The sequence below is a fragment of the Diplotaxodon limnothrissa genome, linkage group LG15 (assembly GCF_057381915.1).
Source record: "Diplotaxodon limnothrissa isolate DT_005_m linkage group LG15, D_limnothrissa_male_GT1.1, whole genome shotgun sequence".
Taxonomy (NCBI): Eukaryota; Metazoa; Chordata; class Actinopteri; order Cichliformes; family Cichlidae; genus Diplotaxodon; species Diplotaxodon limnothrissa.
The window spans coordinates 13,978,170-14,122,348 of NC_140610.1; the positions used below are offsets into that span (position 1 = coordinate 13,978,170).

General features: G+C 39.9%; 3 protein-coding genes across 3 annotated transcripts in view; 1 reads left to right on the forward strand and 2 right to left on the reverse strand.

The window, feature by feature from the left end:
• Positions 1–626: 626 nt before the first annotated feature.
• On the forward strand, positions 627–22,587 carry lin28b (lin-28 homolog B (C. elegans)). Its single transcript, XM_085373053.1, has 4 exons — positions 627–657; positions 7,840–8,033; positions 18,093–18,280; positions 22,275–22,587. Exons 1-4 carry the CDS (start codon positions 627–629, stop codon positions 22,585–22,587), a joined length of 726 nt encoding a protein of 241 aa, XP_085229179.1.
• Positions 22,588–46,653: 24,066 nt separating this feature from the next.
• Positions 46,654–110,473, reverse strand: LOC146617237 (glutamate receptor ionotropic, kainate 2-like). Its single transcript, XM_085372849.1, has 16 exons — positions 110,350–110,473; positions 92,892–93,059; positions 91,715–91,978; positions 89,115–89,296; positions 88,126–88,179; positions 86,497–86,670; positions 68,090–68,233; positions 67,126–67,233; positions 64,111–64,224; positions 63,781–63,987; positions 61,405–61,628; positions 57,895–58,013; positions 56,727–56,944; positions 54,780–55,005; positions 51,263–51,513; positions 46,654–46,818 (listed from the first exon to the last, which is right to left on the reverse strand). Exons 1-16 carry the CDS (start codon positions 110,471–110,473, stop codon positions 46,654–46,656), a joined length of 2,742 nt encoding a protein of 913 aa, XP_085228975.1.
• A 16,278-nt stretch (positions 110,474–126,751) lies between these two features.
• muc5.7 (mucin5.7) overlaps positions 126,752–144,179 on the reverse strand; it is a 39,917-nt gene continuing 22,489 nt past the window's right edge. Inside the window, 6 exon segments of the mRNA XM_085372969.1 lie at positions 126,752–126,851; positions 127,644–127,731; positions 127,734–127,811; positions 127,966–128,078; positions 128,434–128,605; positions 130,186–130,242. Of these exon segments, the coding sequence (XP_085229095.1) occupies positions 126,752–126,851; positions 127,644–127,731; positions 127,734–127,811; positions 127,966–128,078; positions 128,434–128,605; positions 130,186–130,242 (608 nt within the window).

Consider the following 144,179-nt stretch of genomic DNA (forward strand, 5'->3'; position numbering starts at 1 on the left):
ATAGATGCCGCATGGTTAGAAGAGCAGTGATAAAGCTCAGAAGATCTCGCATACCAACGACGCATCTGCATCTTTTCTACTGGAAGACTTGTTTATGGGGAAACCCCACATTTGGAGCTAAAATGCTAGCACTAATTCAATTTTTAGACCTGGTTTGTGGAGGGTAGATATGAGATTGAGCCGTCAGTGCCTTTGAGCTTGAGCAACCGTTTGTGAGAAGTTGGGAAATGAAGTGAGAGAGAGAGAGAGAAATCACCTTTGGAGCAGTTCAGAGGATGTTTTTTTTCCGGATCTGTGCCACAGCCTCAAAGGAATCTGTTGGTTCAGTTTAAAACAAATCAGTCTGTCTCTCACGCTGCTGCAGCTTATGTTACAGAGTCACTATAAAATATTCATCCATGGAAAATCTCTTTGATTCCAGACGGTCACTTGGCTTCATGCGCCATGCAGGTTAAAGTCAGTTGAAACATGTAACTCAAACTAGAGCGTCGGGAGACCTGATGTCCAGCAGGCTGATCTCTACTTCACCCTACATTTGCTCTATCAAAGGAACACCGGGAGAAACGCTTGGTCTGCCTGTGCCATCTCATTCATTCACGGCGAGAGAGGGAGAGAAAAAAGGGAGCATGTCCACTTCCTCCTCTACCTCTTTTACAGGTGAGTGCGCTGAATTTTACCAACATTTTGCCCTATTTCCTCCAGCTTAAATCCACCCTCCTCAAGAAAAGCCTTGATTGAGACTGGCTCACCTATGTGCTGAACCCCCCCCCCCCCTCCCACTACCATTCCCTGACCTGAAATGACCGACGTTACCCACCGTGAAGACTTGATGGATTGGTTCTTTAATCAAACGTAATCAAAACCGATTTGACGCTAAAGATGCGCACAAATGCACCCAAAAGATTGCTTATCGTTTTGTTTTAAGGGAAATTACGCATTACACAGTTATTTGTATAACAACAACTGGAAGTCTTTAAAGGGAACTTTCCTCAATACACGGGGGAAACCGGAAAACAGCAATTAAGCAAACAAGATCCATCATCACAGGATCTCTGTTAACCACTTTAAGCTTTATATTATGATATTTAAGGAGTATTAGCGTTGGTTTAGCAGATCTATCGATTACATTGTGGGTGGATGCTCAGCTTCTCCATTTGTTTGACTAAAACTTCAGAAGGTTCAGTGAATCCAGGAGCAAGAAAAAACAGTCATACTGACCCGCTGAAGCCCCGCAGAACAACACGACAAAATAATCCAAAAATAAATTGGAAGAATGCGATATAGATGCGTGGCCCCATTGTGCGCAGTTTTTGGCGCATCGGCGGTACAAGCGCTTCTTCTCTAACCTCCCCCCTCTCCTCTCGCTCTCTCTGACGTCACTGATATTTCATTCAGATATTTTCACCCTGTTTACTCCCGGTGCAGGAGCCTTGGCCGGATAGTTAGACTACCACTACGTGATTTACCGCCCATAAAGTTTACTTTCGTCGCTTTTCTTTCTCTTCCTCCCTCAGAAGTAAACGGAAAATTCATCTCCTGAGACCAAAAGGTAAAAGAAAAAAAAATATGGCTGTTGGAAGTGTATCAAATTGAAAGTCGCACTAAAATGCCTCCAGTGAACAAATATCCAATCCTAATTTAAATGGAACGGGGTTTTTAAAAAATCGTATTTTACGATTTGAAGCATGAAAAACGAAGGGAAAGTTTTTGAGTTGCCCCTGTGGTCAAGTATGAACCACACAATACGCGTGTGCTTTTCTGTGCTGTGTGAATGTTTTTTTTCGTTGAGTCTAAATATTTGTTAACGAAATCTGTGAAGAAAACAGAGGAAAATATTCGATGAATGGATGAGAAAAAAAATATCAATTCTTCTTTGTCTGCAGAGAGTCACCAACATCCAGGGATGGAAATTAAAGTGAGCTGTGCTTCGAATTTGAAACTAGATGAAAAAATTAGAAAAAAAAAAGTCATTTCTTGGCGTGTTTTTTCTTCTTCTCTTAAAACACTCCATAAGCATATAGTCTTCTGGTCCTAAAAATAACCCTGAGGGGAGATGGCCCCGCTCTGCCAACACTGTTTATCCATCCTTGTAAACGATAGAGAAAAGTGAAGGATTGGTAGCTGGAATGCATGAGGTAAACGACAAAAAACAACCCCCTCCTCACATAAAAAGAAAAAGAGAAAAGAGAGAGGGACTCAATGAACCCTTTGAACTGCATTGACAGCAATGCATGGTAAAATGCAAGTTTCCTCTGGGAGCCTACTTGGTGAAGAGTGGGGGTTGGGTGAGGTTAGCTGGGGAGAGGGAGTTCAAAGTCTGCACAGAAAGTTGGTATTCAAACAACTCAGGAATCTGCATGTGCTCATAAATATATAGTTCATCTAAGACAACTGAAGATCTAAATGAGCCACTGCACTGATCTTTCCTTGCAGGCTTAAAAATAAAGAGCAATACAGATGAATTAACATTTGAACAGGTTTTAAAAGATGGCTTATAAAAGATGCATTTAAACAGAATATGTACTGGTATGTGACTTCCACTTGGTTTTCACTAAACCCCCAAAACACAATTAAATGAAAAAAAATCTCTCTTTATTTAAAAAAGAAAACAAAATGCTCTTAAGATCCTATAGTTTGCAGCTTGGATGCACACATTTCTTTCCACTGATTAGAGCTATTAACTGAGAAAATAAAGCAACAAGAACAATAAATCAAACAAGCCTAATCCATTAAAAATATTACATTTGTTTTATTAAATATATCTATGCAAATCTTATCAATAAGCCAAATAAAACAAACCCAAGACACAGCTTCTCAATTCTACACCTGAAATTATTGCAGGCCTTACAGAGATTCATATTATGCCATTTTTTTTCTGCTCTCATGATAAATTTGTACTCGTAGTGCTGAACATCATATATAAATTGTACCATATTGAATTGGACTGTACTGAAAATAAATGAAGCCTCATTTGTATGATGTTGCATTGTCTCACAGAGACTATTGTGACATTCAAATTGGAACAAAAACCTTAGATGCACTTCTCCAAAACAGCTTATTTTTATATGAGGCAAATTTTTACATCACCCCTCTCATCGCTAGTTGTGCTGAAAGAATAAAAACCATTCAGCAACTCACACATCTTAAAAAGCGGGCAGTTCAACAAAGCGCTCCACAGAACAGGTGGGGATTAGATCGATATAAAGATACAGCATGTATGGAAAAAGCTATGGAAATAGAGAGAGTAAAAAGACATACAAATGGGTTAAAGTGTTGCTCCTGCTTTGCATTCAAACAAATAATAAATGGAAAAAATGCAGTCGCTTTGTCTTAAAAATGTATTTTTGTTACATAAGAATTAGCTCTTCAACCTTTTTTCCCCCGCAAACATTCACATAAAAAGTTTCTTCTTTATCAGTGTCAGCTCTCTTTTTTCACATGTAGGGAGGTACTAAAATTAGATCATATCATAAGAAATGATATTAAACTAAAAAAACCCCACAAACAGTGATGTTGGTTTTAAAACAAAGGTCGTCTGCAAACAAGGAGCTGCTCGGCTCATTTCAGAAACAGATCATTTCCTAGCAATATTACAGATGTGACATGAAGATCCTTTTGTAGAACTTAATATGTGAAATATTTTCAGTGCTCATCTTCATGAATAGAAGTGGAAAAAGTACAGATCCTTATATAAATGTAAATGAGTGTGAAAAATGTATCTTATTCTGTAGCATGACAAAACTAGTGCAGAGATTGTTACAAGTTTTATGTTCGGCTTAAAAACAATCTTCAAAAAAGAAAAGAAAAACATACGTCAGTTTGTAGATGTCTTTGCAAAGTCTCAGTTGAAAAGTGTTCTTCTCTTTTTTTATCGCCACAAATATAATGAAAAGGTTTGAAAGTAAAAGAGGTTTCAAAACAGTCTTATCTTGTTGCATAAGTGCAAACAAAAGGCGTGACTGTGGATCTGTGGCAGCTATAAAACAAACATCTAATGCAAAGAAACAAAGTTTGAAGTTGGGCCATGTCACTTTTTCAGATGTAGGAACTTTAAGGTTTTTTGTTGTTGTTGTTTGGTTTGTTTTGTCACGCTGTCAAATGAGAAGCTGCCTTCTAACTTCTCCATCAGAAGGACGTTGAGAAAAAACAAAATGTTGAAAACTTTCCTCTGCTGAAGCTTGAAGGCAACCGATCAAACTGAGAAAAATCTGAATTTTCATAAATCATAAATCTGCATAAAGAAAAGTATAAAAGAGATGGACATGGGTTGAAAACCAACTATATGTGAAGAATTCTAGTTTGTGTCGTTTATGAAAACAAACTACTTAGAACATCTGCAAAGCTTTACTTTCACGGGTTTTTCTGTGCCTCTGTACCATTACAATCGTTAAGGCTGTTTCACAAGCATTTCATGAATCAATTTGTTTTTCACAGGTTTAAAGCACACCATAAAATCTTCACTAACAACCATTTTGCTCTTTCAGTTCCCTCTTTTGACCGACAGGCACACCAGAGCCTCCCATATCTAAATCATTCCTTGTCATTCTTTTGCACACTTCGGTAAGCTGCACTGCGGTATTTTCCGCTGACTTGTCCTAATCAGTAAAGGTCCTGCCAGGATATGAATGAGTGGATAACATCTGACAGTGGTATCCAATCCTGTGACCCACACAGTAATTCTATGGCTGCTGAGGAGGCCTCCACTACAAGCATCTTCAAAAACAGGCCTTGTGCGCGGGGGCTGGGTTGGACGGATTGGGGGTAGGGGCAAAGCTTGCGAATTCCGGAGGGTGGGCTCTTGAGCGTCGGTGGGTGGAGACAGGCTTGTTGTTGTTTCATTCCTCCAACGTGTTTTTCCTCTTTCCTCATACTCGCGAATAACCCCTCGAGAAACGTCCCACCAAGGCAGAAGTGAGATAAGATGGAAAGTTTCTCATTGGGCTTGTTCTTGTTGTTGATCTGCTCCGTGGGCTATTCTTCTCTTAAGTGATCTATGCTGTTGGACGTAAACCATGTCCAGAATAGGAAGTAAGACGTGTAGTGGAATTTAAATGTGCTCAAACTTGATTTAATCCAGCTTTTGTGTTTGTTTTGTGGTTTTAAACATACTGTGTTTTAACAGTACCATTTTAAAAAAGCATATTGAATTGATACAAGCCACCTGTGTTAAAGTTCTCTTTAAGGAAGCTTAGTAATGCCACAAAAATCTCTTTAAGTTTGAATAAAAGTGGAACTTTAAGACTCAAACTAAGTTATTTTGTAAGAAGAAGAAGGAAAAACAAGACTTAACAATTTCAGCTCCAAACTTTACTGACAGCTTCATAGTATTTCTAAAAGCATTTCTAACCCCCCCCCCCCCCCCCCCCCAAAAAAAAATAAACAAAAAACAAAACAAAAAGAAATGACCCTCCCCCGCTCAAAAAGAAAAAGAAACAGACAGAACTAATCTTGGTAAAGAACGTATCCTCATGACAAACGAGGCTCAAGACTTACAAATATCTGCTTTGCTTTCTGTCAGTTTTCCAGTCACATTCCAAAGCTGTGAGTTCAGCTCTCCTCTGGTGCCCACTATGATACTGGGAGGTAACTGGTTGTGAGTTAGGAGCATGAGCACAAACACATGTCCATGCATGAAAGTGGGAAATGATCATTTGCACTGTTTTGTAAAATTCACAAGTTCTAGTTTCCAGCAAAACAGGTTTAGGTTTCTTAGCATAGCTGGATGTTATTTCTGTTAAAGCCACAGCTGCATTTCACCCTTTTGAATATACACTGGTGTGAAAGTCTGAAGTGAGCTGTGCAATGCAAACAAAGGCTGTAATAAGCTTACGTATTTTAATGGTGCTGTGTTTACTTTGTATAAAATGTAGAAAAGTTAACCCTGTCTTGAAAATCTTTTAGAATTTGGCTTTGGTAATAGTAGGGTTTGGAGAAGAGATTCAAACAAGCAAACAGTAATAGAAATCGACAAAAAACAAGCAGTAAAATAAAATAAATTAAGAAACATTTTTTTGATGAATTTTCTTTGTTAAGTGATGCTTTATGTGTGAATTTTCACCCATTTAACACTATTTTTGTCACCCCGTGGAGGTCTAAACAAACCAACAGTAGACTAACATATTTTAAACATGTACGATTTTCTTTGAATTTACTTAATTTTTATGAGTCAAAATACTCAAAGTAAAAAAACAAACAAAAGCCACACAGGACACACTGCTGTACTTCCACGTGATGATGGGAAGATCTATGAAAACAAGCCTGCAAATCTGTAGGTTAATCAGCTACACCCATTAGGGGCCTAACTTCATCATTTGCTTTTGATTGTAATTGGTTGATTCATTATTTCCTTGTTTTTTTGTGTGTGTTTTTGCTGTTGTCATGGCCACCCTATTATTCCGCAGAGTTCATTAAAATGTAATTTAATCCCATCCAATCATCTAATCTAATCTCAGTGCATAATAGCCTTATGTAGCTACACCAACCCCTTTTGATACAGGACCTCAACAAAACACATTGCAAGCAGTGCACTGCAGCGCATAGCATATCATATAGCACACGTTACAGCTTGCAGCTTCCCACAGTGGACGTGGGTTGTTTTATGATCTACACAACTATTGGGCGCGTGCTGTTGATGGTTCCGAGTCCAGTTTCCCCCCCACAACACGCACCCATTTTCCTCTTTGAATCTTGGGACAGAAATGAGAAGCAAGAAAGCATGTAATTGACAAAGTCACGTGTTCTCACTACGGGAACGGGCACAGCCAGCTCGAGAGCGAATGAGAGCGAAGACGAGAGCGAGAGAGGGAGTGAGAGAGGCAGCGACCGAGAGAGAGAGAGAGGGGTAGAGCAGTAGGCTACAGAGGTGGTGTGAGTGAGGAAGGGATTGAAGGGAAGAGAGAAAGACATGACAAAAATATCAAAAGGCAGAAAGCACGCCGTACCATGCGAGCTAAACTGGTGACCGATGGGATCGAGGATGTCGGATTAATGGTGACTACCGCAGCCCGTTTTCGCAGAGGAAGCTTCTCTATTGCAACTTGGGCGCAGAGGGTCCGCGGGGAAACATGGCCGAAGGTTATTCTGCAATTATTTTCTATTTTCTGCTCTTAGTTTTTTTGTTGTTGTTATATATATATATACATATATTTGCTCCACGTGAGCTCGCGCGAGAAGGGAGAAGGAGGCAAGGTGCAGCGTGATTATTGTTCCAAACCTAAAAAAATAAAATAAAATAAAAAATAAAGCCTGAACCGCCACACTGCCGAGCACCACATCTAACCACGTCTGGCAGCATTAAGATAGATCCACTGTTAGAGCGTATATGCTTTTCAAGCCAGTAGTAAAGCTCGAGGAACCATGTGTACACCTGCCCTTTTTTCCTTATAGCATGCAACTCCACATCAGGAGCGGGCTGTAGATGCACGAGGAAAACCCTCCACAAGTTACACCACTGAGCATGCCTGTGCACGAATCAGAGGCATTCATCTGTCATGGAGTAACAACTTTTCCCCCCCTTTTTTTTGGTTGAGGGAATGTCTGGTTGACGCACATCGGTTCACAGCACCACGCGTCCCTCTTCGCTTATGTGACATGTGAAAAATAGTATAGGAAATTTCTACCGGCCCTGAACTTCGCATAGCCTGTACTTGAAGTGGAGGGGATTCCCCTCACGCTTCTTGGAGAAGTTTTCTTTATTTCTTTTCTTTTTTTTTACGCAACAAAGCTCATTAAACTTATATAAACGTGTATGCACGCAGGGCGGTGAGTGTTGAGCGGCGTGTCTGCGAGCACAAACAAAATGTTCTAACTCGCCTCTTGTACTGCCCGCTCGTTCTACAGGAGGGTCGGGTAAAGGTGGCGGAGAAGACCCCGCCAAGTCCGCCGAGCAGGAGGAGGACCGCACTCGACCTCAGGTCCTGTCGGGATCGGGCTTCTGCAAATGGTTCAACGTCCGGATGGGATTTGGATTTATCTCAATGACCAACAGCGAAGGGAGCCCCGTTGACCCCCCTCTGGATGTTTTCGTCCACCAAGTAAGTTGATGAAAACGTACACACAAGCACCGAGGAATACGCGTTTGCGTCGTGGTGATGTGGTGGGCATGGCCTCATCCGGATTTTCCTTTCTTTAAAAAAAAAAAAAAGAAGCGTGGAAAAGCGACGAATGATTGAATACTTTTTATTTCCTCTGCCAAAAAAATGCTACTGTTACCTCAGATCCCATCTTGCTGTCCTCGGGCCCCTTTTTAATTCTTCTTCACAGCGATAGTTACACTGTATCATCCGGATGTTTCGCCTTGCCCGACACGTTACTGTGTAACAACATGCTGTCCACATGCTTAAGGGACAGGAAAAACCAAACCAAAACAAACAAACGACACACACACACACACACACACACACACACACACACACACACACACACACACACACACACACACACACACAAAGTTTTCCTCTGAGGCACACGTTTAGCTCTCCCTTTGCTTCTCCCTGTGAAGGGAAAGGAAAGAAATGTCGTGTGGATATGACACGGTTAGTTTCACACTTGGCCCTGTAATGGACAGCAGAGCTTGCTTGATATCCAGCCAGCTAACATGTCGGAGAGCGTGTTTTTTTTTTTAACTCACTGCTGGGCTCTGTTCTGGGAAGGTGGATTTTGCTCAGTGCTGTTGTTTGCTTGATGTACTTGAACCGTATGTGCAGTTTATAGAAACATCCTTTTACTTTCATACCGAATGGTGACGTGAAGCAAGCCTGTGTGTCCCCCTCCCACTCCCTCCGCGTGTACTGCTGATTTATTGTGCATGGAGTTCATTTCAGAGGCCTTGTTTTTGACTGCTACAGAAAACAAAGAGCAGTGAAGTCCTCCCTTGTTTTAGCTCCCCTTTCCCTCCGTTAAATCGCCCTTTTTTACGGTCCTATAAAGTGCCTTTAAAATTCTCGAGGAACGACAGACGACGAAGAGAGGCATTTTTGTTGCCATTTCATTTGACACACTCTCTCACTTCATTGTAGAAAAGATGACTCCACTGATTACTATAAGGCAAATTAGTAGCACTGGGAAATATGGATTATAGTTGCATAAAGGGATTAGTTTATTTAGATAAAAAAAAATATATATATAATGTAACTCAAACACTTACAGTATGTTTTTTTCAAGCTGCATGCCAGACTAAAAATAGAAAGTGGGACCACAGTTTCACATGGTTTGCTATCCAATGTCTTTTTGAATGGCATTTGAGTGTGTTCTGCACCAGCAGGGTAGTTTCCACCTCTCTGAGCTATGCTGCATTCAGCTCAGTTTTTATGGAAAAATAAATAAATAAATACAAATAAAAAAAAAAATAGATATATGTACATTTCAAATTGTCCGCAGTATTTGATTGACCAAATGTGTTCACTGCCATTGAATTCTGACAGCGGTAAAGCTGGTTGTTTAGTGCATTTAGTTTGGCTATAAACGTGATAATCGAGAGTTATAAAAATATCTGGATTAAAATCCTGGAGTAAAAACATTCAGTGACTAACAACAATATGTTGAGCTTTGCTTCATGCGCATCTTCATATGCACGTAATAATATAGCCTGACATGTATTTCTACATTTTTTGGTTAACATTTACATGTATGTGGATGTTTTCATGCGCTCTTACTGCGCCTGCATGAAACAAGCCCAAGCTCAGGAAAGTGGATGACTACAGCACTATGTTATCAGATTCTGATTGATACGTTCACATTGTGGCTTCATCAACTGAAAGCACTGCATCTGTCCATACACTCCAGACTCCTGTCTTCCCTGCTGCTCAGAGATGTTTTAGGAGTGGATCAGGCCATCAAGGGTGAATAAAGGTGTGCTCTGGGAAACAGTCTTAAGAGCTGAGCAGGAGTCTAACAAAACACTGTGTGTCTCAGTAGTTTGTAGCCTATAAGGCAGAAAAGGCTTGTGCGGTATACTGTTGCTTTACATAGGAAAAATATTTAGATCCACAATGCAAGAAAGGCTCATTAGGTACTGTGATGATGGCGGTGTATAGATGAAAATGTTTGCAGAGCTGCTCTGTTTCATTCATTCGTTTTTTCATATTTTGGGAGGATGGTGGGGACCAAATTGTTCCTAATATAGCTTTTTGTTAAATTATAGCATTCAGTGAATCATATGTTTACACTCGATCATTTGTGTCCCAGTGTTTCTGGCAGCTGTACGCGCTCACAGTGACACGACTGTCATTTAGCACAAAGGGGAAGACATCGTGCACTCATAAACACGCTGTCATAATAAATGCAAACAACCCCGTGATTTCTTTGGAAGGATTCACACTCGTGCATTCGTATTAAATCGGTCACTCATTCTCTCTGATTGTTCCACCCTCTCTGTCTCTCTGCTAGCAGCCTGGAGCTATTTGAATATATTGATGTTATTTCCAGGTTTAAAAGAAATGTTCAGATTTGGAAATATTGAATACAGATCTGGCCTGTTATATCTTAAGTAGAAAATTATTTAAAAGTCTTAAAGCCATAATAATTGTTTTAGGATGCATTTTGTCATTTTTAATCAGTGGCAAGCTCACAATCAAACCAACTTAAAACAAAGGTTATGAATTATTTTACACGTTTGTGGTAAAAGGGTCGTTGTTGAAATAAAACTATCAGAAAGGATGCCGATTTATTCTTGCACAACATTGACCCTATCCGCATGATAAAAGCTGAGGTAAGAAAGATAGGGAGGGGAAGAGGGAGCATGAGGACAGGAGGAAGGGGGGAAGAGAGGAGGAGTTTCCTTAAGAGAGGGAAAGAGGAGGGATGTGGGAAAAAAAAAAAGTGTGGGTGAGGGGTGGGGGTGCTGGGCTGGGGACGGCGGTAGTCCAAGAGGAAAACATGAGTGAGAGGTTGGAAAAAGACGAGCGAGTGGTGGAGCGGGAGGTAAAGGAGGGAGGGTGTGCGCTTGTGTGTGTGTGTGTGTGAAAGAGAGAGTTAGTGTGAGCCCCCCCACCCCCCAGAGCACGAGGCCTCTTCCTGGGAGGCCTCTTCATCACGGCTCCTATCTGATCGCTTCCTTTCGGAAGGTGTGAGAGAGTAATTAAGCATCTTCACTCTCTCCTTAGTGATTCCACTATTACATTATCTCTGTGTGTCAACCACTTCTCTACCTGGGCTGAGTGTTTTTTACTATGTGTGTGTGTGTGTCTGTGTGTGTGTTGGGGGGGGGGTCTCTCCTTGGGCATTCTTTAAAAAGAGGAATTTCTTAAAGACAAAAAGGCAAGAGGGTAGGCGAGGGGTTTAGTGGGTTGGGGGTGCTGCCTGCCCTTTGTCGGTAATCAGTTTGAAATGTTGAACAGTTTGCTGTTGCTATTCTCCTGAAACCCCATGAGTTTATGAATCCCTTACGAATGTGTGTGTGTGAGTGTGTGTGTGAGCACTTCTTACTTTCTGCTTTCAGCCACCAGGTTGTCGATGCCTACGTGTGATCCGTTGAAAAATGTTCTAGGTTTTTGATCATGCATGTGCGCACTCGAGAGAGAGAGAGAGAGTGTGTGTGTTTTGTGTAGTGAGGTTAAAGTGGGCCCCTAGTGAGATTAACCTCTGGTCCGTGTCACCGTTTGGCATGCAGGCCCCACCCATCTCTGCCTGCAGATAGCCAGTATCAGGCTTTGTGTCTCCTGCAGCCACACCACTCCACTCACCCACACCACCGCCACCCTTCCTGTCTTTACATCAAATAAAGCAAAAGAAGAAGAAAGACAAGTCATGTGACTTCCTTTTGAGGAGCTGGGCGCATATAGCGGATGTTTGATTGGTAATTGGAAGGGTGATGGAGTAGACACAGAAGGGCTACAATAAAAAAAAGAGCAGCAGTTCCGCTGGTCATGTCAGTATGAGCTGATTAAGGATTTAAGCATTTAATTAATCTATTTTTTTTTTAATTACCAGGAATGAAAAATTCCAGGAGGCTCTTTCTAGTTCTTTCTTTAATATTTAATGTTCTTGGCTGCTCAGTTCTTCTATGCAATGCTTGATAGATTTTAAGGGCTACAGTCTGCAATTTGTTTTTATTTATTAGCACTTTGTTTCTCCATTGATCATTTTGTCCTAAAAAATGACAAAGAAAAGCATCAAAAAGGAAAAAAATAATAATCATCAAAGACCTAATTAATTAATAAAACAACTGTTACATTTCCGAAGGATAGAGAAAAGTTAGATTTAGACACAACATGTGTAAACAGACGTTTAAAAGCTTTTCTTTTGGAGAGATTTGCCTGAAACGGTTTTAATTTGCGATAATCTATAGTCAAATTTCTATTAAAAATTGCTAGAGAGACAGATGAAAGCAATTTATATGTAAAAACACAGTTGTTGCAAAGGCTCAAATAAAAAAATAAAGATAAAGATTAGAGCTATTATAGTAAATAAAATGTATAAAATCCCTCAATTAAACATCTGACTACATTTATCTCATGTTCATCTCTTTGTATTCATGTTAGAATTCATCAGATCCGAGCTAATAACCAGCACTCATTTTTGTGTCATGTTTGTCACGCATTACATCATCATCTGTCTACTTTGTTAGATTGGGTGAGTTCAGTGCCAAGGCATACAAAGAAAAAAAAAAGACAGCTGCTGTTTTTTGCCTCTGTAAATGGATTCAACTGTAAAACCAATTAAATAATGATTGCAACTCAAATTGTATGCACTACCAATGTACACGTGTAAGGTTTGAAAGGTTTGCATTGATCCATCATTTTTCCTAAAAGAAAACGTGAAAAATTCAAACCTTTTAAAAATGATTTCTGTCATTTTAAATTTATGATATATTCCATCATTTGTTCTTTTGTGAAAGTGACACCTCTTTAAATGGCTGGCAGTGAATCTTTGCAGTGACACTGGACTGTTTCTGTTTTGAATAGGTGCAGTTATTAGCAGGCTGTGTGCTTTATCACCAGTCACCTCAGTGAGGTTCATTTCCCCCTCTCATGCTGATAAATGTACCAGGATGATCTAGTGCTTCCTTCCCCAGATCAAATATTTGGCCCAGTCATAATCGGGGGTGTTGGATGTTGTTAATTTGAAGCAGGGGAAACATGAAGGCTTTTAACTGTTTGATGGGGGCTGGGCGAGGTTCAAAGGTCAGAGCCACTAATGACAATGTGTTGAGGAGGGCTGCGGTGTCACCGACATAAGAGCGGCTCTGTTGGTGGTTTTCACTGGCATGTTTGTGTGTGTGTGTGTGTGTTTCCTCTCCCTTTCTTCTTTGGTTTATATATATCCTGTTGGGTTATGTCCATCTGAGCTGATCTAGCCCAGCTTTATCCACTTAGCATTTCCTGTGTATTAAAAGCTACTCAGTGACACCAAGCCACATGTTGACCACCATCTCCCTCTACTCACTCACCTCTGCACATTCCCGTTCCTCTTAGAAACGAGCACAATACCCTTCTCCACCTCTGATTTAAGGCATCCCATAATTAGCCATTCCATAGCTGGTGGTCGCCTCGGAGAGAGGCTGGTGGAGGATGGTGGCTCTCCTCTCTCTTGCTTCCCCATCCCCTCACATTACAGCTTCCTGTATTGATTGCTGGGTCTGGTGATGATGAGGGCCGGCTGATGAAAAGGAGGGCTATTTCTATCTAGGATGTCAGTGTCGATATTGATCTCTGGCTCTTTCCTACACACACACACACACACACACACACACACACACACACACACACACACACACACACACACATATATATATATGTACGGTAACATGCATGAAGACCTAAAGATATTTATTATAAGGAAGCTTGCAAGCATAATCAAGCCCTTTTAGAGTATCTTTCGATCTTTTTGTTGGATAGGTTTCTTCCGTTTAAGGCATGGTGCTGGCTGCTGGTGACCCTTAAGTTTAAGCACAGAGTGGTGGTGTGGTCTTCCCAGCAGGCTGGGGGTGGTGCTACGATGGTTATACCACTGACCTCAGGATTTCTCCTGCTGACCTGTGGGGTTCCTGATCAAATGGTGGTTTTGTTCCTGGCCTCCCCCAATTCCAGCCACTGATGAGGAGTTGCTCCTCCATTGGAGCTGAACAGAATGCGGTGGAGGTAGTTCCATGAACCCCCACCCCCCACCCTTGTCCTCCTCTTCCTCCAGATTCCCACCCATATCCACCTCCCTGTGCTAAGCCACTCCCCCATTTTGTGTTAGAGTCTCTCTTGCTCGCCTTCTCTCTTTTTCGTTCTGCTTGGCATTCTTTCATTCCCTCACCTTAGCCGTGCCCTCTCCTGACCTCTTTGCGTAAACTGAAACGGGTCAGGACACCCGCCAGGTCACTTGAGAGGAGGGGACTCAGGTTGCAGGTTCTGATTTGCGAAGTTTTCGCACACACACACACACACACACACACACACACGCTTACACATGCATAGAGCAGCTCGGAGGCACACATGTATATACAGATCCATATGCTGCAGTTTATTACGTAATTGCAGAGACTGAGCTGTTGCGAGTGAACGCGTCAGAACGTATCTGACACAAACATGATGCCATAAACTATATGGAGGAGATTTTAGTGTGTGTGTGTCTATGTGTGTTTTCCTGCATTTCTACAGAACAAAAGGGGATGTGTGGTTTCCTCACTGGTGCATTGTGGGAATTGAGTGAGTTGGAGAGGGGGGGGTAGAGTGCTGAGACAAACCACTCAACTTTGACCTGGAGAGACAAGCTGCTTCTGGACTGAAGACAGGAGAGGAAGAGGAAGGGCTCGTGTGCCATAGTCTAGAGACCAGCTGATGTTTATTTATCATTATTCTGAATATATTGTGTTTCATGGGGGATGGGCACAACCTTTTGTTGTCTTTTTACTGATATCTGCTGAACAAATGCCTTTTAGCCATTCAGATGGTCTAATGATGGCAATTATAAAATCAATTGGTGTTTCCATTTGAATGACCAGGATATAGCTCGGCTGTAGCTTCTCATTTGGTTGATTATTTTGCTGGTATGAGCAGAGAACTTTGATAAAAGAATAGGTTAATGAATATGGAATCTTAACATTATTACTATTATTATTTTGTAACATAATGTTCTGAGATTGATCATGATGCTGCTTGCTTAGTTTGTGACTCTCCTCACCGTCCCTTCTGTGTTATTCCCTTTTTTGCATCTGTGGTGCATAATCTTTCCTCTTGCTCATTTCCATTCCCTGATTCTCATCTATTCCTCAAAGCCAAATCCAATAGCTGAATGCCCAAAATGGATGAGTCTTCCATCACAAATCGACTAGAAGCAGAGTGGCCTTGGCTGTAAGTCTCACTTACTGCAGTGGGGGAATCAAGCAGGACATCAGAGGAAGAATGAATGAGTGAATTTTGGACATTTTGCTTTTAATGCTAAAAAAGGCGATTTTCTCTTTCGAATAAATTGTTGAAATGTTCAAATGTGGGGAAAAAAAGAAAGAATTGTTTAAAAAAGGTTAAATATGAAGTCACAACTCTTCCGTGTATATATCTATATTTTCTGAGGACTAAACTGAAAACCTATTTATTGTTTTATTATATAAAAAAAGTAAAGAAAAAAATTGTGTATTATTACTCATTGTGAGAGAGGCCTTTGGAATCCAGATTAATAGCTATTTGGTAAAAGTTTATGTTTCATATGTACTAATTTGTGTTTAATATATATGAAAAAAATCAAAATCCAAAAATCTCTAATGAAAAAAAAGATTAAAACGCAGGGAAATAACATAATTATATATCAGCATTGTTCAAGTTTAAGAAATTTGATGGCTTTCTAAAACTTTTTTTGTACTGAACTATAAGTTGTAAAAATACCAATTCTAAAAAAACCCTAAAAACAAAAACAAAACAACAACTAATAACCTTTATTATTTGAAACTGAAGTTATTTTTTTTTCATGATGTCAAAGTTTGTCTTTGATATCATTCTTTTAAGGAATAAAGTTCAAGTAAAGGGAGGTAAAGATAAGAAAAGGGAAAATATAAAAAAAAATGCAACTTACTTAAATTGTCTAAATTATATATATATAATTTTTTAAAAATGCACAAAAATTACTTTAAAAACAGAAAGAAACGAACATAAACTGATTTATTTAATGTAGAGTGGATATTTTATTTTTTCTTATCTATTTGAAAGTTTTTCTTTAATCCTAAGAAAGTCTTGGCGTGACCCTCATTTACCGAGTGCTGTGATATGTGAGTGCCTTTAGAATACATTTTATTAAGCATTTTTAAAATGATTTTTTGAATAACTGGGTGTTGTAATAACGACAGTTTGTGTTACCTGAATTTTTAAAGGCGACCTAACAGATCCCAAGAAAATGTATTTGATTGCATATTCTTACATTGAGATATTCTTTGTGTTTGCGGTAGGTTTTGAAGTTTTTTCCGCTGTGTGAAACAAGGTTAAATGTTTTCCTTTTTTTCATACTTGTTTTCCTGAAGGAAACAGAGACATATTAAATGTATTTCGTTTCACTTCCATTTAATCCACGTGGTATCCCAGTGGTCATTTATTGTACAGTGGTTTTCACATGGACAATTATCCGAGTGCAGTGAGTTCAAACACTATTCTTAGTTTGTAATTAATTCCCACATCCTCTGTACGTCTTTCCTCTCTCTTAGGTTTTCATCTCTATCTACAAACCACCTATAGAGTGCCTTCAGCTTCCTGTAACCTCAGTCGCTGCAGAAAAATGCTGCTGTGCACAATTTCTCTCCTTCTTCTATAGTTTCACATCTATATCATCTGATCATTTGTGCCTTTCTCTTCCTTTGTCTCCTACATATCTGACTCTACAGCATGCACTGCTTTTACAGATAGCCTGTGTGTTATTTATAGGTCTTGATGTATAGTAGGTAGTAGGTTTGCTCTGCACACTGCATGCCCATGTGGGCGTGTGTTTACCTATAAGAGCCGCAGGGCTTGCTGCGATTCATGAAGGTCACGGATTCTGTGCCTATCAGCCGTCCGCGCTGTGCGATCAACAAGACATAAATCATTGTCCAGTGGTTATGTAGAAACTAAATCAATATTTCCGATCATGTAGATAAGATGGATGGTGGATGCTTTAAGAAAAAAAAAAAGATTGTATAGGTGTAACATTCTTGTCTTTTAAGCCTGCAGAAAAGGAAGTGGTGTCTCTGCGAAAAGTAGATAAAGAGAGTAAACCAAGGACATATCATGTGAGATAAGTCGCTCTGTGGAGCAACCTTCACGGCAGTTGGTACAAACCACATATAGTCAATCCACCATGTTTGAAGTAATGTATTTGCCTCTCGATGTTCATTGTCTGCTAATACTTGTGTTCGCTGCATGTGGCAGTGTGTAAAAGCCCACCTCGTGGACTTGCCCGTGTTAATAAAGTAAATGTTGATTCTTGAGCTATGTGGAAATAAAAGGAGTTGATTGGGGAACTTTTTGTGTGCAGACGTAATAATATATCTGGCAACTGCTCAATGTGTAGATTTAACCTAATGGGTGTGGGCTTGCGTAACATTAATGCTTTATCTTATGCAGACAGAAAGAGGAACTAATCCATTTTCACTGAAAGATTGCATTTTCTGCCTAAGAAGGGGGCTGTCTTTATGTCTAGCTGCATACTGAAGGCTATTAAAGTGTAATAGCCTTTGTCAGTTTCCATGAATCATCTGGGGTTAAAAAAATATTCAATATAACCAACAAAGGTAAAACGCACCCTGATACTGCTGTATAAAAAGCCTTTAAAGCTAACATAATAGAGATCTTTCAGTTGCCTTTAACGAGCTACCTTATTCAGTGACGTGGTTTACTATTATAAAAGAATCAGATTTACATTTTCCTGGAACAGTTTTGCTCTTACAAAATCTAACGTCCTATAAATTAACCTTTAAAGATTTATGTTTGTATAGGCTTGCAATTATAATATTTTAACCTAAGGGAAACAAATGCTTTGACATTAAATTTAAAGCAATTTCAACAAACATGAGCCCTAACGTGTCAGATACTCTCGCTTATAACACACAGGGCGTTATCCTACCTACACACTCTTGTGTCTTGCATTTGGCAATAAGCATCTGCCTCTTTTAAAGGGATAATTGCCCTTTTTTATTCTTCCAACAGAGCAAACTAGTGATGGAGGGCTTCCGCAGCTTAAAGGAGGGTGAGCAGGTGGAGTTCACCTATAAGAAGTCCTCTAAGGGCCTAGAGTCCCTGCGGGTGACCGGACCTGGTGGGGGACCCTGTGCAGGCAGTGAGAGGAGACCCAAAGGGAAGGTCCCATTGCAGAAACGCAAACCAAAGGGAGACCGGTAGGTTTTTATTCATTTTTGAAACAAAAAAAATGTATGTGTATGTTTTGCGTCTGCATGAATGTAATCACACGTATGCATGGTTTTCCTGAAAATGTGAAATACGTGAATGCGTATAGGTGCCTGTGGTTAGCTTTGAGAAAGCAAGACTACGCTGTAGCAATAGGAAACATATTCTATACGTACAGCTACCCACAGTGAGTGGCTTCTGAGTGGGCTGAGATTATAGATTAAATCTATTCAATCCGCCTCGGTACATGCCTGTTGCTATGGTTATTGTGCACCATAATAAGGAATTGAATAGGGCACTTCGCTTGCCATTGCCGCTATTTTAAATCAATTTGCCAGCTTTTACATTAGAGACTATATTAGCATGGGGGTAGATTGGACCTATATGCATCTCAATGCAGCGGTAGCCAAATCAATTGTTTTGTCCTCAGTTGAATCCTGAAGGGAGCTTTGCTGAAATCTGCAGTGGGAGCCATAGGGAGTGCCTTGAAAACGCTAAGCAGAGTCCTCCTGTCCTCCTACTGAAAGAAAGTGCCCTCATTTGATGTGCGGCAAATCCTGCCAGGTAGAGTCTAAGTACTGTATCTGTTGTGGGAAGGTATCACATGATTTCAAGGCTACATTTACATGAGAAAGTGTAGCGCTGGCACCCTTTATGTTGCTGCATCACTGTTGCTTCAGTGCTCCAATGCAGCACTATTGTGTTTTTTTTTTTTTTTTTTTTAATAGTGGTAAAGAAAAGCATTTGTTAGAAAGGAAGAAACTGTATCTGACAGAGAAGGCTCCCTGATTGGTTTACACAGCTGAATAATTCAGCTTATTTTGGATAATTGATCCCGTGTTAGGTCAAGTGTCTGTCTTCTGCTAATGTGGTAGCAAGGTGGTTTTGGATTTAGTGATGGCAGGTAGATGTGTGTTTCTGTCTTTGTGAATGCTGGTCAGTGGGAGCAGCTACTGGTGGGTTACGCTGCGGGTTATTCTGCTATGCAACGGATCATTTCTTTCTTTTCTCTAGAGCTGCTCAGATCACGTTGTGTAAAACTGTTCAGTTTAAAAATTGAGTAAACAATTCATCGGTTGTGGAAATAGTGGCTAAAAACTTTAGTGATGACAGTGCTGATTTTTTATCAAACAGAAATTAGCAGAGAAGTCGATGTTTAACAGTAATTGTTGAGAAATGTTCATCAGCTGTTGCAGAATTTTCTTTAAACTAATTAAGCACTCATCTGTAACCATTTCCCTGGAAAAAAAAAATTTCCATTAGCATTTAAAGCTCATTAGTCTTAATATGTGATAAAAACATTCTTCAATATTAAACTTAAAGGACATCCAAATATTTTGAGCTGTTTTGTCTTCATCCAGGTTTTTCCCAGTTTGATATGAAATTTAGTTTTTCAATGTTTTCTCTTTGTGTTGCACGCATTTGAATCAAATTAGCTGAGATTAAACTGTGCTTTCATTACACTAAATGAGTGCATGACCTGAGACATACAAGAAATCTGAATTACATGAGTGAATATTTTAAACTTTAAAACCTAAATTCTCCAATAAATTGATGGATTTTCATGCTACCTCGGGATTTGAACTATAATTAGTATATAAATATAATTATTTAATTGCACGAATTAATTTATCAGATCACTGTACTTGTATGAATCCAGGTTTTGAGGACACTTACTAATTACCTCTTAAAACCTACCTTTAAGTCTTTCTTAATTAATGTCACAGCTTTTAGTGAGGTAGCAGTCTTATCTGTAGTCTCTATTATATTCTTTATGGTTTATTTATTGTAGAAAAATAATACTTTTTCTTTACAAAGAACAATTAAACATTGCATTAAATTTTTCTTATTTAATTCAAACAGCCAGTTGTTATTTTATTGGATGCAAAGAACAGGTTAAGTAAAGATAATTTATCTGGTTCCATAGAAAAGGCCGTCATGGTTCAATTTCTTATTTAGTGGCCACAATTTGCAGTTGGGTCTACTTGTCAATTCTTATTTTGTTAATTGGCAATCAAATCAGATGCACCTTAAAATGTGTGCAGTAAGCAGTTATTTCATAATGATAAGTGGTTGAGTTTTGCACTGCTGCAGTAGAAATTTAACACAGACTGATGAATCCAGAATCATTTGTTCTAGACATCATTGCCCAAGAGATATTAAGCTTTTTACACCAGGACATTATTAAAAACCTGAACGGTGACTTGTACGTGACATAAAGCCTTAAAAAAAAGAAAAAAGAAAATAAGACAAAAAATATTTATTATTTAATGCAGTGCAAAGAGAACTGATGGCATCATGATGGGCTAACATTTTGGTCTAATTTCTCTTCATGCTTTTATTGTTGCCATTTCATTGCTGGCATTCTTTTCAGAGCTAATAATATAATGCAGTTTGGCATGCCACAGCGGCCACACCAGACCAAAATCATATACAACACTCCCATCTAGTGGGGAATTTTAGTTGGAGCCGACATTTCTACTCCGTAGTGCCGATGATGGACAAGAGTGAAATAAAATCTTTATTCTTCTTTTTTTTAAAAATTCTTCTTCTTCTTCTTATTGTTATTATTATTATAATTACCATGTTAGAAATGATAGTTATTAGTAGGGCCATATTTGTTGTAGTTTTGCCTTTTTAAATCAATCAAGTGTGCCGATTTTCAGCTTTAATTCAAAGGGTTCAAAAAAAGTTTGCATTAACTGCTTAAGAATTTCAGTATTTTAAAAATACTTCCATTTGTTATTTAAATTATTATATATAACACTGTATTAATTGTTTAAAAATAAAGCATTTTAATGTCCCGGTCAGATCTGTTGCTTCATTATTTCATGACCAATAAAGCAGACATATCTGAAGTTGGTTCCATGTGTTGAATTTGTATTTTTCACTGTGATTTTAAATGTGAGGCACAGAGAAATGTCAGTGCAAGTGAGGGACGCCAAATATTCTAAAAACAAATGAATGCACCGGGTAATTCAGCAACATCAAGAGATCGGAAAAACCAAAGGAGACAACTAATGTGCACAACGACAGAATTACTTTCATAGTGAAAGAAAACAACCTCACAACATCTAACACTCTGCCAAAGTCTACAATCAAGAGATGCCTTCATGAGGGTAATTACAGAGGCCAGATTAGACATTACAAGAAAACACCTTAACGAGCCTGCACAGCTCTAAAAAAAGATTCTTGAAAACAAGATTAGCTCGTGTCATAATGATCGAAAGAGAAACGTATGGAGAAAGGAGAGAACAGCTCATGATATGAAGCATACCATGATCCTTGCCAGACATGAAGGAAATATTATGGCATGAGCATGTACGGCTACCAACCACTAGTGTTTACTGATGATGTGACCACTGATAGAAGTAGCAGAATGAATTGTGACATGTACACAGCTATACTCTTTTGTTTAAAATTAGCCAAATGTTGGTAAACTGATTGGAGAGCGCTTCAAAGTGCAAATGGTTAACGCTCCATCGAATACTGCAAACCAAGACTTTCCCTATGCTAAGAAATGGCGTATTCTTCAGTGGCCAAGTCTCAACCTAACCTGATCTCAACCTAACTGAACATGCTTTTCACTTACTGAAAACAAAAGTGAATGCAGAAAGAGCCACGAACAAACCTAGCAGAGCATCTGAAGGGAAGACACACAGCCTTTGGTGATGTCATTGAGTTCTAGGCTTCAGGACTGCCATCTGCAAAGGATTGTCAAAAACAGTCCTTCTATTTAAAATTATTCTAGTTTCTCTAATTATCTTTGGGCCTTTGCAAATGGAAGGCTGTATCAACTGCTATAACTCCTATACAGTTGTGTCTTTGTCCAACAAATTATGGAACTAACTGTATTTTAGCCGCAAAGTGCTTGCAGATTCAAAACTACAAAGTCTGTTTTCTGTTTTAAGAAAAAGAAAAGGAAAAGCTAAAAACAAAGATCCTGTTCATGCTTTCTGTTCTTTTCTCCTCTGTCCCCTGCAGCTGTTATAACTGTGGAGGTCTGGATCACCATGCCAAGGAGTGTGGCCTGCCACCCCAGCCAAAGAAATGCCACTACTGCCAGAGCATCACGCACATGGTGGCTCAGTGTCCCCACAAGGCGCTGGCGCCCGCCACAGGCTCTCAGGACCAACATGCGTCTACCTCGGCCTCTAGCCCAGGGACCGGGCCTTACCTCTCTCTCCCAGAGGAAGAGGAGCGCTCTGGCTCGTCTCCTCTGGAGGGCTCCTCCTCTTCCCCCGAGGAGCCCCATACACAACGTGGCTCTCGGACCCAGAGGTGGAGGAAATCCTGAAATAGTCCATAGGGGTGAATCTTTCACCGCTAGCCTCTGACACCTCATGTCTCCTCTCAATCAAGGTTACCTGAAGCTCCCCTCATCTACCTCACACCTGTGAAAAATGGGAGGTCTTTATTCCTTTACTTTTATTGTTTGTTTTTTTTTGTTGTTGTTTTTTTTTTTTTACAATTTCTAACCAGCGCAGCTATGGCAACGATCAGTGGGGTACGTGATGGGCAAGAATGTGTGTGACTGACTTGCAGTCATTTGGTGCAGCTATGGCAACCACGGCTGGAATGGTGACTGCAGGGGATCACTCTTGTTTCAGTCTCTGCAGCACGAGAGTGAGAAAAAAAAACAAAAAACACTGTATAAGTCTAGTCTTGATGATTGTTTTTGCCTTTGTACCCTTGGACCTAAGTGTTGGCCATTATGAATGCTTTTTCTCTACACGACTATCCTGTAGGCCTAATCATTCTGAAAAATCATGATGCATCCTTTTAGCACACACAGTAGCTCATCTTAAGAAGGATTAGAAGAAGACCTCAAGACCTCAAGACCCTCTAAGCGATAATCCAGACCCGCAGGACCGTTAGCTTGGCTTCTAAAGATCTTTAGGGAAACTTTATGGATCCCAGAGGGAATTTTTTTAAAAAGACAGCCAGCTGCTAGATCACACTCTATACTTCTTAAACACTCACATACCTCTTATATGATATAGACCGGACCAACTGATTGTCAGACGTCAAACATGTGCAAGACTGAGAGAAAGCGCATGTCCTGTGCGTGTTACGCATGCTCGAACAGAAAGCAAAACTGTCAGACTGAAGCACCTCTTCCTCAGGTGTGAGTCAACACTATTAACCCTTATGTTTCCTATTATCATAGATAGACACAGTCTATGTAAGACATCATATAATCCATCTAGATCATAGTTTAGATTCAAAGTAATGAACCGATCATTAGATTTCCATTTTGGTTGCGGCATAATTAGTTGAAAATAACATCACAGTTTATAAATTATAGTATAAGTCATTTATATATATATATATATATATATATATATATATATATATATATATATATATATATATATATATATATAAAAACACAAGATATAATTAAAATTCTATTAACTTTAAGTAATGCATTTATAAGGAATTAGCTCTGATCTATAGGTGTATATTGCATGAGATGCTTTGTTGGTGTGTGAAAACTCTCTCTCTATTTAACCATTTTCATTCATGACAAATCAAACTGACTTTAAAAAAAACCCCAAACTCCATATTTTCCCTTATTTGCTAAATCAGATACTCAGAAATCGCCTTTGATACAGCACAAAAGCTCACCGTTTTGTTACAGGTGTAGTACCAGACCATTATACTATCTTTGTATCTTATTTATTTAATACCTCACTAACTATCCTTCTTGAAAAATGAATGTCAAGCTGTTTGCTCTCCCAGCCGTGTTACAGTAAGATCGAACCACCTGTTCCTCTTCCATCTGTGCCTACCATTTGTTAGCCAGCACCAGCCAGGTTAATGCGCAGTCCTCTTTGGGATGAGGTGACATCACTGCTGCTGCTTCAAACTCACTGAAACAAAAAAAAAGGAGAGAGAGAGAGAGAGAGAGAGAGAGAGAGAGAGAGAGAGAGAGAGAGAGAGAGAGAGAGAGAGAGAGAGAGAGAGAGAATAAGAGTGCTGCTTTTGGTATAACTTGAATCCCAAGCATGGCTTTAGTGGCACTTATTTGTGACCTAACAACTCTTCTCTGACCATACTGAATGTGAAAAGAGCTTATCTGAAGTCGACTCCTCACACAATTCAAGTTGAGTCGCTTTGGAGTTGTATCTTAATGTTCTGACAAATCAAATAACTTTGTACGTTTATATCAAACTAGCGTGTGTGTTTTTAAAAGCTCTAAGTAGACAAGCAACATTTTTTGGTATATTTCCATACCAAAGAGTGTGGCTTTATTTTGTTTTTGAAGGCATTTAATGTTAAGACTTGCTGAAGTGCTTGCTATCCTCGCTCTTTCAAATAAGAGGAACTTATTGCTGAAAGCGCATTAGAGCAGTTGTTGTTGTTGTTGTTATTTTATTTTTTTTTATTTAATGTACAGTGTATTTGAATGTGTGCGTGCGTTAAAGATCAAATCTCAACAATGCAGCATGACAGAGATAAAAAAAGAAGAAGTGAATGACCAAACCACAGAAGGAGCACAGCCCATGCTCGAAACTCTATGGAAACATCTTTTTATATGATGTATTTTTACATTTTTACACACAATTTCTCTCAGGATGATGAACTGTTCTCAGGGAATTAACCAAAAAAGTGTATTTTATTCTTTTGGGAATCATCCACTGACTTTCTCAACAAACTCTGTTAAGCAATGACGAAGAAACATATGTAACCGATTGATGTACTATTAGCAACTACCTCTTGAGTTATACATAGCTGTGCATTTCTTTTTGTTTGTATATACATAATTTTATTTTATTTCTTTTTCTTTTTCTTTTTTGATGACCTCAACTTTAGATCTCTGTTATACTGAGGTGTTGTGCAAGACGTTCCCTAATGTTGCCACAGACTTCCTGGTCTTCCTTCCCAGTTTTAATGAGTTTTTCTTTTACCGCAAAAGTTTTTTTTTTGTTTACAGCAAAAGGCTACCTCATAAACGCTGTTCCTCCACAAACTCCTTACCTCCTCCCAAGTCCTCTACCTCCTCCATGCAGTTTTTTTTTCTTAGTTAAAATGCCACTTGTCGCACTAGAGTCACACAGCATTTTCGGCAAATCAGCCCTAGCGGCACATCACTTGTGACTCCAAATATATTATCCTACAATCAAAGCCCTTTTCTTGACGCCTTTACACATGTCGTCAGATTGGGCATTTTGTCTCACGCATCCAGGGTGAAGTTTTTCTGCCAGATCTGTGTGCAAACAGCCAGAGAGTTTACCTCAGTTTGTTGGACTGGCTATAGAGGTGTTTAATAGCAAAATATATTTCACTGTCTCTGTAAAAACCCCATCAACTGTTGTTTTTTTGTTTGGTTGTATTTCGTCATAACCATTTTGGAAACCACTTGATGATTGTTTTAAGAAGGAAAAGGATTGTACTCAAAGAAAGGAGTGCCTAGTTTTCTTTTTGTGTACGTTTGACCTAAAACCAAATACCGGTAGATAACATCTTATTTTGGGGCTTCATAGCAGTGAGGTCATGGCTTTGGTTAGCCATTTTTACAGCCCAGTCAGAAGTTGTGTGTTATCATGTCCTTTTTGCAAATTGCTTTTGTGGTATAGAGCGGCGGGTAACAGTTAAGATAAAAATTTGTAGATTTTTTTTTTTGGTAATGGTGAAATTTCATTAATGACAAGGAAAAAATGTTTGTTTTCTATACCTAACCCTTGAGGGTTTAAGACTGATGTTTCAAATAACTGCAGTATTATAGTTCATACTCATCTGAGGGAATCACTATGTTGCAGTGGGCCTACATAGTTATTATCAAAATGCATAACCCTGGAATAATATTGTGATATTATTGTTGTTATTAGCTTTGTGTTTTCTTCCAATCAATGTAACTACTGATTATTCTCTTGTGTACTGTTCAGTATTTGACACAGCCAACAAACCCTTTTCTATGAGAGGCAAATCTTGCTGCGGTAGTAATAATCAAATGGCTGTTTGAAGGTTTGTCAAGGCTGCATCGAGAAAAACAATTTGTTAAGTGGTATAATAAACCCTCTTCCATTTTAAATCACATGAACATTTAAACAAAAGCAAGAAAGGCTTCCATGCAATCATCAAAAACACTAGACAGTTAGTACCTGGAAGGTGCTTAGTTTGAGTAACATGGTTTTATCAGATGCAGTTTTATACCACAGAAAGTGAAAACCAAAATAAAGAAATTTCGTAATAAATCTGACAGATCCCATTATAATTTGAATGTAAATCCATCTCAAAGTTGCCCAAGTGTGCCCCACAGTGGCGGAAGTAAATAACACAAATGTCACATGAGCAGCATGTGTCCTTAATGGCTTGTACAGAAGGCTAATATGGTGATAACAAAGATTGACATGTTAAATAAGGATTCTGGGAGCTAAAGGAAAAATTGTTGCCTTAAATCTTTATGGTTACATTTTTTTTTTTGCCTTAAGTCAAAACAACTCTGCGGAGACTTCAGTTCGAGTAGCCTATAGTAAAAATTGGACTGCTTTACTGTGAAAACTGAATCTCAAAGTTTTGTTTATCATTCTTGAGAATCCCTAATTTGCTGAGAGCTGTCTAGCTTACTCAATGAAAGAATAACAAGATCATGTTTGTCCCTTCAATATCTAGTTGTAGCTAGCAAAAAAACCCCAATCTTCCTAGCCCAGGGTTAGAGCCAAAGGCTAACTGGGAGTGGCCATGCACAGACTAAAATGTGCCTACCCCTCTGTCCACTCTGCAAAATTCATAGTGAAACCAGTTAGGTTCCACACACTATTTTGTGTATGGAGCTGCCCTAGAAAAGAATATTTCTTAAAATGCTTAACATCTGCTTTCAGCTTTAAGGTACTATACTTTCAAACTAACCCAAATGACTTTTACAGGGGTTTATTAGCTTTTTCCCTTCTTTATTGGAATGTGAAGTTAGAAATTACACAATTTGGAGATTTAATGGCACCTTGCTGCTAATTCAGAACAGAATAGGCCAAGCTAATTCAGTATAATCGAAGAAAAAGTAAAGAGTGATGATATGATAAAATGACTTAAAAGAGACCTCCTTTTACTCACATGGCTCTAAGATCGATCTGAAAACCAAGAAGTTTATAGCCTAAACTGCTCCATTAAATCCATACAGCCTAGGCTGCAAGGTGAATTATTATTAATAATGCATCAGAAATCACTGAAGAAATATTGGATGTATGCCATGATCCTAGGCAGGGAAACCTCAGCAGAAACCTCGGTTCTCATATGGTGATTCTCGTATGGAGGTTACTGATGACAGAATGAAGTTCACATACCTCATGCTGCCTTTGAAGGCTGCTCTGTGCTTTGCCTTGACAGGAGAAACAATGTGCTGTAGGGGAAGATATCATTAATAATGATTTTTTTTTACTGAACTGTATCATGTCATACTGACAGATTGAACCACTCAAGGACCTATGAATTCAACCAAGGCAGTTTAATGTAGTTGTACTGATAGCTAATGTAACATTACACAAATCTGTTTGTGCTTTTTCATTTTACATCGTGGCCAGGGGAGTCTTCTGTGCTCTTTTCTCTGGAGCACCTAGAGAGCCGTGCACTGATAGCTTTTGAATGGGGAAAAAAACATTTTATGCGCATATCACTCATTATTGTAGCCCCAATATACTGTAAGTGTACTGCCTTTTTTTATTTTTATTTCTGTGAATCTTGGATTGGATTTTTAAATATGTCTTAAATGTTTCACTTGATTTGAAAATAAACGTATTATATTGGCATTAAAATATGTATAATTTTTACTTGATACTGTGGTGATTTAATGTTTGAATATTCTTATATGTAAAATCCACACTTACACAGTGAATGAGCTGTGGCTTAGCAAAAAGGTAAGTTTAACAAAACAATTGACAAAAACTTCCATTACAAACTAGATAAAATTACAACCCATTATATTTCATACAGGACACTTGTGTTTGTCATACACATACTTTAAAAATATATAAAATATTTAAATATTCTAATGTAATTATGTTTTCAATTATTTTATGCAAAAAGCAGGCTTTGCCTCACAGCTCCACCACATCTTTACAAAATCCAGCTGTTTTTCACGCACAGAGAGCTCAGCACCAGGGATATACTAATTGGGTAACTGAGCTACAAACATGGAAAACACAGCCATTTCATTAAGTACACCTGTTTAACTGCTCGGTAATGCAAACATCCAATCAGCCAGTCACATGGCAGCGCCTCAGTGCTTTTAGGCATGTAGACATGGTCAAGATGACCTGCTGAAGTTCAAACTTTTGAATGGCATCACATCAGAATGGGGATGAATGTAGATTTAAGTATTTCAGAAAGTGTTGATTCTATTGAGAGTTTTCCACACAACCATCCCCAGGGCTTACAGAGAATGGTCTGACAAAGAGAAAATATCCAGTGAATGTCAGTTCTCTGGGTGAAAATGTCATGTTGATGCCCGATTATGACACAGTAGCTCAAAAATCACTCATTACAACATGTTGAACCTTGTAGCAGATGGGCTACAGCGGTAGAGGAGCACACCAGGTGCTTGTCCTGTCAGTTAGAAACAGGAAACAGACGCTCACTAAAATTAGACAATAGAAGATTAGAAAAACATTTCCTGGACTGATGGGCCTCAATTTCCACTGCGATAATTAGATGATAGGCCAAACTTTAGGTGTAGACAACATAAAAGTAGTGATACATCCTATCTTGTAAACCAGCCAGTGGTGTAATGGTGTGGGGGATACTTTTTGGGGCTCTTAGTACAACCTGAATATTGTTTAAACACCATAACCTACATACATATATAACCTAAATGTACCTAAATCTTCTGATAGCTACTACCAGTTGGATAACGTGCCATTTCAGAAAGCTCAAATGACCTCAGACTAGTTTCCTGAACATGATATAAAGAACTTAAATGGCCTCCAGAGGCACCAGTTGGTCCAGTAGAGCTGGTGATGTGGGGGATTCACAACATGAATGTTCAGCCAACAAATCTATAGCAACTGTGTGATGCTGTCATGTCAACATGGATAAAAATAAATAAATAAGGAGTGTTTTCAGCACCTTGTTGGACCTATGGTATGAAGATTTAACATTTAATACCTAATGGTGTACCTAATGAAGTGGTTGATGATAGTATATTTGGCTAGGCTGATAAGTAAACCCACGTGAAGGTAACAGCTGTGTTCAAAAGAAAAAACAAGGACAGAACAGAATCTGCTACTTTTAAAGCCTGATCCAAATTAAGTATCGCATATCAGGATACCTCTGATTGTACTTCCCTGACTTTGATCTTTGTATGTTAAAGGAAAATTTTCAACCGGATATGTATTAAACAGCAAATGTAATATTATTAAGATCAAGTCAACCGTCAGCTAGCTTACTGAGTGAACTGGTAGCTTCTCAATCCCAACTAGTAGTTCGTGCTTCGGGAAAATCTCTGTAGACTTTAAACATTGGTTCTAAAATAATTACTAGAAAAATGTATTTAATTTTGAAAGCTTTATGACATTTTCACTGCTTGCCTTTGCCACAGTCCCTCAGTCCTCTCCACGCTGTCTCACTTTTCTCTCTCTCTCTCCACCTTAGTGTTTGTGTTTCTTCTCCGCTGTCTGTGTGTGGTTGGATTTTACCTGTGTTCAGGGGCGGGACTCATTCAGGCTTCACGCGCCCGGAAGTGATCCACGCACTTGTTCCTGATAAGCTCGTTACCACCTCTTCTTAAGGTAGTGCTTCAGTCTTCTTTGAAATGTTGAATTAACTTGGTTAGTAAAGTCTGGCTGCTTGATTTCATGTGAATTATTTACCCAGTGTTTCCATCTGCACAGTATTCCCAAGTGTATTGTTCGTTTGGTGTGTGGTGAGCTGAAACTTGAGTTTTTTCGAGAATATTTTATATCTGTGGAGTTCCCTGCCTTCTCGAACTTCCTTAACAGCGGCTTTGTGTTTGGATTCTGACTGTCTGCAAATACACCTGTTGAACTTTTTAAGTCAGAGTCCTGCATTGTTTCTACAGTCATGCAGGACCGGATGGCTGTTGTCTACATCGGCTCACTCTCATACCCGATACCGATGCGTTGCAAGTCACGTGTTTTTATGTTGTATGGTGTGACGATTCATGTGCTTTTGTGCTGAGGTGTTTTTTTTCCTCGGTTCTCAAACTGCTCTTCTGTCAGGAGCTCAGTCTGGGTAGAGTTTTTTTTTTTCTCCTCCTCTCCCCTCATGTATTGTGTATTTCATTGTTTCTCTTACCATCCTACCTCTCTCTGACCTGTCTTCCAAAAGGGGGTCTTTGTGTAATGTATGTATGGTCCGAAGGGGTCCCGTTTCGCTGCAGGTAACATGTACGTGTAACGTTGCAAGTGAAAATTAAAGGCATAATCAATCAATCATTGGTTTGCGTCCATCCTGCCAATTTTAAACCAGACCAAATACATTAGTTGAACTTTAGATGAGATGGGTGAATGCTAGAGAAAATGAGTGACAACATAAAAGATATAAGCAGCCACACTGCTGAATACTATGTAGCTAAACATAATCCAGGGTAAGCTGGTCTCCAGTAAGGTTATAGAGAAATAAAAAGTGGTTATGTGGCCAAAGCATTTTAAAAGTAAACGAACTTTCTGTATCTCCATAAGTTGATTAATGAAATACAGTGAGTGTGTTATAATGTGTATGTCTCCAACAATTCTGAAAACCATTTAGGTCTTTTTAATGCAGGATGATGAAATGAATAAATGCCCACGATCTACAAATCAGAGGTTAGCTGCTTTTGGATTGTTTTGTAAATTGAAAATCTTAGGTTTGGGATTAAAAAGCTGGATGGATGACAGTATGTCATGGCTATTATGTCTTAAGTTTTCACAATAGAATAGAATAGAGACAGCAGTAATGTGTTGTGTTTAAAGGGGCCTCAAATGTATGCCACAAGAATAACAAGAAGCTTAGCCTGTATTGGCTGCTGGCAAAAATATCATAGGATGAACTGAGTCCAAAAATAAAACACAAAACCAAATTCTAATTAACACAATTGACACAGAGCACACAATGGAAGCATAATACATTTCTTGACAATGGACAATGGGAAGATGAGACCATATAAACGCTGAGAGCTGACTGAGGAATAAAAACAGAAAGGGTGTGGTACACAAAGCCACAAAACAGACGGAGACAATCACAGAGGCAGGACGTAAAAACTGAAACCAAAAACTGAATCTGAACCAAAGCTCAAATAAAAGCCAAGAATCGAAAACTTAAACACAGGAATAGTAAAGCAATCCAAACAGGCAACAAAGCTTCAATAAAAACTGAACAGTAACCAAATAATACCACAAGAACTAAGGTTTAACATTACTGGAGTGAGCATAAAATCAAAATAGGAATCCAAACTTGAGATGCAAACCAAAGATTTCAAGTGTTAGATCAATAGAAACCAAAGGGAACCCTGGGGACTGTGACCAACAATGCACAATAGATAGACTGGCTATCCATTTAGAGGAGGGGAATAGAAAATAAGATGACATGCTCAATAACTAGCTAGATATTCTACAGTTATAGCACATGATACAGTAAAGAGGAGAAATTAATAATTCACAACAAGGTTTGGGGTGGACCAGAGGTTAACACTGTTATCTCACAGCAAGAAGATCCTGGGGTTGAATCCACTGGGCTGCAACCAAGCATTTGCAGCAATGAGTCTTTTACATCGCTGTAGAGGAATTTTGGCACACTCTTCTTTGCGGAATTGTTTTAAGTCAGCCACATTACAGGGTTTCTCAACATGAATGGCCTGTTCAAGGTCTTGTGAAAGCAACAGGATTCAGAGGTCGGCTTTTGTGTTTTGGATCGTTGTCCTGCTCCATAACCTGAGTCTGCTTGAGCTTCAGGATACAAACATTTTCTCTCAGGATTTTCTGGTAGAGGACAGAATTCATGGTTCCATCAATTACTGCAAGTCGTCCAGGGTCCCGATTGAGCAAAGCAGCTCCAGACCGTCACATTACCTCCACCATGTTTAACTGCAGTTTATAATAGTGTGATACTTTTACATGAACTCAAACCTTCCAAAAAGTTAAACTTTTGTCTCCTCAGTCCTCAGAATATTTCCCCCCAAATCTTGTGGAAATGAGCCTTTGTGTTGGTTTTGGTCAGCATGGTTTTCTCCTTAGAGATCTCCCTTCGATGCTATTTTTGCCTAGTCTTCCTTACTGTTAACTCATGAACATGGTCCTTCGCTAAGGAAAGGGAGGTCTGCAGTTCTTTAGATGTCGTTCTGAGTTCTTTTGTGACCATCTGGCTGAGTCGTTGATGTGCTCTTGGAGTGATTTTAGGTGTGACTAATGAAATTGAAATAAGCTTTTCAAAAGAATGTGTTAATCACAGTTAACTCGTGATATAACAAAAAACAAAAATTTAAATGTAAAAACTGCATTATATATTTAATTTGGTTATAATGATGTAAAATAGTCAAACAATCAAGAAATCAGGAAGAGTGCAAATGCCTTTTCACAGCACTCTAGGTTAGTCTAACTGATGGGTTTAAATGGTTGTCTTGTGTTAGCCTGGTGACCTGTCCAGTGTATACTGTGCATCTCACCTTATAATCGTTGGGATAGGCTCCAGCCCTAGAGTGATCCTGAACTGTATATATGGACAATGGATTGTCTGGAAATAATTATTAATAATAAATATAATAATGATAATAAAATTAACAGGAGTTGAGGATAATTAATTGGTAGTGAAAGAACATATTATATGCACCTCTTAAAAGTGAGTTCCTGCACTGCCTGTGTGCTCTTACAAGCTTTTCCCCCCCATCCACTTTCTTACTTCCTAAAATTTTTGACCTTGAATAAAGTCACTCGTTTATAGTTCTTCCGTTATCTGACAGGAGAAACATTTAAGAGCCATAAATCACAGATTGCACAAGGCACTGAAAGTGAGGGTCAGTGATGACAAAGTTTTATGTGAAAGAAAATGAGTTTCTTTATTCTACCAGTTCACCTAGGTCTCCACAAGGGGGCAACCCAGTGCTGCTGTATCCTTGTTCCCCCTCAGGCCTGAAGGACAGCCAAAGCAGATTAATCACCTCAACACATCTGACTCACCAAAGAGACTGGTGTTTCTTCACAGCCCTCTCTCTATTCTGCTGCTCTTCTTTAATGGTCTCGCGCCTTGCTTTTTTATAACCATCCGTCTCATTCGCTTTCTCTCTACTAAGCACATCCAGGCTTGAGGGGGTCCATTAAATGAATTGTCTTTGTTTACAGTTTCTCTTTGTTACCACCATCATTTTCCTACACAGCTCCCCTTTTTCAAACACTATCTCTAGAGATGGCTTTGTCAAGGTCAGCTATTTTTATGGCGTGCAGTACTGGAGGTATCACGGCAAGGCGATGATAAGACGAAGAAGAAGCCAGGGGAGCAAGGATGGAGCGAACCAAAGGATAAATACTGCTGGGCCTTTGCTGCAGACACTATAGCGAATGTTTTCAGGATGTCAGATGCAGTATGCAGGTCGAAGAGAGGAGAAGAGTACATATCTTGTCTGTCTTTCTCTCTATTCCTCATTCTTAAACTGGATGTTGACCTTTGTAGTACTGCCTCCAGGCTGTATGCTTTAACCTTTCCAGTTAGATAGAGGGGGCTACTACATTGGGAATACAAGATAAACTGCTGTCTGTTAATGCAACAGACAACAATACACACTTGCACGCAGGCACTGTTGAAACCTTTGTCCCTTCTCACAAAGTCCTCCTTGTCCCCACACACACACACACACACACACACACACACACACACACACACACACACACACACACACACACACACAGCTGGTAATTCCTCCATGAAGATGTTCACAGCATCAGTGCTCTGGACTATTACATCTACAAGCACACCCTAAATTATTCATCCTTTATTAAAATGCACTATGAGTAATGATAGCTATGAGTGTGTTTTTTGGGTATTCTTTTTACTGAGTAAAACACAGGGGTCATTAGAAGTCATTTCTGGTCAATTTTGTATGATCAACCATGCTCCAGAGAAAGACAAAAAATAGAAAAGAAAAAAAAATCCCATTTACTTTCTGTGCATTGGGAATTCATGTTGAAAGAGATCAAAGGGGACAGACAAAGAGATGAGAGAATCGACATCTTCTCGTCTCCATTTGGCTCCCTATGAGAGGAGGAAAATTACTTTAAAGCCGCTGCCTTGATGAAAGAAAAAGACGTTATGCCTGATGCATTCCTCCAGAGGTGGAATCAACAGTATGAATTACTCAAAGGCAGAGAAAAAGAGGGGGGAGTTGGGGGGACATTTGTCTGAGAGAACCTAATGGGGGATTTTGGAGAGGAATGAAAGTACTATTTGACAGCAGCGAACAAAACATGATTCCCCCGTCAGGAGATGTGACTGGTTCAACACTCGACACTGTTATTTCCGGGTGCGTGCATAAAAATGCAGCAGATGTCATCAGATAGAGAGCTCATTTGCAGTATCAATCTAGGGATTTTATCAGACCGAGCGCCATCAACGCATCCATCTCAAAGTGTGATTTGGTGGTACATTCAGCCACAGCTCCCCTCTGCCCCCACACCACATTCCCCAACCCCACCTTCCCCCCCCCTCCCCCCCGTTTTTTCCTGTAGAAGAGGTCACGAAGAGGAAGTAACCTCCAAACGTCCCATTAGTTTCTCTCACCCTTTCTCGAGCAGGCAACCAGCACTGTCATTTTTCTGACAGAGCTGTCAAAGCATCTAGCCCACCATCCCAGTTACAGATAAAGCAAATAGAAATGAAAACATTATCAGGGAAAAGACTCATGGGGTAACAGAGATGCCAGGAGCAGGGTGAATCACTTAGCAAGCTGTGCTCCTCCATTCTGCAGCTGCCACCCACCGCAACACATCTGCCACTGGGAAAAAAACACTCAGATAGAAAACCGCATCCAAACGAATTGCTACATGACACAAAAGATCACTTCTTTAAATTGAAATTCATTTGGAGTCAAAACGGGGTTCATCCCCCCAGGGCGCACGTGTGTGACTGCAGAAACCCACACACAGGTGGCAAAAGTGGAGGCTACATACAAACACACACTTTCTCACAAAGAAAATATACCTTTTTTTTTTAAGGCAAGAGCATTCTTTGTGTGAGGCTAGTGGGTCTTCCAGCTCACTGCCCAGGTGCTGTCTCTGGGCAGACACATGCCACTGGCTGGTCTTAATGCACATCAAATATCACTTTTCTACCAACGCCTGCCCAACTCTAGCTGCTGCAATTCCCCTTTTATTGCATTCCCCAGGATTTCATATTGTACATGCTGAACTCCACAGAAAGGAGTCAAAGCTCATTTCTAGACCTGAAATGGAATCATTCACTGCAGACCAAATATTGCAACAAAAATTGCCACTAGCTTTGTTGATATGAGTCACATGGTAACAAATCATTAAATTACTTACACAGATGGAGAACGAGGGATGATTTGACATTGGAGGAAAGGGAAATAAAACGATGTGAAATGATTGATCTTTTGGGGGTATTTTTTCACATGAGAGCAGCATTAAACGTTGATTCATTTTTACTTTAAACTAGAGATGGACCGATCCGATATTACGTATCGGTATCGGTCCGATACTGACCTAAATTACTGGATTGGATATCGGAGAAAAATAAAAAATGTAATCCGATCCATTAAATATCACGAAAGCACCTCACAAAACTTGCAACACACCGTAACTCACCTCAGGTTAGCACGTCGGAGCAGTATGCATCACGTGATAGAGCGGCTGTGGCATGCGGGACCTGTCAGTGGTCTGGATAGCATGTGGAGCTTCGCTAGCAACCCGGCATTTCATCTCCGACAAAGTTATCCCGAGAGAAGTAAAGCAAGTGTGTAAGTCCATCTCTGAATGTTTGTAAAGCATTCCTGCGTTAAGCTTAACAAACGATATATGGAGCGACTGCCTCTTCTTGCTGCTACTTCAATCATGAAACTGCTTAACGATCAGCTGATCGGCTTTTCTGTCGCGAGTCCGTGTCTCTTGTTTGCTTTTGGCCCACTTTGCACCAGAAAGAGGAAACCAGCGGCTGAACAACAGCAGCACGTTTAAGCTTGATCAGCTATTGTTATAATATTACTTTCTACTCGAGGATCTTTTTCTACGTAGCTGACGGCTGGTAACTGTGCAGGGGCGGATCTAGCAAAGTTTAGCCAGGGGGGCCGATAGGGCATTAACAGGGAAAAGGGGGCACAAAGACATACTTTTCTTTCTTATTCTCATTTAAAATGTCTAGCTTTTAATAAATAATTATCTGACACCCAAAGTTTTAATTTGATGCAAAATGAATAGAAGTCCATTACTGTATATAGTAACTATTACGTCTAATATACCCTAGTAAGCTATACTACTTTTTCCTTTGGGAAGGTACCATCTGTGCAGTCTGCAATTTTGTTGAAGAAAGATGTTGAATCTATTTAATATTTCTTGAAAAATAATTGATTTCTGTGCATTTTTTTTTCACACTGCATCAAATTAAGGTTGATTACGTCGATTAAGCATCATGAGGTGGAGCGTGAGGGGTGGTTCCCTATTTTTTATTTATTTATTTTTGTTGTTGCTGGGAGTTGGAACCCTATTAGTTAGGTTGCTTAATATTTATGCTAAGTACTCTTTAAAATACCAGAATAGGGAGGATGGTGTAGGTTTAAGTTTATTAGATTGATCAGTATTGCTGTACTATGAAATATTTTTTTTTGCATACAGGTATAACAGAATAGCTTTAGTGTAGTTGTTGTTTTAAACTTGAGTATGAACTTATACAAAATGCAGCAAGATATTTAAAAAACAGTTTTGTTGATTAAAAAACACCATATCGGATTCATATCGGTATCGGCAGATATCCAAATTTATGATATCGGTATCGGTATCGGACATAAAAAAGTGGTATCGTGCCATCTCTACTTTAAACATTCGCACAAAGACCCTATTGTTGGAGCTTTGTGAGGCAGACGCAGCGGCACTTGGAGCTCAGTGTAAACATGTTTAGCACTTTCACCAACATTTTATCTTCACTCATAAGTACTCAACACAAAGTACAGCCAAGACTCACGAGGATGCTTTTAGTTTTGCAGGTATTTGGTCTTTAAAGTAGGTCAGAGCTCTACCCAGTAGTGTGGAGAAATGAAAAGTAAAGTATATACAAAAGTCTGGAGTGAAGCATAAATGTGGTGCCAAATATTATGGAAATCCATGGAACATGCACTCACCAGACACTTGATCAGTTAACCCAACTAGTACCATGTTGATTCCCCTTTTGTTTTCAGAACTGCTTTAATACAGATTCTACAAGGTGCTGGAAATTTTCCTCAGATATTTTGGGCAGTATTGATGTGTTAGCATCACACAGTTGCAACAGATTTGTCGACTGCACATCAATGATGCAAATCTCCTGTTCCACCGCATCCCAAAGGTGCTTTGCTGGCTTGAGATCTGGTGACTGTCGATGGCATTTGAGTACAGCGAACTGATTGTCAAACCAGTTTAAGATTATTTGAGCTCTGGGACATGGTGCATTATCTTGCTGGAAGCAATCATGAGAAAATGGGCACACTGTGGCCATAAAGGGATGGACATGGCCAGCAACAATGCCCAAGTAGACTGTGGTGTTTAAACAATGTTCGGGATATACTAAAGGGACCAAAGTCTGTCTAGAAAATATCTCCCATTAGACCAACAGCAGCCTAAACAATTGATACAAGGCAGAATGGATCGATGCTTTAAGGTTGTTTACTCATCAGACGAGGCAACATTTTTCCAGTCTTCTATTGTCCAATTCTGGTGAATTGTAGCCTAAGTTTCCTGTTCTTAGCTGACAGGATTGGCCCCCAGTGTGGTCTTCGACATTCAGAGATGCATACCTTGATTATAATGAGTGGTTGCCTTTCTATGAAGTCTCGCCATTCCTCTCTGACCAACAAAGCATTTTACACCCACAGAAGTGCCACTCGCTATTTTCTCTTTTTCAGACTGTTCTCCGTAAAACCTAGAGATGGTTATGTGGGAAAATCCCAGTAGATCAGCAGTTTCGAAAATACTCAGCTCATCTGGCACCAACAACCATGTCACATTCAGAGTTACTAAAATCTCATTTCTTCCCTATTCTAATGGTTGATTTGAACTTTAGCAGGTCATCATGAGTATGTGCACATTCCTAAATGTATTAAACTGCTGCCATATGATGGGCTGGTTAGATAGTTGCATTAGCAAGCAGTGACCGGTGAGTGTATATCATAACCACAAATGTTAAACCTGTGGTGGCACTCGAGGAAAAGAAATCATCTGGGAGCCATGATGAGAAGTCCATATTTACAGACGAACCATGTAACAGTTGATGAGATATTTAAATCTGGACCGACTAGGCTGTCTGACAACACTACCACCCCTGGAGCCGCTCTCTAATTAGCTAATAAAACTATGAATGCATTACTACTGCATTACCCTAGTGAAAACTTCTTTAGAAAAATCTCATTTTAACATGATGCAATGCTATTTTTGGCTTGTACCATTGCACACAGTTGCCTAATGCACCCATGCTCAGTGTAAACAATCTATTTAATTATCTCTCTGACAGAGGGCATATTCCGAACATCTTGTTGCCCCACGCCCACCATATCTAATAACTTTACACATACATGTGCTGCTAGTTAAAAAAAAAATAGATTTTTAATGATTCCTAATCTGGGATCCTGAATTATTAAAAATCACTTGGAAATGAGGTGAAGAATATTCCCTACCTTAAAAAAACCTCCCTTGGCAGGCTCTGTTAGGTCATAATATCTGCACGACAAACCAAAGTCACATTCAGAAAGCAATTTTCTGTTCACAATGCAATCTTGGCCATTAATTGGCTAATGAACAAGATGTTATTCAAGGATACCTTTCCAATGAGCACTTAGGAAAAGGAGGAAGAGGACTTAATATGATGGAATAAGTGTGACAGACTAAATGGTTCGTGCTGAACGCATTGATGCATGCTCTGACCTTCCCTGTCAATCTGGAGGGCAGACAGGGTGGCCATTTATGTTGTTATGGTAGAGCTCAGGCTGCAGAAACAGTTTTCATCATTACCCCCCCCCAAAAAAAAAAAAAAAAACCCAAAAAAAACCCTTGTCTGAAATCCAGAGCGGCCTCACTGTCCACTGCTGCCTGTGGGAAGGAAATAACAATAAACAATAAAAAACCAGAGTGTGTGCAGTGGAACATTCCTGGGCTATTTTGTTAGACTGTGCAGCCTCCTCATAAGCTGGAGATATTTTAGAAACTAGTAGTCAGAGAAAATTGTAAACAGACAGGCGGATGCAGTAATAGCTGGTGAGCAAGCTGGAAAAATAATTGGTTAAGCCTCCCTACAGTCCTTGCTTTGATTTGATTACATAAATCAACCCTTTTCATATTTTATACACTCAAAAAAATAAGTCATTGGATGAACTCAATTGGACTGATGGCAGGTTTTCCACGTAATACATCTATTTTGGTCCAACCTAATCTACATACATCATGACAATTCAATTAAATTGAGTCAGTAGAACACAATTTTTTAAACACATTTAAAAGGAAAAAAAATTACATTAATAAGATGTGAAAGGTTTTGGTTGGTTCAACTCAATACAATGTCATTCATTTGAGCTAGATTTTCTTTCGAATTGAAATGATTATTTTAAGTTCAACGAAATCATAATTTTAATTACCAGAAAACAAATTTAATTATTAAAATAATGACAAAATAAATTTGTTTTTTCAACTCAGTTTTATTCACTTGAATTAAAAGCAGAAACAGAATATTTTGTGAATAAACATACATTTCACATGGTCAAATTAACCTTAACAAAATCAAAGTGCTCACAAAAAAGTGCCTTACATTTGAAATGAATATCAAATCTGAAAAGCACACACCTTTGCATTACTAGGCAAGACTGAAAACAAACTGGAATTTGTAAAATCCGATTTCACGTAAGAATCATTGTATATATATTTATAGTGACACTTGCAGGTAGGTTTTCAGCAAATTCACAATGATAACCTACTAAACATTGCAATTCACACCATATTATGCCAGTCACTGAACATTTTAAACAACCCAAAAATACTTAAATACAAATATATAATGTATATATATATATATATATGTGTGTGTATATATATATATATATATATATATATATATATATATATATATATATATATATTTATAAGATTTTCATTAAGAACATTTTGTGTTACCAAAGGGGAGGTATTTTAATTAAAAAAACCTTTACTTCTCTAATTCAAACTTTTACAAGCTTATAAGAACGGGAGCACCAACTTTAAAACACTGGAAGACACCAAACTTGTCAACATTTGTTTTGTCTCTTCGAAAATCCCAAAAGCAATTAAAAGGAAGATGCTGGTTACAACCATTGAATTTTTTTGAGCTAAATTCCCACAGTCCTTTTATCCATCTATAGTAGTATAGATTAAAGGTTACATCACTCACAACAGAACAGCAGACAAAAATAGACAACTGCTATTTTTCAAAAAAAAGGAAAAAAAAAGGTCACAGTTTGAACAAAAGAGATAGAAAGGCCAAAATCAAATTTTGTGCTGGGGTCTTGTTTGCCTAAGCAAACATCTTCAATTTCATTTGCTGCATCTTTGTACTGAGCCTTTGTCCATCCAGATTCATTAAAATCTTCTGACATAACTCGAAAGTGTACTTGAGGTCATTTGGATAGCTCAGATCAAGTGCATAAATCAGTCCAAAGAGAACGATGAATGCCATGATGACACTACCGAGGTTGTTCATAACTGTAGTACCTTCAATGACAACTGCAACATCCTCTGGCTCCTGAACGCCTTCTCTTCTGATGGTGTAAATACCCATGACAGTTGCTGCAGTGGACCTCAACCGTTCATCCTCACTGGAGGAGGACTGAAAAACAGGATGTTTCAGGTTTAAGGGCTCTGTCACTTGGAAGGGGACATATTATGCAAAACTCAGCTTTGTATCCTTTTGTGCTGAAACATGGGTCTCTACTGCCTCTATAAACACTCCAAACATAAATAAAACCCGTCAATCTGTTTTCTATCAATAGTTTGGGTTAAGGTATTATGTACCTCCCTTTGGGAGGGGCTTGATATAGAGCAGCAGCTCCTCCAGTGTCTATCAGTGTGTGTGTGTGTGTGTGTGTGTGGGCTGGGTCAATTTCCCTTATTTCATGACAATTGGGGACCTTTTGAAACAGCTTGTTTTAGGCACATTATTCCGGAAACCAGAAGATCGCTGTAACGCCAGTGACACTAGTCAGTGTCTCGATGCAATCTGCTGGGTTCCTTATATAGAAGACTTTTTACTAATTGGCATAATTAACTGAACTTCATTGGAGTGTTTACTTTATGAAGTGCCTTGAGATGACTGTTGTTGTGATATACCGCTATATAAATAAACTGAATTTAAACACTGACAGAAAGTGGATGAATGTTTTCTTCACATTTACCGTGTTTATAGAGGCAGTAGATACCTACATGGCAGCACCAAAAGAATGAACAATTGAATTTTTGCTGAATCTGTCCCCTTAAAAAGTGCTCTCCAGTACACGTTTCAACAATGATTATTAAGAATAATACATATTTCACAATTATATTGTCTTATTTGAATATATGAGCATTTTGCGTGCGATGAACCTAACTCAAATTGAAGCTAGAAAATAAAGTGTGATAAGCGTACCAGATACTCCTTGAACAGTAGGTCTGGATCTTCATTAAAGTAGATCACCAGGCTTTTAAGAGTATGCTCCCTCTTTATGTCGATGTCATCATACTAATGCAAGGGTGGGGGAAAAAAAGGGTGAAAAAAATGGAATTGATTGATTGCATTTAATTGATGGGTTTATCATTAGTACTGACCAAACTACTGATCGCCATGATATCCTTGATCTTTTGGCCCTTTGCTCCTTTGCTCCCCTGAAAAATTTGCATCAGCTTGTCTGTTAAATTGTCCATCTGAGCCAAGAACTTCGCCTGCAGGGGTTTTGTAGTGATCTGCAGGAACTCTGCATTCACCTGGAAATAAAACATACATAAATATAGTAAACTAGAAGTTTAAATACAGACTGCTGAATCAACACACTGAAAGTTGCTAAACATTTGAACCATCAGTGAAGTTTGTCAAGACCTAAACTGTTTTTAGCTGAGTTTAGGAATATATCGCCACCTGTTGCTTTGGCATGTTCCTAGCAGCGTTTTCCTTCATTTTTGCGTTTACCTGTGGACGGGATTATTTTTTAAAACGAAAACGGAAAATCTCCGTTTTCAAAAACACCTGTGTAAGTGTGGACGTAGCCGAAATCTTTTATAATAATAAATAGGTTTGAACGTCATGGGAGTGCGCATTGTGCTGCCTGCAGTTACTCTTCCGGCCACATGGTTCGCTTTTGGTAGCACCCTCAGTAAACTATGTAGTGCTTTTAAAGACACCTCAAAACGATACGTTCTACTAGAAAATGGCATATAATAATAAACACAGAATACCACATTATTAGATTATAAAAAGAAAACAGTAAGAAAGAAGTTAGCTATAGGACATCATCTTTCATTGAGCACAATGGCTAGCTGCTAATAAGCTAGCACACGCTCCGACTTAAAAGTTGGCAGCTACACAATTTCTCCTCTAAAACAAGGCACTTTTGAAAAGACCTGTCTATATTGTCAAAAAAAATAGTATTCAAGCAGAGAAGAGAATGGTAGCACCACCAAAAGTTCAAAAAACAACTGTTACAAGCTTCTATGATAAATAGCATTGCCATAGATTTAGCTGATAAAGAAATACACAATTGGATATATGAAAAAATAATGTTACCTTATCTGAAGGTGTAGTTTTATCCAAAAAGTACAGAGAGGCCAAGAGCAGCTGCATTCATTTAGGTGATCCTGAAAGAGCGCAAAATTTTCAAAGAAGGCGGACCGTTGTGTAACTCAATAACTTTGTGTTCTTGTGACAAAGACTGCTTTGAGAGAAAATAATTTAGGTTCACCACACGAATAATAATTGCAGTAACGCTGGAATGCTACATTTGCGTTGAATGAGATTAAAAGAAATGTTTAAGCTTAAAGAGGGGCTTGAATTTATTTCTTTGAGTTTACAAATACTTAATTGCAAAAATGTACTCCTCCTACCCCCAGTGCCCCAACAAACTCATTCATCTTGTGTTCAAAATCAGCCTCTGCTGGTTTTGAATAATTTTAGGTTTACACAAAGAAAATCAAATTAATTTGGTATTTTTTTAATTGCATTTGTGAACAACTAACATAATTTGCATGTGTTCTTTGAAAGGAGGACCTGAATCTGTTTTTTGAGTGTATTCAGATGTTTTATAACAATACAAGACATGGCTAGAGACACACTGGGCTAGATGGCATCTGGTTCACTTGGCATATCCTGTTGCTTCCTCATTTGGGTGGAAAAGAACTGCAAAGTCTGGAGTAAAGCTAAGAGGCAAATCTACAATTATGACCATTTTTAATGACATTATTTGTAAAACCTTGCATGGATGTCAAATTCCACGAGCACACATCAGTTTCCCACAGCAATGTTCCCAAACTATTCAACCACTTGAGCTCACACTGCTAGATTTAGCCGTGTGTAGAAAAAAAAAAGGAAAAAAAATGACAAGCCACACTGGTAGATAGCTGACAAGTTAAAGGAGCATGTCTTCCCTGTCATTTCTCATAAAAGCGTAGATGCGGTTGTTTTAAAGAAGTCATTAAATATAGGGGAGCCACTCGTGTACAACACAGGTGTGTGGGCGTATTTGATTTTTTTTTTTCATTTTTTTGTCTTTGAAATCATCCCTGGAATATCAGATCAGATGATTAACCGAATAGTGTAGGAAGACAGGGGCACTGGTGGAGTAACCTATCAGATATGCTTGTCATTTCACAACACGGAACAGAGTTAACAGACACAGAAGTGTTGTGGGGCCAAATGTGATGTGTCGCTTGGCGAAGAGAACACGCATCTGGAGACAATTAGTGGATAAATGATTCGCTCGGCCCACGAGTTATCCTCGAAAATTGCGCCCCAAGGTTGATCAAGTCCCTTTTAGGCACCGTGAGTGAAGCAACACCTGGCATTTGAGCAGAGGTGAGAGATTTACTATGTAGCACACGAGTGTCTCAAAGCTCTAATTACGCCAACATCAGAATTACTGCAAATGCACAGTTTTATACATTCAAAAGCTGCCCATCAGTGAGGTTCCCCTTTGACTGAGGTCATCTTTGTCTGTTAGCGAGTCCTAAAAGTAATATTTTCTGAAAGCACTGAAAAATATCCAACAGTGCCGTGAGATTACTTCGACCAGTTTCAAAATGCAAATGGACTCATTTCAATATTTTTTTCACCTTCTGGTGCAGGAATATGCATTAATAAATCAAACTTACTGATACCAACATGAAATATTAACAAACCCTTGGAACGAATTGGAAACATGGCCATACTGAGACTGAGAATGTCATTCACGCAGTGTCAGATTATTTATACAGCAATCAATCAATCAATCAATCAATCAATCAATCAATCAATCAATCAATCAATCAATCAGGTTTGTAGCAGATTTACCAGTATGGATCCATACTGATAAGCTGCAAGGATTCGCAGGGAGGGGGAAAAAAAAGCTATAGTCAGTGTGAGGTAATTTAGGAACAGTCATTCCACATTATACTGCATGTCTACCAGACAGCAAAGAAAAGTGGAATTTTCAACTGTAAAATGCCTCGGTTAGTGTACACATCCAAGAGATCAATATCAAGCTTGTTTGTTTATGTTAAAGAAATTACTGCAGGGTATTTTTTCCTTTGGCTCTTCAAGATCAATATCTGTGTTACTTTTGGCTGTAAATATTTCCCCTAGTTTTGAAATAATACTTTTAGGACTTGATTCTGGTAAAAGGAAAAACAAAACAAACAAAAATTAAACAACTCATAATAAAAATAACAATTTTGCTGTATATTGGTGCTACACAACCACAGTTATGAACACCTTCTAGACGTAGAGCATTTGCATGTTTTACTACGTCTTTCATGGTGACTCATTATGGTGACTACCCAACTCTCACTGACAGCAGAACGGTTGCATTTTCTGGTTTTATTGTTTCTTACCTGCCAAAATCCACTACATCGTCTCCAGATAGTATATACAGCTGGCCCCGTGAGACTGGCAAGACAAAAGACTGAATCTCTGAAAGATGAGAATGATGAACCCTACACAGCAGAGTTTGAAGCCCCATAGCCACCAGTTGTCAGAGTTTGAGGGCTGAGTTGGTATCTGCTACATATTTTGTCCACAGAAGGGGCTACCATGATACAAAGTACTACAAAACTTTTTGTTCTTGTACAAAAACAAACATTTTTGTAGAAATCCTGCATTTTAAACAACAACTGATACAGAGTGAAAACTGCAGACTGTGCGCAAGGACCGACATGGATAAGGACTCTGACAGTATACATTTCTTGTAGAGGCTTTGAACATAATAATAGGCATGGCAGAAAGTTCTTTACAATGGCAGAACTTTGGCACGAGAAAGGCATTATAGAAGAAAACGATGGATATTTGACAAAGTCGGCATAGATGGTTCTCAAAACTAAATATCACTTTTATACATCAGTTCATAACAAACCATTTGGCACTGACTACTGTTCCCTTTGTTGGTGTAAGATTAGTGTTTGTTCAAATTATCTGAGAGAAACTCAAGCCACCGAGGAGAGGGGACCGATCGGGTCACACACACATGGAGGTAAGACGAAAGGGTATTGACATCAACAGAAAAACTACATCTGGTGTAAGTGTCACAATAGTTTTCCCTTCTGCACAGTTGTCAAGTGTGTCAGATGAGAGTGTGTGTGTGTCAGTGTGTGTCAGTGTGTGTGCATACATTTTTTTTCATTAGTTTTTTTTGTGTGTATGCGTATGTTTAAGTCCACTTCTACTGTGGACTAATCAAATGTTGTGTCATAAAATTGCTCGGCTCTTCTGTCATTTTACATATATCACCAACCAAACCCATAAGTAAGTCCTTCGATTACATCTCCCTTCAAAAAGTGAATGTCACAGTGAGGTGACACTGCTCAGGTATCTATATTTCCACAGGAAACATCTGTCTACATAAGCAAGTGGGTTCGAAAGGAATCCTGTTTGTTTCTTTGTATTTTTTTTACATTTTTGTCCCCCCCCCTGCTAAACTCAGTCTGTAACTAAGCCAGCATTAATTCAACCCTGTCTCCCCACTCGTGGTTTTTACTGAGGGGTGTAGTCCAGGTGTATTCAGTGTTCATGCCATGGTTTCCTTTCCTGGGAGTCTCCTGTCGTTAAACGTGTGCATGTTAATAACCTCCTCTGTCTTAACGATGACAGGTGGCTGAGGCTTTTGTTTGAGACGGCGTTGGCACTTTAGAGACACGCGCAGCTCGTCCATCATGGCACTGCAGAATGATCGCTGCGAGAAGGAAATAGAAAAGAAGAAGGGAAAAAAAAAGTTCAACACATTCTTGAGATATACAGTCATAGTGGATCATTTGTTCTTACTGTCTAAAAGAAAGGGGAAAGTATTTGCATTAGGAGGCGGGCAGAGTGGTTTTGGCACAATGAAACCGCTGGCTTTTAGCCAGGAGACTTGAGCGTAAGCCTGGTGTGGCAAAACGCTGATGACACCAGTGCACATTTTACATGCATTTATTTACATGGGCGACAGAGGTTAGTTAACTTTAAAGTGCAGCTGCAGGTCATTTTAACAGCTTGCACAAATGACCTACAGGGTTGTTTAATGAGGGAGGGCTTTTATTTTCCACTCATGTTTTTGTAATGGACCTGTCCATTACATTTCAGTATTCTTGGGTAATTGCCACAGTGTCCTTTTTTCACCACCAGGTGGCACCATCACTGGGATATTCTAAATTTAGTGACTTTAATTCTACCAGAATCAGTCGATGTCTACATAAATTCAATTTCACTGCTTTACCATGCGCATCCTCTCACCTTAATATGTTGTGTAACATGAAAATACTTTTTTATATGCTGTACAATATGTTTCCTTTTCTGCCTTTTTCTTACTTGTGGTTCCAAAAGTACAGCAGGAGGTCTGACCTTCAGATGTAAAACCAGCTTCCAGTTTGAGTTCAAAGTCACACAGCCTTTTTACACGATTAAAAAAAACAGGTCCTCCTTGATAAAGCTTATAGGTGGGGTTGGGTCAGGTGACCCTCGCTTAGTTATACTGCTGCAGACCCCAGGCTGCTCTTCCATCATCTACTGAACTCTGCGTGTGATCAACTGTGTGTCTTTTTGCCCTGGTAGTTTACCCGCTCTCCTCTCTGTCTCTGTATCCTTCGCCATCTGTCTCTGGCATTCAGATTTTGGATCTGGGGTTACTAAACCCATCAAGCAGCAATTGTTATTATTGGTTGTTTCTCAGTGTTCATTTTTTCTCTTTTTTTTTCCTTTCCACTGTCACCACATACACTCAAAGGGGAATTGCTGAGCTTCTCTATTCTATTTTAAGCTTGAAAAAATTAGCCAAACTGAACAGTTTCTCCTCCTTCTTTTGTATTTATTGGCTTTATGTTGGTTTTACGACAAGCATATGTATGTACAGTACTGCGCAAAAGTCTCAAGCTGCCCCTCATTTCTTCAAAGTTTGCTACGAAAATGGGAAATAGGTGCGGTGATGTATTGAAAAATGTGAAAGTCAATATTTGGTATGATCACCGTTATTCTTCACACAGCCTGAACTCTCTTAGGCAAGCTGTTTTGTAATTTCTTTATGCAGTCTTCATGTATAGCCTCTTGAAGGACATTCTTTTTCACCGTGTAGACTGTTATTGTTCTCTCTCTACCTACTGATGTCTGAACCAAAAATTTCAAATTTGTATTCATCACTCTGTAAGACCCGTTGCCACTGATTTTCAGTTGCATTGTGTGTAATTTGGCAAACCTCAACATTTTCTCCTTGTTTTTCTTCTTTAAGAATGGCTTCTTGACAGCTGCCCATTTACTGTGACCATTTCTGATGAGGATTTAGTGCCACATACATCTCTTAGGTACTGGTGTAGATTTTGTCCTGTTTCCTTTGGACCTTCCTTTGATATGCCAAGTTTTCAGCTAACAGTTCTTTGGGAATAACCTCATTGGTGCAAAAATACTATTTTATGCCTGTCAGACTGTGTTACGTTTTGTATTTTTCATAAATTCAACTATAGAAATGCCAAAGTGCCTAAAGATGCAATTTAAATTAGGTTCTTTGCTAAGTTATCTGTTATATGTAGACACAACACTGGTTAGGTGCCTCTTTTCTGCTTGTAGGATTCATAAGTCAGTGTTAAGTGAAAAAGCAACCACTGTCGAAAGAAAAACTTGAAAGACCTTCAGAAAGCCCAGAGTGCTATTGTTCAAGATTACTTGGAAGCCACATGAAAGTCTGGCTTCTTAGAAGCAAACTATATAAAATAAGGGGGGACTCATGACTTTTGCACAGTACTGTAACATAATTTGTAAGGTTATAAATAAATAATAAAAAAGGATCTCGTGGTACTATTCTGGGAAAACAAAGGTCAACGTGTTCAGTTTTATTTTATGTGTACATGCGATAAAATAAACCATTGAGTCAGTTGATATCGTGTAACTGCGCAACAGCTACAGAACATGAAGCATCTATTCATTTGCTTTTTTCGACAGAATATTTTGAGAAAACAAGCCTTCATTTAAAGGGTTTGATATGTCCTAGATTCCCCCTTTAAATCGTCACTGTCACACAAACGTCTAAATAGCGTTTCACAGCCATTTGCACCCTGCCAAGAACGGGATTCTGGGAGAAACATTAAACACTTGTAATTTGGCATGAAAGTGAAAAACCTAAAGAGACAGCATAAAGGACAAAGCATCCACTTCGGCAGATTAAATCCAAATATACTGCTACCCACTTTAAAACATCACAGTCTTATGCAACTTGTGTAATGTGAGCTTCTGTTGTCCCTGCATTATGTATATGGTGTAAAATCCTATAAAATGTCAATATGCCCGGGCACCAACTTTGCCAAGTCAAATTCTCATACATTCCTTTTCTGATTATGCAAAATGTAATTCAAATTCAAAGAGTGTAGGAGGGGAGAAGATAAAAAGAGGAGGGGGAGCATTAAAGTATGAAGCTATTATTTTTCTGTTTGTGTATGTGTGTAGGTGTGCGAGATGGATATCTGTAGGTGGCTTAGGGTGTGTTTTTTTTTAGCAACATTTTTTTACATATATTTGTCTGCCATATGAATGAAATATTTTCTAGAGTCTGAAGGAAGACTGATTACAAAAGCAGACAGGCAAGAAGGATAACAGAAAATAAATTTTGAAAAACAATGAGAAGGAGGGTTTTAAAAAAAAGAGAGAGAGAAAAAGCTCGTGATGTTAGGGTGGAGGACTCTGGCAGGGAGTAAAAAAAGGAGAGGCTTGCTGTCAGCATGCAAATTACTAGCACCTTGTCAGCCTAGAGACTCTGGCATTTGCAAATTATCTGAATATTGTGACCCAGTCTTGCAGCTCTTGATTAATGATAGCTAAGATGTGCTGTGAAACTTTTGCAGCCCTTAAAAAAAGCAAGAAACTAATTACTGTTGCAATAAAGTAACACGCTGCTGCGCTGTGCTAATTCTATAGACGTAAATAATTAACAGACGCTATCAAAAGGACTCTCACAATTATTGGGAAACATCACTGCACGAGTTAAAGTGCACTAAAATACATACTCCACACTGTGTGATGAATCATGTGCGCTCAGTACGAAAATAGAGCACAAACAGAACAGCCTGAAAAATATTCAGAAACGTAACCAGGGGGATAAAGAAGCTGTGGATACAGTGCACTCTATGTATACATGGTGAATTAAAATAGATTTGTATTTGTTTAATACTATTATGCTGGTGTTTGTGATGAAGGAGTTGCTGTAATTGTTAATTTATTGAAATGATGATTCAATATAATATATGACTAAAAAACAACAAACAAGTAAAACATTTTTCCCCATTTAAAATCAGCAAGAAAATTATCCATGCGTAGACAGAAGTTAGTTTCGGAAAATGCCTGCTTGGTTTAGCAAATATTGACTGCTAAAAACTCACACAGGTTAAAGCACTGGGGGATTTCTGTCTCCACACCACAGGTCTATAGCCATTATGAAGAGTGAAAGCAATTTAAGTAGCCAATTGTTAAAATAAAAACAAGCTTGGTCTGTAAAAATGCACTTTAGGGCTATAAGACAAATTTTCATTTCACTTTCATTTGATGTCTCTTGGGTTTGGTGTCTTGTTTTTACAGTTTGATTTCTAAAATGGCAGAGCAAGAGAGGTAGACGGCTTTTGAGTTTTGGTTTTGTATTTTTCTTAAATTTTTCTTTATATTTAGATTCTCAGGTTTTAGTTTCCTATCTACTTCTGTTCGTGGTTATTATTTGGGTCGTATTTAATTCTGTGAGTTCCTGTGTATTCCTGCCTCCCTTGTGTTTCTGCATGTGTTACCTCCTGTTTTTAATTCGTTAATCTTTTGTCTCATGTGCTCTATTTTTCAGTTTTACTTCCTTTTAAGTGTTAGTTGTCCTCAGCTCTGTTTCCACCCGTTCCCCATTTCTATTCTTCTGGCGTATGTTGATATTGTCTGAGCCTCCCTCTGTTCGTTTTTGCGTCACCCCTCATGCTTGTGCGTTTCCTTGGCTCTGTGTTCCATGAGATTTGGATCTTCTTCTCTTTCTTTGTAAATTACCAGCATTAAGACTGTGTTTTGAGATCACTTATGACTCCCCGAGTCCTTCATTTAGATCCCCATCCTGCCTGCCACACAGCCATACCTTGACACAAACACGCTACAGCAGAAGCCTAAAATCTCTTCTCTAATAGCGCCTGTACCTTTTCCAGCTGGGCGTTCTGCTTAGACTTGTAAAGGACCTCCCCCACAGCCACAAACACTGACAGCACAAGTCCCGCAGCCAGCACGATGAAGATCCCACCGATGTTCTGTACTCCCAGAGCGCTGGCCTCTTTGCTCTCCTCCTCGGGACACCCGTTGCCTCTCCACCACTTCTCCTTCATCATGTGCAGCTTGCCTTCCTCTTGCAGCTGCAGAATAGCTATCGTGATCTTGTCTCTGTATGGAGATCCTGCGAATACAAAAAGCGTATCGTGAAACTGGAAAACACAGATAATACTCATGTGCCTAGGATCGTCATTGTTGTGTTAGTGGGTGTAAGAAACACATTCAGGCTTGCATGTGATCATATAACCTGTCATGTTATTGTTAGCCGCTTAGAGAGAGTTTTTTTGTAAGTCCTTCTTCAAATCCCACTAATCCGCCATATTCACAGAGCTATTCCAAAATTCTCACTCCTCTCTGCAGTGTGTTTATTATAATGCACAGGGAGTTGGCAACAATAACTTGGCTTGGGGGAGCAGAGCTGCTGTCGATTCTCACAATTTAGCTGCTGTTTGCACACGCTTTCATATGACAGAAATAGTCCCTATGAACAGAGGAGTCCAGTGAGGGGTACATTATATGGATGCATATGTGTTTGGGATTATACGTGTATATTGATGATTGGGTTTCTGCATTGCTGTTTTTTGATGCATGTTGAGCAAACTCAAATCCACAGAAAGTAGGAAGGCGCCAGAATTAGCGACGAGGCATTAAGGCGCAGCGGGCGCTGGCCTGATCAAAGCGGGAATAATCGTTGCAGGGTAGCCGAGTGGGGTCATGTTCCTCTCCCATCCACAGCGTGTGCGCCACAACACACGGCTGGGTTGATCCAGGAGCAGCGCACACACACTTTGCTTCAACCGGGCCAAGAAAGATTAATTCTTACTGTGAGCCTTCATGTTTCATGTTTTCACTGCTTTAAGAGCTTGTTAGTGTATTTATGCGATTATGGGACTCATGCATAATGAAGCCTGGGTGCACATATTCATTTCAGGCATTTGCCTCGTGTGCAAATTAAGAGTGACTTAAAAGAAACAAAAGAAATGTTAAAAAAATAAAAAAAATAAAAAAATAATTCAAGGATAATAGAAATGGTTTTAAAAAGGAAGAGAACATTTTGTGCCAGAACTCCAAAGGAAATGAACGGAGTCAGGCTCCAGGTAACAAGTACCATCATGCTGTTTGTTGATCTCATACAGTTTTGCCTGTCAGCCCCGTTAGTTGAGTCTTCCTCTGTCTCATCTATCATTAATCTAATGCCATCCATCATCCTTTCATCTCCAAATCTCTGTGTTTAGACTAACAAAAGAGACATTACTAGAAAACTGAAAATTACACAATGCCACTGACTTTGGAGCAGCATCTGTTTTTTTTTTCTTCTCTTATTTTGTAACCTTGTGTTTTTCTCCCCGTGCTGAGCTTATGAGTACACTGACATGATAAACCAGAGCAGACTTGCAACACACGGTATATTCCGTGCATTTCATACGGTCGATATGCAAAGCGTGTAAAGCACAGCCCCTTAGATGCAATTGACTATGTATGTGGGAAACATATGCCTGCTTCATTTGAAAAATCAGAGATCTCTCTAGTATCTGGGTCCCCTGATTCAGGCTCCTCTCATATTTCAAATGATTAATGATGGCTTAACAAAACAGGCCTTGGATAAATGCTAATAGGATGGGTCCTTAGAGAGGAGGATATGGAGAGCGGGGCCTGGGCGAATGGGAAAAGCGCCGTGCTTGACACACTGTGCATACACAACTACCTGACAGATGTTCAACACCAGAGATCATCCATCACTCCTACACTGTCTGGCCTCAAGTATTAATGCGATCACAGTTTAAGTCGATAGCAGTGGATGAAGCATTTGTGATTTGGGAAACCATCTAGCACTAAAAGGTTAAAATGTTATTATGTCTTGCTCTGCTTTATTGCTGTAAAAGCCCTATAGGGAATAAGCTGCTAAACATTGTTCAGGAGGCCAAAAGGTATGAGCCGGTGGCTAACGTGATAGCTGAAGAGCTCACATGGTTTTGAAAAAGGACACAAGGAGAGGGCCACCATCAAAAATAATAATAAAAAAAAAAATACTAATTTTTATATTCTGCCAAAATTACTTCTGAACTAATAAAGTCATCGAGATTCCGATCTCAAGATCTTTTTGCAGGCCATAATCGGCTTCTGAGCAAATAATATAAGGATTAGACAGAAAGAAGAAAGTGGGAAGTAATATTCTTCAGAGTGAATATTTATCTCTATATAAATGCAGAACCATTTATTGCTGAATTAAAGTGATGTGTTCCTATTTTATATATCTATCCATCTATCTATCTATCTCTCTATCTATATATATATGATATATAAAATATAAAGTATACTACTGCGTGAATAAAAAATAAAAAAGAAGTGATCCATGCTCCAGTCTCTATGTGTCCATTTCAAGGACATCAGTCTAAGTACTTCAGCACTTAGGGAGCCACAGTGGGCCTATATTTCACAGCAGCCCCTCAGCTTTGTTATAGCCACGGCAATCACGGCATCCCTGCAGATTCATAACCGCCCCATACTCATCAGCGGCAGCCCGGTCCAGATGCGGATGGCCAAAATTAATCCTCCGTATTTTGATGGCCTTCATATCATTCATGATAGATGTGACCATTACAGCTGGTAGCAGAGTTCTCTGTGGCCTCGTCAGGACCACTCTAACCTCTGTGACACTTGAATGGGAACCATCAACGGCTTTCAGTCAGGGTCCCTGGGAACGCTAGAGCTGTGAGCTGTGCATTGATTAACCCTGACAAACAATGCTTTTAATGCACCAAACCTCTTATGATTGTACTTGTTTTTGTGATACTTTTAGCTCATCTGCCTCATTCCTGGATAATGATGGTATAAAATGTCAGAATACAAAATTTTTGATGGGAGCTGGGTCAAAGCGGCTTCTGAAAACAAGCTCCTAGAGTTTGTTTTATACTCTCTGAAGTGCTTTTTAGTTGTGGTTTAGTGCTGAAATTAATGCCGGTGTCAAGTAAGTCAAAGGGAATTGCACTGAACCGACACTCACAGTGTTGCCTTACGTGAACATAAAATAAAATGAAAACAGACCATTAAAAGTATTTGTGAAGAGAGTTTGATACACCATTCCTGCCTCTGAAACAATCTTGTGAGAAAATCACCATGAATAGAAAGATCTTGCCGAAGCAGTGAGTCATTTTAACCTCATCCATAAACTCAACCTTCTAGGCATTTCACTTTTCATTAAGCTACACCTTTTACACCTCACTGTGTCTAACCATTATACCCGTGACCTCGCTGATAAAGATCAACCTTTCCCTTTTCAAAGCTTTCCATCATTCCCACAACACACCTTAATGCGTCACACAGTATCTGCAGTATCTGCAGACTTAATCCGAGTGGCTTATAACACAGAGGGATGCAGAGGTCGTTTACCCATAGGTGTTCCCACGCCGTAGGCTCTGGAATCTATGAGGCCTCCAATCTGCGTGAGGTTGCAGTTGCGCTGGGTGACAAACTCAATGGTAGTGGACTCCATGAGGAAGGCATAATCTGAGGTAAGGACACGCTGGATGCCTTCCTCCACGTTCTTTACCATCACAGATTGCCTCCTGCTGTTCATAAACTCCCACATCTTGTCATAGGTAGAGATTTTTGTCTTCTGCAAGTAACCAGAGAGTGGGATCTGAATGAGAATCTAAGAAGTATTAGGAGAAAATATCATATCATCGTTTGCACAGTGTTTGGGACCTATTATGTTCATTTTCAGCTGCACATTTTTTCTTATTCCTAGACTATAATAGCTTTGCATGACTCACAGTTCAAAAATAAACCCTATTTATTTTCTTCTGAGGCTTTGAGGAGCTGCTAAGTTCTTACGGTCCTCCCCTTTTACGGCCACCTTCTGTTTAAGGTTTTTATTGGCTTCCCGTCACAAACAGAAGACTGCAAATTGATGAGGCTGCTGTGCTCGAAGCCGGGTGCCTGAAATGACCATCAAGGGTATCTCTTCTCTGAGACATTACGCATGTCCAAGATAAAAAAAAAAAAACCCTGTCTGTAGCAAAGCATGAACCTTGAGCTTTTTAGCTGTTTGTGTACAATTTTGGCCATGTTACAATGATCATCCAACACTGTCACAGAAACTCAGGAAAAGCATCATAGGTCCATTTTAATGTCTGAAAAACGATATGATGAAATGATGATATTAATATTTCTATGATGAAAAGAACTCAAAGTTTAAATCCTGGTGATTTAGATGAGCCATAAATACGACTTTTCTTTTGTTATAAATCAAGCTCTGTTTTTTATAGCTTGTATTTGTCATTCTCACATTATATAAGTACCTTTCAGAGTGTTTTTTTTTTTTATGGTGGAGGCTCTTCATGCTAAATTGAAATTGCCTAGCTTTGCACAAATGATTCACTGGAGGCAATTCATATAATCTGGTTTATGTTTAATTTATTGTTACCAGACACTTCCTAATGCTGCTGCATCAGGCACTTTCAACCAGGGAATTACTGTATGTTTTTTTGCTGTGAAGCAGTCACATCTTTTTGATGAATGTTGCATTTATAATTTAAAACAGATATATGTACGAAATGGGCACAAGGACTGGGCCAACTACATGTTACCTACTGCAATGGCTCAGCCTTGGAAACCCATGTCAAGAAGCTACCGGCACACAGTTTTTGTACTGATGTTATTGCCACAGGAGGTATGGAGCTCTGCCATTACTGAGTCAGCAGGGTGTTGGCAACTTTTAAGCACTATGCGTCTTAGCACTCTGCGAGCTGTAACTTTATGTGGTCTAACACTTTGTGGCTGAGTTGCTGTGGTTCCAGAGTGCTTCCACTTTGCAATAATGCCACTTACAGTTGAATGCTGAATGTCTAGGAGAAAAGAAATTTCACAAAGGCTACTAAAGGTGACATCCTATTACACTACCACAGTCGAATTCAGTGAGCTCTTAGAACGGACCATTCTTTCACAAATGTTTGCAACGACAAACTGTATGGCTAGGAAAGTAATTTTCCTGCATTTTTACCAGCAAATCAGTTATAAATGTGGCACTACTTCTTAGGAAGACAATAAACTCCACTGTTCTCTGCAGTTGCAACCCATGCATGATGTTTGCAGGTGCAATATTCAGTGGATTACTTTGACTACTTTAAAAAAAATGGCTGCACTTTCAACACCAGTTGCTCTTCTGCATTTTTCTGACAAATTAACTGCACATGGAGTGTTTGCTATTTGCACAGCAAACACAGGTGTTGGAAAATCAACCAGGAGAGAAATCTTAAAAGGATTATAAATTTGATGTGTGAGAAAATAACATTATTCACAGAGCCACTGCACAAACATCGTCGTAGATCCAGCTACCTTGAAGAATGTCATTGTGGCACCGTCCTCCACCACCCCATATGGGATTTTAGTTTGTTTGGCCAGGTCATCGGCTGAATCTATGGGCGATTCCATCCTCTCCACAGTGAGAAAAGCAGCCAAATTGGCTGTATAGGAGGAAATGATGATGAGGGTGAAGAACCACCAGATGCCTCCCACTATTCGAGTCGACAGGGCCTTGGGCATGAGCTCTGACCCTGGGGTGAAGGAGGCGGCAAGAATGAAAGTTAAACAGCAAGATGCATTCATTTCAACAAGTCATTATCATTCCAATCTTCTCATTACGTTTATTTTTAACATGCAAAAACCAGAGAGGACTAACGCCTTTAGAAACGGGCTTGTTTCGAGAACTCATCAAGTTCTCAGCGCAGGCAGATGTGCCACTCGCATCAAGATTAAATCACTCGAGAGAGCTCTCAAAACAAGCAGATTGTTGGATCTCAAACAAGTGAAATTATCTCGTCTCAGTCACAAGGGAATGCTTTAAATAATGCAAGAGTTACCGGAAAGTGCCATTCAAAGAGAACAAGGTGTTTGCATAAATCTCATATATCAAATTAAACACATCAACATCGATGGTGCAGTACTGTGTGGAGAGGTAACAGGCTGGTTAGGCCAGAGAGTCATGTACCCAAGGTAACCTCACATCCTGACTCCACACCCCACTGATCTCTAGGTGCTGATAGGCCAGAGGCAAGAGAAGAGGACACTCGGATATTAGTGGCATTGCTACAGTAACAAACATAGCTTTACTTTTAAGCGAATGTTATTTTTAAGTCTTTTTCAGCTAATGAGCTCAACAACACGTCTGTTCGCAAACAGAATCGCTTTATGCATTTTATACAAGAATCACTCTCACTCTCATTAATTTAACTCAAGTGGACTAAAGGCTGTAAAACTGTTGTTTTTAGAAACATGTTCCTAGTTTACATATTCGGGTTTAGCCCATGCTCCCATGAGCCTAAGTCTGTTACATTTATTTTAAAATATATGCACATTTATTCTAATTTCTGTGTGGTCTTTTAGAGGTCTCTCTCTATTGCCTCTGGCTTAGTTAAAAAAAAACCAAACCCAACCCTTAGGGACAGTGGGGTGTAGAGAGCTCCAGCTCCACAAAGCAACTGTAGCCACAGGCTGAGGCAACTACCTTGCTGCATGAGTGCCCCAACTCCAAACCAGAAACTATTGAGCAGCGTAAAATTGTTTTCCACTACATCTGAGTCAGGGTTGCATGGATGCGGGTTGTACCACTCATAAGGACTAAACCTATAAGGGAAAGAGCAGAAAGACACACATGTCAGCACAAAAGGACAGAACAGTGTTTTCAGTGGTACAGATTAAATGGCTGAAAAGACATGAATCTGAAAACATTATCAGCAGGAAGAAGGAGTGTGAATGTGTAGAAAACCTGTTTTGTGGATCAGCGCTTCTGCGGAGACGAAAGCAAATCGTTTCAGCTTTTGCTGAGATTTTGCCGAGACTTATTGGCATATTCAAGTGGTATCAGTTTATTGTAAGAATGGATCAATAGACTGGAATAACGCTGTCACTGGTGATAATGTCCCTGTGTGTAATGATCTTTGGAGCTCATTTCAATTCACTTAGTCAGGAGCCTTTAAGTGTTTCCCCCAGCAGCTACAATTATCGTTACTCTGCGGATACCATTTTATTTTAACACCCCAACGTGGGACTTGTGCTCTCCTTTTTTTCTTCTGGTTTCCCAACAGCAATCTCTGTTCTTCTCCTTTTCCCTTTTTCTCGCAATCCCCCACATCACATCCCCTCACATCCTCCTATACCATTCTCTTCCCAGCAACCCACGCTTCATTTTTTTTCCTCCAGATTGTTTTGCTTCCCCCATGAACCTCCTCCTGCTGAACACGCTGCCCGCCTTGGCTGATTGTCAGTGTCTTCGGGTCACTTGTGGACATTTCTCATTTATTATCCTAAGCAAAAGTGGCATGGCATTAGCACAAGGTGATTGGGTTAGTGTTAAGCATCAGGAACTGATTGAGTTTGTGCTGAAGTGGCTGATAGAGGGAACATTGCTTATGCAGAGTTGAGGGGCCTGACAGGTAATGGTGTTGAGAAGCCTTTCCCAGATATACTGCATGCTAATAAGCCTGTAGGCAGAGTCTTAAGGTTTTATACTGTGTGAACATGTGATGCCATTTGTCAGCTGTGCCTCTTAGACACAGAAAGGGAATAAATGTGTTTATATAGCATATATCGTATATGTGTCAGAACAGATTTGTATAGATTTAAAGTGACCATATGCTCTCAGGGGACCCAAACTGTGCCAAAAAAATATCCCACTGTAACAGCCAAAGACTTTGGTTTTCCTACAATTTGCTTTCCGTCTGTACATATGAGTGCCATTTGGAGCACGCTAATTACTGTTCTTATTTTACAAGCACTGGGAACATGGCAACATTTTTGTCACAATGCCCTTCCTTTACAGTTATTTTCCGTTCAGTGAAAATCATCTGTGTGGACATGGCTGTGATGGCACGCTATAATTCTTCATGTCAACACCATCAGGATGCCTGATTTATTGGAATGTCAACGAGCTCTGTCTCCTTGGTATCACAGGCAACTGAAACAACACAATGGCCTTGCAGAGCTGTTCAGAATGCAGTGAGCGCGCTCGCATGTTTTTATGTGGTCGCATGCACTTATGCCTGCGTGCATCAAGCGTCTGGCGCATAAATATGCCTTTACATCTGTGTGGGTGAGTTTTTCATGTGGTAGCAACTGGGTATTTGCATTGGCTGCACCGATTGCATCTCAAAGTCAAACGTGTTTTCTGATTATTTCGTTATGTTTTTGTACACAGACAATGCACGTAATTGCTGTAGCCCGCAGCCGATCGTAGAACACAACAGATGTATGTAGGTTGCTGGTGCAGATTTGATTGGACAGTGTTTGTTTCTCCCAGTGTCTACATGTGTATTCTGTATGTACCAGGTTTGATGGCTCCTCTGTATGACCTTTGTCTGCAGCTGGCCCGTATTCCTGCAGGCCGTGTTCTGCACACCGATCAGCAGGAGGAAGAGGATGTGGAACACGAGGACGTAAGGTCACCTCCTCACATCCAGCACAGGGGACATGTCGAATTGCACACGGAATTCTAAAAAGACGCTTTCCCTCTCTCTCCCTCTCCGTTCCCCTACTCCTGTCCCTCTTCCCCTTCGCTTGTCCCTGGCCACAATAACACAAAACGCACGCCCTCCATTAGCTGTCTGTTCAATTCAATTACTTTGCCCGGCTTTATAGATCTGTTGCCTTTCTTGTCTCAGGCCAAGTGAAGAGGTTGTGTTTGGTGTCTTAAAAAATCACAGACATCTGGAAGTTGGAATGTAAAATTACAAGAGCCTGCAATTCATGTAAACACGGTCTAATACAATTTATATAATCTATTCTTGTTTGCAAGTGGACATTTTCTACCATGAAAAAGGGTTTTGCGAGCTGAAATAATACCATTTGTTTTGTTAATAAAGGGAGAAATCAATTCAACCGCAAACAGAGCTGGGAGGATGCACTGAGTGATATGTATTTCTCTGGAGCCTGAAATCCGATAGCTTATTTAGGAAAAAGAAAAAAGTGTGTTAACGTGTGGGATGCAGTTCAACGATGTACTGTTTAGTGTTTTATTGTGCAAACTTGGACTTCATAAGCTCACAACTCCTGCTATATTTGAGAAAGAAAATAATATACTCTGCATTTGGAGGATCGGCCAATCATCCGGTGGCCGCGCAATCAATACTGTAATTATGAGGGAACCAGATCAGCAAGCTGTAGAGAACACCGTGCTTAAGATTTAAACGTTGCTGGATATTTTTGTCACATAGAGTGACGCAAAGGACTCTGTATTGCTATTGTGTGCAAAAATGGCATGATGCAGATATACGCATTATAATTTCATAGAAGCAAAATTAGAAATATCAGATCTCAAGGTCATTTTTATCGCAACCAGAATAATATCAATAGGATTGCATGCTTTTTACTTACCATGAATAAATGTGGGAGCAAATAACTATGGGTTTAATTTGCATATTCTGAACTAACTTAGGTGACAGTTGCTGCTTTCCTCTCATGTGATCATTTTGCCAGTAACATTTGATGAAATGTGTGTTAAACCAAAACCTCTCAGGATCAAAGAAGAAGAAGAAAAGCCCACACACACATCATAATGCGTTGGTCATGCATCTGGGTTTTTTTTTTCTTCGGGGGATAGGTCGATTAAAATATTGTAGGAAATGTATTTGTACAGTATCAGCAGTGTACCTTAGATTACTGCACATTTCTTACAATAAATATCAGTTTGCTGGTTTTACAGTTGCTGATGCTTGTGCAAATATGCCTGAAATATTGCTCTATACTTATCAGGACCATAGTAGGATGTGGACCATGTTTAAATCCATTATTGCAATTATATTTTGGTAAAATGTGAACTTTTCCAAAACATTCGAATGTTGGCAAAAATGCTGCCATGGTCCTTTCTTATATGTTTACTGCAGATTTCATATCCTTTTGTTTCAGCACACATCTTCATATCACAGAAGTCATCAACTGCTGCATGTTAGTCAAAGGAGGCAAGCAGGAGGGGGAGAGTGAAGTCAAGCAACGGAAGCAAACAGGGGGGTTGACATGTTACCTGGCTATGACAAACAGCACACAACTGACACCCAAGCAAGCCAGCAGAATATACATCCAGATATCAGGCGAGAGGGGGTTGAGGAAGGAGAAGACCCCAGGATTGGTGCCGTTGGGCTTGCGGTACAGGATACTTATCCCCAGCGTCATGAAGGGCTTGGAGAAGTCGATGACCTTCTCTCTGACGTAAGTGATGGCCAGAGGAGCAACTGCAAGGTCTGCTTTCTGCAATGAGAAAACAGCGGCGACGTCAAATAGGGGGATGGGTGTTTGTTCACCAGTAGAAAAAAAAAATCCCAGCCAATTCAATTAAGATCTGATTTCTGTCAGCAGCTGCTCTGCTCAATATGTACAGGAGGCAGAGACATGACATGAGGGAAAAAAACGTAGCTAGGATCATTACTTCGACTAGATTATTAGGTGGGAGGCTGAGTTGGTCTGGAAATTACAGGTTATATGTCTGATCCTTTTTTTATAAGGGGCAACAATCTTAGGATTAGATTAATTTTCAACAATTCAACCTCAAGTTGCCTCAGAATAGAAAATTAGCCTTCTGCACAGTTCAGCACTTGCTCTGTAGTATTTTTGCATAATTGCTCCAAGCCGTAACTTGATGTAAAAAAAAAAAAAAAAAAAAAAAAAAAAAAAAAAAAAAAAAAAAATATATATATATATATATATATATATATATATATATATATATATATATATATATATATATATATATTTTTTTTTTTTACAGTTTCTAGATTTTTTGAAGATTCTGTTTCAAGCAGCCAAAGTCGCTTTTGCAAACTAGCAAGCGACCAATCTCAGCAGGGGGAAAGATTTCAGGGCTTTTTGCTATAATTTTTCCTCATAAGAAGTCATCTATATATCTGAGGCTTAGAAAAGCTTCCTATACAGCACCAAATGTCATAATTGTCAGATAGCTTTCTATGGTAATACACAGTGTGGAAGCAGAACTGTAATAAATAATACAAACGGTCACAATAAATAAATAAACCGTAATAAACAATGAAAATCAAGCAAGTCAATTAAACCCCAACAACTGCTAAATTGCTTCTCTGTAAACACAGATATATTTGCATATGAGGACAAAGAATCTACAAGTGAGAGACACAATTTTTGGCGCTAAAAGGCTTCTGGTTTCCATTTGTAGTTCATTTGTAGTTCGATTAGCGCTGACCAATCACAGCTTTGGCTGTAGCCAGCCTGCTTTGGCTGCATGAAGGCAAACAAAAGGACTTGCCTGATAAAATGTTAAACTCACTGGTGATAATGACATAGTCTATTGCTGGATTTTAAAAATGCATTAAAATGCACATTCCCTGGTATCAGTTATCCCTTTTCCTAATTCTTGCAGGCTGCAGTGGAAGCCGGCAAACATTGATCACTGGACCCAGAAGTTTATTCATCAAACAATAGCAGTTAACTTGTGAATATGACCTAAGGGTAGCCACTGTAGGCTACTGGTCATATCAGGCCAAGTAAAACTTTATCTTTTTATACTCCCACTGTCTAGCCTACACAAAGAGCAGACAGCATTGGAAGCATACTTGTGTGCTGGTGCGTCTTCGCTTCTCTGACATTTCTTTTTACTGTGCTGAGCTACTTTGTGTGCTTAAACAGCTCTAAGTATGTTTAACTTAGAGCTAATAAATATTGATAGTTACTGAAAGGCAGGAAGGAAAGAAGATATACGAACTGAGTCTAAATAAGGATTGGCAGCACTCCGAAAACGAGAAAACGGCACATAGCTACATTGGCAGGTTACTTGCTTTTACAGCCTATTACATTTTGTTTCACAGAGCCTTTATCTGATCAATATCCTGTCTTTCCACTAAGCAGACCAAGCACGGTTGTCGAGGTCTGTGTCGACGCAACACGTAGTTGCATTTCTGAGGAGAAGCATTTTAACACTGTAATCTCATATTAAAGACATATGCTTGTTCAGTAGCAATATTTCAGCCTGTTTCCATTTCAGTTCGGTATTGAGGAATTTCAAAGATTTATTCATTCAGACAAAGAAGGACAAGAAGGAATATGGCAGACTGCTCTGCCTAAGTGGAAAATAAATTTTGGCTTTTAGAAATAAAATATTCCGACTGTACCAGCAGATGAAGACACAAATGACTTAATAATGAGAAGATTAAAAAAAAAAAAGAAGTCCCATTTGAGCATTTAGAGATGCAATTCTTATTGTTTTGAATCAGCTTGCAATGTAGAGTAGCTTTATTAAAATACATGAAGAAAAAATAGTGGACCATTATAAAATATGATTAATAGAAAGCAGAAAGTGTTTCGCTTTAATAATATAATAGTTTTTTATTCTAATGACTGAGTGTTGTCTTCTCCCTGGTGAGTGCCGACTCACGTGGTCCATGAGCTCCCGCACCATGCCGTTCCACTGGCCTGTGCTCTCATCCAGCGCACCGTACTTCCCATCTTCAACTAATCGAACCTCATAGCGGAAGCCTAGGATGGAGGAGAGTTCCCTCAGCAGGTCGATACAGTAGCCCTCAAAGCGATCGTTCCCATATAGAGGCTTGTCTGACTTCTTAAACATCACATATGGCTCCTCCTGTACAGGGAAAACAAACTGCTGTAGGAGTGCAGAAGTCTGTGATTTTTGTATTATATATTTTTCAGGTGCAATTGAGACTGTGAATGTCTGCTGTTAGTGTTTTCATTCGGCCGTGTCTACCAGTATGGTGGATACACGCAGGGATTTGTTAGCCAGAGAATCAGTGATGTTGGACGTCTTGCTTTTGTGAGTCTCTGTCATATTTAAACCGCTGGGAGGATCCCATGTTCCAATCTGTTGAAACAATTCAGAGTCAAGTTTATATCCTCTTGTCTACAGATGGGAAATGAAACACTTCAAATCACCCCCACTTACATTTGATACTTAAGGTCATACTAAAAAAGAAAGTACACCCTCTTTCAGTTCTAACTTTAAAAAAAAAAAAAAATATATATATATATACAGGGAGTGCAGAATTATTAGGCAAATGAGTATTTTGTCCACATCATCCTCTTCATGCATGTTGTCTTACTCCAAGCTGTATAGGCTCGAAAACCTACTACCAATTAAGCATATTAGGTGATGTGCATCTCTGTAATGAGAAGGGGTGTGGTCTAATGACATCAACACGCTATATCAGGTGTGCATAATTATTAGGCAATGTCCTTTCCTTTGGCAAAATGGGTCAAAAGAAGGACTTGACAGGCTCAGAAAAGTCAAAAATAGTGAGATATCTTGCAGAGGGATGCAGCAGTCTCAAAATTGCAAAGCTTCTGAAGCGTGATCATCGAACAATCAAGCGTTTCATTCAAAATAGTCAACAGGGTCACAAGAAGCGTGTGGAAAAACCAAGGCGCAAAATAACTGCCCATGAACTGAGAAAAGTCAAGCGTGCAGCTGCCAAGATGCCACTTGCCACCAGTTTGTCCATATTTCAGAGCTGCAACATCACTGGAGTGCCCAAGAGCACAAGGTGTGCAATACTCAGAGACATGGCCAAGGTAAGAAAGGCTGAAAGACGACCACCACTGAACAAGACGCACAAGCTGAAACGTCAAGACTGGGCCAAGAAATATCTCAAGACTGGTTTTTCTAAGGTTTTATGGACTGATGAAATGAGAGTGAGTCTTGATGGGCCAGATGGATGGGCCCGTGGCTGGATTGGTAAAGGGCAGAGAGCTCCAGTCCGACTCAGACGCCAGCAAGGTGGAGGTGGAGTACTGGTTTGGGCTGGTATCATCAAAGATGAGCTTGTGGGGCCTTTTCGGGTTGAGGATGGAGTCAAGCTCAACTCCCAGTCCTACTGCCAGTTTCTGGAAGACACCTTCTTCAAGCAGTGGTACAGGAAGAAGTCTGCATCCTTCAAGAAAAACATGATTTTCATGCAGGACAATGCTCCATCACACGCGTCCAAGTACTCCACAGCGTGGCTGGCAAGAAAGGGTATAAAAGAAGAAAAACTAATGACATGGCCTCCTTGTTCACCTGATCTGAACCCCATTGAGAACCTGTGGTCCATCATCAAATGTGAGATTTACAAGGAGGGAAAACAGTACACCTCTCTGAACAGTGTCTGGGAGGCTGTGGTTGCTGCTGCACGCAATGTTGATGGTGAACAGATCAAAACACTGACAGAATCCATGGATGGCAGGCTTTTGAGTGTCCTTGCAAAGAAAGGTGGCTATATTGGTCGCTGATTTGTTTTTGTTTTGTTTTTGAATGACAGAAATGTATATTTGTGAATGTGGAGATGTTATATTGGTTTCACTGGTAAAAATAAGTAATTGAAATGGGTATATATTTGTTTTTTGTTAAGTTGCCTAATAATTATGCACAGTAATAGTCACCTGCACACACAGATATCCCCCTAAAATAGCTAAAACTAAAACCAAACTAAAAACTACTTCCAAAAACATTCAGCTTTGATATTAATGAGTTTTTTGGGTTCATTGAGAACATGGTTGTTGTTCAATAATAAAATTATTCCTCAAAAATACAAGTTGCCTAATAATTCTGCACTCCCTGTATATAAAAAGGACCGAGCTATTGCAAAACCTCAGTTCTTCTCTTTTTTAGCCACTCTGGTGTAGATCTGCAGCTGTGCTTGGGATATTGGCCTGTTGGATGACCCAATTTCAACCAAGCTTTAGCTGTTGGACAGATGGCCTCACATTTGACTCTAGAATAATTTGATACACAAGGGAACTCATGGTCGACTAAGTGACTGCAAAGTGCCCAGGTCCCGTGGCTGCAAAACAAGCCCAAATCATCACCCCTCCGCTACTGGACTCGACAGCTGGTGTGAGGTGTTTGTGCTGATATGCTGTGTTTGGTTTTCAACAAACATGGAGATCTACATTATGGCCAGACATCTCCACTTTTATCTTATCTGTCCGAAGGACATCGCTCCAAAAACCTTGCAGTTTGTTCAGATGCAACTTTGTAAACCTAAGCTGTGCTGCCATGTTAATTTTAGAAAGAGGAGACTTTCCCCTGAAATCCCTTTAAACCAAGCCATTTAGTCCGTTTAGTCTTTCTCTAATTGTAACGTCACGAACTTTAGGATTTAACATGATAACTGTGGTGTGTAGAGTCTGAGATGTAGCTCTTGGGTTTTTTTATTTTCTCTGAGCATTGCATGGCGCGATCTCTCTGTGTGGATTTGTTGGAACGTTCACTCCTGGGAAGACTGGCAACTGTTTTGAATGTTTTCCACTTGCAAATAATCTCTCTCATTCAAGAATGATAGACTCCAAATCGTTTGGAAATGGCCCAGATTGATGGGCAGCACCAACTGCTTCGTTAGGATTATTCCTAATGTCTTTTCTTCACGGCGAAAGCTCCAGAACAGCAAACAGCCAAAACTTCTTCTTTTATAGAGGTGCTCACACTTACTGATGATCAATCAATCAAGTCCATTTGATTATCAGCACTTGGCTGCTCCTTACCCTTTTAATCCCTGTGGAAGCAGTAACAATGTACTTAGTTTTTCACACACCACCTTTGCATTTTGGCTTAATTTTAAAAATAAATAATGACACTGTGTAATATTTAATGTTTTGTAGATCATCTGATGTTGTATCATTTTAAGACTTTTAAGTTATTTTTTTGTAACGCGATTCCTTAGAATCGAAAGAGGGCTTACTTAATTTTTGCCATGACTGCAAGCATGAGCTACACCAACGAGTGACACACCTTTTCCAGCCCCTCCTCCTTCAGACTGATGACATCTAGGTCAAAATCGGTTCTCAGTCCATTGGTCTTGTTAAAAAGGACACGTCCTGTCAAACCATCCCAGTGTGCCTAAAGATAGAAATACACAGCACGATGAACTAAAATCCTCAGCTCTGAACGCAGTCATTCCATTAACCTTAAGACATTGCCTTTCTCAGCAATATCAATCCAACCCCTAACCATAAAAGTTTTTCTTTCCCAATTATGAATTCCATCTGGCTCTCCCCTTACTGTCTATCTCAACAACATAACAAGAAACAATGAAGCAGCGAGAACAGAAGCAGGTTTGACAGGTAAGAGTTCATTATGCATGTGGTTCATTGTGCTTGAAGTTTCACTTCAAAGCCATTGGAGGAACAGACGGGCATGGGGAGTGATAGCAGACACAGGAGGGGGAGGAAGCACCAGCTACTACAATGGCTCATTCTGAAAATTACCTGCAATGATACCATCCAGAGAATGAAAGAGCTTTGTAGAACAAAGCAAATGGCTGACCCTGACTAGAGTTAAGGAGGCATGCAGAGCCTTTGATATAAACACGGGTGGAGATATGCACTGAGAAAGTGTGGTTGAAAGACAATGGCACAAACAACAAAAAATGTAGTTACTGTGGATAATGCTGCGGATTCATTTTTTTTATAAAGATTATTTAGAATTAATGATTAGATAATAAACTTATTTAAGATGCTTATATGGTTTCTGTGATAAATGACCACAGCTTTCTGGACCAATAAAGGCTGATTGGAAAGCTGCACTGAAACTGTATCACATGTGTTAACTAAATAATTCCAGAGATGCACACATAAAATGCTTGCAAACATGACTGCGCTAATCCATATAACACAATAAGAAAGGTACAATGTTCAGTAGATCCCACAGGTCAAAGGTCAAGCTGGAGTGCACACTGAAAACAGTGACCTTATACCTCTTTGATAAGGTTGATGAAACGCCCTCCAAAGCGCCACGGCTTGTGGCGATTACACTGCAGAGAGCTCACAGTGATCTGCTGCGACTGCTGCACTGCCACCGCCACCACATGCACGGCATCATACATCAGGGCTGCATCGGTCTGCAAACAGGAGGGTAATACTATTAGACATTTTATAAGACCACTTGATACTTCTGTCCACACAACCTTTCATCTCCCCATTAATTCACCTGTGCAGGGACATAAGAAACTGTGTGAAGTCTCAGATGACTTGCTTTAGTCATAAGTCACTACAACATGAATTAGGAGTAGAGCCAGCAGTAAATGCCCCACACAAATGGCACAGTGTCTCAGCTTGTTAGTAAAAATATCCAACCACTGTCTGAGGCAATCAGAAAGCTCTGCCAGGGAAAGTCTCTCAGTGGAAGGGCGCCACGTCAGTGTGAAGACTAATGGTTGCTGATGGGTGTGCCTGTTCCCCCAGAGAGAGGGAGCGCAAAACGGGCACCGGTGCAGACAGGACGACTCTCTCTCTGGCACACTCAGTGTAACATGCTAAGTACAAAGGACAAAGGGTTGCACTGAAAAACACCTAAGACAGCTATGCATATAACCCTCATAATAAGTCATCAAAGGGCGTAAACGCTGGAGCTGAAATTTCTCACACACTGACAAGCTGTGATTTATCTCCACCGCTCCAGTTGGCACACATGAATTCTTTTCATGCCGTCAGTCCACACAGTTTGACACACTCCACGCTCAGCTCATCGCAGATCCACTTTCCACGGTCCCACACAGGCTGAAATACACTATGGTGATCTTATTTGACAAGTCGTGGATGACCAAACTGCAAGGAAGTGAGAGGAGTTACTCTGAGACCGCAAAGTATTTGCAGCTATAGAATCTTTGTGAATGTGCTTGCTGCCAGAGAAAATGAGCTGGCCTTCAGTGCAACTCGACACGTAGCAGGAGGCTGCCGAGCTGCTGGTTCCCTATATTTGCTCTATAGGCGCTGTGAAGCATCCACTTCATACATGAGGGCAAGAAGCAGGAGAAAGCGTGTGCTCTCTGTGCACTTTATACCAAGCCTTATAAATGATGAGAGGTCAGGTAAAGGAATGCATCTTACTTCTAACAGCAAAGAAAAAAAAAAGAGAGAGAGAGTTTCCTGGTAGCAGAAACGGAATGAAAAATAGACAGAGTTGATGGAGTTCATGTGTGGTTGCAGTGAAGGGAAGATTGATGATTTTTTTCTTTCCCCCCTTTTCTCCTCTTCTTTTGGAGTTGATGACTGCTGATGTCAAAGGCAGCAGTAGATCAGAGAATGGGAGACCTATCTCTGCGCTCTTTCATCCCCAATGCTTTCCTGGAAAAGGGAACAGCTAGGGCCATATCTGCTCTCCCAGTGGCAGCAGTGTGCGTGTGTGTGTGTGTGTGTGTGTGTGTGTGTGTGTGTGTGTGTGTGTGTGTGTGTGTGTGGTGTTCGTGACAAATACTCACTAGGAAAAGACTCTGTCACTGCACTACTCTATTTCTTGAATAGCGAGGAGGAGTTTTAAACACAGTCAGTACTATTTTCTTTCCTTTGAACGGAAAGTTTGTCACGTCCAATCATTCGTTTGCTGGCCGACTAAGACTTGCTGTTGGACTGAATCAAGTTATTTTAGCAATTTATGTAAAAAAAAAAAAGAAGTTATATAAGTATTATTCACATTCAATCCCCGTCCACTGCACTGAATTTCAAAAGTATGTAACACATTCTGAATGCATTTATTCCATGGATAATATTCTTTGATTGATTTTAGTTTGGCTGTGGCCTTGCAGAATTTATGAAATTCAAATTAAATCTCCGAGCCTGCTATTTCTTTTTTAAATACCTTTTCATTTAAATTTTGCCACTGACCTTTTAACTTTCCTCTAAACTACTTGATTTTTTCCCCCATTCCAAAATCAGTCAATATCACATTCCAACTCCTCCATTGACAAACTCTTTATTCTTTTGGGTCAAACTGCGGTGCGCACTGTCTTTTCAGTTAATCGTCTTGGCTACAAAGATGTTCTGTGAAATACACTTCTGGGAATAACAGCCTTACATCTTGTTTTCGAAAATCTATCAAAATTCTCTACTTGGAAGTCTATTTTTAGTTCACTTTTCATAGCTTTGCATGTGAAGTGAAATTGGAGTGCTTAAGCACAAGCTTGATGTGTGACAGGAGAGTGATGATTCATTTTTAGAAAAGCTTAACAGATGAACATGTGCCTTTACCTTCAAGAAATGCCAGATTTTGAGCTGTTTGTTTATTCCTAAGCTATTTGTAGCATAAAGAGGAAGACTTTTCTATTAGAGCTTGGTAATAATGTGGTAATATTGAATTAAGGACACAAGAAGGTACTATATGGAAACAGAATGTTATAACACTAAATTATGAAGTAATATCTAAATAATTACCAAATGACATCTTGACTCAACAATGGTTATAGCTAAGTAACATTGGACTATATTTAACTGTGCAATAAGGGCCAGAAAGTAGGCTTAATAATGATCAATAAAATTCAATTTAATTAAATTTTATTTAAATAGCACCAAATCACAACAGCAATTACCTCAAGGTGCTTTATATTGTAAGGCAAAGATCCCACAATTATACAAAGAACATTTCAACAATTAAACTTTGCGGAAGCACTTGATGACAATAGGAAGAAAAAAAAAAGGCTCATTTAACAGGAAGAAACCTCTGGCAGAAGCAGCCATCTGCCATGACCGGTTGGGGGTGACGGAAGGAAGGAAAACAGGCCTGGAAGAGAGCCAGAGATTAATAGTAACTAATGATTAAATGCAGAGCACACAGTGATTACAAAAGGTGAGTGAAGAAGAAACACTCAATGCATCATGGGAAGGCCCTCAGCAGCCTAGACCTATCGCAGCACATCAGGTTACGACCACTTGAAAGTCAGTATATTTAAAAACAAGCCAACAAACAAACAAACAAACACGCAAGAAAAACCCCAGCTAGACATATATAACCACAATAGCCACTGTCGATACAAGCTATTACAGTACTTGGTTATTAGTACTTTGTAACTAAGTGGTAATAACACATTATTTCATTATTATTACCTTCTGTCCATCTGATTACCAAGCTGTCTTAGAAAGCGCTACCCATAAAGATTTTATTCTCGTCCAAATTATTTATTTCCTTTTAAAAAAATATGGAGAGTTTCTTAAGCACAAATACATAAATATGCACTGGAGACAAGCAGGGTATCTTCCTCAGTGGCAAATATTTTCTAAGCTTTGAAATATGAAAGGTTTTAAACCTGCATAAACAGTAAAAGACTCTTTGCTGACTTACGGGGCAGCTGAAATGAGCTGTGAAATTGTGCCCCATTTCCAGTTGATATCATAAACCTTTAGTAAACAGTTGCATTTTATACCTCCTGCTGATACAGAGCAGCAGTGTCAGTCAATGCTGCGACGAGGGGGGTGAGACTGAACCAAAAGAGTACAGTTGCTCTGTTTTGCTGTTTTACTGAGCTGAAACTCTCTATAAAGCTCCGCACAGCCGAGTGGAGTCGCACATTCACATGATAATTACTATGACTGACCTCTGAATTTACATAGGGCTTTTGATTGTTATTTGTGATGTTATTATGTCTGCTTTACAAGTAAATGTGATAATAGAGTGGCAAGGAAGACATGCTACGGTGAAATCCATGTAGTATGAGTACAATTGACAAACAGCAGCTAGGATAGTAGAATAAATGCCAGACTACTTTATGATGAGCTGTCTGTACACATCCATGGCAAAATTAGATTAAAAAAAAAAACCATTATCGGCAACAGGTATTTATTTGTGGTCACAGAAGACAGGTTTGTCTACATGAGGTATTGTTTAAGTAACAATGGGATATTTCATGTATTATAGTATAAACACAGTTCTGCATACTGCTGTGTTTGCACTTTTGACTTCTCCATCCACCCCTTTATTTGAACCACTTTATTAGGTAGATTTTTTCTAGTACCAGTTGGATCCCCTTTGCTTTCAGAACTCCCTTAATTCTTTGTGGCAACAGAATGCTTGAAACAGTCAGTGCCATGATAGCATCACACAGTTGCTGCAGATTTGTCCCCTGCACACCCGTGTCGTGAATCTTTTGTTCTTCTTCCCTGTTGGATTTAGGTCTGGTGACTGTGGAGGCTATTTGAGTACAGTGAAGTCATTGTCATGTTCGAGAAACCAGTTTGAGATGATTAGAGTTTTGTGCCATGGTACATTATCCTGCTGCAGGCAGCCATCAACATATAGATACACTGTGGTTATAAAGGGGTGGACACAGTAAGCAACAACACTCATGTAGGCTGTGGTGTTTAAACAGTGCTCAATTGGCCTGAGCCAAGGAAATATTCAACATACTATTACACCACCTCCAGCAGCCTGAAGTGTTGATTCAAGATGGATTGATGCTTTCATGTTGTTTAGACCAAATTCTGACGCTACTATCCGAATGCTGCAGCAGAAACTGAGACCAGGCAACATTTCTTTTCCCATGTTATCTAGTTTTGGTCCGTGTGAAGCCTTAGTTTAAAGCTCCTAAATGCCCAGAGTGACACCTAAGTGTGATCTTCTGCTGCTGTAGCCCATTAATGCTTCAGTGCTTCAACTCTTCTGCATACCTTGGTTGTAATGAGTGGTTATTTAAGTTGCTGTTGCCTTCAAGCAGTGAGAACTGCTGCTTCCAGGATATCTTCTATTTTTTAGACCATTCTCTGTTAACCCCGGAGATAGTTGTGTGGGAAAAAAATCCACTAGATCAGTAGTTCTGCAGATACTCAGATAAGCCCATCTGGCACCATCAACTATGCCATGTTCAAAGTCACTTTAATCGCCCCCTCCTCTTTTTTATTTTAGCTTGGACTTTAACAGGTCATCTTGACCATGTCTACAATCCTCAGTGTATTTAGTTGCTGCCAGATGATTGGCTAATTAGGTATTTGCACTAATGAGCAGTTGAATAGGTGTACCTAATGAATGGGTAGCATTCTTAAAATCATTTGTGGAGATATTTCCCACATCTCTTAACTTTTGATCTCTGTGATATATCAGATATTTTCTGGCTCAAATGATTTATAAGTCAAAGATCTTTTTCTGACTCTGAAACAGAACTATTCCTGAAAATCCCTTTATGATGGAAGCAAAACGAGGCTGGCATCAAGTGTAAGCAAAGATCAAGGAGGAAAAAATATGAAATGATGGCTCATAGTTCTGGCAGATTGCATTCAATTTAAAAACAATCCAAGAGCGATCTTGATATTTATTACAGAGCCAAGCACAGGTCCTGTGGGGTGTTTTAAGTGCTTTAAGTGGAACCAATCTCAAACCCCTGGGACACTCAGATACAGCAGAGAAAGGGTTTCAAAGAAGATGCCCAAAACCTTTGTTTCCTTGTCCTTCTCTTTTCTCTCCCCACTCCTCTCTCTCTCGCTCTCTTTCACTCAAACACCCACATAACCATTTGAAATCAAACACTGCTCATTACCATCACTAAATGTACCAGTCCAGAAACAATTGTCTTTCAATTTACAACTTGCATTTTACCTCTGCACAGTACATCTTCCTTTCCAGTCCTTTATATCTTAATTCATCTCTGCATATCCCCCCCTCTCATAAACTTGATACGTGAGTAACATGCAAATATATTAAGATGCATGCGAGAACCAATTAGTGAGACGTGCGGACACTGAATACACGCACATGAAGGAGATCGCTCTCAGACAGTGACCGACCTCAATGTGCAAGCTTCCTACAGGCAAGCCTGGTTTGCCGTAGTTTCATGCAGTTTCCTCATTTCAATCAGGTGGACTGCAAACTCCACCGAGCAAGCTGCTGAGTGCATGTCTGTCTCTGTGTGTGTGTTTATACAAATATATTCATTTTCGCTGCATCAGTATTCACACCGGCTCTCCACCTGTGCATAATGCCATAATTCCTCTGATAATGTAGCGCCATGAAAAACGACATCTCTCTTTCTCTTCTCACCTCAGCTATCAGCTATCCTCTTTGCAGCATTCCTATAAACAAAACACACATAAACACACACACACGTGCTCACAATCACCACGGCTGCTTATGGACAGTGAAACTCCACTATTTATATATATCATATACATCTGATTAGGCTTAATGAGATTTGGAATGACCTGTTATTTATCATGCATCACTGCACTGCAGATGCCAGGTACAGATCAACAACACACACGCACACAACATGTAAAAATATGCACCCCAACAAACACACATCCCCACAGCATTGCCGTCAGCATCAGAGTCACAATGTCAGCAGGAGAGAGGGAAGCTCTTTGTTTTCTTGGAGCTGAAGTCACTCTGCCCTCGGATCACACGCGGACCCATGGGGTTTGATGATTTGATAGAAGAAGGAGGTAATTATTCATTTCTTTCATTTTTTTATATGTATTTGTGCTGCTTGACTGCACCGTCTGTGGAAGCATTAGAGTCTCAGATTCTGCTGTCAGATAAATGGCGGCATTTCTAAACTTTTTTAACAATTACGTCTCCACATCGTCTCTTGATTTTTCTTTTGTTATTAAAAAAATCCCCGGAATGGTTTATAATTTAAACTTCAATCAGGGCGTGCGATCTCACTCACAGGCCCGCTCACAGAGATATTGCATTTATTTTTAATCTGCCGAGATTTAAATTCTCGTGTAAAGTATGGACACTGATGGGAAATGTCTGTACATAATTGTTCGTTGAATTCCAACCAGTGTGGAAAACAAAAGCGAGCTGCCTGCTCAGACAAATATGAGCTCACTGACAATGGCTGAGCATCTCTGTCACTTCCAGCTCCATTACTTAGAATAACAATTTAGAAAAATATACTTAATTGCTCGATGTTTAATTAGGGGAGAGCGGGGTAAGTTGTCACACGGGTAAGTTGTCACACTGTTCATAACTCCAACACTAGAGGCTCTATCTCAAAAATGAAATAGCCACTTTGTGTGACTTCTTCTTCTATAGTCAACCTCCTGTTCACATGTGGTCAAGACTGCTCTAATCTGAGGTGAGCACATCTTTTTTATTTTTTTGACCTAAAAGGAAAAATAAATCACTTTAAATTTTCTTCAGTACAACTTTGTTAGGTATAGATGTTACAGATTATTATTTTACACAAAATAGAGGAGACATTAACGTGTCTTTTGATACTTCAGCTGATGTGCTATGTTGAGCTAACCCTGACATTTAGCCAAAATTAGCATAAATGTCAGTTTGGGGCAAGTTGTCTCATTAACTTTGGGGCAAGTCGTCACATGTGACAACTTGCCCCAGTACAAATAAATGCTCCAAAAAATTGTGATATTGTAATTCATTTGTATTTGTAATAAGGTTTTTGAAGAAAGGAAGGAGAGGCAGGAATTAAGGAAGGAAGGAAGAAAGTAAGATGGTTCGAAATTATCAACGAAAGACAGAGCGTGGCAGAACACCACCTGACATTATGTTAAAGGCAGTCAGGCAGGTAAAGATGCAGAACAAATCAATCACAAGTACAGCAAAGGATTTTGACATAAATTACCGCACTGCAATTACTGACAGCGGACTACCAACTCCAGAGGACATCCAGCCATATCCAAAAGCTGGCCGCCGAAAACCATCCAGCAAAGGAAGAAAACGACGCAAATCAGCAATTCTAACCGACACGCCAGTGAAGCAGCAACTAGAAAAAGAAAAGAATAAGGCTGAATCTAGCAAAAAGCTGTTTCAAAAGAGAGGGACGCGAGGGGGGAAAACATCTGGACCTATGAAGAACAACGCAGCTAAAAGAAGAAAAATAATTCAAGAGTCATCATCAGATGATGAAGAGTGCTTCTGCCTTGTCTGTGTGGAGCCATTTTCAAACAGTCGTCCAAAAGAGACCTGGGTAAAATGCGTAAAATGCAACAAATGGGCCCATGATGCTTGCACCTCAGGCCAGGCAATTTATGTGTGCCAGAATTGTGACTATGAAGTTGAGTCTGATTAATCAGAAATAAGGCATCTGTTTTGTTCAGAGGATAAACATGTTAAGTAAAGCAAGTTATTTGCAGCATTCCATTCAGTTATGATGGATTTATGTGCAAGCCAGAGAACATTTGAGTTTAAAGTTCAAACTAAAGTTTTCTTTCTACTTAATGTTTTGATTAAAATGTGTATTGGATTGAAATAATTGTTTTTTTCCAAATTCTCTTGGCATAATTGTTCAAATTTCCAGTTTTGGTTTGAATTTAACAATTAAAATCAATAATCATAATTAAGTATTTGTGTTCATATTTTAAGATAATCTAGTGTGACAACTTACCTGCCGATGGGGCAAATTGTCACAAGTGCACATTCTCCTTTCAACAGTCTACAACTCCGTAATGAGATAAGATATGAAAATGTAATCAATACATCATATGTGCCCGAGACTTCCGTCTTTCATTTGGTGAAACATTTATTACGTTGTGATGTATGGTGCTCAGTAAAAGTTAGTCAGTGTGAAGAGTGTGACAACTTACCCCGCTCTCCCCTACTTGATGAGACTCAGAAGATCAATACCACTTTGCACCGTTTGTTGATTGAAACACTGGAGCAAGCACTTTTCCTTTTCGAAAACAAGACACAAAAGGAGAATCCTCTAGGCATGTTTACTCAGAACCACACAGTTAAACCCCGTAGCCACAATCTTTCAACATGTTCATGCTTAGTGGCTTAAACATACAAAGCGCTTTTTTAAGGTACACTTTGTACTGGATTGATCCCTCTTGTGCCTTCAGAGGAGATTAATTCTTCATGGCATAAATTCAGCAAGGTGCTACTAAGAAATCTTGTCCATATTGATATGACAGCATCACAGAGTTGTTGCAGATTTGTCAGCTGCACATCCATGAATTGAATTGTGGGTCCACCACAACCTAAAGCTGCCCTATTGGATTTAAATCTGGTGACTGTGGAGGCCATTTGAGTACAGTCAACTCACTGCCACAGTTTGAGATGATCCGAGCATTGTGACATGCCGTTTTATCCTTCTGGTAGCGGTCATCTGAAGATGGGTACACTGTGGTCGTAAAGGGATGCACGTGGTCAGCAACAACACCCAGGTAGGCTGTGGCATTTAACCACTGTTCAGTTGGTATTAAAGGGCCCAAACTCTGCCAAGAAAATACCCCCCACCAGCAGCAGCAGCAGACTGAAGCACTGAGGCAAGGCAGAATGGATCCATGCTTTCATGTTTGCCCAGAGAACTGGCACTTACTGGATTTTTTTCTTTTTCAGACTATTCTATCATTCCTAGAAATGGTTGTATGAGAAAATCCCAGTAGATCATTAGTTTCTAAAATAGTCAGACCAGCCCGTCTGGCACCAACACCTATGATGCATTCAGCTAGCAGATAGAAGAGGTAATAAAAACTGTGGTTTTGCACAAAAATAACCAACTGGTCATATTTTGACAAGCTGGTGTGAAGATAATGCTGGAGACGGGCTAACTAGATCTCCCTGTTAAAGCTAAAGTTTCATATTAGAAACTTTTTTGTTTTTACAAATTCTTTTTCTGTGTTTTTGCACAAAAGCAGAGACACATTAGCCAGATTTTGGAGTTAAAATAATGCAAATGTATTCCAACAAGTGACAAATAACAGACGATTCCAACATTTCCAAGAAGAAAACAGTTTACAGATGTTTCTGATGCCTAAGAAAATCTGTCTACATTGTCATGTTTTTGCTAGTTTTAGTACACTGACAAATAAATTGCAATATAGCATGTGCTGCAGTTCTGCTCTCATTCATCATGCGCTACCATTAGGTAGACGCCTGATATTAATTTAATATTATAACACTAAACATGCAGCCAGACTTGATGGGAGTATTTTCAGCAATAAGAATAACAAGGAATCCCAGAGCAGATGGTATGGGTCCCACAGAGCCCAGATTTCAGCATCTTTGAGTCAGCGTGAGACTGCATGAAGTGAGGAAAAAAGACACTAATGCTGCCTAAATCCACAAGAAACTGTGGTAAGTTGCTATTAACAACCTAAATGCCAAGTTCAGTGAGAAATTCTCAGCAAGTGTACTTGAGAAAGGTGATCCTGTGAAACAGTGGCCACTAAAACACTGAGTAAGTGTTTAGTGTTTTTGAATATGAAAAAATCCCAGTAGCATTTGAAACCAGCTTTCCAAAAGTTGGTGCCAAAAACTTTTGCACTGTGCTGTATTTCTTGCAGTGGCGTCTTACATGAGACCCTGGGTGATGAAAGTCACTGCACTGAGAATTGTGCAAATGTTCGGTTCTTGAAAGAAAAAGACTAGAGTGGAAAAAACACAGAAATGTGACATATGTGATTTATGGGGCATATTATGGCTTTTCTGGGTTTCCTAGCAGAGAGGGAAGAGCAGGCATTCACATCATTTTGGGAAGGAAAAAAAACCCTTGGGTGACTGCGACTCAGTGTACTGCCGTCGCTCTCTCCGTCCGTAACTTTTCCACTCCGTGTCTCTTCCTCGCTTTCTGCCTGCCTGTTCTCTGCCCCGATCCCTCCCCCCTTCAGCCTGGCTCTTCCTCCCTTTCATCCCCTTTGTCGTCCCTCTGCCTTCCCCAGTTGCTCTCTTAAGTATTTCACAGAGCCGTGTGTGAGTATTGCTCAGAGTATGAATGTATGAGGGCTTTGCCAGTGCCGTCACTGCTATTTTTTTCCCCCTTTTTCTTTTGTGCATTAGAGGTTTAATCCCTTTCTCACATTGCATTTCCACATGCTGAAGCAACAGAGCAGCAGCCGTGTGAAATTTTTTTTTTTAAATGAGGTTTTTGTCACAGGGAAGTAAAACTCGCTTCTTCCAACAAGGACCCCTGGGTAACTGATTCATTGATGGTGGCTGGATTTATGTGAAAGCACATTCATGGTTTTATTGTAGATTTAAGCACACTTTAAAGGGGAATAAAGGACTACACTGCAGAGGTTTTTGGTTTGAAAGAGAGGGTCCACTGGGAATCATGAGAATGCGAGCAGAACTCTGTTTGATGTCTATATATATTGATTTAGTACTGATGTAAAATTATTAAGGTGCCCTTATCATACATTGACAGATGCTTTAATGTTGACAAAACCTCCATTTTGACCTTACATAGTGCTTTTATTAATGTCTAAGTGATCTTTTCGCTTCAAATACTTCTTTTATTGCTAACCTCCGCTCATGCTATTTTCTTGTTTAACCCTTTAATGCTGATGAATTGTAATCTCAAGGCAGAAGGGGAGAGAGCAAGAGGTTTATATCTCAGTCAGATTTTGTAAACAGTTGGTTTACACAGCTAAATTGGTGAAGCAGTTCAAATATGCCCAGGCAGCGCGTGCCAACTATCTAGTCCATCTTCTGTTTGCTCCAAACAAACTACTGGTGTTGCTGCCAGAATGCTAGGGTTTACCTACAAAGATTTGTTTTACTTTCCCCTCCATTTTTAAAAATTCAGCACATAACAAGACCAAGAACCTAAATTGGAAATGACTGTAGCAAAAAATGTCTGACAGTCCCATCCAAAAAAATGTTCACTCAAAACCACAACGCGACATACCAGCCAAGTGACACACTGCCCGCCATCTCTGGAGCCAAGATACGAGCATGGTTAAAAATATCACAGCTTGCGACTGCACGAAATATCAAATATGATGCCGTGCCTGACTACTTTATCAAGTCTGACAAAAAGAGACCGTGATTGCTCAGAGCAGTGGTGTCCCACCAGACCCTTCAGGCAACAGCATGCTTCTGGCAGCACGGTCCATTTCAGAGTCCGCCTTAATTAACACCATGCAGCCTAACCCTCACCTGATTAAGTGCCTGTTTAATATGATGGCCTTTTCTCGTATTTAATCAGCATCCAGCCAGGTTTTGCTAAAGAGGCTAGTAGGTGCCTGTTCTGAAGATTTTTATCTCCCTCAGTTCATGTCAAATGCCTTCCAAAATTTCCAGAGTGACAAAGCTTTTACTATTCAACCTCTCGGAAAGAAGAAAAAACATGTTTTATGATTAAATGAGGGGGTCATTTAAAGCTGCGCTTCAGCTATGACAGAATGCTAGATCTAAACGGCAGTGTGGTGAAGGAGGAGAGGAGGGTTGTTAAAGGACTGAACAGTCCTTCTTAATTCCCTACCATCTGTTGGACTCGCATGCCCAGAGAGGAGAGAAGAGTGAAAATGGAGGATGTAGGAGTCCACACTTGATCCACTGTCTAAACAACACAGGCAGTGTTAATTACATCTGGGTTAATGCTAACAGTGGCCATTTTACTGTTAGGGGGTCTTTCCCCAGATTACCAGAGTAGCAAGATGGTATCAATTAAAAAAAAACAACAACAACTACAAGAAACTCTGTTGTTTATGCGATGCAGTTTTTTTGTGTATGAACTGCAATAACTGGTTTGCAGAATGACATGAAATACTCCTTGGTTTTCATGGGTGCATACGAGAGACATACTTTTATCAAAAGTTTTCACACGCATTATATTTACACAAGAATTTTAATCGTCTGGACAAACATTAAAAGTTGTCCAATTATGCACATTGGAAATTAGAAACTAAATTAGTAACTGGTATTTGGAAATAAAGTAAAGTAGAAGTAAACAGCACAACATCCAAAATATGTTCATATTTAATGAAAGAAAAAACCTGAGCCTTTTTCAGGTTCTTACCCTGCACTCGGGGTTGCCAGAATGCTGTGGGTTATTTTTCTCGCGTCACTGCAAATCAATACGAAATCTGAGTGATCAGCTTTATCCTGAGGAGGTCTTTGAATGTTATGATTAGAATGAAAATGATCTGAATCATATTCTTTGTTAGTAGTCAACCAAATAAACAGCTATGTGTCAGAATCATTGCTGACGCTACAGTGACCTGTGGTCGATGTTTTTTCTTTAGTTTTTTTCTTTAATATCTCATTTGTATACATCTGTGTATGTTTGTGTGTTTATGTGTCTGAAAGCTCTTGCTTATAGAAGATTACTGGATTCCTCTCTTATTTTTTAGGATATTTATTTTTACCTTAATATAGTTATTAGTAAGAAATGGCAATTTATACATTTTTGCAAAAGAATTATGTATATATGTATATTGAGTATCCATGTGATTGTGATTGTGAGTGTAGGTGGGTGGGATGGCTTCTTGAAAGATGATAGCTTGCCAAGTGATCCCAAGGCCACCCAATATTCCTGAGCTTAAGTGCAACCATAATACACAGCTTCTTTTGCTTGCACTGGCCTCCAGGGGCTATTTGGATGATAGGGATCTGATGATGGTTGCAGTCTCTGATTGCAAATTCCCTTATTGTCCTATACATAACACCAGCGGGGGTGTGCTTACATTACTGCAGAGGAATCTCTGCCTTGCATGTGTAGTGTGGTCTGCGTTTAATCTTTACGCATGTATATAAAGGTAAAAACGTGTCCGTACTGTGCTTAATTTGATTTGCTTTATTAACACAAAGGTAAACACAACAAGCAAACAAGACAGTGAAGTAAAATGTGTTTGAGAAAGTAAAACCAAAGGAAAGCAGGATAATAAATCTGCCTTTTAATTCCCCCTGGCTGTTCTCACTCACAAAAGGCTTCTATGGACCAAGGGAGCACTGGTGCTAATAATGTTGATACTGTGCCAAGCCCAGCTGGTGGTGCCCGGCACAGGGCATCGAGTGTCTGCTCTCCACAGTCGCTGTCTTTAAAAGGCTCTCTCCTCTGCCAACCGGGATCAGAGGAAGGGGGATCACATTGCTCTAATGGACGCAACCAACCTGCGAACCTATGTGGCGTTTGTTCTGCTAGCTCTGTCTGTACTATATCAAATACAATAACTAAGCGCCTTGTGATTCCGCGCAAAGAAAAGCGGTTTGTCGATATAAAGCAGACCAGGTTGTAATGACGACTGATTAGAAAATGACTGATACTGGAGGAGGTTTGAGAAAATCTATAAATGCTGTTATCAGAGATGGTAAGAAGGAGATATTTTACATTTCAAAATAATATGTATCAGCTGAATTCTGTACAAAACAGAATTCTAAAAAAAATCCCACTAAATAATAAATGATGAAACAAATATGTGAATATTTATGCTACTGCTGAACTTTCAGCTGTGGGGTAGAAGTCAGTTTGAACAAATAAAAGGATTCCCTCAACTGCTCAGTTTAATTTCAAGCAAGTTTTTTTTGTGTGTGACTCATATCAAGCAAAATTACAGTATGCATTCAATAGTATTCTCACTGGGGAGCACCACATTTGGCTCAACACCCACACCAAGGACCTTCATTTGGCTGGAATATTGTATGAATGAAGCTCACTGGGAGAGGGATTCGTGTGTCAATATTGTCTTCCTATTGTCAGTTTCCAGGCAGTCATGCTCTGTATCAAACCCAGTAGTGATGCCAAATCTGAGCCAAGTCCTCCCCTCTTGGAACAGGCAACCGAATCCTCCTGTAGGTGTTTCGAACATACATGCTGTGCGCCACAAACACACATTTAAATGTAAACATCCATGGTAAACCCATTGTTAATGGCATGTAGCAGCCACCTAGCAAGCTCCTTCATTCTGCTCTCGCTGTGTGGGTGTCTCCCACTTTACTCCCAGCAGTGCTCGGTAATGCAGCTAGGTATCTGTTCTCATCTCTCTCCCTGCTGCTCTTTACCCCCTGTGCACCATTTCTGGGCAAAACTGCTTCCTCCTCTTTCTCTTCCTAATTCATTTTCTGCTCCGATTATCCCTAATTTGAACCCAAACAGAAATGAAGTATACTTATCACAAATTATTTTAAAAGGCACAATCTGTGACACACACAAACACTGCATTTAAATCCGCTGATAGAATTTGAGTCGTTGTTGATCTGGTAGTTACTGGTGGTAATGACGAGATCATTCCAATAATACGCATGCAATTATTTCGTTTAAACGCGTTAACCACCGGAGAAAGCAAACACGTCTCGACTGGAACTGGGGCACAGAGGATTCATCGTGTCATGCGGCATTAAGAGAGAAGTCTAATGAAGAAAACGATTAAATGTTGCATTTCGCATTGTTTAAATGTATGCGTGCTCCAGATTTGCTTTTCAGAATAGCATCCAGAGGCACGTGTTACAAAAACAACTGGTGTGTGCACTTGGCAGCGCCGCGTTTCACAAGTCAATTTTACTCACTAGTACATGTGCGAGTGCTAAAGGGCTCTCACATGCTCAGGCACGACGTGCGAGCCGTTTGTTTAGCCTAATGAAATGTGTTAAAATTAGGATGCAGGAGATCATCTCATATTACAAATCACAGCTTGCAAGTTGCAAATCTGGCAAATGGGACCCGGTATATGCATGTAACGTTTTCTGTTAGGCGTGTAATTTTTATCCCACGGGGGAACACCAGGCTGCCACTAACAATTACACATCAAAGCAGTAATGCAATGCAATTACACTGAATAGCTAAAAATGATCACCATATACACTGTTAAATATGAACAGCTTCAGGATTTCCAAAGATTTAGCACTTTCTTGTGTACTACCTACCTAAAAGGTAGCTATCCAACAACTCTGTGCATATTAATTACAAATCTAACTCTAACACCTTTATCCTTATTATTATTATTATTATTATAATGGTTACAGTGGCCTTTGTTGAGGAGCATTTCTGTGTAGTGTTTGTTGTTTTCAATTAATTTCACCCATGTGTCTTATTTTTGTCCCATGTGATCGAAAGGAGCAGCAACACCCATGTCATAGCCAACATATTATCCAAACAACTGCTCTCTACTAATAAGAGAGTGATAATTATGAGCTATTACACCAGAATTTTCAATTGTTTTGATGACACTGGAGAACATCCAGCTCTCTGTGGTGGTAATTATAGCTCAATGAAATGCAGACATAAATGAAATGGTGGAGATGCAGAAAATATCCAGGCCTAAAACCTCAGCGAGGCGTACAACTGGGAAGATCTTTTTTTTCCCTCTTTTCCTTCTCCTTAGTTAAATCCTGGTATATACTTAGCTCAGCGATCGGGGATTTAAAATAATTCAAATTAAAACAAAGCATTAAAAGCAAATATCTCATTAGCTGAAGGCAATAATTAGAAACAGATGGGACAAAATAATAATCAGATTAGACACGAGATATCTAATAAATCTGCTGGGTGTATTTCTCAGTACACGGGCTGCGGGTCTTTAGTTGCTGTAAATTCACCTCACGACGCAGGGTTAAAACAACTTGAGCTTCACTTTACTTGGGGGATATTGTCAAAGAGTCAACACAAACAAGCAAGATCAACAGCGCACGCACACACGCACGCAAAAATAACTGGACTAATTAGCCCTGCTACTTTGATTATGTGTCCTTCCATGTCAGAGATACCTCTGCCAAACAGGGTTAGGAGGCAGGGGCTCAGTGTGTCTGCGGCTTCGAGCTTGCCTAGTCTGAGGAAGGGCTTCTCATTATGCGTCCTTTCCTCAGACACTTGGCCTCACCCAAAGCACCAAGTGTCTGTGTGATTATTCACTACCCTGCAACACCGGGCTAGTGGCGTAAGCAAACATCAGATGCACCTCTCAATATTTGTAACACCCTCTCCCCCATCTTTCCTGTCCAATCTTCTCTCGCCCCTCCTCCTCATCACCCCCCCCCCCCCCCACCACCACCACCACCACCCCCTTTTGCCGCAACCCATTTCACCTCACCCCTCCCCTTCCCTACCTCCTCTCATCTCAGTCAATCACAAGGTGACACAGATGGCGTTGTCCTGGTAACCATCTCTACACAACTGTTGCCTGGTCACCGAGCACAAACAAGCCCAGAGCCCAGCAAGGCTTCTGTACTGCACAGAAAAGGAACACGGCACCAGAGAGGAGAAATAAAAGGCTAGAGGCAAGGTCGGGGGTGGAAGGTCACACGCTGGCCGCTGCAGCACTCTACCGCTTTATTTAATGACACCCTTATAGGTGTCACCTTTAACCCGAGGCGGTATAGCTGAAGTATCAGGAAAATCTATGGAATGACTTAAAAAAAAGAAAAAAAGAATTGTATTTGCGTTACGGAAAAGCAGATTGTTATTTAAAACGCGTTCATATTCCGTCTAAGTACAGAATCATTTTATATGAGCAGCAAAACCGTTTCTCCATTATGTATTTAATATAACATCAAAATGGCAGTGTTTGTACATTCAGGCTGCACTCTCTGCATTCGCTCATTACAAAGACCTGTCTTAAGGTGAAACGAAAATACCCAAGACTAGCATGCACTCCGTCAAGCATGCTATTGGATGCATTATTTATTATTCAGCCCAGTGATTCTAATCCAATGAGATACGTCAATACATAGGATAGAATCTGACAAAATGATTCATGCAATGCTAATTAATCACTTCAGCCATCTCCACTGAAATCAATTAATTTCCATTGATGTAAAAAAACAAAAAAACAAAAAAATCAAGTGCATCATGCCGATGCTTGAGGGAAATAGAATATTACATTTCTGTTTTAAAGCCGTGCATGCTGAATGTTTCTGACACAACTTAGGCTGTAATATATGTAGATACATAAAAAAACCCCACACATTTAAATTCATCACAAACTGTGTGTGTTCATATTTGATCATGTGTAAGCTTGAATTAAGGCTGTGATTGATATGAATAGACACCATGCACTGTGGCTAATTCAAAGGCTTGTCTTTAAAGTCTCTAATGAAAAGATTCTTCTTTCATTGCACAGATTTTAGAAACCATATCTTAAGTCTGCCAAGAACAAAGAGAGGCAGGCTAAAAGAAGAAAAAAAAGGTGTTTGTCTCAAAGGAAGGTGTTGTGGGGGAGGTGGAGTAAATTGACTGTTTACAACAACAGACCCAGAAAGGGACCTTGAATGTCCATGACGAGCTCCATTCCCGTTTTCACTTTCAAATCACCTTATCCCATGCTTTTTTGGATGCCATCCTAAAAAACCAGGGCCATAATTTCCATCCAATTTGCTCCCTCTCTCTGCATGAACACTGACAGATTGTCATATTTTGGCCACGCTCCCAGAGGAGAGTTGTGAGAGGCAGGAGGGCAGATAAACGGCTATTACCATTCACACCAGCTCATTACGGAGCATTTAGACCCAGGAGCACCAACTCAAAAGCTCCACGCGGTACCCACCCCAGGAGCCCCTCACAATTGAGTTTGTGATTGACAACTGGTACTCAGTTACAGTTCTTTTCCTCCACAGCTACGCTCTATTTCAAAACACTCATTTTGTTTCATCAATCAAAAAAAACCAACAAAAAAACAAAAACAAAAAACTTTATGTATGGCATCCAAATTATTTGGGCAGTTTTTATTTTTATGTGGACAGTAAGATGTACACATCTTAGATAAAAAGGTTTGGGCCTACCGTCATGAATCCATCCAGCAGGCCCGAGTCTGGCTTTGGTGGGGCTTGTAATCTCTCCATTGACCACTTCTCGATGATCGACGACACCTGAGAGTTTTCTGTGTTGAGTATGCGGAAACCGGTCATGTTGACTCCACTGTAGCGATATGGTTCCATGTCAAGGGCGAAAAGGTCCTAGAGGCACAAAGATCAAAATGTAACTGAAAAAAAAAAATCATGATTTCCTCATCTTCCCTCCTCCACTGCTATACATCGCTCATTTTCATAATTACAAGTCGACGTTTGAGCGGCAGCCACTGCCAAATGAGGGAGCGCAAAAGGGTGCAGTTGAAGGGATTTCAGGAGCTATTTCATCTTACGCTGAGACAGTAGCCTTGATAAAGGCAAGCCTTTCAAGGTTACCGGCATGCTTTTGGTGGACTGCCATCTATCATGTGGACGGAAAAGGACGACCCAATTGTCCCGCATGCAGCATGTCTGGCATCTCACCAGGCAGATGTCTCTGGGATGCAACAACACAGTTGACAGAGAAACAGCGGGTGATGGACGCAGAATGGGGCTGCCGTGGTCAATGTTTGCTGTCCTATTCCGAGAGCAGCATGAATGGCTTGGTACCAGTGTGCAGCATCTCGGGCCAGCACACTGGCTTCCAATTCTGCCAAACACTGACTGATGTTAAAGTAGGCATGCTTCCATCCCGGCAAGAAACAGCATGCCACCGAAAGAGGCCTATAATCACTATTCTCTTCCCTTTCCCAATGACATACCTGCTGTCACTCACTCCCCTTTCATCTAGTCAGGTTCTTACTGTATGTGGATGCACTAGGGATAGTTACATGTCCTCTGCAATGGTAAATGTCTTTTCAGGTCAGTTTTCTCTAACCTTTTCTTCACCCTTTCCAACTGTGTTCCAAACAACACAGCGGGCTATTTGTTTGTTAGAGCTATAATGGACCAAATGGGTGACAGTCTCATCTGCTCAGGGCTATTATCTAAGCTCTCAGTCTTCTGTTCTCTGGGCTCAGTGAAGATGTGCTGCTTTTCATCTGGAGTGTGAGAAGCAATCTTTGTAGTGGCTAGATCAAAGAAATTTAGCAAACTTCAATCGCTGCTGGAGTGAGAATAAAATACCTCCAACTGCTTTTGTTTCCTAAACTCTGGGTAGTGGTCAGCCAGGTGAGGTGAGAAGGTTGTTCAGAATTTAGAAAATAAATTCAAGTTAAACTTTCTCAGCAGACGCAGTGGAATGCAAAGGGTATATTTATAATAGACTGCATAACAATGACTCAGCCTTTCAAGGGCATCGGTTTCTGTGATCGCAAAGTCAACTTGCACTTCGGGTTCAAAACGCCTCACATAAAATGAAAATAATGGGATGTTTTTCTTTGACTAGTTCTCGGTTAGCGGTATTAAATTGTATTCTCAGAAATGAAAAAGTGACAGGTAATTTTTCATTGCAACAAGGAAAAAAAAAACAGATTAATGTTTGCACTACAATAGGCTCAGAAGACGAAATATCTCCAAACAGCATGTTATCAAGTGGACGGGGCTGTGCAAAAAGAAAAAAAGTAACAAAACACAGTCTATCATCACATCTTGTCAACAACAAAAAAGTCCCAGGGTACTCACCAGGGTTGTAAATATATAATGATAGTACTCCGTCATCATACCCATTGCCAGGGCCTACAGGGAGAAATAAAAAGCAAGCAGTAACTAAAAGTCAATTACAAATAGCTTAATGAATTGTGGTATTAGAATTACTAATTGACCTGTTATTTAATACATATTGCCACCCTGACACCTGTCAGAAAGGCACCTGAGACTGGAAAAAATGTGAAAGCGGGGGCCTGCCAAGGCATTTTTAATTGTCCTGATGACTGATGAACAGACTTATTCGGTTATTATTACACTCAGAGCCGAGACGGTATCATGACACTGACAGTAATTTTGCTTGAAAAAATCAGTCTATGCGTCCACATTGCTCACGTTTCTCCCAATACGTTGTACATTATATCCTAAGTCCATGCGGGCTCGGCACTGCATTGTGCATGCAACGATAAATAGCAAACAAAATATGCGCCACAATAAAGAATCATTAGTTTTGACACACAGCTATAGAGAGAACTCCAACTGTGCAATATGCTTGTGAGAAGACTTGAGCTCAACAACAACCCCCACGGTTCTCATTAATAATGCGCCTCTGCTAAATGAATTGAACATGCCTGTGAGCAGAATTAGACTTTATAATTTAAAAGAAAAAAAATATGTACAATGGAAAGCATCCATTATGACGGGCCACGAGTAGATATCTAACACACAAGGATTAAAGATGTACAGATCTGCAGCAGTTCTTAAAGAGAGAAAGAATAAGATAGGGATCACGAATGGACTTATGTTGATTATTTTAGCACATATATATGTGTATATATATGAGTCTGGGTACTCAGTAACATGTGAAAATTTCTTTAAGGGGAAATTATGTAAATTTTATACAGTAGCTAACTTACTTTTAACTAAATTCAGGAAACAGTGTGATAAAATTACTTATGCTGTTCACAAATGCTGCAGACATCCGTGAGTCTAAGAGAGTATCAGGGCTCATTAAGGTGAGTTGATACCTGTTTCAGGATCCAGGCAGCCATCTCATGTCCACAATCAAATATGACATGGAACTCCTTTGCCTTCTTCATCTCCTTCAGAAGTGGCTTGGCGTCCTTGGTCTCTGTGGGCAGCTGTCGGATCTTCAAACGAATGTTGTATCGTGAAGGTGCCTTGATCAGCTCCTGCAGTCGAATGAGACCTGCAGACAAAGAGGATACATATATAGTGTGAAAGGACCATTTTAAAGATGCAGCAATATGGTGTGTTTGATGTGCCACCATTTTGAAGTAACTCTGATTCTAAGGAGGCCACGAAGACCAATTGGAGTCATGTATTCTCAGCAGAAAAAATATGCTCATATGCATGTCTTCCAGTCTATTGATCCTCCTACTCATGCTTGGCAAGCAAACAGACAGCTACAGACTTATCAAGAGAATGTTACACCAAGCCAGCACATTGCACTCTTTCATAACAAAAACCACAATACAGAGAGCGCCTCATTTTGCAACCTCCTACAGAAAGTCCCATCCTGAAAGAAGCTTCCCAAATGGTGATTTGCTCTTGTCTTCCATGATACCATAGAATAGCGCGGAATAGGTTCAATTTTTATCCAGATGGAAAGCCGTGGTCAATCCTGCCTCTTCTGCCTCTCTCACATACACTTCAGATGTGTTCTGATGAGAGAGGCTCTGTTTGCCCAGCTTGTACTTGCCCCCAGGGAGCCCGGCGCCTTCGTCACACATTGAGCTACAATCTTCACCTTTCATTTCTCGACCACACGCTCAGGTAGAAAGCTCTCCGGGAGATACTGTGATGAGATTACAATGAGTTTCTCCCTCAGTAAAGAACTTCAGAGTCCAGGGATGAAAGAGGCTGGATTGATGGGAGAGATGATTACTTGTCATGGGTATAAAAATGGATGGAGCAGCAAGGATAGTTTGAGAGGGAACTGGAGAGAGATAGGATTTTTTTTTTCAACCACTTTAAGATAGCTCAGCCTATTTTTTATTTTGAAATGAAGTGCTGTGTGAGCAGTTTAATGGTCTTACTGTGAGTGGGGCTGGGTCTCCCTGAGGCCTATAGAAAGATTGGTGTGAAATAGGAACATGCAGGTCTCGCCTTGAAAAGTACCATTGTAGGGAGGAATACTGAACCTATACAGCTTTCCTCAGGTAATCCCAATAGATCCCTACTCTAGGGCATGTCTGCGTCTCCCTGTTTTTGTTCGAACTGACACTTTGGGAGGTGTTAAGCTAGGAAAAAAAATCTGTCAAGGGAGCTCAACGTTTGGGAAACACTGTCATTGTAGATGTTTGTGGGCTCTGGCTAATTCCTTCAGACTTTCCCCCTGGATCTTCTAACGGCTGTGTGTGAATATTTTATCCCCTCTGATAGTTTTTCCTGTCAGCCGTCAGATAGGCTCCAATCAGCAGCGCGGGGCTCTGGAGCATGAAGCTGTGTGATTACAGCCTGAGACCGGGTGGAAACGGAGGGGGTAAACAACATGGCTGTGCAGCTGTCACACTTTTCAGGGCGTCAGGTGCGTTACAGCCTATACGTACCACAGAGGAGGCCCAAGCAGCTCCTATCTGATGCAGAGAGAGGTGAGAGATCACCCCATTTGGCATCTCTCCGGGACAGTTTGCAGGAGAGTGAGGGTGTTAACATACTGAGCTCCAAGGTAGGAAGAGAGGGGAGGTCAAGGAGATGAGTCAAAATAATGTGGCAAGCGGGACGAGCCAATGGGATATCAGCTGAGGTTAATGTATGAGTGCTAGAACGCTGCAGGATTGGCTATTTACAATATATCACAGATGTGGAAGAAGAGACACTTGAAGAAGTCAAATGGCTGTAAAGGTGATGCTTTCAAAAGGAACAAAAGGGCTCTCGTATCTATTTAGAGGCGCTGCATAGGATGTCAACTACAAGACTATATAGACTGGTGGAGAGAAGAAATTGAATTCATTAGGCAACCTGAAAATTTAATCCTCCTCTCTGCTCTGTAATTTACTTACATTTACTTGTCAACCACGTCATGCCAAAAAGCTCATAACTTGTGAATACGCATTTGAATATTGTTATCTTCTCTAGAGTGATTATACTTTACCTTGTAAAACTCTCACTGTACTCCAGCTAAAATACGACTCGCCTTTTAAAAAGCACGTTACGAGGCACTCCGCAAAGTCACAGGATAGACAAAATGGCTCAGAGACTCATTTGATTGCCACCCTCAGAGATCAAGTGTCTCTGTGTGTTATTAATGGCTGTTGTCAGCGCCCACATACTACAATTCTGCATTGCATTAATCTGAAGAGACACAGGGTCATTCTGGGTAATGTGGTTCTCGTTTTTTTTCTGTGCTGCTGCTCACTCTCCTGGAAGACTGACATGGGCAGCACCTGGAGGACTAAGGCAGAACAGTAAGCTATTGATTTCTGAATTAACTTGACAGGTTACAAAGCACTCTCTGAACTCTGAGCAGCACTGCTGCTTTTTGTAGATCACCTGGTACTTCTTTCTTACTGGACATTGTTTTTTGGTTGGTTTTAAGAATTGTCACATCCATCATCACACAAAACACGCACCAGTGGAAAATGAAGACAGACACCGACTGTACCTGTACCTGTGCTGTCGTCATAGACCACGGTGACTGTTCTCCACTTGAAGAAGTGCACCAGGTCGAGAATGGCTCTGCTAAGGGAGGAGAAGTCAGGGTATAGGCTGACATAGTACGAGTCCCTGTTGTCTGACACCTGATGCTTCCACTTGGTCTGGATGTGGGGCACTCCCAAAGCATTGCAGATGGACTGGACCGCGTTAGCTGACGAGCTGTGTGAGGGGCCAAAAATGGCCGCCACACCTAAGGAAAGCTGGTCACATGCTGACGGGGTAGCAAGGAAAAAGAAAACAAAAGAAAACAAAAAGACAGTTAGTTTCATGTTTCGGTTATGCTTTTAAGTTTCACTATATCTCATATTCTCTGCTCAATTTTTTTCTTTTTTTTGTCCACATGTCACCTGAAGCAACCAAAACATAAACAGAACCGGTGCTTAATAATTTCCTCAGCCCAGCGGATAATCTTAATTCCGACTGTGGAATTTTCTTTTATAGCCGCTAGCGGTTCGGAGCGTTGTTTATACAAGCTGGACCTCTGTTTGAGTAGGAAGGAGAACATCTTTCACACTGTTCCACTGTGGTTGTGATTGATGTGGGCAAACAAAGAGAGGGGGAAAAAAAAAGATGGGAACACTCGGGGAAAAAAATAGCAAATTAATAAGCCTCGCAACTGTGAGGACTTCACAAGGTATCTTTGGTCATTTTTCTCCCCTTCGTTAGCTCAACTCTCTTTAAACTCTGTCAATTAGTAGCCCATTTTAACAAATAAATGTCAAGTCGTTTGTGGATGTAAACTGCATTAGTGGTTAGATGGGGCGAATAACAGAAAATATTCTACGATGTACTCTGTGGTTTTATCTCGAATCACTGCCCGGTTTACACGTTCATAATAATAATAATGATGCAATAATCTTCTTTACTGTGAGCAGTAAATTGAGATTTCAGACACCATGAACACAAATGCTTGTCCATCATCAGCGACCAACAGGGCAGCTATACATGGACATTACTTTTATCCTTTTAACTGATAAAACATGAATCGATTTGACACTCAAATAGGAAAGTAGAGTGTGCAGCGTTTGTCTGAATGGCTACCTGTAAAATACTAATTCATGTAAGAACAAAAAGCACTCACAGTGAGATTCAGCTAAACGTCCTTTCCATTCCTCTTGACTCACCTTTCCGGGAAGCCTCAAAGCTGTCAAAGATGTTTATTCTCTGGATGTCATAGGTCAGCGTGGTGTTGGGGAGCAATGTGCGGTTCCTGTTGATTGTGTTCAAGGCAAATTTAAAGGCTAGTTCCTCTGCTCCCGAGGGGCCGCTCTCAATGGATTCAAATATTCCTCCTGAGGGATAAAAAGCAGGAGAGAACAAGACGTTTGAATGGCGAGTCCAGCCTCCTATAATTGCCATAGATTCCTTAACACAAGAAACCTTCAAGTAAATGATGGATATGATGCAGGCAATTACAGCTCAAGCAGTGCATCATTTTTTAAGTATTTGTACTCATATTATTGATGCTGCTGTGTTCAATGCTTTTCACAGCTCAGTTTCATGCTGACATGAAACAGATTTACAATGCGGAGTAGGCATTTGGATCCCTGCTGATTTGCATTCTGTGGCAGTCGTCGGCGTAATTATAGGCAATTAGTTGCATTGGGAGGTGAGTTCAGGGGTGGTTGCCCTTCTTTAACTCCCTCGCTCAGCCTTGACAGAAAGGTTCACTCTACCAGTTGTCCCATTGATTTAAATGATTCTCAAATGAGATGCGAGCAAAGAAAGCCGGGCAAGAGCAGAGGGAAATTAAAGTGAAAAGGTAGACGAGAGAATAAGAGTCACGGGGGAAATCAGAAACATATTTAAAGTGGGTATAAATAGAGGCAAGTCAGAAAGACAGATAACGAGAAGGTCAATCAAATCAGAAATTAAGATGCCATTGGGGCATTTTTAACAATACTAATTAAAAACATATGAACCTAACTGTATATCTCACTGTTTACTCGGTTGGTTCTGTTGCTGTCTGGCAAATCTTGTTACCTTTTTGGTGTCTGTAACTGATGAAATAAAAACTTTTACATAACCAGACACTATAATTACTGCTGCAAAGAAAGGTGTTGTCAGTTTAAAATAGCATCCTTCAGAACTGTCAGTTATTCTGAGCACAACAGGGACAATTAATGCTCCAGCTGGTCTATTTATGCACTTCAGGATCCGAGACAAAGAATATCAATGTTTAAAGTGAGCCACTACAAATGTGTCTTGTTTTCTGATTATGTCAAGCATAATTTATCTGCATGTATTTACACTGGACTTGGTATGCTTTCTCCTATTTTCTGTCTTTGGGATCCTTTTGAAATTGTAGATGGTCCCACAGGTGATGCAAGTCATTCTTAGACTGCTATAAACACCCATCTCACACAAGTCTTGGATCTTTAGGATGTCAATTAGAGCAGCTATCCCTACAGTAGTTGCTCTGGCTTTGACCCAACCTTCTGTTTGCAAGCCATTTCGAGGAACGCTGGCTTAAAGGAAGAGGAGCTTGATTCACAAAGTGGATAAACTAAGGGAATGCACCAAAGAGGAGAATAAAAAAGGATCATTTTGAACTTTGAATCATAGGAAGTTTTAAAATGTTTTCCTGGAATTGGGTATAAAAAATTGCACCAAATTTGCATGTTCTGTTTTGTTTTGTTTTTAATGGGTTTTAGGAACATTTATGAAAATATATCAGTGTTCACATCATCTAATCCACAAGCCAGCCACTCAGCACATATGCAATTTCAGGTGTAACTGGGGTCAGAGAGAATTTTCACACATCCATCAACAGGATGAGGTAAAACCGCGTGAAAGGGGGTCTGATATGCAGCATTATGTAGCATATTACTCTGTGTTTGCATGTATAAATATGGACACTTGCTTTTAATGTGTTTTTATCCCAACTGCAAAGCACTTTGTCACTGTGTGTTGTTTTTTTAAGTGCTATACATATACAGTTATTATTCTTCTTAATATATTAAATCACACCAACAATATTTGAATGTGAAACAGCTTTGGAGTTAATCAGCCACTTTCAGCTATGAAAATAAAAACATAGGAAGACAACACATTTCAACAGCTGATACACCTTTGAAAGTGGTCTAAATCCCATGAAGGCTATACAAAAATCAAACTTAAAAGAGAATGCATGAGGGGGGAAAGATGAAAGGGTGTTGTGAAAGGAGCTCTGAGAAACACTCCAGAAGACGAGAGCAGAGTTCACGAGTCCTTCTATGGATCCCATCCTCTTGGAGGACAGAGAGTCAGTTTGACTGAATCCAAAATGAAAAACTTTAAAGCCTGTTTATTGATTCAATTATACGGAGCAAAGGGGGAAGTAAAACTGAAAGAGTGGCACATTTTTTGAAAGAGTACAGAAAGAAAGAGGGCTTTACAGTAACAGATAGCGGCTATAAATAGCATCTGGCCATGGCAGGCAGTGATAGAAAATGAGAGCAGGAGGGCAAAGAAGATGTCATTAACCCGGGGAAGGGAGCTTTGTCACTGTCACCACAGTACAGCCATATATTGGGGGTTCTTACTTTATTTTATGGAATTTTCATTTATATATAGCCCAGTCCAGCATTGCAGTTTGTGATAAGAGATATGTACAAAGTTAAGAAGGCAATGAAGCACACATTCTGAGCGTCACTGTGTCACTCAGTGAGCTGAGTTAATGATTTTTTCATGTGTAAATCCTCCTCCTATACAGCGATGTGATGCGAACATGTTGCTATTCATGGCTTTTCATTTTACTGAAATGACACATTAATCTTCAAAGGAGCGAATACCCAAAAATCACCATTAAAGATGATAGAAATCATGTCAGTCTGACCTAATAGATAATTATTACAGTATAGCCCTGAGGGAGCAGGCTGAGCTCCACTGGGCTGTTGAAAATTAGCATAAGGACTTTAGGTTATGCACATCTGATTTCCCTGGCAAGCTGTATGTCTTGGGCATGCTGGTTTGATAGAAATCATGTACCTTAAGAACTCAGAGAAGAAACATTAAATAAAAGTCTGCAGAGGATAACATAAAATATTTACAGTTAAATTTCAAAATGCTAATAAATGGAATAGCAGTGGTTATCGTTTGCGTTAGTGCTCCTTTGAATCTAATGTGCTACATGAATCCTTGGTTTTCATTTGCACTATTGATTATAGAGACTAATCCATCTCGTGCTCCTTCCCAAAGTAGATGTTATGCATCTTTCAAGAGACATAAGTGACATTAAAACCCATACGAGTTAATGTATATTTACCTTGTTTAAAGTCTAATAACACTCTACCTATTATATTTGCATTTATCTTCTCCTTTCTCTTGTTTTTGTGGTCCGTGTGACTGCAGGTGTGTGAGTTGCAGCTGAGATAATCAGCCTGTGTGTGTGCGTGTGTGTGTGCATGTAAGAATTATAGAGCTTCCATCACTGGGATTGGTTTGAATTATGGTGCAAATGAAAGCTCTGAGTGAGTTATGAGCTGGATAATCACTCTGACGAGAAAACAGGGCCCGCTGATCGGAGTGTTTCAGTGTGCCTGGATATGTGTGTGCCTGTGTGTCACTGAAAGAAAGAGAGAAAGACTGAGCGGAAAGTCAAGACCAAAGCGTAATGCGGGAGGGTGTCTGTATACTTTCCTCCCTTTTAATGTTTTATCACTGTTAATGAAGTGTATTTTGGATTACAATTCATGCAATAACTTGCTCACTGGCTTAATATCTCTCAGAAGTTAAGTTTGTTCTAAATTAACTTCTGTACACAGAAAAAGTACATCTCTGAAGGGCATACTTGAAAAACACTAGTAACAGACAACCTTGAAAATCACATTCAGTAAAGTCTATCTGCTGATCACATGCTGTTTGGAACAAAGATTAAAGCTAAGACTTTTTTTTTTATTACTTTGTTGAATTGTGAGCACTTGCGAAGCATTGCAAACTGTGAATGAAAATACATTTAGCACAATTAGCTCTCTCTACTGAAGGATGCTCTTGTACAATGAGAGATGGGAGTTAGATATGTTGCCATGGCGACTCATGCAGCTATGCTATGGCTGAGAGGCACCGGCACTTTTGGCATGTGAGGAGCTGATTGGTGGAGGAAGGGCATTGTGATAGTGTGTACGACCTGTCTCTGTGACTAATGACCAGCAGTGCAGCTGCAGGATGGCAGTGGGCAGTCGGGTGGCTGCCATGGCAACATGCGAGCAACCGCGTTGCTAAGGCAAATGGCCCAGGTATGCGCATGAAAGCCTTCAGTCTGGCTGCAAGACCTCCACCCACCACACCCCAACATCTACCACACCCTAACCCGCTGGCCCGTTTCTTCCTTCCTCCATCTTTCAGCCAGAGAGGATCAGTGCAACAGGCAGGAGGCAAAAGTGATGGAAACGCTCCATAAATATCCCTGAAATTCCCAGTGGGAGCGCACCCTGACATGTTTGGCGGTGAATGGGACATGATGCATGAAGGCCTGCAGAGATTCGCCGCCCCTGGTCATTAATCTGAAGCTCCCCTTCTTAGAGCTGATGACTGACCTTCCTATGCCACACAAGAGCCAATTCTATCTCGACCTGAAGATCCCTGAAAATCTGACCAGCACACAGGATGCTCAAACTCTGCTGGAAGCGCTCTCGTGTTATGACAGCCAATCATACAAAAAATCTTCTGCAGTCTGTACAAAAATTATAACTATTTGGATCACTGCAGGATGTTGGCTTATTTGTCAAATACTTCTTGTAAATATTCATTGCTTTTGGAGGTGTGACATTCTTCACTATTTTAGTCTGTGTGCACGATAAGACATGCATGCTGTGTTTAAACATTTTGTAGCCAAGACTATACATGCCAATGCATTGTTTGGCAACTACATCCTTTATGGTCTTATTATCTTGATGAGCATTAATACTGAAAGAGCAAGACAGAGGAAACTGTAAAACTAGCAAATAAAACAATATTGTGTTTAGAAAGATGCTCAATACATTTTTGGTTGTGTCTAGTGAGCCCAAGAGTAGCACTTTAGAGTGTGATGCAGGCAACATGTGAAATGTAGCTCAGGAACAAATGAGGAAGGAATCAGCAGCGACCTGATAATTAACGGGCTGTTAATGAGCAGCTCCTAAATATAACTCCGAATCAAGGACTGGATGATGAGGGGTTGCCAGAGATTGATAAGTCAATACGTTTAGGTGAATCAAAATAACTGCGACGTTCGTCACTGGTGGCACAAAATCAGGAATGCACATTTGCTGCAAAAGTACCAAGCATAGTTAAAACAGAATATGATATACAGCATGAAAAATAAGGGAAAAAAACAAGTACTACCAATCAATAAAAAACAAATCTATAATCAGCTAACCCGTTCGAAGCTGAAGATGAAACCCATAGGAGCTATTGTGTGTGAACAACAGTTTTTATCTAGCTTGTCTGGCTTGTTGCTGTTTTCTCCAGAATAGAATCACTCCTGTCACCTTAAAGCCTCTTGACACTGGGCTGGACTGTCACCTGCCACTGCTGGATGCTAAGACTCAGAGTGAGTCACACACTTGAACATACAAGTGCAAACAGACACAATCACGCACTTCGAAGATTGAAACTAAACAAAGCTGTCATGCAAGAATCCACTGAGTACAAGGAAAATGTGGCTGATGAGAGAATTTATAGCTCCCGCCTGCAGCATTTAAAGATGCCTAACTTGAGCTGAACTCAGAGTAATAATGAGCTTATCCATTGCAAAAAGATCAATTTCATCAATCTCTTAATGAGCACATACTGTCTTCAATTAGAATGTGTGCCATGGCCCTCATCCCTGACCCGGCTCCAAGTGGGAAACCAGTGATCATATAACATGTATTAATTCCAGGCGCTGGCAACAGATGTGCTAATTTGCTAGGCTCTCTCTATTCATAATAATGTGCCAGCTCCCTCCTCAAAGTATGTGCTAATTTGCAAGGGCTTATTGTGGATGTGCTAAACTACCGGCTGACATTTTGTGTGCTAATTTGTCAAGCAGGGACCCCTTTTGGTACTAATTGTGCCAAACTGTGAGTACACTTCCACAGGCCTTGAATTGCTGAATTCCTAAATGACTTCTGTCTGCTAGCGGTTTCCAGCCTCTTCACTGCTCTCGAATTGTGAAAGCAACTGAAAAGAAATACCAACTACTGTGAAAATAAGATGTATAAGCACTAAGTTCTCACACTCGCCTGCACACATAGGCATATAAGGGTGCACACACACATTCTGACTATTCACAGAAAATATGTGCCTGCACTTGAGATTGCACAACCTCCCTAAAGAAACACGTTCTGTGGTTGTTTTGCTGTATGACCAAACACGCTCACATAGATACATGCTACAAAGCTTGTTAAAAAGCTCCTTATAAACCCATAAAAAGGTCACAAAGGAGTTTAATACTAATAAGGGTTACTTTATTTTTTTAAAATTGCTTTAAAATTTCAGTTAGTATCACAAATCTGTTTCCCACATTGCACACTGCACACCCCCAGTGAGAATCTCTTCCCAAACAGGCATGCAGAGAAATCATTTTTTACCCCAAAATGATTTATTAACATTACAGAACAAGTGGAGATAATTACATTTTGGGCTACATTAATATTTTATATATTATCAGAACTGTATGTATATTAGAACGTATTAAAAATGGTTTAAAACAATCTAATGACAATTCCCTATTTTCCATGGGGGTGGTTAGATGAGAGGTATTTTAGAAAATATCTGCTGACACTTCTGCTACACACAAATCATCAGAGGTACACAACAAAAGACATTATGGTTGTTGTAATATGAGATGTACACAGGTGGTAACACTTTTGAGCTCTTGCTGAGGCATCATTCAGTGGTGCCTCGGGAAGAGGAGTCATTTTCACTCTTCGCAGGCAAATAGCTTTCAGTTGTCTTTATGTTGTTTCTCTGTGGGGAACATTGAAAGGCTTTTTTTTTTCTCGCCTCTGTGACAGATACAGAGACTGGGAGTTTATTGGGTGACAGGCAACAGTGCTTTGGATTAAATTGGGCTTCTACGTTTTCTTATGTACATGATCACATCTTCCTCTTTTTCTGCCATTGGAGTCAGTTCTGTCATGGCAAAACATTATGAAACTCACCATCCTGACTGGGAACTGTCTACTATCTTAACGTCTGTGCTTTGAGGGCCATGAACAAGCCAAAGTTGGAGGTGCACTTATGCACATAACTTTGGTTACCTATGCTAAATTGACAAAATATGGTCACTGGTCTCCTTGGATTTTTTTTAAATGGAGTATCTGGATTTAAACATTACATTACCAAAGCATTACAGCCAATCAAAATCTGTAAAGATATGTAGGGATGCACCAATGAGAAGCTTTAATTACACTGGTAATTTTCTTTTGTAACTTTTCATTGGCTTGTGTAATTTAGCATTTCACTAATGAATACCAATTCAGTAAATTTACATTCTTTGACGTACTTATTTGTCGTATTTTATTTTATTATATTTTATAAAGTTTGCAAAGCAATCTTCATGTTGAGCTCGGATGCTGCCTTACATATAAAAGATTCCCGGCCTCACAGTGAGGAGAAAAGCTTACTAATTTAACACTGGTTCCGGAGCAGTACGTGGTATCAGCAGCTACCTGAAGCCAAGGTTTCTGTATCGTATCAGAAATGGAAAAAATCGGAGCAGTACATCCCAAGAAAGAAGATCATATCTCAGCAAGTGTGTTAACACCAAACTTGGTGTACAGACTCGGCAACCCTTACCAAGGTTGTGAAAACTATGTCTCGGTGAGGTGCTTGGCCCCCTCATTGCTGCAGCATGATTTTTTTATGCATTCTTCCCACCTGCCCAACTGTTCCAGGGTATACCATGAAATATTCACGATACTATGGAAATAAGATTTATTTATTTATTTGTGGGGAAAAAAAAGTCTATGTGCATTGTTTCCACATTTTGTGGTGAGGTATGTAAATGTCTTTGGTTCATCATCATCAGAACAAATATACACTTTGCAGTTGTGATGTACTTTATATTACAGCTGCAGCATTGTATTTTTATTCTGTATTTTAGAGGGGGGTAAAACAAAAAGTCTTATTTGACTAATGCACATGCATTTGGGGAAAAATACAGTGGCTTTCACACACTGTAGGTTTTATGAGCCTTAGAGCTCTCAGACTTCCCATCTGAATTCCATGTATAAACATGAGCATTCCTAAAACTGCAGTCACAAGGTTATGCAGTTCACGTAAATAATACAAATCTCAAAAGTGCAGTCAGACACTTTTTCTGCCCACACAGAAAATATGTGATTTGTGTCTAATATACAGGCCATAGGGACTGAGCAGCGCAACTTATTTAATAGAATGTTTCCTGCTGCTTCATGCCTCACCTGTCTTTGCCATTTCTCTTCGTATGCCTCATCTTTTTCTCTACTCTATGAAACAAACCCACACAAACACACACACAGGGTCTTTCTCACTCCCTCAGACTAGAGTACATCTCATGGTGGCCTCGGCAGGTGACAGATGGCGACCTCACAGCACTGCTCACTGTAAACTGAGTTTTAATCAAGCCTAAGCACGTGTGAGAGATGCTAATTATCCACTGCAGGCTAAAGGAGTCCAGCCTGGAGAACATTGTGACCATGCATGTGCATCCTTGGTTTATATTAATTTTCCCCACTGTGATAATATCGCCATTTACGGCATCGCAACTGGGAAGCGTAATGCAGGATGGATTTGGTGTGTTGAGCATCCCTGGATACTTCAGCCCTCAAGCTGTATCACTCAACAAAATAAATATAGATAAGAACTTGACTAACAGTAATCTCACAGTCTTAAAAGTTAAGCATAGGGATTTCTAACTGTCTCCAGCATACTTGCCAAAAAGCAGGGTGTTAAGACACTCATCTCACTATCGCACCATTTCTTAACATTTCATTTCAGGCGCTAAAAACACTCCGATATAGGGAGAATATTTTAACAGGATAGCCTTAACTTACAACACATATAACATTTATCATATGTATCCAGCCCTGGTGCAGAGCCAAAAAGAAGTTCAATTTATAATGCTGCAATTAAGTCTCGGCAAATTATATGAGAGTCTATTGTCCTCCTTGCTCCTTTTGCTGCACTCATTCTAATTCGCACTGTTCTCTTGTTCATCAAAATGGCCCTGTATTACACCCTTACCAATGTAATTTTGAACAAAATGGCTAGTAAATTAGACTTTCTTTCTTGTAGAAGGGCAGATGTTATCTCCCGTTAGAGGCAAAGGTCAAGAATTAATTCAGGAGGCAGCTCTTTAATTCTAACAGTTGGGCTTTCACAGGGCGATGGAGAAGGGTAGAAAAATGAGCCCGTTCGCTGGATTTACTGAATCTAATTATAATAATTTTTAATCTTCATAAATTTAGAGATCTTTGCAAAGAAGGGCATTATTGTTTTCAGGGAGATAATGACATGGATGCCTGGAAACTTTAACAAGCCAAAAAGATATTGAGGGAAAAAAAGAAAGAAAAACATATGTGCAGTGGCTAAGTGGATAAGATTGCATTAACAGCACTAACAGCTAGTGGGTTGCAATGCGTTAAAACAAGAGTGTTTTTCCTCTGCAGTAAATCTATATTAGTTAACCAGAGCTATTTCTGCTGTGAAAATGAAATGGAGAGTGTAGAGGTAATAATGATAGCATATGCTCTATATGTTGGGCACAATTTAAATGGTGATAAAAGCCCAAATACAATGTTCCTTTTCCAGACTGGGTGTACGAAAATGAAAATATTCGACTGAAAAGGTATTCCTTGCTTTGAAATTGAGATTTCGACTTTGTATGCCAAAGTACGGGGATTTTCATCATTGTGTGCAAGGACGCTGAGATCAGGAGACAGGGAGAAGTAAGGTTTGATCGCAGTGAGACAGAACAAAGTAGAGGAATGACAAGCAGACAAGCTGAAAGCCAAAGGGGAAACAAAGACGACATGGAGAGGAAGGGCAGTGAAGGACAAAGGCAAAGAAATGGAGAAAATAAGAGGAAAATGGACAGAAAAGTCTATTTTCTGGATATTAATTCGATGCTGAAAGTGCACCTCAGCATGATACTGTCTCCTCACAGCCCATCAGATTGGTTTAGAAAACAGCAGGCCATTATGTCTAAAGTCAGAGCTAGATGCAGGTAGATGGGTGTGCTGTCAAACAAGCAAAAAGAGGAATTTTGACTTGGGAAGAAAAGAGAGAGACAGAAGAAGAGAGAGCTGGGTGGGGCACAGAAAAAATAGATGAGGGAAGGAAACGAAGAGGGAGAAATTGAGAATAAAAGAGGTCACCGGAGGCAGATAAAAGACACTCAATTAAACGACTGAATGGATGGTGCATTAGACCCGAACGGACACCTGCACCCCTCCTCTCTCCCTCAGCCACAGGGCAGGAAAATGTCAGCTCCTAGTTTGGGTTCATCAGCCTCCCATCAGCCACTGTTGTACACAAGCTAGCTGATAATCAGAGCTACAGGTACACTTTGCTGCAAAGGTGTGTCAATTTGTCTTGCTTGTTCTGCAAACACAGGCAGCTGCGCAGTAGCAAAGAGAGAAAGAAATGAAAGAGACTCGCACACTGACTTTAGCAGGAAAATAGCCAGAGGGCAAGTGATTAAAAAAAAAGCAGATTAAAAAGCAAAGCTCCTCAAATATGTGCAGTTGTGTAGTTTTTCAAACTAAATAAGAAAACATCTTTTCAGGATAAAAGCAAAAAGGCTAAAGAGGTGAAATGGGTGAAAAATGAAGGCTCCTGCTTTAATCTTTCTCCTGATCTGCTGCTTCTTATTTTTTAAGGTAATTTCACCATTTCCCACATTCAATCGAACTCTGTTGGGTAGCAAATTCAGGGTTCTTTGTCATTTTTAAAAAGCTGTGGGTATATCTCATGGGAAGCTGTGTAAGAGAAATGGAAGCAATTGGCTTCATTATGTCTCTTCAGGCTCTTAAAATAAATTGTGCAAGATGGGAATATCAAACCAAGCCTATTCCAGTCCACTGTTATGTTTGGAGAAGGGCCAGATTTAGTAGGTCATTTCAATTGGATTGTCTCTGAGCGTGGATGACAAACAGCAGAACACAATCAAAACCTACTGCAGCCAAGCCAGGTAGCATTAAAGCCTTATCTTATCTTATTAAAGCTTCAAAAAATGCTTTTGCAAACTCTGTGGTTTATTTTGCTTTATTTAATAATTCTTAGGCTTTCCTATACTGTTGCGGTTTCCCCCCCCCCCCCCCTCACATATGTCTAATCTCATCTTTTCATTCAAAACTGTCATCAAAACAACATCAGAAAGCTACCCAAACACTTACAAACCCTCTGAGTGAAAGCAGAGAAAAAATAAATTCAACATTGCAGGGGGAGGCATTTTGCATAGCCCTTGTGCAGCCTTGACAATGGAGCGTCATGCTGGTTCAAAGAACATGATTTTAAGTAAGCCTGCCTCAATATGTCCTCCCACAGAGCCCATTTCCCCCTGTGTCCTTGGTTCACACAGAGAAATGTTCATACATCTGACATTCTATGCTGTCAATGGGAGCCCGAATTTTGCTTTCTCTCCTTCAACCCATAGCTCTGCTCCTTCTTTTATTCCTTTATTCAGCTGGCTGGAAATGAAGGTGAATCACCACATCCTGACCTGTTCGGTGCCTTGCATCATAGCCAACACAGCCGGAGGGCTTTCTGCAATTGATTGACTTCAGAATCCCATGTAGTTTGGACATCAACGCTATCGTTTATGGCATATATGCCTTCAGAAATGTTTACCTGATCTGTGTGTTTGAAATTCACATCTGACTGCCTCAACTTAAGGCACATCTTTAAAACACTAAAACTATGAGTACATATTGGTAAACAAGCCCTTCAGCAAAAAACAAAAACAAAAAAAACAACCCACGACCAACAAAAGCAATCAGAGACTGTCTTAATGCATTAATCATACAACAAATACACTGTAAACATTTACTAACAATTAGCCCCGTTGCCATCTTACCGTAATAAACAGGTGACAAGCCAGGTTTTATTTTCTTTCTATTAAGCAATCACTTAAAAGGCAATTAGTGCACTTGAGCTAGTATAAAGTTAAAGATCTTGCACCTTTTACCTCCTGTTACAGTAAAACACAAAACATGACATGTTGTTCCTGCTCCTGAGTGGTCTCCTGTGACAACACTGGAAGTACAGCCAGTTCAGAAGTGTGGAACACTTCAAAACCATGTGGTCCTGCTCAAGCTGCTGCTGCTTGTGGCTGTTTAAGTCATTAATTCACAGCACAATGCAATATTAGCACAATCCCTCATATTCTGCTTTGAGCACACATTTGCTTTTTATTTTGTAATATTCATGTTTGTATTCTCACAGATGGTAACCTGTGATACACGAAAAGGGGACATCCGGGATTTGGCACTCCTTATTTGCTATGCTGCCAGTTTTCCTTCCTTTATCAATATTCAACGAAGCAACCCAGCATGCTGATTTTTATTGATTCACACTATTTTATAGTCTATTTGAAGTGGAGACAAACCCAACATGTCCACACGACTGGCTAATGAAAACACATTTTGGGTTTTAGTTCTTCTAAGGAACTATAAGGACATTTGTGTTACCAACCTATTTTCAGTTTTTCACTACTATAAAAGCTATTTCATGCATATCTGCAGTCCCAGGCAAATTTTCAACTTGCTAATATGATACTGCTGACATTTATTCAGAGATGCAGTGCATGACTCCTGGCCTCCCACTACATTTCCACATACTCTACTGTCCTTTCCGTCTCTCTTCATAGAAGCCATCAAAAAACCGCAATAAAAGACCACAACTGAGAGTGGGCTGAGAGTGGACCGCTCTGAGGCAAACTAATCTATCTTTACTCTGTATACGCCTCAACACTCACTGTTTTTTCATCTCACTCACACTTTACACAGACTCTCTCTTTCTCTCTCTTTTCCTCTCTAACAAACACTCTTGTTTTTCTTACACCTCTCAGTGACTTCAAATTTACTTCCAGCTCCCTTGGTGAGATAGCGAGAAGGACAGTCCCACATGTATTAAAAGATGCAAAAGAAAAAAGGAAAAGAAAAAAATTATTCCCTGTGAGTGCTTTCAGCTCTGACCTTCAGTCGGCTCCGAGCCACAGCAGCAACGCAGCAAGACGTGCTGTAGGCTCTTCTCAAGGGACAGTTTCACAGAGCAATTGCACATATAACCTCTAACCCTTCTGATACCCGGCAAAATCCCTGAGTGACAACGACAAAGAGTGACAGACTGTGAATAATGAAAGCCGATACATAAGGCAAGCCTTGCGCTGGGAAGTAAAGGAGCACAGGTCTCAGATTTATTCTGTTTGATTTTCAACAAAAAAATAAATAAATAAAAGCAGACTGTGTTAAAAGAGGCTGTTATGCAAGAAAGGATTACATTGCAAACAAGGTCAATCAGCTAAAGCCTCCTTCAATGTAAATAATCTTTTCAAAAGTTGCTGGTAAACCTCAAAAAAAAAAAAGAAAAGAAAAAAAGAAAAGAAAAGAAAAAGACTTAATGCTAAGAAAAAAAAAACTAATTTCATACCTCAAAGATATTTGCCATTTCAAAATGGCAAGAAATATGTACCCTGAATTAATCACCATTGAGCCTTTTGTAACTGAGGCATGACAGCAAGACCTTCAAAGACTCTGGACTGTAAACATGTTTTAGAAATCCATCTAGATAGTTCTCTGCTTCAAGCCCATGTGTGGTGCTGCATGCTAATGTAAGACAGATCTCCTCTTTGTTCTTGAAACCCACGGTGGGTATTTTTATACCATGGAAATCATTTGCGAGCAGAGATAGTTTCATATTTCTATAAGCTTTGATTGGGTCAAGTGACACGTGAATATTTTAAGCAGCTTTGTGCCCATTTTAAATATGTTTGCTGTGAACATGCTGGCAGTGGGCCAGGGCACAGGGTGTTAGCCATAATTCCTGCAATCCTAAACTAAACTCCAGCATGCTGATAATTCAGGCTGGCAGAAAGCAAAAGCAAATAAAGTCAATTAACCACAAACTCCCATTGAATGTGTTCCCTCTATCCTTGCTCGTTTTCAACAACCTTCTAATTTTACCACCACGAGGGGATAAAGCGGTTTAAATATTAGACACCCAAAAGAGAGCCTATATTCTGGCACAGCATTGTGGAAGGAGTTAGATAAACTTCTCTTCTACCCGAGGGGATTGTGTCTTTTGCCAGTGGACTGAGAAAAAAAAGCTTGATTTCCTTTCCAAAATGAAAAAGAATGTTGTGTTTTAGTCATAAATATTCCCACACGTCTGTACTGGGGAAATATAAGTATAAGCAGGAAATAAACAAATGAAATGAGTAACTCTGAGTCAACAATGCTTTCAGCAGGAGTTGACAGCCCAGGGACACACTGCATCTGCCAGCGCTGCTTCCAAATGGCAGTGATAAGGTTATCACTCAACCTCACAGTCACAGACCGACTACGGACATCAGAATTAAAAGGCGGTCTCAGTTTCACTGTTGATATTTCTCCAAATGAATTTCTTTATTTTTAGAGTAACATGCGGGTCTGTAAGTCAAAGTCATCTGGGTTGGAATAGCAGATGTGATGACTCACTGCTTGTGTGACAGAACATTTGGGGGCAGCTAAATAGGATCATGCACAAAATGTTATTTGCATGGAAAAAATAAAAAAATAAAATGAGATCCTTCAGGTTATGGGACAGATTTGAAAGAAAACATTGAATTTCCACTTCACTGAATTTTAACAGGCCATCTGTGAGTGAGAAAAACTGAGCTTTAGAAGCGTCTGACACTAAGCTATTTAATTATTTCAGGAAGCTAGTTCAGATGTTTCTACACAATTGGAATTTTATGTATTTTAAGCAGTTGTGTTTCAGATTATATTCAAAACGGGCATTTTGCATATTTATGTGTGCAGCCTTCATTGTAAGGGTGGGAAAAGAAAATTAAACGACAGAAACATTTTGTTCTCTATCCCAAAGACCCTTAGCAACATCAGTAGCTAAAAAAAGTGTAATTCAGTGCTCCCAGAAGGCAAATGTGAAGTAGTAATGAAGAGAGAATCTTTTCTCAAGAGGTTTTTTATTACAACTTGTATGGGCTGGCTCTATTTTCTGCATCTAACTAAATAAATTACCTGTAAGATTTATAAATGAGGAACACTGAACATAATAACTCAACTCAGTATGGGAATGGGCTCAGCATATTTGCCTGCAGCTGGTGGCCTGAACACTGTTTTTCTTTTCCTTTCTCCTCCGACACTTGTCGCTCTACATGGTGAGACTGGAGCTATGAATGCAAAAGGTTGACTATGCCGTAGTGTTACAGTGTGTCTTTGTGTAGAGGTCTCAGCCTGACAGGAGAACAGTGGTTTTTACAATGTGAGCCGCCTGTCTGGGCAAAAGGGATCTTGGGGCAGGAAAGGAACAGACGGACCCAGGGGAGCTGACCTCCTCATTTAGCCAGCCTTCTGCAGGAGCAGCTGGGATTATCTGCTGAGTAAGCACATCCTCCAGGACAAGAAATGTACTGGATGGACTCTAATGTCTTTAAAGGGATTTGTAATTCTCCCGTGTGCATGCATGACTGACATGTTGTGTTATTTTTTATATAAGCTGATACATAAATCTCTAATTTAACTATATTTCTCTTTAGGAAACTCGGCTCTTTCAGAAGCAAATACAGACACATGAACTTATTTTTCTAAGGAGAATGAATTACAGTGCAGAAAATGGAGCCATTTTACAATAGAGCGTGTGTGGCGCTTGAATGACAGATATTATAGTGCATAAAAAAACAAACAAAAAAACAAAAAACAAAGACTAAGTCGTTTATAGAAGGTGTATCAGTGTGTTGTGAAAAGGAAGAGTTGTTCAGCAACAGGCGGCCGTGCTGCCAAGTCCGTGCGACTAAACAAGCGCTTGTTCAGGACCACGGACAGAGCCCCGGCTCGTAGACGCGTGCCAGGCGCTCTGACTGTCACTTCCACCAGAAGAAGGAGAAAATATCAAGCATGGGTTCACCCAGGGCAAAAGATCTCAGTGACACGAAACACCTCTTATCTTACATGGTTCTGTCTGTCTTGCTGATACCAGATGCCTTACAGATCCAGCTTGTTAGCACAGGCGACATCTTTGGTATGGGGAGGTACACGTCTAACCTTTGCACTGATAAAACACGCACACACGAACAATAAATATGCATAAAGCGGTAACCATGGTCAGAATGATATCTGGATTTTGTCTCTTGGGAATGTTCGATATCATTTGCCGCCTTGAAAACTTTGCTATTAGCCAGTGCAAGGACTTTACCGTCCTCCGAGGATTACTGAATAGACGCCCGGCGTCTGTCAGGGAACACGCGAGACGGGAAATCGCGCGTCTTGCTGAGGAAGAAGCAGGAAGACAAGCACATCCCGTTGCCATAGCGGCGGCTCTTGCGGACGCGGCCTGACTCTTAAACAGGACCCTCAGGAGAACTGGGGATTGTAAGGATGTGTTGTCAACACTTGATGACATCCGCTGTCGTGGCGGCTCCCCTGTCACTCCAAGATGTTCTCTGTAAATGCAACAGAGAGCGGCAGAAAGAGCCACCCTGAGACGGATCTAATTAAGCATCAGAGGAAGCCACGGGAGGCTGCGATTTAGTGACTTTCAGACAGGAACACGGGCGTTAATGGCACTGTTTTGAAGTTATGTACCGGGGAAAATTCGCCGTAGTGGCAAGTGTTGAAGAATTACTTCTTTAATCCTTTTAAAGTGTCTAATTAACTCACCAGGATATTTTTTAAAGGAGTGCCTCAACTTTTAGACTACCGAATTACACAGCTAATCTGAGACACAGTGTTGGGTAAGGGCACATCCAGTGAGCACTGGAAACAAGCAAGTATCTGTTTTTAAACGGCAACAACCGTGTGAATTAAGCAAAATCGTGGGAATTCCCTGATGGGAAGCTCTTCGCTCTGATTTCGGATATAAAGTAGCCCGTTGCCCGGCGCATTGATCGACACTTTTCACAGATCAATAATTGATCCACTCTCGGAAAGCAAGCTAATGGTTACATGTAAACATTCACTGCAGAGGATGTGTTGGAGAGTCAGCAGTTTAAAAGACCTACGGGATTATTCAGGATGCAGGGTGAGGAGATTTAAGCGGCGGCTCTGGTGGTGAGCTTCATAGCCGTGAACTGTTGCATAGACTACTCCTGCCTTTAAGCGTCCAGAGTTACTGTAACGGTGATTTCAAGTTCACTGGAAAGCGTCATTCGTCGCTGATCGTATGAAGCACTAAGTAAAACCCCACGAAGACACTGTTACGAAATACAGTGACATTATAAAGGCACACTATGAAATATTCGCCGGGCTAAACGCTATTTTAAAAGTGCAGACGATATTATTTGCAAACTCTTAACGGAAAACGTGACAAAAGTGGGACAAAAATATCTCCACAGCCTGCATCCCGCCAATGTCGTGCCGCTGTGGCCAATCTTATGAGTAGTTGTTGTGATTAGACATCTTAACGTCGATGATACATTGTTATAAACAGATTACTTACCAAATCTTAAAACGTGTGGCATCCCGCGAGAGTAACCAAGAAACAGCAGCAGAAGCGGGATCAGCCTGAGGTTGGACCTGAAAGCAAGACTGGTTATCATCAGATGATGGGAGGTAATCTTCATGTTGTTTTAAAAAAATGCACAGTGGTTATTCCCCTCGGTGCGCGGGTTCGATTCCCTCGTAATTCTTCTACGGTTGTTGGGCAAGGCAGGTAACGGCGGCCCTGGATGCGCAAGATCACGGCATGGTCACTTGCGCTTTCCCTAAATCCATTAGCAGTCCCGGCATGATTCCTTCCCCTTCCCGTTCTCCTCTTCCTTCTTCACTGCGCCAAGAAACAGCAATCCTCGGGGTCGCGGGACGGCGGGACATCCATGTCGAAGGGTACGGATCCAGTGGGGAGGAGGGAGCCCAAGCATGGGCTATAGGTGAGGAACTGGAGTGGGTTGGAAAGGAGCTAGACAGCGCCAAGCAGAGGATACAGCAGCGATATGCACCCCCCTATGAGGCGCTCTGGGTTCCTTGCGCTCCCATTATACTGCACTGCTGCACAGGCTCTGACGTCGAGCCAAGGTTAGTATTGTGAACGCGCAACAGAGAGCGAGAGAGAGTGAGCGCGACTGAGAGAGAAGGGGAGAAAGGGGAGATGGAGATAGACTACAGATAGAAAGACGGAGAGACATGCCGAGCAGGGAGGAGGGAAATAGAGGCAAGGCAAGGCAAGTTTATTTGTATAGCACAATTCAACAACAAGGTGATTCAAAGTGCTTTACAGAGACATTAGAAACAAGAACAAATAAAAAGCATGATTTAAAATTGAATAAAACAAGCAAATAAACTAACTAACTAATTAACAAACAAACAAACAACAGCATATAAAATCAAAACAGATAAAATCAGAACAGTAGATAAAATCAGTAGTTAAATGTAAGTTTTGAAATTTAAGCTTAAAGTGTGGATTTGGTGCTTTATTCAAATGCAGCTGAGAACAGGTGAGTCTTCAACCTGGATTTAAATAAACTGAGTGTTTCAGCTGATCTGAGGCTTTCTGGGAGTTTGTTCCAGATATAAGGAGCATAAAAGCTGAATGCAGCTTCTCCGTGTCTGGTTCTGACTCTGGGAACTGATAAAAGACCGGATCCAGATGACCTGAGGGATCTGGATGGTTCATACTGGGTCAGGAGGTCATTGATGTATTTTGGTCCTAAACCATTCAGAGCTTTATAGACCAGCATCAGAACTTTAAAGTCTATCCTCTGACGGACAGGCAGCCAGTGTAAGGACCTCAGAGCTGGACTGATGTGGTCCACTTTTTTGGTCTTAGTGAGGACTCGAGCAGCAGAGTTCTGAATGAGCTGTAGTTGTCTGACTGATTTTTTAGGTAGACCTGTAAAGATGCTGTTACAGTAATCAAGCCTACTAAAGATGAATGCATGGACTAGTTTTTCCAGGTCCTGTTGAGACATCAGATCTTTTATCCTTGATATATTCTTGAGGTGATAGTAAGCTGACTTTGTTATTGTCTTAATGTGTTTTTCTAAGTTTAGGTCTGCATCCATCACTACACCCAAATTTCTCGCCTGGTTTGTGGTTTTTAGATGTATAGATTGAAGTTCTCTGGTGACCTGTAATCGTTTTTCTTTGGCGCCAAAGACTATTACCTCAGTTTTGTTTTTGTTTAGCTGGAGAAAATTGTGGCACAACCAGTCATTGATTTCCTCAATGCATTTACCAAGAGCCTGTACAGGGCCTCGGTCTCCTGGTGACATTGTGATATATATTTGTGTGTCATCTGCATAGCTGTGATAGTTTATTTTGTTGTTGTTTATAATCTGTGCCAGTGGGAGCATGTAGATGTTAAACAGAAGGGGTCCCAAGATGGAACCTTGGGGAACTCCACATGTGATACTTGTCTGCTCAGATGTGAAGTTACCTATTGATACAAAGTATTTCCTGTTTTCTACGTATGTTTTGAACCAGTTTAGTACAGTTCCTGAAAGACCTGTCCAGTTCTCCAGTCGTTTGAGTAATATGTTGTGGTCAACTGTATCAAATGCTGCACTGAGATCCAGTAAAACTAGGACTGACATTTTTCCACTGTCTGTATTCAGACATATGTCATTAAACACTTTGGTCAGAGCGGTTTCAGTGCTGTGGTTCTGTCTAAAACCTGACTGGAAGGCATCGTAGCAATTATTCTGTTTTAAGAAGTAACTGAGCTGTTGGGAAACTGCTTTTTCAATGATCTTACTTAAAAACGGGAGATTTGAGATCGGCCTGTAGTTGTTCATTTGTGTCTTGTCAAGATTGTCCTTTTTCAGTATAGGTTTGATTACAGCAGTTTTTAGTGATTCTGGAAACACACCTGATAATAAAGAAAAGTTGACAATCTGTAACAGGTCTGACTCTAAAGTCTTTGAGACCTTTTTGAAAAAACTTGTTGGCAGGACATCTAAACAGCAGGAGGAGGAGTTCAGTTGACCTAAGATGTCCTCCAGGTCTTTGCTGTTAATAGGTTGAAACTGTTTCATGGTGTTTAAACAGTTTTTTGGTGGACACAGTACATATCCTGGATCTGCTGTTGATGTACCAATTGCTTGTCTAATTTTTTGGATTTTTTCAGTGAAGAATTTGGCAAAGTCATTGCAGGCCATGGTCGAATGAAGTTCAGCTGCCACTGACACAGGAGGGTTTGTTAGCCTGTCAACTGTAGAAAATAAGACCCGAGCATTATGGCTGTTTTTAGTGATGATGTCAGAGGGATGGAATGGCAGAATAAGGGAGAAAAATAATTGAAAGCTAGCAGTGTAAAACTTTAATTCTCTCTTCGTACCACGTTTCTAGGAAGCTGTTTCCCAGTTTCCTCTCATAACTTGCCCACCAAGTTCGCAGGCATTTATAGGTGTGTCTATAAATGTGCAATCGTTAAAGTGCACACGGTAATGGTAGCTAACTTTTGCAACCAGTTCAAATCACTACCAGGTTTGAATGCACCCATGAAGGCAAAGTAAATCTGAGACAGGAGGCTCTGGACTATATAATTATCAAACAAAGTTATGCCACTGATCAAATTAAATTATCTTGTAACCGAAGTGGCATGTGATAAAGGGCAAATGTTAACTCTATTTAACACTCGATTAGTACGTTTCCGCTTGATCTCTCTTCAGCACCACGGCCAGAGACAGTCTAGTCAAAGAAATAAGCAGCAATCTCACTCAGGGTTCAAACAACCAGCAGTGATTTAGCACTTCAGGTATTTTTGCTGAATTCGGCAGATAAAGAAAACACTGTAAAGCTTATACACCGCTCTAAATGGCCATGCACCGTGCACAAGCGATGTGATGTCAGCAGGATAGCTTTGCACTGATCCCCCCCCCCCCCCCCCCCCTCCTCCTTTGCACCCCAGTGGGATATGTGGGCCCACTTTGTGTTTTGTCATTCGTGACTTCCCTTTCAGAAGCTCTTTTACGGGATTTCAAGCATCAACCTTCCGACAATTTTCACCATCATTCCAGAAATGTGGGAGGAGTGGAATGAAAGGAATTAAAATTGGCAGAACAGCAAATCCGTAATATCGACAGAAGCTGCTGAAAGGCACGAATATTTAACCTATGCAAATAACTCCACTTTAGACTTGAAAGCCTTCCAGCAACAGACTGTTCTCAAGTGCGAGCCATCCTCCGAAGTGAAGGTGTGTGCGTCATACACACAAAGACTCCACCGCTGGTTAAATTTCACGGGGAAAGACATCCAATATCTGCTGAGCATATCGCGTTTCTATCTGATTAACGGGTTCAAAAACAGCCTCTATCCTATGCTACGCATTGCACCGAGAAGATGGATATCTGCCGCTCTTGCGTATAGGCCTGTGCTATTGATTTAACACTACATGCACCTTATCAGCATCCGCCCTAAATGGGCAGTTCTTCATGGGCCAGTGCATCAGCTGGAGGTATAGGTAGAACGGCGCACAGCCGCCCAGAAAGGGTGGAGGTCCCATTTAATCCCCACGGAGATGTGAAAGGAGCTCTTTGATGGGCGCCACCAGAGTCCAAGCCTGGATGAACACAGTTATTGTGTGGCTCGAGTGAGTGAATGGCTGGCCTGTGCGCGCGTATGTGTATGTTTGTGCGCGAGTGTGTGGTTAAGGGGGGGGGGGGGGACGACGACTCTAAAATAAAATTCGCTGGAATATTTATTCATGGCCTTACAGTGTATGACCTTGGCATGCTTTTTTTTTCAACCTTCACAAATGTCACTGAAATGTTCTTGAAGTGCACTCACATCGCCGTTTATTGTTCTTTTTATTAGACTGTAAAAGTCGTAGTAAATCATGAGCAAATGTGTAGATAAATAAAGGATACTGACACCTACACCCGCCTTTTGTTGAAGTGCGACTCTATTGTACTTTACAAGAATTGCCAAATCCCCAAAACAAATACAAGCACATGCATTTAATAGTGACGAGTGGGCTTTTTTCAGCTAAAGGATCCGCGAATTAATTTACATGGGCTCAAGTAGGTGGTGTGAACACTGACTTTGAGCGTGTGTTGGTTTGCGTGGGTCTGCACACCAGCCCTCTGCAGTGTGAGAATATCAAAGAGAATGGCACTCGTGATGCTACCATCTGGACCATTAGCATAATTATGGAGAAATTCAGGGTTTCCATATAAGTCAGCAGAGCTTCACACAGCATGAAAGGAATGCTTATTGAGCTCCGAGAGAAGACATCAACTGACAGGCACGCTGTTTTCCTTTTAAAATTAAAGCGCCCTCTGGCCTAATACTAAGGCATTGCAAATGCGTTAAGTCCTCAGGTACCTCCTCACTCAATGCATGCAAATTAATGCAGCAAGAAATGATTGCGACTTAATTTTCTAATCAAGAATCTAAATAATATTTTAAGCCCGAACACAGGGAATGCATGGGCAAACATACAATTTCCACTGCACTAGATTAATGCTTTCTGTGTTGATCTTGATCTTCGTTTTCAATTAGATGTCTCAGGTTAACACCCTTTTTCACTTCCCTGAAAGCCGCTCAGGTGGAGATAACTGTGTGTGAACCAGTTATAAAAGGGGAAAGGAGATGGGAATATCAAATAATTGCCACATTATGATGTTAAATGACTCTTGCTCCTTTAGCTTGTTGTGACTAATAGGAAAATACCCTTGTGCCATTTGGGAAATGTACTTTCTTCCATCTATGATCAAACCTTGTCATTTTTGAAGAAGACCACAAATTAGATGAGTTTATACACACCCACTCGCTTGTAACCCGTGGAGGGTTCCATGTGAGCTGGCTGGTGTGTTTATTCAAACGCCATTCATGCACTGAGTAATGCAAAGGGGACTTTATGCAAAGGAGAGATAACCACTGCTGAAAGCCCTCTGTCATTCTCTCTCTCTTTCTCTCTCTCTCTCTCCCTCGCTTTCTCTCTCCCCCTCTCGCTCTCTCCCGCGCAGGCATAGTGGTGGAAAGATAGCATTGGCGCAGAGAGGGGAAACCATGGAAACGAGAAGCTGATGCACTTTGAATGGTAAGACCTTGAAAGAGAAGACATTCATTCAGTTTAGTAGCCCAGCACTAAAGACTCATCTCTACAGCATTATTTTGAATACCCCAAGTTATTTTAAAATGGTTGGCTCCAGAAAGGCAACAATGGTCTCAATTCATCAGCACATTGTTCCGTGATGACTGTAACTAACACTTTGGTGAGCCACACAAGGGCCCCTACAAGGAACACATACTCTTTCTTCATTGGAACTCACAAAGATGATTTGAACCTGTTCTTTTTTTGTCAGCGACAGTAGCACTGAGTTCGCAGTGTACTGTGTTTACATTTCCCATTTGTGGACACTTCCTTTGAGCGTGGGGAAGGCAGCCCTGGGGCCTGTTCTTCGTACGTCGCTTACTACATCCAAGATCAAATGACACATCCAAGATCAAATCATCGCGCTAACCGTGAGCTCGCTAATCCGGTTCCCCGAACACACCTGCTGTTGACGATTACTACAGCTGGACGCAGTAATGTGACATCACTGGGTGTAGTAAAAGGGGCTACGCATCGATAGTAGAAACATTGATCGGCAACCCTCTGATTGGTCGGCGAAAATGTCGAAGGAGTGCGCTCGGCTCGGTATTTTTCGGCAGCAGAGCAAGAACTCATGAGTGAGGGATTTCAGGAGTTTCAGAGTTTAATTAAAACGCAAGAGAACACTGCAAAGGCTGCAAAAGCAAGGAGAGAGGGCTGGCAGAAAGTTGCTGACAAATCAAACTCGTAGGTAATTTAATAATAATAATAATAATGGATTGGGTTTATATAGCGCTTTCCAAGGCACCCAAAGCGCTTTACGATACCACTATTCATTCACTCCCACATTCACACACTGGTGGAGGCAGCTACGGTTGTAGCCAGGCTGCCATATCGCGCCATCGGCCCCTCTGGCCAACACCAGTAGGCGGTAGGGTAGATCTATCATATGACACTATATTGTCCAATATCATATGGCATTATATTATATTATAATATGTTATATTATATCCCCTTTCACATTAGAGCCACAACAGGACCCACAAGAACATGGGAACAAGTAAAAGTGGAATACAGGAGTATTCTACAGAATGGTAATATTTATCTCTTAGATTGCTTTGCGTCTCTTGGCAAGGTAATACTGGCCTGTAATACTCTGTTAGTTTGTTCATAACAGCAACCAAGAAAAGGGCAGAGGAAAAAAAGACAGGTGGTGGTCCTGCACCCCCTCGTCAACAAGTTGGTTAAGTGAATAATACCCTCACGGGAATATCGATATCTCTCTATGAGCACACTGTCGCGCTGAGCTAAAGGATCCTGTCTGTCCCGCAATATACGCTGAATTCTGAGGACTCTCCTTATCAATCTTGCACCTTCCGCAATGGGTTGGTCGCGTATACGGACAGGACATGGCTGCGACAGGCTTCCCAAATCCACCTTCGCTTTTATAGCCGTGGTCTCTCATCTTGATTACACGAAGTAATTTACAATTACTACTCTGAAATATGAATTACATCTGTAATAATCACATACATGTAATAGAATGTTAATAGTACATTTCCCTTTTTTAGGAAATGACCTGTATGTATCTGTGTGAAATCAATAAAAGGATCAAGTGCTGCATTATCTTTAGTTACATTGATAATATTTATTTATGGTGAAACAGTGGAAAAATATCGCTGTTGCTTTCGTATAAATGAAGCGGACATACCTGCGTGGCCGCGATCTAATCCTGTTTACATAAAGTAAACCTGCTCCCGAGCAGGTTTACGCTTACGGCTCTGTTGCTATGACAGCAAGTCCCGGATGAGCTTCGGGGAACCGACTGATCCAGGATCACGCGAAATCGTCAACAATCTAATCCGGCTAACCTACTTAGCGAGGTACGAAGAACGGGCCCCTGGTCTATATGTCTTGAGCAGTATTGTCAATGAGGTGGGATCTCAGTGGGGAATACATTCTTCAGAGGCGACAATTAGTCAAGTGAGACAGTAATTAGGACCTCTCTGCACACTGTCACTTCCAGTTAGTGCTGATGGATGCCCACAAATCCCCCCCACGGCAACTAGACTCAGGCAGACTTACTGGTACTGCGCTCTGACTTTATAATGTGACAGCCATCTGTAACTTCTATCTGCCATATTACTTTCAATAATGGCATGGTAATTTACTCAGTGCAACTATAGTTGAGAACTATGGTCAATTTGTGCCCATTGTGGTAATGTGCCATGATAGATCGTCACAAATAACTAAATGCTCTGTACCCTGTAGAATAACTAATGATACAGCAGCTCAGAATAATTTGAAAATCAAATTTGTACTCATCCGCCACTCTATTCAATACCTTTATAGAAACTAAAATTAATGCACCCTAATGAAGTTCGACTGCATGAATTTTCATGCAGTTAGACTGTGTGAGTAGTGCCTTCATGAATTATATATTGTATGCTCAATTTTTGCTCAAAATATTTTAAATAGGCAGCGTTAATTAAATTTTGATTCCATTAAACTGAACTGCACACAGAGCAGTGATCCTGACATTAGCCCGCCTGCCCTGTTGGGTGCACTTCATGAAGGTGATGCGCACCCTAAGGTGTTCAGTTTCAGTCGCAGTTTCGTTAGAATAAGAGACAAAACTGCTGCATGACTAGTTTAACTTTAGAGCATGATCATTTAAAAATGTTATTGTTCAAACTGTCTGGCAAAAACCTGGGAGGCAAGCTTCTTCTATTTGCAGGTAATTGATTGCAAAGGTAGGCGATTTCATAAGTAGCATATGCCATGCATAATATATAATAAACTATTTAATTTAATAAGCTGATAATCATGTAAGGATTATGTGAAATGCAAAATCAGTTGTCAAAGGTATCACGTAACAACATAGACAACTGCCAAAGCTATTTGTATGAAGCTAGATAACATTTGTAAACAAAAGCACACAGCACTTGGGTTATAACCCAAAGGCTTGATGATATATTTGAGCCTATTTAAGACACAATTTTATTGTGCAAGTACTGAAGCTAAAACCAAGTAACATTTAATGTCCAATTATGAGTTATATTACATATTATCTGTGAGTCAACATTAAAGTTATTTCATTATTGGTTAATGAAAATAAAGTAGGCATGAGGAAGTCTCCTTATTTAGTCACAGTAGGTGCTGCAGTGTAGCAGACAGTGCCACTACCCAGTCAGGTTATTATACGCAGGCCATTTAGCGTCTTATTTTGTAACCACTGGACCCCAAAACTGTCTTGGTATAGTATGGATACTTGACTATCTTAGGTGAGAATAGTGGTTCTGTTATTAAATTGATAAAAGAAGCTAACAGCTTAACAATATTTGTAGACACGTGGCAAATTGAAGGAAAAATCAAGTGTCTAATCGATGTGTTAGGTCACCACATGCCACCACCACAGTTTAGGTAGAGCTTCACAGGAGGAATAGAATACCATTTTTCTAAGTCACTGGTGTTTCTATGAAGGTGGTGGAGAGAGGGCTGTCTAACATGTCTGTCCGAAATCACCCTTAAAGCTTTTCACTGAGCTGAGACCTGATGAGGGTGAAGACCACAGCATACGATTCACATCATTTTCCAACTCATCAAACCCTTCTGTTACTCCCCCTCTTATCCTATGAATGAGCACTGTGTCATCCTAGTACAGACCCCTCTTATCAGAATGGAAACGTTTCCTTTCAGGATGAAGGTGATCACTCAGAACAACTTTGTACTGAGTGACTAGTGGACCCCAAACATGTCAGCACGGTGCTCCCTCCAGCATAACAGAATAAGTGAATCACCTCACTGTGGGTTTTAAGCACTCAGGCTTTCCCTTGAATTTGTTACCCGTCCATAAATGCTGAATTACCAGGCACAAAATGGTAGTCTGTGTTAGAAGTTACCCTAATGATGGTGTGATCAATAATAATTATTTGGTGCTGTTCAACCTTAAAAGTAGTTTGAAGAAATGTCAAATACCCAATAAGCACTGAGTGCACCACTCTTAAAGAGTCCTGGTAGAGGTTAAGAAACACATTATCTGGGTCCTTTCGGCTGCGCCCTTATTTCCCAAGGGGTCGCCACAGTGGATGGATATGCATATTTGATTTGGCACAGATGCCTTTCCTGACACAGCTCTCCCATTTATCCAAACTTGGGATTGGCACAAGGAGTATAGTAGCTTAAATCCTCTGAATCTTGGTTTGTGTGTCATTCTGGTCTCAAACCAGAGACGAGACAAAGCGTAAGGTGAATCTGTTAACTACCACCCCAAGAAACCCATTAGAATGAAAGTCACAATATCTAAGAGCTGCTGTTGCTGAAATATAAACAATAAACAGACATTTTAAAATCAAAGCTCCATTTCTGCATTTGTTTTTCTCAGTTCTGGTGTATGATGCTATGTTTTGAATCATGCATTTTTTTCTATTTATTGATTTATTTTTACAGTGGTTCAAATGCAATGATTTAAACAGTGCTTTTGTAGTAATGCAGTCCTACCATATTAGTGCATTTATACTGCAATGTAAAATGACAGTCGTAATCAATAGAGGTTATTGCCACAGTAATTTCAGCCTCTACACCTCCATTGTGATTGTAACCTTGATTTTCACAATATGGGTCTTTTATAGAGAAGATGACTTAAGATAAGGAAAAGCGCAGGTGTAATCAGAAATATTAACAGAAACGTTTTTGTTTAGCTCAGCAGCTCCGGGGCTGTGCTCTCGTGCACACTGGTTCACAGTCACGGCCTACTGAGTCACTTAATTGTGACTGAGGCATTATAAATGTTCTTACTTTCTTTTAAAGTAACTTAAAATATAATGTACACATTCACCAGCATACATTCACTGTGGTGTATACATCTAACAGTCACTTTATTAGGTACACCATGGTACTACTGGGTTGGACCTCTTTTTGCCTTCAGATGTTTTTTTATTTTATTTGGGGCTTTGTTTTTTTTGTTTTTTTGTAGATTATACAAAGATGCTGGAAACATTCCTCAGAGATTTTGCTCCATATTGATATTATAACATCACAAAGTTACTGCAGATGTGTCGACTACACATCCAGGATGTCAATCTTCCCATTCTACCACATCCCAAATGTGCTCTAGTGGATTGAGATCTGATGACTGCGGAGACGATCTGAGTACCAGTGTCATTTTGAGATGATCCCACTGTGGTTATAAAGGGAAAGACATCTTCAGCAGCAATAGTCAGGTAGGCTATGGTGTATAAACAATGCTCATTTTGTACTAAGTGTGCCAAGAAAATATCCCCAACTCCATTACATCAACACTAGTACCTTGAACCATTGAGAAAAGGCAGGATGGAGCCATCCTTTCACATAGTTTACATCAAATTCTGACCCTACCATCTAAATGTTGCTGTAGAAATCAAGACTCATCAGACCAAGCAATGGTTTTCCAATCTTCTGTTGGCCAGTTTTGGTGAGTCAGTGTGAATTGTAGTCTCAGTTTCCTGTTCTTAGCTGACAGGAACAGCACCCAGTGTTTACTTTCTGCTCCAAGGTTTGATGTTTTTAGCTCTTCTGAATGCCTTGGTTGTAATGAATGGTTATTTGAGTTACTGTTGCCTTCTTATTAGCTCCAAGCAGCCTGGCCATTCTCCACTGACCTTTGACATCATCAGGACATTTTCTCACAGAAAACTGCTACTCGCTGAATAGATTCTCTTTTTCACACCACTCCCTGGCTGTGTGGAACAATCCCAGTAGATGAGCAGTTTTTATAATACTTAGACCAGCCTGTCTAGCACTATCAAGCATGTCCCATTCACAGTTAATTAAATCCCAGTTCATTCTAATGCTCAGCTCCTTCCTTCAGAAGATCCTCTTGACCATGTCTACATGCCCGAATCCACTGAGCCGGTTCCACGTTTGATTAGATGTTTGGATTAATGAGCACCTGACTGTAGTCTTCCAGTGCACACCCAGTTTTGAATCATATGTGCCTGATTAGACCTTTAAAGAGGCTTAAAACATAATATGTTAAATATAACTCTGGATCCATATGCTTCACATGTTTTTTTGTTTTTTAAAAAAAACATCATAAGTGCAGAAAAGATTCATCAAGGCTATACTAATGAAACATTATAGTTCATATTGCCATAGAGATTTAATATCCATTGAAACATTACAGATTATGATTCATTGTGCCACTTAAAATGAATGCTTCATTAATAACTCAAATACAGTTTATTTAACACATTTTTGGTTTGAAATATTGGTCTGAAAGGTTTGTAGCAGTTGTAGTCAGCTTGGATTCATCCCATAATTAGTGGAAAAGATGCCCCACTTTTTCCAGAGCAAGAAAGTCCAAATGTCCACAGAAAATTCTCAGACTTCTCCTGCTGCATAATCCACCTCTATCCATCCTTGTGCTCACCATGGACTGTTTTTTAATGTATCATTGTGGTAATATTTATGGTTCTCAGCTGAAATTCCTCACACAGTAGCCTCTATCCGACCACAAACAATTGTAAATGAATAAATATTTTCCTTTTTAAAATTGATTTTGTATGAGTTGTTTATATCTTGTCAGGAAAAATAAATCCTTTCTGTGCGCTGTGGTTTCAGATCTTAGGGAGAGAAAAAAAATCATGCATATTCACAGACACACGCGCGCACCCACAGCAGTGAGCCTGGCTGATTGGATGGTGGATGGCTGGAGTTGTTATTATATAGCATCCAGCAGAGTCTGGTTTGCAGGATAAGGACATCCTTACAGGGCATTTCTCAGTGTGAACGATGAGGAAACAGCCCCCTGTGTGAGCGAGTGGATGTGTGTGCATATGCATGTGTGTGAGAGAGAGAGAGATAGTGAGAGCCAGTGAGGAAAGTTTGAAAGAGAGGAACAGACAGAATGTGGACAGATGCATCTGTCTGCCTACACGTTTTGGCTTTCAAATAGAAATCTTGGCAATGCTTGCAAAAAGTGACTTTCCCTATTGGGCTAGCCAGTGCCAAGGGTTTGCCTGCAGAGAAGGAGACTGGAGAATATGAGAGGAACTCATAAGGCTTTGCATTCTGTTACAGGAAAGCCTCCAATAAACTTCCCTTTCTCCAAAGACATCTCCATCTCTGATGCCCATGAATGGGTGTAAGTGGAGGGCCTTTCAAAGCCAAATGTGATAGTGTAAACAAAGATTGGACACACATTGGTGATTTGTGTGCATCTGGGCCTTTGTTAATGGGCTCTCTTGGTGCCTAGTCGTAACTCATTGGGGAGCGGTGTAATTCTTGCCATTTTATAAGCCATTGACAAAAGAGACACGGAAACCACCCATGAACATGAATGCCACCAAGCTAACATTATGTCACCACATAATATAAATCTGTTTCAGGCCATAGGGTGTGATGCGGGGAAAAAAAACAACTTTTACAAAGACCGTTTGCTGTCTTAAAGATACTGCAGTGAAAGTTGGGTAACAATGCATCTATTTCCTCATTAGAAATCAGCTTACACACCAGAATTTTTCTTTTTCTTTTTTTCAGCGAAGGGTTATGACAGGCAAACACTTCTGGCATGTTTTGACTTCCACCTCAGTAATGCAATCCACTCTGCGTCCTTAAAGTTCCTGGGATCAGCTGTTGCCGCTGGGGATGAGAAAGCCCAGCAGTCGCCTGAGACACCCAGGATCAGAAACTCCAAACAGGGATAACACGCTCTCAGCATTCAATGTTTTTAATCAAGGGATCAGCTACTGTGACTGGAAACAAAATGTCCCAGACAGCTATCACGTCGGAGTTGCCAGCAGGCAAAAGCTGGCACGACTAATATGGCTTGTCAGAGTGAAAATAGCCTGGTATTGTTCGCACCTTACGTGGAGGTACAGGCATAACGCTTTTGTCTTGTTCATCTCTCAGGAGTCATGCTCTAATAGCTTTTCAGGCTCATATTGCTTTGGTGAGAGGGATTTAAAGTTGGGGTCTGACATCCCAAGGAGTCTAGGGATGGAGGCAGAGCTATTCATTTATACATAATTCAGGACTAATCAAATTTACACCGCCATAAATGTGATAAATTTGTGTCTTTAAATTAAATGCTATTTGACAGATGGATTTGGGAATTATCAAATTGCCTGGTTAAGGATTTATTAAAAATAACTCAACGTACATGGACTGCCTTGTACAGCTAAAGTGTTTTCATGGGTTGCCAAGACTGCAGCTATACCAAAATATATTAGACAAATAAACAGAAATTCTAAATAGTGTAACAAATTGGTCTTTAAATACAAGCTCCGGCTGTTAGGTGATTGCAAAGAGCTGTTCTAGATTTAAGGATGCTGAGATGCTTTCAGATGCATTAAATGTTGCTATTTTCAGTCCCAAACTCTTGCAGTTAGTGAGAAAAAAGACATTTCTGATGAGGACAAATATGGTGACTTATTTCTGTCACATAAGCTTTGATATTCAGTATGTATGATATAAACGACTGCACTTTTTATGGTTAATTTCTAACACAGAATCCATTTTTTATTGCATTAAAAATAAATCTACTTCTGGCATAATAAGTATCATTTCAGCATATTCAAATAGTCCATTTTCACCTCCTTCTACAAATATTTTGAGTGGTTTTAATAGGCAAATGGGTGTTATTGAGGTCATCAGTATTTACAGCTCTGCACTAAGCCCACTCTTCACAAAAATGCTGTTATCCAAGCCTTTGTAAATGCAGGGAAAAATCTGGATATGGACCAGTAGCTGGAGTGTGTGGAAGCACGGAGGAGGGTTTGAGCTCATTTATGTCCTTGCTCTTCTGGAAACGATGAAACGAGGCTGGTCCTAAACTGGGTGAGGTCCTTTCCTTTCCTTTCCTTTCCTTTCCTTTCCTTTCCTTTCCTTTCCTCTCCTCTCCTCTCCTCTCCTCTCTTCTCCTCTCCTCTCCTCCATTAATCATGTCTGCACACATGAAAATGAGCTTAACCCTTTACCCTGTGCATTGCTCCACTTCCACTCAAGGACACCTTGCAAGCAGCTCTCTGCACAAATGTTCTTCCTCTACTTTTAACTAAAAACACTTTTCATTCTTGAGCCAGCTTGCCTTAGCAATGGAAACATATAGAACTGAGCTCCATCCTCTCTTGTTAAGCCTGTCAGTCTTTGCTGTGAAGCCTCATAACAATTAACACTGCTGTAAATCCTTTTGTCAAATGCCTAATGGAAAAAAAAAAAGAAATTAAAGGACTTATCCTTACCCCTTGAGTCTAACATAATTTTAATGACAGCTAAACTAAAGTATATGAATGAAAGTTGGGTATATAATATATAAGCTCATGGAAAAGAGGAGCGCAGAGAGAAAGAGTGAGACGATAGGAAAGAAGACTCGGGCACAGAGGGATAGAAAGAGAGAGGGAGAAGTAGGAAGAGAATACACAAAGAAGAGAGAGGAAGGAAAAAGAAAATGAGCTTGGTTCCCTTTGTGGCACAGAGCTTCACCACTTAATCATCCCCTGGTCTATAAATAGGCCTTCACAGCCATGGAATATTGGTAGATTAATGGAAGAGAATGGAACGCCATAGTGCTGCAAAGCTTCGACACTTATGTTGCACTTCAATAATGCAAATTTCATTTTATTTTGCCACCAGTGTCAGAATTTTTCCTCTTTAGTTTTATCATGAGAAGTTAAGAGGAAAAATTTAACAGATTGCATCCGTCCTTCTCGGTTGTTTTTTTTTCTTTTTCGTCTTTTGATATGTTGCCTATTTCAACACAGTCTTCAGCCTTCTGGAAGACAGGCGTTCATGCTCAAAGCCAAATGGCACCAAGTACAGAACTGTTGATGCAATGCAAACATGCAAGCATTAGCAAAACCCTCCAAAGAACAGATTCGTTTCCAAGAGCAGACTGTGGAAAAGTTCCTTATTTTATATTCCGTACAGTGCCCTGCAGTTTCTTTTCAGCACCTATCACAAGTGCTCATCTCCCGAGGAATTGTTGGCGGTGTTATGGAATCACCTTGTATCTCCCTGCTCTCCTTAGTGCCTGTGTGTATGTGTGTGCATGTATATATGTATCTGTGTGCCTATATGTGTACATTCTGGGTTTGCAGGGGGTTATGTGCACGTACAGGCTTGCATCAAGAATACTTGATTTTAAAGGAAATGTGGCGAAGGCCTTATGTAGGTCAGCGAGAAAGGGAAGCTGTAAATACACTAATCCTGCACTAAAAAAACAAACTGTCTTTTTTTCTATAAATAGACATTAGTTCTACCTGTGTGTTTGCTTGTTAGTGTTGCCAATTATTTTGATATAAAATTCAGATTTACTGAGTTGCGCTTTTCCACATTTTCACTTTCCTGTCAAACAACACAGCATGCGTATCACATTAGTCCCCACCATCTGCTGAAAACATATACTGTACATCTGCATAACTCACATCAAGTCATAGCTTCATGTAAGCTCAAGAGAAGAAACCGACTTGCTGTTCGTTAGTGGTTTTATTCGTTTTAGTATTTTGGTTCATTAGTCAAACAATGTCATGCTTTCATAATCACTGAAAAGAAAAGAAAGTTAAAGCAGAAAAACTTCCTCCTGTACCACTGAAAACATTTGCGTACATATTTAACACTAAATCTTCATTTTTAGCTGCTTTTGTGTCGTTCACATCACCATGGTCGTTTCAGTGAAACAAGATCATCTTTAATTTAGCAACACCTGTGCTTTTGCAACGCCGCTAAGTGAAGATGTCTGCGAAGGGGGCCCATTACAAATTCCTCCCGATATTACGCCCAGTAAAAAATGAATTATTAAACAAAAGAAATAGCAGAGGAAAATTAAAGTGATATGAAGAGGAACTTCTTTTCTCCCCACAATTCTAAGCGTGGTGGACTCAATCGGGGCTCAGTTGTTACATGGGCATCCAAAGCGAACTTTGTAGTCACTGCACTTGCCAGTAGTCTGGTCCTTATTGCGGCAAACAAATCCGTCAGTTGGATTGTACCTGAAAAAAATGAGCACAAAGTAAGCTACAAATATGCTTAATGTTCTTATTTTATTATTATGACGATAATAATCTAAAACAGGAACTTGTGTTTATTGTACAAAGACATACATATCTAGTTAGTAGGTCTAATTTGCCCACCATAAAATAATTAAAGTGCACAGAGTAAAGCAGAGTAAACATGTATGGTTAAATCTACCTTCTATTCTCCAGCACTATACTCCACAGTCAACAAGACTGGTAAAGTAATATGTAAATGTCAGTTCATTTCCACTGTTTAATGAGGCATTTTGGTTAAACCATACTTACTTTTGTTGTTGCAGTTGTCTTTTTTTTAATGATAAAAATAGATGACCTGGTTTCGCAATAGTGCTGTTGGCAGGTCCAATAAAAATGAATTTTACTCTTCAAAATGTCTTGTGTAATTTGTTTTTTTATAAGTGTAAATGTGAAATGTCTCAAACATCCAATTTAAATAAGATAAAATAATCACATGTAAATCATTTCCTGTCATGTATTACTTTTTCTTTCTCATAACACACATATTGTTCTAGTCAAACCCAGTAATACAAGAATGAATTTTGACATTATTTTGAAATCCCTCAGGAAAAATGATCACCCTTACAAATATAACTGAATTCCCATTCGTTGTTTAAGAAATATCTTCAGGCAGAACATATCTAAAATTTGGAAACTTGAGGCAAGAGGCGTTGTTGCTGAACACTGTGTTTGATCATTGGGTTGTTTGTACTACACGTGAAGCTTTTATTGTTTTCTTAGGAGGCAGCTTACATGTAAAAGGTCTCCCCTGTGTAGATGGCTGGGGTCATTGTGTCAGTGATAACAGCGTCCACATACAGAGGGTTGTCACAAATTTTTTTTGTTTCTTCAGTTCACTTAAAACCTCCCAGTCTCCTGTTGTACCAGGATCATCGCGATTAAACCAGCTGGTCCAACACACTGCAGTGAGTAAATACAGACAAAGCATGCCTGTTAGAAAACTACAGAACCAAAGCAACATTTTAAATGACTGTCTATTCTTTATGCAATAAAAAAAGCAAGAAATCAGTTTGCATTAGGAGCTTAATATTCCACATGCAGAATGTAGTGATACCTCCTCTTTCACAAAACGGGGGATAGCAGCTGAAGCGAACACGATAATCGTTGCACTTCTTATTGTTGATCTGGTCTTTGTTTCTGCAGATAAATCCTGAAGTTATGTCATTTCTAAAAAAGAAAAAAGAAAAGAAGGAGACCAGCATGACACTGACTAAGAGCAGCCTAATAGCTGTAACCACTTAAGTGTATTTGCATTTTTTAGACATGTTAATGCATGGTTAAAGGCATGGCAATCAAACTCTGTCAGCCCATCTGTCTGTCTGTTGATTTGTCACCACTGTGGTACAGGCTGCAGTATCTCCAAAACACTGGATGGATTGCTGTGGCATATGGTTCATGTCACACTTTGGTGAATCCTCAAACTGTGTCCAACTTAAACAGTGAAGATGCAAATGCTGCCAATTCCATAGAATATATCACTCACACACACTTTTTCACATATTTTTTCTTGTACTGTTCTTACTTGTAAATCACGTCCCCTACTTCAGCCACAGTGAGCCCAGATAGAGTCTTGGCTTCGATAGCTGCTGGTCTAGGGCAGATCTTTCCAGGGTTCTCTTTGCGGAGCCTGCAAAGAGTTTCCCAGTCTCCAGATGCAGAAGGGTCGTCTCTATCGAACCATTCTGTCCAGCATCCTGGAAAAGGGTCAAATTCAGATAATTTAGCAACTTTGAAAGCTTTTCTGTAAATGTTTTCATTTGACTAAGACAAATTGTGAATGTTAAAAAAGATGGCTGTGATGTACAGTGGTGTGAAAAAGTATTAGGTTTCAGATCATCAAAGAAACTTAAATATTAGACAAAGATAACATAAGTAAACACAAAATGCCGTTTCTAAATGAAGGTGTTTATGATTTAAGGGAAATAAATCCAAACCTACATGGCTCTGTGTGAAAACGTGATTGCCCCCTAAACCTAATAACTGGTTGGGCCAACCCTTAGCAGCAAAAACTGGAATCAATAGTAGAGGGATTTTGGACCAATCATCTTTGCATAATTGTTGCAATTTTGCCACATTGTAGGGTTTTCAAGCATGAAACAGCTTTTTAAGGTCATACCACAGCATCTCCTTCGGATTCAGGTCCGGACTTTGATTAGGCCGCTCCAAAGTCTTCATTTTGTTTTTCTTAAGCTGTCATCAATGTGCTCTTAGAGTAATTTTGGTCACTCTTGGGAAGCTTTACCGTTGTTCCTGGCTGCTACTTTGGTTCACTGGAGTCCCAAAGCCTTATTTTCTCCTTTAATCACTGAAATCCTCATTTAAAAGCTGAATTTCATATTAACTTTGGTTATCTTTGTCTAATATTAACAATTGTTTGATGATCTGAAATATGTAAGTGTGAAAAACATGCAAAACACCAGGAAATCAGGGGGGCAAACACTTTTTCACACTGTAACTGCAAATGAGAAAATAAAATGTGATCTCCTTACGAATGTTGGTGGGATAGTAGCAGGGCTTTACTGAAATGCAGAAAATGAAAAAACAGCAGAAAGTGAGACTTTAAAAATTGCACAAACTGATCAATTAAAATGCATTGATTGTTTTTCAAATACAATGAATTCGATACTTTAGTTGGTGAGAAAATGAGAGTTAATACTGTGTGATTACCAAAAAAAAGAGGAAAGTCCTATTTTATCAGGAAACTGATAAAAAGGATAAAATAGCTACTCCTGTGTGACAAATGAAACATTAAATTTTCCACCTTAGGAACTTAGAAACTTCACTTCACTTTGGGTTATATTAAAGTGAAGGGTCCTCTTTTGTTCCTTAAAATCAGACAGACAGTCAGTAGGTTGCTTTCTGGTAAATATAAATGCTATAATGTTATTTTATTTGTGATGGTGTACAGTGCTAATGGCTTTGTGTACCTGCCAAAGTTATTTAATTAAATGTATTTAATTAAATTAAATACACCTTAAAAGATAAGATACGATAAGATAAGACAAGATAAGATAAGATAAGATAAGAAAAAATCTGAATTTCCACTGTCACATCAACACATTTAACTCATATTCCAGTAAACAGTTTAATGTGCATTTAGCAACCAAGCTTTAGCAACCAATTAAAAAATGTAGAATATAGATGTAAATGTATAGAATAATACATCATCATTTTGGGGGCATTGTTTGACATCACAATATAAGCAAATATTTCTCTCATTTCAAAGTATGCCACTGACTACACGTTGGGTGTGACACATAGTGAAGGGTCTTACCATTTTCATCCTTTTCTTCCTTTGAACTAGATTCACTGGAGTCCTGCTGTTTCCTTTCTAGTAAACAGAAGAAGAATAACAGTCCTTACAGTTTATGGAGTTCCAAGACGTTACAAAGTTCTTCCACCGTGATTAAAATACACCACACTGTATGTGATACTGATACACAGTGTTGAAGGCTCTTACCGTCCTTTTCTTCCTTTGAACTAGATTCACTGGAGTCCTGCAATTTGCTTCCTATTAAGTGGAATAATGTTGTACTTTGTTACAGTGTACAATTCTTGTCAAATTTGAATAATTTTACAAGAAGATGCAAAGCTCTTCAACAGAGACTGAAGATGTACACATTTTACATGGTGTTAATCAAGTTACAATGAAGGATCTCACCATTTTTATCTTTTTGTTTCTTAGAACTGGAGCCACTTGACTTTTCTAGTTAAAATGAATAAAAAGATCTTTTGTGATTGTGTACAGTTCTGGGAGTTTACAAAATTGTCAAAATTTAATACATTTACAAGAAGCTGAAAAGTCCTTCAGCACATTTTATGTGCATACACGTTTGTGACATAAATCAAGTTGTAATGAAGGATCTGACCTTTTTTATCCTTTTGGTCCTTAGGACTGGAGTCAGTGGAGTTTTCTAGTAAATATAGTAAGAAAATGATGTCTGTTGTGATTGTGCACAGTGATTGTGCAAAATTGTCAAAAATGAGTAACTTTTACTAAACTCTTCTGCAGTGATTGAAATGATACACACTGTACTGGCATTAATCAAATTCTCATTAAGGATCTACCTTTTTTATCCTTTTGATCCTTAGGACTGGTTTGAGGGGAGTTTTCTAGTAAATATAATCAAAAAATGATGTCTGTTGTGATTGTGCACAGTTATGATGGCACAGCTGTCAAAACTGAATAACTTTACAAAATGCTACGAAGCTCTTCTGCAGTGATTGAAATAATATGATTTTATGTGACACTAATCATATTACAATGAAGGATCTACCATTTTTAATCCTATGGAGCCTTAGGACTAGATCCACTGGGAGCCTGCTGGTGGCTTCCTAGTAAGAAGAATAATGTTGTGATGTTGTACAGTTCTACCAGTGACTGAAATAATACACACTGTATTGACATTAATGAAATTTTTATGAAGGATCTCAATATTTCTATTTTTACAGTTCTGCCAATTTAGGTAATTTTCAAAAATGAGCAACTTTACACGAAGATACAAAGCTTTTCAGCACCGACTGAAAATATCCATATTTTATGTGACATTCATTAGGTTGTAATGAAGGATCGCACCATTTTTATCCTTTTGGTCTTTAGGACTGGAGTCCGTGGAGTTTTCTAGTAAATATAATCAAAAAATGATGTCTGTTGTGATTGTGCACAGTTATGATGGCACAGCTGTCAAAACTGAATAACTTTACAAAATGCTACAAAGCTCTTCTGCAGTGATTGAAATAATACGCATTTTATGTGACATTAATCATATTGCAATACCTTTTTTATCCTTTGGGTCCTTAGGACTGGAGCCACTGGGAGCCTGCTGGTCGCTTCCTACTAAGAAGAATAATGTTGTGATTTTGACTGAAATAATACACAATGTATTGACATTAATGAAATTGTTATGAAAGATCGAACTATTTCTATTGTTTTTTGTGACTGTATACAGTTCTGCCAGTTGACATAATTGCCAAAAAAACAACTTTACAAGAAGATACAAAGCTCTTCAGAAGAAAATATAAACCTTTTATGTACACACATAAAACTAATTACAACATTATTCAAGTTGTAATGAAGGATCTCACCATTTTTATCCTTTGGGTTCTTAGAACTGGAGCCACTGGAAGCCTGATTTTCACTTCCTAGTAAGAAGAATAATGTTGTCTTTTTGCAATTGCCAACACGTTTGAGATATTATAGTCTTGTCAGAAACTATTAACTTTAGAAGTAGATACAAAGTTCTTCATCTGAGACTGAAATAACATACATTGTATGTAACATTAATCAACTTGTGATGAAGGATGTTACTATTTTAAGATTGTCAAATCTGAATATACAATTAACATGTTACAATGTTTTTCTACATTAGCTAAGATACAGGACATTGGTCATGAAATGTAGCATCCTACTGGGAAGGGTCTTACCATTTTTATCTTTTTGTTTTTCAGAGCTGGGCGCACTGTCCACCTTGTATGTGTTTTCTGGTAAACACAATCATAACATTTTGTTTTGCTAATAATGCTTTAATTGCATATTTTTTGATTAAATGCACTGCTTATAAATTGCAGAATTGTTCAAATTTAATAGTTATTGAGAACAACCCACCAAAAAGTAATGCCAGTAATGGCAACAACCAACTGCAAGAAAAAATAGAAAAAATAATTATGTTGGAATCACATAAAACTGCATTCTGCTTATACATATTGTCTTGAATGTATAAAATCAATTCTGATAATGTTGGGAAATTCTGTAAAATGTAACTGAAACCGGAATACAATGATTTGCAAATTTCATAAACTGACACTTTATTCTCAGTAGAACATTAAAAACATTTAAACTGAGTCATTTTGCTATTTCATGAAATATATCAGTTTGGTGGTGGCGTGGTCCCTGGCTCAGCTGCAAGGGAGGAGTGGTGCAGTGAGCTCAAGGGGGCGGCACCGGGAGGCAGGTGAGCCACAGGCGATTGTCTGATGACGGTGTCTCTTTTCTGTGTCTCTATAGTGAAGGCAGAGTCGAGCGGGGAGGAGGAGAGAGCTAGACTGAAACGGACTGCCTTCTTTGTGTGCATAACTCTCAATAAAAAACAATAACAGTGTGCAGAACCATCGTTTCTGGCGTGTACTTCTACAGTCAGATAATTTTAAATCTCCCACATCTGGAAAAGCACCATCAGTGCTGAAAGCTGTGAACAGGTTTTAGAGCAACATGTGCTCCCATCCATATTATGTTTCTTTTGGTCAAGGCCTTACATATTTCAAATCAAATCAAATCAAATCAAATCACTTTTATTGTCACATCACATGTGCAGGCACACTGGCACAGCACATGCGAGTGAAATTCTTGTGTGCGAGCCCCACAAGCAACAGAGATGTGCAAACACAACAACACAAACGAGCAAAATACAAGAATGGCCAACCTGAAACTAATAAATATATGTACAATATATAATAGTGTATGCATTTCTGGATGTGTATACTAAATATTTTCCTACGTGTGTGTGTGTGTGTGTGTGTGTGTGTGTGTGTGTGTGTGTGTGTATACACATTTTTACAAATTAAATAGTAAAAAAATAAAATAAAATAATAATAATAATAATAATAATAAAATATATAAAATATACAGAGTTGAATATGTGCAAAACAAGTGGCATTTATATACAGTGTGGAGTGCATAATGTTGAAGTTCCAGTAGTGAAGCTGAGGTGTCTATGACGTGTTCAGCAGTCTGATGGCCTGATGGAAAAAGCTGTCTCTCAGTCTGCTGGTACGGGACCGGATGCTGCAGAACCTCCTTCCTGATGGAAGCAGTCTGAACAGTTTATGGCTGGGGTGACTGGAGTCCTTGATGATCCTCCCCGCTTTCCTCAGGCAGCGCTTCCTGTAGATGTCTTGGAGGGAGGGAAGCTCACCTCCAATTATCCGTTCAGAGCACCGCACTACTCGCTGGAGAGCTTTGCAGTTGTAGGCGGTGCTGTTGCCATACCAGGTGGTGATGCATCCAGTGAGGATGCTCTCAATGGCACAGTGATAGAAGGTCCTGAGGATGCGGGGGCTCATGCCGAATCTTTTCAGTCTCCTGAGAAAGAAGAGGCGCTGCTGCGCCTTCTTCACTGTTTTGTTTGTGTGTACTGACCACGTAAGATCCTCAGCCAGATGTACGCCAAGGAACCGGAAGCTGCTCACTCTCTCCACAGCAGCGCCGTTGATGGTGATGGGGGTGTTGATGGTGATGACAAGACAATATTAAAGTTGAAGTGTATAGATGCTGAACTTGTTTCCCTGCAGGCCAGAACTTCTACTATTTGATACTATTTTAAATCAGCCACTAATAAGTTTAAACTTATTTCACGTATTTTATATTGTGAATAAAATGTTAGTTTGCAAAATTTGCAAATCATATCATTCTGTTTTTATTTAGATTTTATGCAGAATCCCAACATTTTCGGAATTGAGCTTGTAATGTGAAAACATGTGTATTACAGAACAGAAGGAAATTCAATTTTAATTGAACTTAAAATGTATTTAAAGTTATACATTACCAGTCGCATCATGATTGTAGAGGAACCTTAAAACAAAATGACAATGAGATCAATATTTTAGTTTTTAATACAGTGATGTGAAAAAGTGTTTGCCCCCTTCCTGATTTTCCAGTCTTTTGCATATTTTTCACACTTACATGTTTGGGACTCCAGTGAACCAAAGTGAGAGCCATTATACACCAATGGAGTAAATCTGGAACAGTGGTGAAGCTTTCCAGGCTTGACTGGCTTACCAAAGTTACTCCAAGAGCACATCAACAACTCATCCAAGAGTTCATAAAATAACCCAGAAAACATTAAAGAACCTCAGGATTCACATGTCTCAGTTAAGATCAGACTTCATGATCCAACAATAAGAAAAGGAATGAGCAAAAATGGGAGATTTCTAGGAGAAAACCTCTGCTGACCAAAAATAACTCAAAGGCTCATCTCACAATTGCCAAAAACATCTCCCCAAGACATCTGGTAAAACATTCTTTTATGCAGACGAGATAGAAGTTGAACTTTTTGGAAGGTTTGAGTCCTGTTACATCTGGCATAAAAACTAACAGCGTTGCAGACAAGGAACATCATACCAACAGTAAAATATGGTCATGGTAGTGTGTTGGCCTGGGGCTGTTTTGCTTCCTCGGGACCTGGAAGACTTGGTGCGGTAAATGGAATCAAGAATTCTGCTGTCTACCAAAACATCCCGAAGGAGAATGTCCAGTCCAGTTTTTGACCTCAAGCTGAAGCGCACTTGGTTTTTACAGCAGGGCAATGTTCCAAAACACACCAGCAAGTCCACCTCTGAATGACTTAAGAAAAACCAAATGAAGACTTACTCAGTGACCTAGTCAAGGTCCTGACCTGAATCCCATGGATATGCTGTGGCATGACCATAAAAAGGTGTTTCATGCTTGTAAACCCTCCAATGTGGCTGGATTACAAAAATTATGCAAAAATGAATGGACAGGGGACAAACAATTTTTCACACCACTGTATATCGATTGAAGTTAGCTGTATTAAAAACATAATGCCACATCAAAATGCTACTAAATTATAGTACTACGTATATTAAATGTATTTTTTGCAAGGTTTCTTAAGTATTGTTTTAAATATAAGTACCAAGAAGCATCACGCTCAAAACCAAACAAATTTAAAAGAGAAAATCCTTTACCCTGCCAAACCAGAAGAGACCCAGGACAGGGGTTCTCAGTCGTCAGTTTGTTTGTATGAAGTACTGTTTGGCTAAATGAGCAACCTTTCTGACAGCTTCTCCTCTTATATACGGCCCACAATCAGGAACATATCTAGTTACCTGTAGGGGGTAAAGAAAACCACTTACTGCAATTACGTCATCCAGAACACACCCAAGGAAACTAATTCTCAAATGTAATTTGAGAATATTTGCCAATAGTCATTTCACTTATTTCCTCATTCCATAAATCCCAATAGAAGGAAATTAGAATATATTGGTTAGAGGTTGACAGCTTCACCATTCTTCTCATAGTCATGTTAAAACAAATTTTGCTGCTGTTTCATGTAGACAAATTCAAGGGGGTTTAAGCATTGTATATTGTAAAAAACAAAGTAATGTAGGCTCAAATTCACATAACCTAAGTGCCATTGATTAATAATTAACTGTTTGCTATTTTTAAAATGTCATAACTATCCTCCGTTATAGATAGAACGTTTTATTTACCTTCTTGTCCTTTAGAGGAGGTTGTGTGGCATCTTAAACTGCACAGCTGCACTGAATCCCATAATCCAGACAGAAATTTGGCTCACTCTTACAGTTAAAGGCAGCTGTCATGTTATCTTTGCAAATATAAAAGGATGATTCAGGTGCAAGTGGCTGATAGGAATTTGTGCATAGCACCTGTACCCTAAGTCAGAAGCAGTAATAGTGTTATTTTGGATACAGTTTCACTTTTGTGGGTATTTAAGGTTGGTAATCTTTCTCAGGAACCGTGTGGGAACATTAAGTTTTATTCTAAATGAGGTTAAACTAAACTGTTTTGGAAAGCTCTCCCATGTACTCCAAGTGCATTCCCCAGATTTATGTCAAACTAGCCTAGCTCTTTATGAAATTATACTGAGCAAGCCAACAAAGTTGAACAATTTGAGAGATATTAAGGACAATCTTACTTTCATTTTTTCATACAAAACTAGCTGTGGCTAAAGTTGCAGATCTAAAAGCAATTCAACAAGTTAAAAGATTTGATGCTGAAAGAATCCCCATAGGCTGAAGGAAATGCGTACGAAAAGATTTTATTTAGATTTGTGGCAAGCGACACATTATGCGCTATTAATATGAAATATTGTTAATGCAGAACTCTCTTGCTTAAAAAATGAAAATAAAAGTTGCAGAAAAAGGAACACATGATATTTTCATCATGTCACAAATCATTAAGTTCTTCTACAAGATAATTATTAAGATGGATGTTCTTCACATTTATGTGATAATCTCTAAGTTGATGAACAAAATTTAAAAGATAGTTTTTGTGTAAATAGTATTCTCTGAAATAGCTGAAAGGCAGTGCATGAAGACATAAAGCAGCAAAGAATAATATGAGTCACTTTTAAGGAAATGGGAACAATTTCTAAAAAACAACAACAACAAAAGAAAGATTTTAAATCTATTAATATGTGACACATCTATGAAGAGCAACAAACTTGTTTACCTTACCTGTTTTATTTTCTAGCCATGTTTGTTTGTTGCACTTAAGGACCAGAGTATGACTGGCCTTTTTTCAGTATTCACCCTCTGCAGTGGCTGTGTACGCTAATTAAATGCCCTTTGAGAAGAATATCTACCTCCCACTGTTCAATAGCAGCTGGGGATGGTTTCTGTCTATTCATACATCAGCATTACACTTTGTCATCTGAAGGGGCTGGTGCAATATTTTACACTAAATTGTGCTTTGGACTGGATGCCAAAGTACAAATGACAGCATGGTGTACACTCATTCATCATCCCCCCCACCCCCATCAAACATGCACATACCACCCTCTCTATCTCTCTACCCCCCAAACTCCTTGTCTCCATGGTGTCTCCATGCTCCTCTAATGAAGGAGGGTTTGTGTTGACCATCAGCCCCATTTGCCCATTTACATATTTGACTTTCACCACCATGTGGGAAGTAATGTGGTGATGATATGACGCACTGAGCAACACATCTCGAGGATAAATGATTGATGAGGGTATACTTCGGTAGTCTGCATTTATTTGCTTAATAAAAACATTTTATTTTGACAACTCAAGCCAGATGACGGAGGTAGCTGTGATTAAATCGGGGGGAAACCCCAATTTTGGTTTCATGTCACGTTGCCTATCAGGGTGTGTTATCTTATATTTTGCTTTCACTGGGCCATCTGACCTCTCGCAGAAAAGTTCCAGGAAACTGTGTAAAATTTCAGTTTGCAAACAACACAGACTTGATTCTTAAGCCGTCACTTGATCGCAGAGAGTCAGCTGAACACCTGTCATGTAAATGTAAAATTGAAAATAAGGTATTTATATGTATTCATTATTTAAGAACCACTTAAACCACCACTTACTCCTTAGAAGCGTATAGACCCTGAGCACATTTGACAAATTTATTCATTGCATCCTATCTGAATGAAGCTAAAGCACAAAGGCCTCACACCTTTGTATCTATATAAATATTACTGAGAATCTCAGCTCCTTCAGTGCAAAATGCATTAGTACAGTCATCTGTAGTGGCTCGATGCTGTGATGCAATGTTCACACTGACACAGTGCATAAAGTGTAACTGCTGTATGCCTGTTTTTTAATGAAACAGATGGTCAAAGGGGGCATGAAGTGACATATAAATGTAACTATAACAAAGGAAATTAGTCCTGCTATTGGCAGGAGCTTTTGCTGCTCCCAGCTCCTCCCTAATGCTACACATCTTTGGTTGATATAGGAATATCTGTTAATTTAAAATCTTGCAATTCTGAGATACAAGCAGAAAGTGAGAGAGGGAGAGAGAGAATGTTTTCCTCTATACACATTATATCCTTTGGGATTATCTTTGCCTTCTATATCTAGCAGTTAATATCTCCTGCAAGAGAAAGTGGCCTGAGGATAATTATGTAAAGTAGAGGTAAGAAGATGAAAATGTGCTAAGGGTTTAATTATCACTGGGAATGAACTTCACATCGCATGAAGGCAGGGAAGACACAGCACTTATGAAATGCAGATTTTGGTAATATTCCTTTCGAATGCAGCTCCCAGTGACTGCGACACTTTCAGGTCACACGAAATGTTGGGCTACTGATATCTTGCTGGTTATTTGTTGGTGCTGCTTATTAGTGAGTGCAAGGAAGAAGCAGGAAAGAAACAGGATAATGGTGCAGACTATTACCACAAATTGCATCAATCCTTTTCCAATCTGTAGAATGTAGAATGTAGTTTTTGGAACCTTTGCACGGTATTGGTAAAATATGCTACTGTGTCTCCTGCATGTCAGTTAGTGCTGCAGTAAATATGTATTACACGTACTGCCCATACTCTGCTGGGTTATTTTACGGTTGAAGTCATTAATTCTAACAGAATTTAAGAGATAAGAAAAGACGTTGTTTTCAAGGATGAGCAGTAAGTGAAAAGTTTTGGGGCTCATTTATATTTTTCTCAGGCCTTCAAAAATCCTTTCAGACCTTCCACTGACCCGCTATTTAATACATGCTGTAAAAACACTTACACACTTACACTGCCCGAACACACGCACGCACACACACACACACACACACACACACACACACACACACACACACACACACACACACACACACATGTGCATACACACAAACCTTGTATTGCTCTTAAGTGTGCCTCTGTGTGAAGTGTGTCTGTCAGCGGGGCTCTTACACGTCATCATTCATCTTGCTTCCTGACAACCATTCAATCAAACACTGGCCTCCAGGATTGAGCCAAAACCCTTTTCCACAGGGACGGCTGTTACTATGGTAACTGTGGAGGTGTGCGACCCACCAGCAAGCCAGAGAATGCAGTGTTGTTTTGTTTGGGTTTGTTTTTCGCTGAGAAAACACCAACTTTGTGTTTGTGTATCTGTCTCCTCCTGTTTCCTTCTCTCTTGCTTTTTCCCATGTGGGAGAAGCACATACCTCCCCGCTCTTAGTTACAGCCCTGAAGCTTGTGGGTAATTGTGATATGCCATAGGTGTCAGGATACTTGGATTTCCCCATCAGTTGTCAGCCTGGAAAATCTGAAACTAGTTTTCCTTCACAACACTGGTACAGCATCATGTCAAGATGCAGCTAGGCAGCACGGTAATGACATTTTAGAGATAATAAATTCATGCTACATTTCGTATTAAGTTTGCACCTGGCTTAATATGAGAGTGCCTGCGATTCTCAAGAAGGTAGCTTAAGGTTGAATTAGTCACTATGTTTATGACTAATTTAAACAGAAAAGGCGGCACCAGTTTCTATATCAGTTTTTGCTACCTGGCTTAAATTTTTAGTTTAATTAGGTTAGTTTATGTTGTGTTTTTCACAGGTTACAGACTTACCCTTTGAGTACCATTAATGTTTATACTAAATCAATCAGCCACAATATTAAAAACACTCACAGGTGAAGTGAGAAACATTAATCATCTAATTATAAAACAGTGTTCTGGAAACACTGACTCCAGGCAAATTTGCAGAGGTTTTGACATGCACAGTTTTACCCATTTGCAAACCACGTGGTCCTCCATCCCAATGGTGTTCCCCCACTGGCAGCATCCTTCCCTGTCAGGACAATGTGCCCCACCAGACTGCTCAAGAATGGGTTGACGAACACAAAAAAAGAGCTCAAAGCTATGACTTGGCCTCCAAACACTTTGCATCCAAATCCAGCTGAGCATCTTGGTGATGTGTCACTACAAACCCCATGCACAGAGTCCCCACCCAAGTACCCTGAGGACCAAAAGTAACCAGACACCACAGAGTATGTGCATGTCCTGTTTCCAGGCTGCAACAGAGTTATTTTTGCAGCATGCCCACACATAATGAGGCAGGTGGTTTCAACAATGTGGCTAATTTCCTTGTAGGTATGCCATAGGCTGAAATATCTTGCAACATGTCAGCCTATGTGTTACCTAACTAAGATTGGTATCCAAGAATCTCGTAAAATAAAATAAATAACATTAAAATAATTCATTGTTAAAGTTGCAAGCTGTTGCTTAATATACTTCTTGGGTTTTAAAGCCATTTCAACATATATATCGTTTCAGTCTGCATTTTGTGCTTTGTGATTGATTGAGTGTCTAAAGAATTTATGCCAACTCTGAATCTCTGCTACCCCACAGCAGAAATCATACAGAATGTCTTACATGGAGCCGATTTTGCTATTTTCACTTGACATCCTCTTTTGTCTCTGTGTAATTAAAGAGAGGGTTAGAGCACAAGCAGTGACAGTAAGTCTGCAGAGATGGCTACTGTTCTAATTGGAACCACATGTCTCCATTCTTTTCTTTAAAAAATCCACTAGTCCCCTATTCTTTTAAACCAGCTGGGATTTAACTAACCTGCTGCAAAATGAGTGTTTGTCGAAAGCTTTTGGTTGCATAAGTTTCACAGGTGCTGAACAGCAAATAACACTCCTGAGAATTAGGAGTTATTCACTTTAGGGATATGTCTGAAATTATGATTAATCACCTTGGAAGAAGAGACTTGTAGTACACAGGTTGCGCCTCACACCGAACTCACAAACGGTGAACAACAAATGTGGAACAGCATATGGTCATGGCTCGGATGGATGCTGGTTCATCACAATGTGGTGTTTCATGTAAAAGCTGGGCTGGTGTAGCTGATAAAATATTAACTAGGGAGAATATTTATGCATGTGTTTTCGTTTAAACCCGACAGGCTTCTGTTGTCAAGGAAGGGCTATGAGCTGATTCATTACACTGGAGTATCATGTTTACTCAGCTTGGCTCTGTATTATTTCTCATTCACAGCCCCTATGGTGCCTATGCTTGTTCATGTTGAACGCTGTTACAGTCAACTGCCAATCTGTACTCTGTTGTGCAAAGCCTGCCTGCTGACAAATGACCTGGAGTAGAGGTCCAAGGAGAGTCCTGTCAGAGCCAGTCAGCACTGTGCTGCTGCATCAATCTGAGTAAAGGCAGGCTGGGCTACTGGAGGGTAGTGTCACAAAGAAACATAACTATGGTTTGTAGTGAACTGCTTGCACAAACAACCTGTGGGATTTGTTTGTTTCTGACAGTCTCCCAACCCTCCAGGTGTCTCTGAAGGATTTGCAAAAAAACTGTCTAAAACATAAGCTGATAAACTGGGAAGAAGGGATGCGGCATCACCATGCAGCAGAAAGCCATATGTGCAATGACCGTGACAGCTCGCGAAACTCTGGCTTCATTATAAGCTATGTGTAAGGTATCTGCTTTAGGGAAAAGCAGTGTGCAATTGAAAATCCATCCACAATGCCTTGATATAGAGTTTTATTGGCTAATTATTCACTTTAAAACTGCTGAGTCTGGTTATGATTCACAGGGAGAGAAGGCGAAGAGGGAGAGCGAGCAAATGGAGACCTCATGCTAGACATAAGGCATCTGAAGAATAATACCATAACATGAATGTGAGCTGAATTCTTCACTGGTTGATTTCAGTCTGGGGAGTAATAGAAAAAGAACATAACATTATGAGCTTGGGTACAGAAACAGGAGGTTCTGCAGCCATGACAAAGCACAGCTTTCAGTGGCAGTTGTTGTTGTTTACCAAAATAGCAATAAATGAAACAGTATATTTTCCAGACCTATTCGTAGTCTGGTGCCAAATTATAGCATTTATTCATACAAAAAATGCAACAGTGGTGGATATGAAAAAAGGTGAGTAGAGCCCAAAAGCAAAGCTAAAAAAGAATGAATGTTGTGCATGTACCAGGTGAACAAACATAGAATATCCATAGCTCCATATCTGATTTAAGTTCCTACTCCATATGTGTCCTTAAGCAAGACACTGTATCCAGGTAAGGTGGAGTCTAAATCTGAAAGTCACACAGAAATGACTATCTCATCTGATAATCAAGAGCCTGTCAGTGACTAGGAAGTTGCAAGAAAACTTCGGGGACGCGTCTGAGCTCTGTGGGGAAGAAAATAGGACAGGGGGCTGGGACATCCTGCAGCAAAGATTCACATTTATATCTATGATGTTCTGGGTTCATTTTTTTTTTTACCCTAATGTTACTTCTCCGCAAACAAATCATTGCAAAGATCCCAGAGTAGTGGTTCAAATTTCAGTTTTGGTGCAACAATCTTAGGTAGTCTGTGTGCTGAAAGTTCCTCCTTTGTGCAGAACTGTTGCTATACTGGTAGGGAAAAGCACATACGCCTTTAGCAATATCACCATTGGTGTTTTATAATAGGAACAAGACAGAAGAATTGCCAAATTCATAACCCCATCCCAGCTCTCCTTCAAACAAAATTACACAGGGACACATGCATATAAACACTAACGTGCACACTTGAGTGCCCCTCTTGGCTTGCGTTGCAACTCTGATAGAAAGATGTCTCACTCCAGGGGTGCAGTATTGCATTGTCAGAGGTGTGTGACAGATATTAATGTCATGGAAGAACATGATGGATGAATTTCCTTTATGATGTTGCTTTCTATCTCCGGCTCTGTCTCCCAGAGCCTGGTATGCTGCAGACAGCTATTTAATGAGCTCTGGAAGCATCCATATCCGCTGACAGTCCTTTCTTAGCGGCCTCGTTGCCTAAAAACGGTCAGACGGGTCCTGAGTCCTAGGGGATCGAGGGAAGTCTGTGACAGAACACCCGGGCGCTTTTTAGTCAATAGCTGGAAACATGGCTTAAATGAGGGAAGCTCTTTGAGATATGAATGAAAATATAATTGTGGCAGTTCAATATGTTAATGCAGTAGACGATGCAGAAGAAAAGCATTCAGAATATGTTATTTTAAGCTCAGCTTATCCCAACTTTTGTTCGATGAGAAGAGGGTGTATCCCAGACAGGTCGCTGGGGAGGATCGTCATGCTTGTCTTAATTCCTGTCATTCAATCTTGCCTTCTTTTTTTGTTAACAGTAATAGTAGTCATGCAGTATTGGTTATGTATAGTTTCTTGTAAGTTTTTCTCTGAAGGCCAAAGTTAATACACACAATTTGTTCTTTTTTGTTGCATGCCAAAAGCAGTCAATTAAATTAACTGTGAATGGGAGAGTATAAATTCAAATTAAGTCACGTAGCAATCAGTAGCTGAGCATTTCCTGTTTATTCTAATGAGTTACCATTTATCTTTCAAATGCTAAAGACTGAATAAAGACTACATGACATAACATGGAATATTATACACAGATTAACTGAGGACACAGAGAAGCAAAGAGAGAAAGATGAAAGGAGGACGTGAGGGAAAGAAGCAAATGAAAGTGAGAACTCATAAAAAGTGAAAATGTTATTTGAGCTGTATAAACAAACAACTAATGTCTGTGCATTATTGCACTGGGTGCAACTCTTTATTCACTCTGTATCTCAGAGAGCAACAATTTTATGACTCATGTTTATGCCTCTGCAGTTTTACGGTAAAACTAAACTGACACCTAGTGGAGGAAATGGCTTTCACCTACTGATAGTACTGCTTTTACCTTAAGGTTTTTTTATTGATCCCAGTAGAGTAGTTCTGCTATTGTTTGCCATCCTCAAGGGTGATCAGTGGTCAGGATTAATCACAGAGCAGCCTCTTTGCAGCTAACAAGCT

What these genes read in the sequence shown, in the direction of transcription:
- lin28b (XM_085373053.1), top strand. Translation starts at nt 627, where the DNA reads ATGTCCACTTCCTCCTCTACCTCTTTTACAG. An exon ending in TGGATGTTTTCGTCCACCAA is followed by an intron (nt 8,034 to 18,092) that starts GTAAGTTGATGA and finishes TTCTTCCAACAG; the next exon opens with AGCAAACTAGTGATGGAGGG. An exon ending in CGCAAACCAAAGGGAGACCG is followed by an intron (nt 18,281 to 22,274) that starts GTAGGTTTTTAT and finishes TGTCCCCTGCAG; the next exon opens with CTGTTATAACTGTGGAGGTC.
- LOC146617237 (XM_085372849.1), bottom strand. Translation starts at nt 110,473, where the DNA reads ATGAAGATTACCTCCCATCATCTGATGATAACCAGTCTTGCTTTCAGG. An exon ending in ATTATATATTTACAACCCTG is followed by an intron (nt 86,671 to 88,125) that starts GTGAGTACCCTG and finishes TTGTGCCTCTAG; the next exon opens with GACCTTTTCGCCCTTGACAT. An exon ending in AGGAGGAGGGGCTGGAAAAG is followed by an intron (nt 64,225 to 67,125) that starts GTGTGTCACTCG and finishes TTGTTTCAACAG; the next exon opens with ATTGGAACATGGGATCCTCC.